The sequence below is a fragment of the Ostrea edulis genome, chromosome 2 (assembly GCF_947568905.1).
Source record: "Ostrea edulis chromosome 2, xbOstEdul1.1, whole genome shotgun sequence".
NCBI lineage: Eukaryota > Metazoa > Mollusca > Bivalvia > Ostreida > Ostreidae > Ostrea > Ostrea edulis.
This window is the reverse complement of record NC_079165.1, coordinates 7696021-7840199: the sequence shown is the minus strand read 5'-3', so window position 1 is coordinate 7840199 and position 144179 is coordinate 7696021. Positions and strand designations below refer to the sequence as shown.

General features: G+C 35.4%; 5 protein-coding genes across 9 annotated transcripts in view; 3 read left to right on the top strand and 2 right to left on the bottom strand.

Moving 5' to 3' along the window:
• The window catches only part of LOC125682414 (uncharacterized), a 6640-nt gene extending 3893 nt beyond the window's left edge, over positions 1-2747 (top strand). The window contains exon 4 of the mRNA XM_048922953.2: positions 1996-2747. Within this exon, the coding sequence (XP_048778910.1) occupies positions 1996-2143 (148 nt within the window). The 3' untranslated portion in view covers positions 2144-2747. The remainder of the gene's footprint in view (positions 1-1995) is intronic.
• Positions 2748-4850: 2103 nt separating this feature from the next.
• LOC125681163 (ovomucoid-like) lies at positions 4851-7818 on the top strand. Its single transcript, XM_048921117.2, has 4 exons — positions 4851-5000; positions 6040-6184; positions 6962-7198; positions 7405-7818. Exons 1-4 carry the CDS (start codon positions 4958-4960, stop codon positions 7541-7543), a joined length of 564 nt encoding a protein of 187 aa, XP_048777074.1. The 5' UTR covers positions 4851-4957; the 3' UTR covers positions 7544-7818.
• Positions 7819-18724: 10906 nt separating this feature from the next.
• On the bottom strand, positions 18725-27325 carry LOC125680750 (40S ribosomal protein S5). Of its 2 annotated transcripts, none has more exons than XM_048920507.2 (5): positions 27268-27325; positions 26885-26997; positions 22448-22657; positions 20571-20798; positions 18725-18841 (listed from the first exon to the last, which is right to left on the bottom strand). In XM_048920507.2, the coding sequence occupies exons 2-5, from the start codon at positions 26990-26992 to the stop codon at positions 18773-18775; spliced, it is 615 nt and encodes a 204-aa protein (XP_048776464.1). In that variant the 5' UTR covers positions 26993-26997; positions 27268-27325; the 3' UTR covers positions 18725-18772. The 2 variants fall into 2 exon arrangements, with proteins under 2 accessions (XP_048776464.1, XP_056013489.1); XM_056157514.1 differs by having other exon boundaries at positions 27245-27291.
• Positions 27326-50568: 23243 nt separating this feature from the next.
• On the top strand, positions 50569-99883 carry LOC125679510 (low-density lipoprotein receptor-related protein 6-like). 2 transcript variants are annotated; one of them, XM_048918773.2, is made up of 21 exons: positions 50569-51204; positions 63903-64368; positions 69544-69805; positions 71609-71750; positions 72187-72297; positions 73570-73818; positions 74314-74470; positions 75724-75867; positions 81172-81280; positions 82809-82956; positions 83358-83477; positions 86664-86903; positions 87501-87687; positions 90890-91011; positions 91643-91793; positions 92490-92608; positions 93824-93952; positions 94397-94576; positions 95542-95634; positions 95881-96037; positions 98868-99883. In XM_048918773.2, exons 1-21 carry the CDS (start codon positions 51132-51134, stop codon positions 99124-99126), a joined length of 3618 nt encoding a protein of 1205 aa, XP_048774730.2. In that variant the 5' UTR covers positions 50569-51131; the 3' UTR covers positions 99127-99883. The 2 variants fall into 2 exon arrangements, with proteins under 2 accessions (XP_048774730.2, XP_048774731.2); XM_048918774.2 differs by lacking the exon at positions 95542-95634.
• Positions 99884-124318: 24435 nt separating this feature from the next.
• LOC125681066 (BMP-binding endothelial regulator protein-like) overlaps positions 124319-144179 on the bottom strand; it is a 23793-nt gene continuing 3932 nt past the window's right edge. For all 3 annotated transcript variants that reach the window (XM_048920974.2, XM_048920973.2, XM_056157513.1), the window contains 12 exons: positions 141553-141638; positions 136372-136563; positions 135335-135425; positions 135091-135173; positions 134722-134821; positions 133175-133284; positions 132664-132801; positions 127365-127469; positions 127157-127208; positions 126238-126907; positions 125792-125922; positions 124319-124604 (listed from right to left, as the gene is read on the bottom strand). In XM_048920974.2, coding sequence (XP_048776931.2) covers positions 124423-124604; positions 125792-125922; positions 126238-126907; positions 127157-127208; positions 127365-127469; positions 132664-132801; positions 133175-133284; positions 134722-134821; positions 135091-135173; positions 135335-135425; positions 136372-136563; positions 141553-141638 — 1940 coding nt within the window. In that variant the 3' untranslated portion in view covers positions 124319-124422. The remainder of the gene's footprint in view (positions 124605-125791; positions 125923-126237; positions 126908-127156; positions 127209-127364; positions 127470-132663; positions 132802-133174; positions 133285-134721; positions 134822-135090; positions 135174-135334; positions 135426-136371; positions 136564-141552; positions 141639-144179) is intronic.

Genomic DNA, 144179 nt, shown 5'->3' with positions numbered 1-144179 from the left:
CTTTAAAAATAGAATAATTTGACACTTTACGAATGGCTGGGATCCAACAACCAAGGAAAAATAAAACGTTATGTTTATTTTCACGTGCCTTCGTGACGAATTAAACATTTGATTTCTTCAACGTCAGGCCAAAATTAGAGTTCGAAATTAACTCAACTAATTAATATTTTCTTGGTCATGCAATGAAAACTCGCGTCTCTACTCACTCCCGACTATTTTACACTAAAATTGTAAAGAAGGGTGACTTCTTTCACGAACTGGAGTTGAATTACATTAACATCAAACCCGATCTTTTGATGACCGACCAGGTTTCATTTGCTAAGTTCTACATGTTCTAGAAGTCAGCTTCTATATTTCAAATTATTTAGTCATATGATAAACAAAAAACCCGCGTCTCTAATCACTTTCGACTAAGTCTTGCAGGCAATCTAACTGTATACAAAGATGGCCGACTTGGTATCGTTTCGTTGGTTTTTGTAGCCGGCTTGGATGTATCAAACTATCTAATTATTCAATAAAACAATTTTCACGGTCAATACAATACGTTGGTTACCCTCTCCCATCATGCATATTGTCGGACCTCAAAAATGTCAATGATAATATTGTATAGCAATATATGTATATTAGTAAATATGATATATATGTTATATTATATATTGATAACTATAATATGTCATCGTGTTCTGAATGGCCGAGATCCAACAAAATAGAAAAATAGAACCTTATGGACACTTTCACATGTATTGGAGGTGAATTTTGATTTTTCCAAAATCGGACCAAAATTCAATTGGGAATACCAAATTTGATACAATTTTGGTCCACTAATCATTTTTGACTAGGTCTCCCTCTCTAATGTAAAACTTATACGGTACCAATTTTGATGCACCAGATGCGCATTTCGACAAAAAATGTCTCTTCAGTGATGCCCAACCGAAATGTTTGAAATCCGAAATAACTATGAAGTTTTAGAACTGTGTACAAAGATGGCCGACCAGGTATTGTTGCGTAGGCTCTAATAGCTGCTTTCAATATTTTCATTTATTCAATCGAACAATAAAACAATTTTCCCCATTTTTGAGATCAATGCGATGGTTCAACTACCTGAAAAGTACAATATTTACAGAGTAAACATACACATGTATATGTAAATGTTATATATAAGTGAATATCACATATCAGTTAATGTAATGACAACTAGAAATTACCTAACATATAATTTCATTCGATCTTCTACATGACAAGAAAAGATGTCTTGCTTTCGCCTTCAACTCGACATTTTATCTATATATCAACGACATTTTATCTATTAACAATGCTCGCTTTTATTCATATGTTGATTCAATACATGTATACCCCAAATGAAGTCGAAATAAAAGACACCAAATAGTCTCCCACATCTGCATCATTTTTGGATATCTTATTGCACATAGACGGTTACGACAAACGAGATAACTTCAGCATATCCATCTTCAGCTTCCCATGGTTTTATGTCTCTTAACTGGATCGATACATGAGAGCAAGTTCCGCGTATGATCAAGTTTTAAACCGAAATATGTTTCTAACAAGTAAGTTGATGTCATGGAGTTTGCAACAGTCTCGTTCAAAGGAAGGATTTAGCAAATTATATGGTCGTTATACTGATCTAATCTGCAAATACAATTTATCATGGAGTAGAATGCTGTCGGGTATATTTCATACCAATTGTTAGAACGATATTTGCATACAGTTATTACTGCTTTTGACTATTGATTATTTAGTTTACTTGATCAAGATATAGGGTTCAAGGCGGGCGTGAGTAATCAACAGGGGGTGCTTACTCCTCCTAGGTAACAGTCCCGCCTCTGGTTTTTCAGTGTTCTGTGTTTGCCTTGCTTTCAATTTTGTATTCTTCGAAGGATGTATGAGATTGATCCTTGTTCGTTGTCTTCACTTTTTCATCTTTAAGATTTTGACTTTTATGAAGCTAAGTGTGATTTTCATGCTGTATATTTATAGGTGTGATTTTAACAAAGCAAAATGTAAGGACCCCAACTTACAGAGGATAAATCTGAGCGACTGCAAAGACAGCACCACCATCTACAAGTACAGACGCATGCGCATGCGCGCACAAAGAAAAGGCATTGGGAAACGCCGGTTTACGTAGAATTTTATATATTTATCTTATGAAAATGACTGATAAGACCATCCTTAAAAATGCTGATTTAGTAAATGACGCGACCATCACTTCATCATTGAGTAGGTAGTTAGGCATTGCTTTATTTTTCAACCATTTCAAAATCACAACATTAAAACCGGTTTTGTAATCTACAAGGAAACAAGTACTCTGTGCGCTAAAATTCCATGAATTCGGTTTTTCGGTTTTTGTGAAAAAAAATTAAAGGATGACCTAATATTATGTGGTGCAATGTAATGAATAACAGATGGTGATTTTTATATATTTATACGTGAATCTAGTAGCTCGAGGTCCTCCATTAATGTGTTATTAAGACATTACAAATGAACGGTATCGAAAGGAAACAAAATGTTAAAATCTGATTATTGCCCAAAGACATTGGAAATCACAGAAGCGGAAATGACAAGCAACAGCCTGACTCATCTAGTGCGAAATCTTCCGGAATGTTACTGAGATAGTATTTTTATGTTTGAAAATTGATTTTCAAATATTATTTACCTTTAACATTGCTTCTCTTATGATGTTCTGTGTTGTTATGATAATTATTATCATTAAAAAAAAAGATGTGCTTTTCTGTTTTTGTTGTTGTCGTTTTGTTTTTAGTTTTTGTTTTTCGCCCGATTCTTAACAAATTTTATTTTTCCATTTTTAATGTTTATAGTGCTTAACTAGGATATTTCCAATGGTCAGCACAAACCTGAATATCAGTTGTCGAGTTACAGAATTAACTTGTAAACTGAAAAAATGTGCTTTTAACAAAACTTTTACTCGTATATTTAACCTGTGTAAACAAAAGCATGGCACTGACATTAACTGTAATTTTGTCACTAAAAATTGAATGCAAAGAAAATTGCTCTATATTTTATATTTCAGTAATAACACCAGTATTTGATTCCTCAAAGCAGACACATGAATATGTATGTTTCTTTGTGATTAAATAATATCTGTTTGCAAGCCAATTATTCTTCCTTATATACTTCTTTACACTTAAAGCGGTTACATGTATCTAACGTAATTTTGTTAGGTTAGTCTTGTTTTTGTACAAAATAAATGTTTTTTAGTCATTGATATACATTCCTTAGCCAGGGAGAGATTTTGAGAAGAAAAACTGATTGCCATCACTTTCACAACTAATGGATTGTCATCACTTTCACAACTAATGCCACTTTAACATTTTAGCGGTTATCCTCAGTTTATTTCAATGAGTGCCTTTAAAGCTATGTAGAAAAAAATCCACTCGTCTTTAAAAATACGGTTTATTTGGGAAGTATTGGAAATTCCTTTCTCACTAATAATTGTTTTGAAGCAATCAATACAAACAGGACAAGAAAACGTATTGACGTCAAATTCGGTCGCAACTGCTTGGTAACTATTAAAACTATATAAAATGAAAAATTGAAGTTAACGAACAGTGATCAATTTCATAAATACCATAAAGAATACGAAATTGAAAGTAGGCTAAACACGGATCACTTGTAATATCACAGTTGGGATCAGGTATTCAGGATAAGCAGTGCCCCATAAACTATGTAGAGCAAACCATTTAGAAACCTTCATATCGAAGCTTATTTTCCATGCATTAGTACATCACTACAGTTCATTTTGGCAGGCTAAGGCACTTGTTCACATTTTAGACAATACCCCATTGCATTAGATAATATCCCATTGTATTCAGTAGCTTTCATCTCTAAAGAAATAAAGATATTCATAAGTACAATTATTTAAGTATGTATGTATAAAGCTACAGTAAACTTCAATTTTTAATGAATTTTATTTTTAAAAAGTTATGAATTTAGAAAACATGAATAAAATAAAGCATACAACAAAGAGAAAGTAAATGCTACAAATTTACAACCTCTGATAACTTAAAAATAAAACCATAGAGTTAAATTGTCACTTTCGAAAATAAATAGTACGACTTAAGAGATCCTGCATACCGAAATTATTATTTATCATATATTTTATACCGTAATTCAATTCAATAGAATAATCAAATAAAATGATGGCTTTGGATATATAAAATCAAGTTTATTATTTTATAATGTAGGCCCGCACTAAATCACAGTGGTCTTTCTAAAACCATAACACATAATCCCCCGCCTCCTGATGGCCAATAAGAAATATATTTCATTATGAATGAGAAGATCAACAATATTACCCCGGGTTAGAATAGGTCCTCGGTATACCTTGCTAGTCGTAATAGGTGACTAAATAGGGGCGACCGTGAAAACAGAGGCCCTGTGTCACAGCAGGTGTGGCACGATAAAGATCCCTCCCTGCTCAAAGGCCATAAATGTCGAGCATAGGCCCTTCACCGGCAATGGTGATGTCTCTACATGAGTGAAAGATTCTCAGGAGGGACGTTAAACAATATACAATCAATCAATCATATCATCTGATTGGTCTGAGTGATGAAAAGAACTGATATCATTTATATATGACTAAGTGATATTAACCGTTTGTTTGAGTGATATTGAACAGGTGATCTTTCACTTCTTACTCAGGTAATAAATCCCTTAACAGCACCTCATAGTTTTTACAATGCTGGATATTACAACAAATATCGAAATTTAGGTTGATCAGATATTTCAGAATTTCTTTAACAGTTCTAATCGATAAAGATTCCATGGCCATCATAAATATGGTATCGTCTTAATCTCGAGTAACCTCACATTTATCTTCTTCAGAGGGTCACGTTTTGAAGTCCTACATGAATGACGTCAAAGGACAGGTCTCGTTTCCAATTATCATGTCAACTGAATACACTCTCATCAAATAGTCAGAATGATAATCATACCATTCATCGGAGTTTTCTTCAGTTTACAAGGTAAGGATCGGTGTTTTGTCAGTGTCTGAAGAGAAAAAGACTTCGTGATAACAGGGGATCTAGTTCTGATTACTTTGTATGGCGTACTGTTATGCCATATTACATCATTCCAAAACATATTAGAACAGTTCCCTGCACAGGGGCTAAGCCCGTTTTGGGCCCGAACTCTGTGATACCATAAATATAGATAGTATTTATGGTATTACAGAGTTCGGGCCCAAAACGGGCTTAGCCCCTGTGGTTCCCTGGCTAAATCAATCTTCATTTAAATACAAAATGATTGTATGTCTTTTCCTTAAACCGCCAAACTGTTCAAAATTGAAAATAGATGATTATTTACTAGACTAGTATGACTGTTAGTTTTATATTGAATGGAAGGTGAAGATAACGAACAGTGATCAATTCCATAACTCTTATAAAAAACACAAATAGAGAGTTGGGCAAACACGGATCCCAGGACATACCAGAGGTGGGATCAGGTGTCTAGGAGTAGTAGGCATCCCCTGTCGACCGGTCACACCCGCCGTGAGCTCTAGTACGAATGTCATTCTTTTACTAGGCTAGCATGCATGTCTTTCATTCATTCACTAGGCTAGTATGCATGTTAACCAATTACTGGACAAGTATGAATATTCTTTATTTCATTCATTGAAATATAGTTCGGTAATCTAATGTCAATCACCAGCACAGGATGAATCTAGGCCATTCAGTCAACTGAAAGGTGACTGAATGGTTACAGATGGTGGTTTCCATGTCTTCATTCGACTAAACGGCATAGCTTCAACCTGCGCATGTTCATGTTTTCATTGTAAACGAAGGTAGAGAAACGTTATGAGGGGATAATGATAACACACGGATTCTTGTCTTCTAATTACTACCGTCGAATTTGTACAGGGAGGTAACTCCGCGTACAGAAACAAATATCTTTATGCACACTAGGGTCTAAATTTGGTTTTAAAAATTAAAAACCAATCAAAATTGCATCATGTTTAATTTTTTTGCTGTGATGTCATTGGGCGGTGTTTTTTCCTTGTTATAGCGGTCAGTGCTCTAGACTTTCCGATGACTTGGCAGGAGTTGTCGTCCCTGTGCTATCAGGTACTGTTGTTGGACTGCAATAAAGGGTACATCGCTGATGGCGACGAGAGATTGTGCAGTACCGACGGAGTCACTTACCAAAATTTGTAAGTACTCTATACACTGGCTGTGGTATCCTAGTCATATGTAAGTACATAAGTACTCAAATAGACTGGATGTGGTATCCCGCTAGTCATTTTTAAGTACTTAATAGTTTGGCTGTGGTATCCTATTGATTAGGGTGTTTGCTTTGCAACAGTGGGGAGGGGGTGTCCCGGGTTCGATTTACAAGCGCTAAATTAAACCTTTAACGTTTTTAACACGGGGGATAACTGTTCCTTCACCAAGCGCACTGCATTAGAAGTAAAAGTCACAATTCTTTCGGATATCATCTTACAAAACGCAGGTCCCGTGCCACATTCGGCCTTAACTAAGCATGATAAAGAACCACCACTGCTCCGGCCGTAAACGCCATATATAGGTAAAAATTTGTGGCGCGTTGACTAAAACAATAAAGACCAAATCTTATAGAAACTCTAGAATAGCAAGAGGACTTAACAGAGACAAATAAAACAATGACACGCATTCCCAAGTTCGAGAAGTTGATATTGCCTTCCATCATGTGAAACTTACAGTCGTTCTTCGCTTCTGTATACACCCCTTATGTGTTACCCGATATCAAAATTTTCTCACCTCCATCATTCTTTTTTTTTTTTTTTTTATTTCTTACAAAAATGTGTTCACCTTCGCAAAAATTCAAGACTGTGTTGGACGCATCTATTGCATGAAAATTATCTTGAAGTGAATAAGAGTTAAACTACGGACCATACAGTACGAAATAGGACTGTCTCCAAAGTCAAAATCTATAACTTGTATTTTCACAGTTGTTTATATGCCCAGGGCCGATGTCGAAAGCCGGATATCACACTAGCCTATTTTGGAGAGTGTTTGAATTCAACCAATTCGGATATTAGTGGTGGTCCCATGTCGTCTACCCCACCACCGCATACCACAACGCAGGACATCATAGTCCAGGTATTTTGCGCCCAAGCCACACTAGATTCGTGCCCACTTGAATTGGATCCGGTATGTGGCACCGATGGAAATTTCTACCGAAACGAGTATGTACCATTAACACAGTATTTACTCATATCGTTTTTTCCCCAAAATTTGCACTAATTTGAATTTAATGTTTTCATTCAAAAATAGAATTTGTTCCAAATAAAGGTGTTTATTCATTCAAAATTACTACTGAAATAAGTTTTCAATAAATACAGATTATTATAATTTTTTTTTTTTTTTTTTTACTTTTCTTTCATCCTTTCAGGTGTTTTTTCGCCATTGCAAAATGCACGCAGAATTCATTACAAACACAAGTGCTGGAAAACTGTAGTACCGACCAACTCTCTGTCGACAAGTCGTCACCGAGTCCTAGTATCTCCAGTATCATCGGTAGGAAGAAATAACCGCTTTTACATTCTGTAGTGTTGAAATAGACAGACTGGAAGAAAGTTGGTGGATGTAAAATTAAAATCAATGGAACTAACATGAAAGTTTGTCGTTGACTGTGATGAACCGAGACTCTCACAAACTCTTGCGTCAAGGTTCACGATTTCAACTTGAATGTTGAAATTCAACTTTTACAAAGTATTTATTTATTCATTTTCTCAACAAGTCATTGAGCTGTTGTGTATCCGTTTCATGAATATGTGTATTAACCCGCAATTAAATGTGTACAGATTTCTTGTTTTGTTGGTTTAGTACAAATGTATTCTTTGGCATTCCTGTTTCTCTTATATTCATAATTTACCTACATCATCAATTTTGGAATCTGCCTTAGAATTATGTACACACCAAATTGAAGCTGTCCTTATACATTTAATTAGTAGATCAAACATTTGATTTACAAAGTTGCCCTTCCACATCAACAGCAGACTAAACATCTTACCAATTATATACCAGGATGAGACTCATGGAACTTAAAATTGACACTGGACTTCTTGTAAACATGAGTTGATCTATCGCTGAAAGTACAACAACATCGAAAATTGCTAAAGGCTGTTCTAAGTATGACAGCTATTACAACTTGGAGTTTGGAGCACAATTACAAAATACTTACATGTACATACTAGTTGTATATCTGATATTTATATTAGCTGTTATGGAAGCATATGTCGTCTCAAAAAATCTGGTATACTTGTTACAAGTAGTAGTTAATGCTAAAACACACCAGCGTAAGCAGATACTCGATTATTGTATGCATATGTCTATACGGGCGATTTGCGAGCATTGTTAAAAATCTACAAAACTACTTCTTGTAAAAGCTCTTATTGTTGATCTATTATTGCAATTGAAATGAAAAGCCGTTATTTAAAACAAAATTATCCCATGGCTTTACAAAAACAATGTAAACTTAATTACATTGGTCCAAGAGAAAAAGAGTGCTATAGTTTAATAATAAGATCTTTGTCTTGACAAACCGACTCGCTCATACACCGTTCATCCAGTGATACTTTACCAACTCGCAAAACACGAAGAAGCAAAACACCGCTTTAAAGTACAAATTACATGTGTAGGTTCAATACCGGTAATACAAACCTTAGTTTTACCACTAAGTGGTTCTCTTTGGGTTACCGTACTGGAGGCTACCGTAGAAGCGTTGTCGACGTGACGTCCATATTGAATGGCTTCCATAACATGGTCTTAACGTGTTTTCTGTGCATCTTTAATGACATGTTTATTCATGATTCACCCTTTACCGTTCGGAATTTTTTTTTTTCAAACGTAGAAGAGAAGGATTCGCACACTAGTGCGTCATTGAACGTGGTCGGTTCGGTGGTGGTGGTGCTATGGTGTAGGGTGGTATCTGCAATGTACGGAAGACTCCTCGCGTGGTCATCAAGGGAAGTTTAATATTTCATTCAAGGTTATGTGGAAGCCATTTTACATCCTATCTTTGTTCCATTTATGCAGCAACATGATTTTGTTTTTCAGAAAGACAACGACATATCTTTGGGCGCAGTATAGATTTCCCTTGTGAAAACAATATTTGCTACCCTACAGACCGAAATGTTCACTTCACGAACACATTTTAGACATACGTACCAAATCCCACAGACACGTGACGCGTACGCCGCACATTTGAAAGCGTGGCAGAATATTCCTCTAGACCAAATCAAGAGACTGATGAACTCTATGCATTGGAGAATTTATCGCACAACAAACGCAATTATAAAGGACACAGTCAATATTAAATGTGTAAAGGGTTTTCAATCTTACACATGTCCGAAACTATGCTAAAATTTGTAACGTCTTGAACAATAACCTTACATCACGCAAATGTTCTTTCTAAAATATATTACATTTTGGTTAAATAATGCATCAAGTTATTGAATTATATTGGCATTGTGTGGGCATTTCTCGTTCAGCTGGACATGCCACTACTGGTAATGTTGATATAGTTGAAAATGATGATCTCATATCACGTATTTTAAAAAGTCCTAGATACAGAAAATCCCTGTCTTTCAATTTGCGACAGAACTTCATCTCTGTTATGAATTCTGTCGAAGATTATGCCAGACGATGGGCTAAATAATATATGAAAAAGAACACGATACGTGGTGAGAATGGATTAAAAGTACAAGAGGAACATTAAAATCCCGCATTAGACATATCAAAACAAAAGCACGTTCCATCTATCCTTCTGTGTTTAATAATGTAGAAGGGATAAAAGAATTAGTTTACTTACATGAGCAATTTGTTTTAGTTCCAGTACAATGGGTCGAATGAATATAAGTTACCGTACCTATACTGGATTCCTAAACTTCATAAAAAAAACCTTACAAAGATCATTGCTGGATCCAGTAAATGCTCTACCAAGCCCCTATTATTGCTCCTCACAAAAATATTGACAAATGTGAAGGAGAAACTTTAAACGTACTGTGCCATTACATATGCCAGAAGTGGTGTAAATCAAACGTGGATTCTAAAAAATTCTAAATACTTTTAGAAAACTTGAATCGCAAAGCTTTTCTTAAATCAACATAAAAATGCATGACTTTTCAACACATTACACGACTATTCCGCACGATAAATTAAAGACTAGACTTTTTGACAGCGGAGAGAGTTGCTTCTTGAACAAAAATGGAAAACAGAAATATATCTAGTGATCAGTCATCCAGAAAATTACTTTGTTAAACACCACTCTGATTCCACGCACAAGTACTCCGAAGTTGAAATAAAAATATGCTGGAGTTCATTATTGACATTATCTTTGTAGTCTTTGGTGATCAGGTATTCCAACAGTGTCGAAATTCCCATGGGCACGAATTGTGCTCCTTTGTTACCTGACCTGTTTTTATATTCTTATGAAGCAGAATTTATTCAAAAACTACTTGAGAAGGACAAAAACAAAACAAAAAAACAACATTTTGCTGTGGCCTTCATTGCGACATTTAGATATATCGACGTTTTATCTATTAACAATGATAATTTTCATTCATATGTCGATTCGATATATCCCTATATTTATATTACAAATCGCATTTTCCTCTATGAACCAACCAATTTCAGCGCGTGACACAATCCGTTCACATTGACTATGAACGGATTATGAACTAGCTTAAAGCACGCGACTGAGAGAGCGTAATGATTTGAAAAAAATAGAACTGTTACAAAAATCTCGCAAGTCACACTTTTGGATTAAGATTGTAAACTTACGTGGATTATGATCCTAATCTTGCAGTCTCCTACCTCCAAAATACAGTGCACCTTGCAATGTTGATAAAAGGCAGGGTGAAACGAAATGTGACGTCAGGTCTATGTGTTGACGTACGTCACAATAACAACTGTGACAGAGGCTAGGAGTTCGTTTTATGTAACAAAATAGAAGCAATGTAAACAAAGGGTGATATAGTAAATAAATATAAATATAAGAAATGAACAAACATCACTTTTGAGCTGTCCATGGTCAATATGAACGGATTTGGATTTGAGGCAAATTCACTGTGAATCGCTAGCGCGATTCACAGAATTTGCCTCAAATCCAAATCCGTTCATACTGACCATGAACAGCTCAAAAGTGATGTTCATTTCTTAAGTGAACTCGAAATAAGACACCACAGAGTCGTCCGGAGGGAACTGATCATGGGCGGACATGGCATCGGACAACAGATGGCGAACTTTGTACAGAGTTCTGCATTATAAACGACCTGGTTATTGGAGGCACCATATCCCCCAGACCACATAGATTTCCTCTGATGGCAAGACCAAAAACCAAATCGACCACATCACCATAGAATTTGCGAAATGCTGACTTTAAACGAGACTGTTTAAACCCCTGCACTTTCAACTTTTTTGTCAATATCCTGCCTCGTTTTAAAAACTGATCATACATAGAACAAGCTATTGCGCATCGAATCAGTTGAGAGATATAAACACCATATGCAGGTGATTATGAAATATTGCTACATAAATATGGGGAGTTGACAATGGAGAGGCTAAAATCACCCCGTTTATGATGAAGTTTAGTCGTTAGTTTGCCGTTAATATTTAATTTCAATAAAATATCTAAGTACGAAGCAGATGTGGAAGACTCTATGGTTTTTTAGAGATGTATTTCGAGTGATTGTTGATCAATTTTACACTAAAAGGTGCATATATTCCAATTTATATCTTAGATTCTAATAAAGATATCAATTAAAACAACGTTATTCTATGAATAAAATGAAACAAAAAACTCTATGAAATATACAGACAAAAAACTATGATTGTTAGACTTATTATATTGATTCACACATGTTTAGTAATGTTGTCCATTGATAGTAGACAATTCCAGTATCGAATAGTTTATACAGTGTCAGTGGCAAGGAATCTTCCATCCGAATTCGCCATGTAGTGCAGGCAAAGGAATAAATCTGAGATAATATGAGATAATATGACGAAGTGCGCGATTCTGAACCATCTCAATGTTGTGGTAGTTTCGGAGACCCATACTTCACTACAATAGTTCAGAACAGGAGCTACACAAATTAAGAAAAGTTTTTCGAAAGTTGAAATTCCTTCATCTTTGTAAAACGAATTTTCAACACCATCCTTCCCAATGCACGACCGCCAGCTTTCGATGGAATATACAAGTTACAATGGAGTCATTTCTGACGACACTCGTCCTGTTCACACTTATGCTCCCTTTTTCGCTTAGTTGCATAATATCTTGACCATCACCAAGAGATGTATAGCAAAATCAAATGTTCTATCACTACCTGAAAATTAACAAGAGGCCCATCACATCGCTCACCTGAGTCACCTTGGTCCATATCAGAAGACTTTCCATATATATTTGCATGTAAAACCGTAGTCCCTATTATGGCCCCAAACCTACCCCTGGAGGTCATGGTTTTTGCAAACTTGAATCTACACTATGTCAGAAAGCTTTCATGTAAATGTGAATTTCTTTGGCCCAATGGTTCTTGAGAAGAAGATTTTTAAAGATTTTCCCTATATATTTGTATGTAAAACTTTGATCCCCTATTGTGGCCCCATCCTACCCCAGGGGGCCATGATTTTAACAAACCTGAATCTGTACTATATCAGAAAGCTTTCATATAAATCTCAGCTTTTCTGGCTCAGTGGTTCTTGAGAAGAAGATTTTTCCTATATATTTGTATGTAAAATTTGATCCCCTATTGTGGCTCCATCGAATCCCCGAGGGCCATGATTTCAACAAACATTGTCTTAATTCAAACAAGGTGTGTTTGTGAAACACTGTGACATTTTGTGGTCGATGGTAGCAAAGAATGATAAACATGGTCAAAAGCTTTGGAACCTAAAGAAATTTCTCGTCACTAGGATCGAAAATATGAAATTCCGTTCATTCACCATTCAAAAGCTTTCATCAGGCAAGGTTAAAAGTTATGGTTAGTTTTGAAATTTATGTTGAACTCCAAGATCAAGTTTAGAAGGTCAAATATCATGGTATCAAATGAAAGGTCTTCTCTTAAGAAACCTACAGTTCAGAAGATAATGCCTAGGTTAAATTGTCTTACAAAGTAAGTCAAACTCCAAGGTCAAGAACTTTGGTCCAAAAGAAAGGTGTTGTCACAAGGAATCGGTGCTGAAACTGCCAGGGTTTCGCCCCTCCCTCAAATAGCGGAAAGAAATTCAAAAGTGGTGAAATACACGTTTTGTCTTCTTTTGGCACTTGTTTGTTGATTTTGTCAGACTTATCATGCAACTGGAAATCTCGCGTCGCAAAGAAAGAAAAAACTGTGCAATGTAGAATATTCGAAGGATGTCGTGATCAAATTTATTTTATACAACTAAACGCTCGCTCATTCGCGTTATGACTAAGTAAAGAGAGCCCCATCATCCACCAGTTGGGGGTACAACACATTAGATAAACGAGAAGACATAGAAGATTGGCAAGATAAACACCACCTTATTCTCATCAATGATCCAACTGATACTCCTACCTTCTACTCACGTCGATGGCACACAACAACTACACCAGATCTGGCTTTTTGCTCAGGTGACGTGCATAGGAATATCAGCAGAAAAGTATGTGATCAGTTAGGAGGCAGTGACCATCGACCTGTTATACTATCCATCAAAGAAACAGGAATACCTTTGCATGCTCCCCCACCTCGATGGAATTATAAGAAAGCAAACTGGAAGAAATTCGAAACATGTACTGATCAACTCACAAAAGACATAGAAATTGAAGGCAAGAACATCAACAATGTTGTCAAGATATTCAATGTAAGGATAGTGAAAGCAGCAAAAGAGAGTATACCAAGGGGTGTGAAAAAAGACTACAAGCCATACTGGTGCAATGAAATCCAACAAACACATGGTGCACTCACAACAGCAAGAGAAGAGGCCGAGGCAAATCCAAGTCAAGAAAATAACATCAAGCTCCAACAAAGCAAAGCAAACCACCTAAGAACTAAGCTTCAATGCCAGAGACGTGGATGGAGAGAAAAGACAGCATCTCTCAATATGGAAAAAGATTTTAAAAAGCTATGGAATTTGACAAAAGCTCTTAATGATGAAGGAAATAGAGGCCATACCATCACGCTAGAACATCAAGGACAAACGACCACTGGCAAAACTGCAGCAAATGCTTTTGCAAAAGGTTACCAGACTGAGATTGATACGAACATTCCTTCATCTCTTAAAAAAGAAGTAAGACAAGAAGAAAGAGAGAGATCGAGAGATCAAAACAAGCTACCCATGACATAATGCAGAGAGAGATCACAATTGATTAATTGAAAATATCCATTAAAAAGTTGAAAAAGAAAACGTCTCCAGGTCCCAACAACATCATCAATGAGATGTTACAACACCTTGGTAACTCAGCACTGAAAACACTGCTTGATATCTTCAATCTAAGTTGGATTCAAGGACAAGTACCACAATGTTGGAAAGATGCTATAATGATACCAATACTAAAGAGAGGAAAGAACAAGTCAAAAGCTTCCAGCTACCGCCCTATAAGCCTAACAAGCAGTTGCTGTAAACTGATAGAACGTATAATCAACAAGCGCATGCAAATCTATTTAGAATCAGAGAAGATCATTGGACATGAACAATCAGGCTTTAGACAATACAAAAGTACAGAAGACCAGACAACACATCTAGCACAGGTTATTGAAGATGCCTTCCAAGCCAAAAAAGTAACACTTGCTGTATTCATAGATCTACAAAAAGCCTTTGATAAAGTATGGAAAGATGGACTACTAGTAAAATTGCTCAGATCTGGTATCGGTGGTAGAATGTACAAATGGATCAAATCATATTTGAACAACAGAAAAGCCAGAGTTTTGCTTTATGGACAGTGTGGAAAAAAAGTCCTTCTACGACAAGGGGTTCCACAGGGAGGAGTACTCCAGCCGACCCTTTTTATCCTCTATATGAACGATCATGTTCAACAGCTACCAAAAAGTGTACGCACAGCCCTTTATGCAGACGATTTTGTTCTCTGGTGCTCAGAGGAATATACAACCACAGCAAAATACAGAATACAAACTGCTTTAGACAGGGTAGTGACATGGGCTGAGCAATGGTGTGTTATAATCAACAGAGAAAAAACAACTGGGACTCTGTTCTCACTCTCCCAGAAAAACCAATCTGTACAGCTTAAACTGGGCAGCACATCACTAGAGATTGAAGACCAACAAACATATCTTGGAGTAACCTTTGATAAAAGAAAAACATGGAAGCAGCATATAACATCAGCTGAGGCAAAAGCAAGAAGAAAACTAAGCATCACGAGGAAATTGGCAGGAACAAATTGGGGTGTCAATGAAAAAATATTAAAATCAGTTTACCAGGGGAATGTTCGCCCACATCTCGAATATGGATCTACCTCATGGATGACAGCAGCAAAAACCCACCTACAGACCTTATACAAAGTACAGAACCAGGCACTACGAATCATCACAGGTGCCATGAAGTCAACCCCAATACATAGTATGGAGGAGATAACAAACATAACTCCGCTAAGTAAGAGAAGGGAGTGCAATGCAATGTTACAAGCCGCAAAATACTGCTGTACTGAAGATCACCCAATGAATAATAGACTAACGCAACTCTCATCAGGCAGACTGAAAAGATCAAGTTTTGTATTAGAGACAAGAGCTTTAACAAAGAGAACATCATGGATTGCTACCAAAGCAAGTCAAACCTATAGCCTTTTCTGTAAATGACTACCCTACTGAAGATAAACTGAGAAATGTCAGCATTCAGACATCAGTACCAAACATCACATCCAAAGATGAACAATCTGATATTGTAAAGAAAACTCACACTATGACCATGCTAGAACAGTACCCCTCTGATTTTTGGATAAGAGTATTCACGGACGGATCAGCCACAAATGCAATAAAAAACTGAGGGGCTGGTATATACATCCAATATCCAAATGGAGAGCTATAATCTGAAGCAATACCAACAGGCTTGCATTGTTCCAACTATAAAGCTGAAGAAAAATCCATCAGTCATGCTGCACATACCATCACAGACAAAGTCAATATCACAACTCCAGTTGTTTTCCTTACATATGCTCTGTCTGTATTACAGGGCTTGACAAACAACAAGCTACCATCACTACATCTTCAAAAGTCAAGGGTTATTGATTCGTTACCTCGCACTAACCCTTGACATCAATCGCTATTTAAAAGTTGGGCTCGAGAAGAAGCATATGATTGGTTTGCAGCCTGAAGCTGCAAACCAATCAGACAACGGCTTTTACAATCGGTCGAAAACAAAACTAAACAGTAAACACGCATGGCGACGGCATTATGGTGTAGAATTTGTGGCGAATTAGTACAAGACAGATACCGTCGATTGATTTTCGGGAGTTCGTTTTGCTTGAAGAAACAATTAGACGAGGTTTTGGGGTATGAGCCGAATGAAAATGATGGATTGTCGAAGTACGTTTGTCGACTATGTTTAAACAAATTGTCCAAAATAATGGGAACAACTTCGTAAGATAGCGATTTACCACTGCCGGTTTTAGTCCCAATAAAAACATATTTTCCTTCTATGATACATGATATCGAAAGCGTTTGGTTTTCAGTCAAATGATCGATTTGATGTTTTTCATATATCTTTTCGTCAACGGACACCATTTTTTACTTTCTGTTTATTCCCTTACCAAACTTTCATCTGAAACAAGAAATCCCATTGGCTGATTAATTTTAGCGTATTGCGTCATCCTTCTTCTCGAGCCCAACTTTTAAATAGTGACTGATGTCAAGGGTTAGTGCGAGGTAACGAATCAATAACCCTTGACTTGTGAAGATGCCATCACTAGAACAGGCGCTATTTAACATTCAAAGTCGCATAACAGTGCTACAATGGATCCCTTCGCACTGTGGAGTCTATGGTAATGAACAAGCTGACATTCTCGCAAAACAAGGTGCTGGACAACAACAGGAGGAAAACCCAGTCTGCCTTGCAGAGATGAAAACCATAATAAAATCTCTGTACAGAAAATCCAACCATCAAGACAGTTACCACCATCTGTCGAGACCTGAACAAACCGTCATATTCAGACTGAGGACAGGACACAATAGACAACAAACATCTGAACAGAGTGATGAAAGTGGTACCATCCCCAACGTGTCCCTGTGGTGAGGCAGAACAAGATACAACACATATTCTACAGACATGCAAGAACCATCAGGCATTGAGACAAAGGATATGGCCATTACCAACAACCATCCAGGAAAACTATTTGGAACAGTGGAGGACTTACAGAAGACCACCAGATTCGTAGAGGAAGCAGAAATCCAAGTGTAGAGGCGAACGACAAGAAGATCCACCATTCAAAAGTTGTGAGCAAGGTCAAGTTTTAGAACTGGACAAAAACAATATGCTCCAAACTTTAATTGTTGGGGCATAAACAAGAGGCCCACAGGCCTTATCGGTCACCTAGCTGAATACTAGTGAAAAAGTATCACTACTTCCATGGGCTATGAAATCTAGAAAAAATTTCCTGTTCTGAATATCTAATCTAAATTCCAATGTTCAGCAACAGTATAAAACAAGACCTGTTCTTAAAACTTCACTGCCTTCAAAAGTGCATACTGATGAAAGGCTTTAAATAATAAGTGCATTAACATTAAAAGATATGACTAATTTGGACTCATCCTAAAGTCATAACCCTGGGTTGTGAAATTCAACATTTTTTGTACATCCTAAATATGCATTTAGATTTTATACAGCATCAGCAAACTTACACATAAATACTATATACTAAGTTTGGCCCCACCTTGGGGGTTAAAACCCTTACTCTGGGGGAAATCAAATTTACAATTTTGGTAAAAGACTACCTGCTCTATCCATTTAGTTTCAAAAGCATTAAAGAAAATGTTATTTAAGTGTTTTACACAAACACTATATAACAAGTATGGCCCCGTCCTGGGGTCAGAATACTTACCCCGGTGATCATGAAATTTACAATTTTGGTAGAGGTTTTCCTGCTCTACATGACTATGCATTTAGTTTTTCTTACATGTGTGTGGTTCTTGAGAAGATTTTTGAAAATTGGTTAATTTTGGGCAGTTTTTGTCCCACCCCTAGGGATGCTGGAGTTCTGAAATTTACAATTTATGTCCCCCTTGCCCCAATGATGCTTCATACCAAATTTGAAAAGAATTAAACCGGTAGTTATTTAGAGGAAGTTAAAAATGTTCAATTGTTAACGCACGACGGACGAAAAAAGAAATTGGGGGGATTAACATGTCAGAGCTGGAAGGACATTTTCAGGGTTAAATTTAAGCAATCTTATATTTTTAAACTTCTCAATTTTTTTTTAAACTTATCCTAGAATTCTTCATATCCAATTAAAAAGTTTGAGGTTTCGTATTTTCTTTTCCAAAATCACCAGTAATTACATAGATTTAGTGCAGCAAACTTTTAAGGTTTGAATACACTAAGGAGTACAGAATTTATTAAGATGTACAGTTGGAGTAAAACTCTGATAAACAGATTAAAATTTATCGGGCCTACGCAAGTTGTTGGCAAAAATAAGGTGCAAACATAATTCAACTCCAACTCTCTTTTAAATAATTTTCGTACAAGGATAAGCCTCCAAGACCAAACACCAATAAATTCTGGTGTGATGAGGAATAAGAAACACAACCTTTTGCCTGACAGTTTATTTCCAGTTCACTGATAGCACAAAATGTCATTTATCGGTTGGACTTAGCAACACGTTCAAGTTCATCCTTCTTCTTGATGGCATGGGAATTGGAGGAACCCTGAAATAGAAGGAAAGTTTTCATATAGAACAGATATTACGAAAATTATATTATTTGCTCACATTATCACAAGTGTGAAATCAACATTACCCATGTGAGACAGCCATGCGAGACTTACTTTCTCACATTATCACCAGTGTCAGATTAACTTTACCCATGTGAGATTTTTCTGTCTTACACTGCTGCGACGTCATATATTTTCTATGATTTACATTACACGGTGAAGTAAAATATTTTATACTGTTTTCTCTAAATTTCATTTCGATATAGCTTTCTGGTAGACAACCTTGGGTTTTTTAGTTTACAGTTTTAGTGTAAACCATTTTCGGGTATACTCTTTCTGGTTAGTTTTTGCATTGAAGTTCAATTGAGGATTTTGATCATTTAAAATGTTCTCGAAGCTCTTGAATTTATGCACTAAATCAAGGCTAAAATGTACGAAAAATAATCCTTCATTAATTACTTTTGTGGGAGAGGAAAATTTCACCTCTGGAACAAGATTCGATGTCTAGGACTCGGCAAAGTCTCGTCCTAGACTGTGAATCTTGTCCCCTCGGTGGAATTTCCCATCCCACACTCGTACTAGTGAAGGATTCTTATTTCTATTAGTCTTACACTGCTGCAACATCATTGATAGCGACATCATATATTTTCTATGATTTAAGCATGGTGAAGTGAAATATTGTTTATTGTTTTCTTTAAATTTCAATTTGATATATCTTTCTGGTGGACAACCTTGGTTTTCGTAGTTTACATTTAAAGGGACTGTTTCACGATTTTTGAGAAAAATAATTTTCATTTTTGATGTTAAACATTAAAAATATAACCCATTTAATGTTGACAGCCAAAATTTTGACTTTCTGAATGCAAGAGTAAAAGCAATATTTTAGCCTTAAATCTGTGTTGTGTAAACAAAGACTGGAGTCTTTTAATGTATACAAATAAACCAGTGAAACAATAATTTTGTAATATAAAGCATCTTAATTCTGCAAAGTCACAAATTTTAACTTTTAAATGACACATTTTACCCATAGAATGGTTGAAATGTGAAAGATATGATAAATTTGATCAATATCCATTTCTTTTGAAAATTTCCTAAACAATAACATACCACAATCTTTGTTTACAAAACAAATAATAAACTCCCTAAAACGAGCTTCTGTGATAATGTAAAACCTTAATTTTTATGTGAAATCTTTTAAACATTTTAGACAGTAGATTTTAATCATTAAAAAAGAAAGAAAAAAATTGAGGAAAATCGTGAATCAGTCCCTTAAACTATTTTTAGGTATGCTCTTTCTGCCTATCTAATTAGTTTTTGCATTGAAGTTCAAATAAGGTTATAATAATTTAGAATTTTCTCAAAGCTTCTGACTTAATGCACTAAACTGTGGGTAAAATGTGAGAAAAATAATCCTTCATTTAATACATGTATTTACTCCTGTGGTATAGGAAAATTCCACCTCTGAAACAAGACTTGGCAAAGCCTTGTGTCCTTGACTGCAAGTCTTGTTCCTTCAGTGGAATTTCCTATCCCACACTAATGCTAATGAAGGATTCTCTTAATCTCCCCTTTCAATTAACACCCACTGTATTTTTCAGACTCATAAATTAAAACATGCACTCCCACTTTTGTTCTGTTATACATAATGTTTTATATCTATTGCTAGAATAAAACTGACAATTTCCAACTCTTTTGTCCAGCACTACATCTATGAACTTGACAAACCTTTGCAGCATTGATTAGCTCATCAGCCAAGCACTCAGCAATGGTCTTGATGTTCCTGAAGGAAGCCTCACGAGCTCCGTTACACAGCAGCCAGATGGCCTGGTTAACACGACGGAGGGGTGAGACGTCGACCGCCTGACGACGTACTGTACCAGCACGACCGATACGGGTGGAGTCTTCACGAGGACCACTGTTGATGATCGCATTCACCAGCACTTGGAGAGGGTTCTAAAATAACAAATGAATAAATAGCATCATCAGCCAATTTAGCCAATATCCTCTGTGAAGTCAATAGTGTGTTTCAATATTGCTATAGAAAACAAGGGCATCCACTTCTTAGATGTCTTTTAAAGACAAGCCCTACATGCTGATACAATATCTCCTGTTGTATCGAAAACCCGCTCTGATCCTCAAGTCTGAGGATACTGAGGAAATTAAATTTTCTCATAATGAATATTCACTAATGAATTATAAATTTGGTTATTTTGTTCATACATTTCTTAAAATTTATTCATATTAAAATCATTGACTGCAGATCACGTCCAACTATGATCACTAGATACCCTTTATCAATATCAAAAGATTTTATGCCATCTTTCTCAGTCTTGAGAATTTAATGGTAGACCGATAGACCGTGGCTATGCCAAATGAGGTCGGGCCATGCCATGTGCAAATAAGATATCCCGAATTGTCTATGCCAAATTCTAAGAAACTAAGAAATAATTATGATATGTGTGTGATAATGCACTTAAAATAAATACTTTCCCTTACAATCGTCGAAATCTATTTTTGTGACCTGGATTTCCCTCCATTAATTTTATAGTATATGACTTAAGCGGTTTGAAGATTATGACTAGTGCTCTAGACAAATTTTTCAACATACGATTCGTACGTCTTTAAATGTCGATGGCTTTTTTTTTTTTTTTTTAAAAATTAGCATTAATGAATTTTATTGGGATCGATTTTTAAACTAAAATTTTCCTCAACAATATAACTAGAGTTATCCTATTTTTCTTTATTTGCCAAATATTCAAGTATTGCAAGAATATCAAAACAAAATAATATACGTTCGACTTAGCAAAAATAATTTTGATAAGAAGGTCAAACAAACAGCATGTATATGATTCCGCACTTCAAGTATTTTCTGGACAGTGATAATGATTATGATGAGCAAAATAAAAAATAAAATGAGGACAATATCAATAGATTAAATGTAGGATTTGAAATGGAGTATGAAGTTGAATAAAAAAAAACAACAAAGTTTGTTAATAACTATTTTTTCTCGATATATGTGTTATTTTTGTTGTCAAATTTTGGTCAGGTCTATGCCAAATGCCAATGGTCTATGCCGCATCAAAAAGACATAGACCTATTGTCTATGCCATTTAAAAAGTTAAATTTTCAGACTGCTTTCTAACAAATTAGCATTATGGCAAATGTGCTGCTTAATCAGCTGTACTACCAGACCTTGCAACCTCTGTTCCACAACCATTATACTTTGGATTTTTTTCAAGGTAATTCTTGAAAATTGAGACCACAGCATAATTTCGACATGTTTGCATTGGTATGCAATCATGGAGCAAATGACACTTAAGATAGTTTTGCTCGTATGTTTCAATGTATTTGGTAACTTGTTCATGAAATTTTGCTGCAATATACGTTAATAAGAACTCTATATATGTCAAAGGATACAGAGCTCAATGTATCTGCTATTGTATCACTCAAAAACACCAATTCATATCAATCCATACATTGATCCAGCTCCAATTAATAGTTTAGCCAAAATCTTACTTATGAATTCATGTTTATGCAATCCACATATTATACTAGAAGTTTCGCTTCTATTTCATGAAATAAGCAAGCTAGGTAAAAATTACCTCTCCTGTTAGCAGGTGAATAATTTCGAAGGCGTGCTTGACGATGCGAGTTGTCAATAGTTTCTTTCCATTGTTCCTTCCGCGCATCATGAGTGAACAGGTCAGACGTTCAACAATTGGACACTGAGATTTTCGGAATCTTTTTACTTGGTATCTTCCCGCAGAGTGAGGCAAATACTTTGCATACTTCTCTTTGACAGCTATGTAATCCTGCAAAAATCATGGCAACCATTAGGAGATTAATCAAAATCTTAAGTAAAATCAGACACAATGTAGCATGGATAGTGACAAATTGGTTCTCTTCAAAAGTATTCATATATACATGTACACTTCGTATGGTACACCTATAGGCAACTCAAAAACTCTGAAGTCCACGGCACCACAATTAAACTGGGATCAAGAGTTCAGAAATCAGTAATTTGATCAACTGGTTTCAAGTTTACACTAACTGGATACATAACTGTTTATGTCATAGGAGATTAGTAAAATTCATAATTTCATTTTCCAAGTAATATACTTAATCCTGAAACTTTAAAGAGATAGTATATGTTATTTTGTTTAAAATTTCTTAAAGAATATGAATCCAATTGACTTTTTGAACAAGTCATTTTCTGTAAATAATTACAATTCTATACAATTATCTGAATTCATTGCCACTCAAAAGAATTATAATCTTCAAATTACATCACCTGAATTTTTGCTTCCTGGATAACAATTAAATATGCCATATAAGTTGGCTTTGAAATTGATACGCATGACATGTAACCATTTCAAAGTTGGTTAATATCATTAATTCGTCTTTTTCAAAGGATATTAGAAAGGAATAAGATAATATGGGACGAGAGAAAAAAAATCACCAAATGAGTAAATACTACCTCTTTAAGAAAGTTTCAATATTTTTATGCTTCTGCATTTTTTCCAGCAATAAATATGTCTCAAAAAGTGCCTCTTCTCATAAATATCATTTATCTTTCAAAATTTAATTACAATTTATTTGACAAGCATAGAGCTTAATCAAATATAATCTTGAAAAGTCCCATTTGCTTATTTGATTGATTATCACACAACTTTTCCAGTTGGGGGTACATTATGCCAATCCTCAAAAGCCCTGTAAGATGTATTAGGCAGATGGGGAAGTTGCTTGATATTCAAGTTCTGTATTTGGGAATGCCCTACAGTATGAATTACAACATAATCTTCAGAGTTTATTATTTGCTCTCATGTTCATGTCCCAATGCAGTGTCTCTCAGTTGTCAGGTATCCACCCCCACCCTCTCCCCCAAAAATTATTCTATCATCAATGAGGCATTATTTCATAAATATGTACATTATTATGATCAATATCTTCAAATTCAATATTTCTACCATTAAAATAATGCATCATGTCTGTATCTTGTTGAATTTGAGGGGTACCAAGTTTAAAGAACAAATTTGTACACTTCCCCTCAATATCTGGAGAGCCATAGATTAAGGTATATATAAAAAAAGTCCTATTTTCAACCCATGAAAAATCCTTAGGATCAGTTCATTTCAATGTTTATTACATATTTGCATCAAAATAACCGATCTATGCAAAAAGGAATTCAAAATTTACTATTCAACAGCAATTATTGACATCTGTTGTGTCTGCGTGTCACATTTAATCCGGGTCAGCAAGTCTGAGACCAGTGACATTCACTGAGACTTAGTTAAAATTCCAGCTTGCTACTACTTGCAGACTGGTAGAAACTTTGCAACGGACACCACGAATCAGAATCAAGCCGATTACATCGAACATAATCATTTGTGTTATACAACACATTCAACAGTGCAGCATTCTGTCATCTTGGGAAAAGAGAAGTTGTACGTTAGAGCATTTCTCTCTTAGCAAGTCACTTTATATATATTATATAAAGCTGCATCAAATCTAATTGATTGTCTGAGAGGGAAACATCCCCCAGTCTTAGTGTCCAATGATATGGAAAATTCAATTCTTTTCAATGTCATCTTTTATTTTAAAATCAAAAGTATAAAAAGTTTTACACTATGCGAGGGCAAAACTTCCAGATTTACAATATTTTGTACGAGTTCGAAGTTTCTTTTAATTTTTGTTTCAACTTTGTGGCATGATGTCCATATCACAAACTGGCATATTGACTTAAAAACAATTCATTATGAATTGATATATCTTTAATTTTCTTTCTGAATTCATCAGATGAACATTCAATTCTCAATTTTATTTTCTATATGGCATTACAAAAATATTTCTAAAATATAAAATACCATTTTAATTCAAATTTGTAAGTGATGGTGACTAAACGTGCATGAATCGACTTGAATATTTACAATGGGGCAATCCCTGGACGTGTTAAATAAAAAAGAAGAGTTACAGGGCATTTTCGATTACTGTTTTTTCCCTTCTTCATGTTAATGTGTGTTTTTGGTCTGTCAGAATTTCTTCTGGTCCTGTGGGTACATTAACTGCATAGGGGGGAATGTCTTATATAAACCAAAAAATTTCGCCCCAACATGTACAACATGTGTTGTCCCTTCAGTATATATTTGATATAGAAATGATGTGTTTGAAATAATGAATTTCACAAGGATTGATGAAATTAATATAATATTGAAGTACATAAATTAAATATAACAATCAGTGATTTTTCTACATTTTTTACAAGGGTCCTGTGGCTTTGGAATTGGGAAAAATTGTCGACATTTCAGTCAAATTGGGAAAAATCAATTTCATCGTAAATAAGTTTTAAAATCATATCAAACATTATATTATCTTTATTTAACACATTTAATTTTCTTTAACCTCCTAAAACTTTCAACTATTCTATCCAAATCATCATTCCCATAACTCTTTGTTGAGTCTTATATTCATAATTCAAATCGAATGTTTATTTTTTTCAAATACATTTTCCTTTTATAATTTTATTATTGGGAAAAAATGCAAGCTAAATTGGAAAAAATTGGCAATTTTTAGGAGGGGAAAGGGCCGAAATTCGGACCCAAAATGGGCCTTTAAAAAATCACTGACAATGATGTCTTTGTATTAATAAATGATAGAAGGATTGTTGAAATTAAAAGAAGTATATATTTATAATGGATATTAGGTGATTCATTTACTTAGAATATTTAACATCAGAGACCCAGGGCCAAACACACAAGACAGGAAGTCATACAACTGTGCAGAAGATGTATCTCAGCCTATAACAATGGATCTCACCATCCATTAATGATGAAAACAATGAAATTATAATACACATCATAAAAAATTCCTACATTTGATATGCACCTCAAAAGCTGGAGGTGACTAAATGGGATGGTCCTTTGTACGAGTCCCCTTGTCACAGCAGGTATAATAAAATAAAAATCCCTCCCTGCTCAAAGGCTGTAAGCACGGAGCACAGGACTAAAATTTTAAGCCCTTCACCAGCAAAGTCTCCATATAAGTGAAAAATTCTCAAGAGGGACGTTAAACAAAATGAATTCATTCCCACTGATAAATTGTAATTAACCATTTACAGTCTTCATGAAAGCTCAGTGGTCCGAAGACCGAGACCAGTGAATTATACTGTCGGGTCAGAAAATGAAAAATCAAGAAGTCTGATGAGCTTGTAGACATTTTGTAAGTCAGATCAAATATGTTGGATTTAAATATTCTAAACATCTTATTTGCATACATTCACCATCAAAACAAATCGATAAATAGCATATAAAGTAAAGTGTTTGGACATCTTGGTTTGTTTATTTTTCAAAGTAAAGAACGATAACTATATTTGTAATTGTCAAGTCAACTTTTACGTTAATCACGTGAATATTCAACGAACAACTTGTTGAAACAACAAAAATGGCCGTGCTCTGTATCACACCGCACTACGGCTATTGCTGCATTATCCAATCAAAATGAACTTTGTCAATTGCAGTTATCTCTGATTTTATGCAATTTCTATAGTTTACAGAATTAATCAATCCTTCACACTAGATGTTGGTAGATAGGACTACTTCCTAAGGTGCACTCCCCCCGTTTTCATGTTTGTGAAATGTTTTTGTGAATTTGTAGTCTTGTTTGCAGGTGAAGAGAAGAGAAAGAAAATACCGTGTGCAATGTTGTTTTCTGGTATTGGCAGAAAGGTTGTCTTAGGGTGGATATGAATATGAGTATTAATCATATTTGATAAAGGTTCAGTAAATTAATTGTACAATACATTCCATAATGTATGTGATAAACATGTACTTTGTGAAAATTTAGGGGTGCCAGTAAATTCAGAAAGTTCACGGGTACTACTGGCCAGCAAGTTTTAAATGTTTTCATGAACACTGCATTTACTGGTGTTATCAACAATGAAAAATACATTCATCTTCTGAAGATTATACACTGCGAGATAAAAATGCTACAGTGTTACAAATATACGTCATTCACACCATCCGGCACAGTACCCACGAACTTACAGTTAAACTGATGTCGTTCACTTGAACATCGTCTGAAGACCATTTGCCGAAGAGTTTGATTTCTGGCAGTTCTACTGCCGGGGCAGCTTCATCCCAGTTCTCAGCCATTATACCTATCACAAATAAACATAATTCTCATAGACTACAGTTGATAATAAAAGTGCTATCTACTGAAGTTTTCTGTTAATGTTATATTAAAGGGGGGGGGGGGGCAAAAGTTACGAATATTTTCTTTTCAATATCACTTTACATCTTTCAAAACTATTATCAAAACATCGTCGACTGCATTGAAATGTAACTCAGAATAGTAATTTAAGGTGCTTTCTAAAATAAACAGGGCTTTTAATAGAGTTCTGATGCCTTGTTTCTTTGGCACATCATACCGTGAAGGTGCCGGAAGTCAAAAGAAAGCACATGGGGTTCACATTTCCGGTAATGGTTCACCATACACTAAACACCAAACCAAAGACGAATAAATCCGGAATAATTAGACTGGGATGAAAAAATAATAACAAGAAAAAATTCTTGCATAAAAATCGTTCTAACGGTTCATATTTACCACACATAAACACAGATTTTACATATTCCTTTATGATACCAGAAAGCTGGACAAACGGGCCGGGGAATGGGGTTGGGGGGGGGGGTTGTCCATTTATTTCTCTCTCTCTCTCTCATCTCTCCTCTATGTTTCAATTTTTTCCTTCCATCCCTTTATCCCGTACCCCTTTCCATCCCCACTCACTAAATATATCGATCCCCAAACGATTATTGAATCTTTTAAAATTCTAATACTAATTACTAAATGAAAAAATATATATATATATTTTACATTATACAGCAATAGATCTACAAGTTGTCATGTTTGCGTTGGACGTGGTTGTTCTGAAAACAGGATCATTTGAAGCTGTGAGTTTTCGGGTTACATGGGGCTTTCTGTTTGGACACAAATATAGTGAAAAAAATATGTTAGGATTTTTTTAATATTAAATTTATGAAAGGCGAGGCAAAAATACAACGATACAAGGCCTCAACCGTGCACATTTTCTTTCTGAGCCGTAAATCGAAGATTTTTTTTTATAAGGGGTAAATCTGCAGTTCCTCTATGATCTGTCCCAATATTTTCCCAGAAAGCTACATATCTGCACCTAATTTATAATATACACTGAAAAGGAAATCGTTTGGTAAAAATCAACCAGATATATACAAGCCAAGAGATTCAATGTTTTCTTCTCACCCAGTTTGAAACTTCGGGTTCTTTGTACGGATATAGGTAGATTCAGTAACACATTCATGAATCAAAAGGCAACGAGAGCTTTCTAATGAAAAAAAAAATATACAATGTGTTCAAATAGAATAATTATGGTTTATTGATATGCCTTTATCATATGATATAAACCCATGCCAACGAATACAAAACTCAGTACTGATACACCATGTAACTAGTGCCAATATGACTATAAGGATATCTACGAGGGCTGTTTGATATGTAATATATGTATTGTACGATATCTCAAAAACATTCGACTCAAATAGTGAGATGAACCTTACATCCCTTCAAAGTATTCTCCGCAGTTTGAAATACATAATTTCAATATCTGAGTCCATTTCTGAAATGCGTCACGATACGCTGATTTAGGTAGACCTCTGAGGCACTGACTGATGGCTGAGCCAAGGGCTTGTCGAGACTTGTAACGATGTCCAGATAAGAACTTTTTAAGTTTTGGAAAAAAGGAAAAAGTTGCATGGGGCTAGATCTGGAGAGTAGGGTGGGTGTGGCAAAACGGTAACCTTCTCCGACTTCAAAACTTGCTTCACAAGCTCAGATGTATGTGATGGAACATTATCATGAAGTAGACGAACATGCCTAAATCCTGACAAAGCTAGGGGTCGTTTATGATCAGATTTCTTGAGTTTTGTTTAGTATAACATCTCACGATCGGTAATACCGACCTGTGACACTTTTGCCCTTCGGCACCGGAATTTATACGGCTATACCATGCAAGGTGAAGATAACGAACAGTGATCAATCTCATAATTCCTATAAGCATGAGAAGAATATGCAATATAGAACCTAAAAATTCTTTGTGTTTATGGTTCTTTTGGCAAGTTCTAGCAACTTACAAGTCCCTCCCCTTAAAAGATCGTTCAAACTTTGCTTTCCAAAATAAAAACCAATCTTTTCTGATGCATACTTTCTTCTAGCGAAGCAATTTATAAACGACATTCATTCAAATATAACATACCTTCATACCATGCAAACATTTGCAGAAAGTGTAGTGAAAATATATCATCATGATGTTTTCTTTCAAATTGAGTTGTCTCTCTTATCAGCCTATTTCTAATCTAACTAAACTGACAGGAAGCCAAAGTAATTAAAAAATAAATAAAAAACCAATTAACTACAATTTATGAAGATGCTTTCAGAATTTCATAGTTCTTGAGGCGAAGATTTTTGAAGAGCTTTTCCTACTTCAACCTATGCCTTACGTCGTTGTACCCAACCCGACCGTGGGGGTGGTGGTTGTGGTGTCACTATTTGAACAATTTAGAATATGATACCTTCGTATGTTTTGTTGTTTAAAAAAAACAAAATAAGAAAAAAATATCCACAATCAAATATATTAGAAATATTGAGACTTCATCTAATATGAAAACAACATAGAATTTATTTCTTTGTAACATACATTTCAATGTTAATGTAAAAATCACAGAGTATGAAATACCGGTATAATTTGATATTGCTAATTAAAACATTTACCTTTTATGTGTCAGATTGTTAACGTTAAAGAGCATATTACTTGTCTGTTATTTTGTACGTGTACACATCAGTACCTTCTATGACATCATCTGATCTCTCTCATTCGGCAACAAAGCTTGAAAAACAAACACAAGACATAAAACCAATGTAAAAACAACGATCTCACTTTTATTTTACGGAATCTCACTAGGTAAATCATGTATAAAATTTTACACAATATAATGTCTTATCATTTGTGAAAATAAATAAACAAATATTCCTTATATCGAGCAATTTAACTGGCGACAATAACGGACATTTCAAAACAGCACATTTGGAAACAATTTAAGATAAGTCTCTAAATAATAAAATAGCATTGCATTACTTAATATTTTCTGCATAATTTGAAACTACTATGCTGACGACCACATTTGTATCCCTTTTTTGAGTTTGAATGTAAGCGTGTTTTGTTCGTAGATCAAGTAAAGATAAAACAAAAATATAAAACATTGTTGTTTATAAAGCACGGAATATTAAACTGAATGTGAAAACAAAATGCAGCACATTGTCCTTTGTAAATTCATATTTGGTTCCTCACATATGTGAAAATTCGATTGATCAAGTTAATAAAAAAATATATCTGAAAATACATTTCTAAAACTGATACACAATGCTTATGTAACAATACATTCCTGATAACATTTCCAACCTTAATCTTGGTGAATGAAGTTTCGTCTTTCACCTTGACGATCAACGAATATAGTCGTGTTTAGTTATAACCACAGACAAAGTGTTTTCTCAGGGATATACATTATCTCCCTCATGCATAGCTCTTATCCTTGGACGAATTTGGCTCCCCTTTTTTGGCACGCTGTTTTTGGCTATATTTAGCTCTAAAACTTCATAAACAGTGCGACATTTAACTCTGGACACGACAAAAGTCCGGAGTTTCGCCAACCCTTTTATTAAGGATACAAATAAACCCTTTACAAAAAAAGATGGGATTTTATGTTCACAAGACATGCACCAACATTTACACTTGTAACTATTGTAGTTTTTAAGATATTTCACCTGAAATCAAAAAATCCCATGGGATTTTGGAGGGATTTTTAATCCCACTTGGGGGATTTTCACTCCCACCAAAAATCCTGTGGGAGAAAAAATATAATTTCTCCCATAGGATTTTAACTCCCATATTTAAACTTATTATGGGATACAATGTCCCATAGGAGGAAATGTCCCATAATGAACATGAAATGGCAGTAAATATCCTATTTGAGCATGAATGGGAATAGATATCCCAAATAAAGCACAGGATGGGATTTTTATTCCATGAATATAACAATAAAACAGAAAATTGTATCTTAAAAAGTGTTGTTTGTCATGATTCTTAAAATATACTTAAAAGCCAAGGCATGACATTAATTTTTAAATATATATAGTAATTATAAACTCTTATGTGTCGGCTTATGTGTTTGTGAATAAATGTCTAAAAAACATGAGAGATAATAAAGGATATTAGAGCTCTGCATTACTAAACTTTTCCCCATGCAATTTTAATTGTATACATATAACCTTGCACAAAAATCTCCATATAAAATTGGACGGGACTATATTATTGCAACAAGCAGACAAGAACACTATGAAATACTCATTCACACACGGGCACTGTAAGTTAATGTAAATATATAGTATGTGCATGTATAAATATATATACATGCACATACTACATGTATCTATTTACATCAACTTCCATTGCCCGTGCATTCACATGCAGTTGCTCACATTCACTATTCACAACCCTTCATATGTCGTCAGGTGTTAAAATATGTTAACAGGAACCGGTAATTTGTCAGTGTATTAATAATAGTGTGGGTATACCATATACCGTACCATCCCCTAATCAGCTGCTATTGGGGGGGGGGGGGGGGGGGGGGGGGGGGTGGGGGGCTACAAGGGCTGATACTTCACTCAACACTTCGTTTCAAAATAGTTCTTAAAATTATCGTCACCCACCATCCTTGTGGTTTTATAAAGGGTAGCAGTATTATTACTACATATTAAATTACCAGTTCCTGTGATATGTTGTTGAATTACGGAATAGGCCTAACTTACAACTTGTTTACATATTCTAAAATTAGTGTTAAGTGCTTACGGTGAAAGATGAACTCTGCTAGGTGATGCTAAGTTGTTTAGTGAACCGAATCAGACATCTCAAATAAGATTCTCGATTATTTAACAACACAAGAATCGTTTTACAAAATGCATGCTTCGGTCCATCTTTCCCTCCCTTCTACAATCGTATTCATTCTCAAGTCAAAGTACTTTCTCCGATTGCTACCATTACCTTAAGCGTCGAAAAGACTTTGACAGGCGTGTCAGAATAAACGGTTAACAGACGTCTCGACTCTAGGGAAGTTCGGCTCTAAGTGTTCTAAACATCTCGAGCGATTTTATAGTGATAAACTTCTATGATTTTCGACATTTGTGTATCAATGTTTTATGAATATTGTAGACTTTTTTACTTATAAAGCAAAGCAATGTTATCGCAAATTTTTAGGTCTACTTACAAATGTATTAACCCCGAGATCCGCCACTAATTAGTTACACAAGTTGTGTGGTTACAACAGTCTTCACTTATCATTTTAATTTCATTGGATGATAAAATAGATGACGTTAATATTTTGAATACCTTGTATACGCAAAAGAATTTAACTATACGATGTTTATTTTTCAAATTATAACTTCAGTGGCGAATGGGCGGATCCCCCGTCCCATTCCCATCCCTCACGCATAATACTAATTATTTCCCCAGCCACTTAATGACCAGATATACACGACTATTGAATGTAAAGCACTTTTCAGTCATTGTGTACTCCCAATTAATTAACAATCTACCCTCGTAAATCATAATCGTTACGCTTCGTTGGACATGAAACCTTAAATCAATCCATTGACACTACTTAGTCAACGATTTTGTATTGTGATACATTTCTATGATTTCGGACATTTATATATCAGGATTATCTGATTTATTTATCAGTGTTCAAAAAGCAAAGTACATTTACCGTTACAACGATTTTATACCTACTTCTTATAATACCCCCCTGGATCCGCCACTAGCTAAATTAATTCTGGTGATGCCTATAACAGCGGTACGTACATGTACTCACCTATCATTCTAACTTATTGAAAGTTAAGATAAATGTAGATATAATGTAAACATTTTGAATACTATATATATATATATATCATATGATGAAGGCATGCCTTCATCATATGATGTTATAATGTTTATTAACTTTAGTGGTGGATAACCGAGAACGACACCCCACCCCTACTTCGCACAATTAAATTTCTAATATTGACAAGCGGCCCATTTTGACCAGATAGACATTACCCTTGAACGTAAAACACTGGTCAGTCATTGTGTATTTCTAATAAACAAACTTCATCATTGAATACAGACCGTTATGTTGCCACTGACACTACTTAGTCGTGAGTTGATTTTGTACGTGATAAATTCCTATGATCTTTACTCGTATGTTTCATTGCTTATTTGGAGTTTTTATTTGTTTGGTTTTTCCCCCTTCTTCTTCTTCTTCAAGAGCAAAGTATTGATATTGCAGTTTAACCCCCTGGAACCGCCAGTTATTAGGTAGACGTATTGTGTTGATCTACTAATTAGGTAAATGAAGTCAATGGATATCTGCGGTAATATTTAGCGTTATTCACTTAATATTAGCTTCCTAACTATATTGAAAGTTGAAATAAACAACGTTAACATTTCGAATACTTTAAATATCTAGGATACATAATCATACGAGGATTATTTTTTTATATTTTGAAATTAGAAAAACAACTTTAGAGGCGGAGGAGCGGAAGCCATCCCTCTTCCTGCAGGATTTATGGTCCAAAATTGACAAAAGGCTCGTTTTGACCAGATAGAAATGGCACTTTCAAACGGAAAATATTGGTCAGTCATTGTGTACTTCCAATTAAAAAAACTACTCCCATTGTAACTCTACTTAGTCCCTGGTATTCTACAATGTACAATTTGAATATTTCATATCTGTATGGTATAAACAGTCACACGATGTTTAGTTCGGAAATAAAAAAAAAATGTAGTGGGGACACTGGTCAGTCATTGTGTATTCCCAATTAACAAACTACCCTTTTAAATCCTACTCGTTACGGTTCGTCAGACATGACAACATATCCGAACTAGTCTTGTATGTATGGATGTACTTGTTTATTGTAATTAAGGTCTGCTTCGCAATGAAAACCTGTTATCATTGACAATTAATTGTTATTCCACTTAGTCATCGATTTTTTATGTGATACATTTCTATGATCACGGACATTTATATATATATCAGGGTTGTCTTGTCAGGGTTTATTTATCATTATTCCAAAAGCAAAGTACTGTTATCACGATTTTATGCCTACTTCTTACCCCTCTGGATCCGCCACTAGCTAGATAATTTTGGTGATGCCTATAACAACGGTACTCATCTATCATTGTAACATTATTGGAAGTTAAAATACAAGTAGATATAATGTTAACATTTTGAATACTTTACATATATACATGTTAAGGAATTCATCATATGATGTTTATTAACTTTAGTGGTGGATGACTGAGAGCGAACATCCCCCTCTCCCTCGCACAATTCAATTTCTAGAATTGACAAGTGGCCCATTTTTACCCTTGAACGTAAAGCACTGGTCAGTCATTGTGTAATTCCAATTAACGAACTTCACCATTGAGTCCTAACCGTTACGCTTCGTCAGACACTAACCCACTAATACTACCTAGATACTGATTTTGTACGTGATAAATTTCTGTGATCTTTACTAGTATGTTTCATTGTTTATTTGGAGTTTCTATTTGTTTGGGTTTTCTATTTTCTTCTTCTTCAAAAGTAAAGTATTCATATTGCAATTTAACCCCCTGGATCCGCCACTTTTTTAAGTAAATGTATAAATATAATTGTGTTGATCTATAATAATTAGGTAAATGAAGTCAATGGATATCTGCGATAATATTCAGCGTTATTCACTTAGCTTCCTAACTATATTGGAAGTTGAAATAGACAACGTTAACATTTTGAATAATTTAAATATTTAGAATAGATAATCGTGTTTATTTTTGAATATTTTGAAATTTAAAAAAAAAAAACTTTAGCGGCGGAGGAGCAGAAGCCACCCCTCCTCCTGCAGGATTTATTGTCCAAAATTGACAAAAGGCTCGTTTTGACCAGATAGAAATGGCACTTGAACGGAAAATACTGATCAATCACTCTACTTAGTCCCTGATATTCTATACAATGTACAATTTCAATACTATATGTACAGGAAATAATCACACGGATATAAAAAAAAAATAGAGTGGCCCAACTGGTCAGTCATTGTGTATTCTCAATTAACAAACTATCCTTTTAAATCCTAGTCGTTACGCTTCGTCAGACACGACAACATAACAGATTGACCCTAACCGAACAAGTCTTGTAATTAAGGTCTTCTGCTCCCAAATGGAAACCTGAATAAGATATCATTAAGGTCTTCCGTTTCCAACGGAAGATTCCGTTGTTCTTGACACTACTTAAATAATAATAATAAAATTTAAAAAAATAGTGGTCCCACTAGTCAGTCATTTTGTATTCCCAATTAACAAACTACCCTATTAAATTCTACACGTTACGCTTCGTCAGATACGAGATCATAAGTCATTGACCCTAACCTATCTAGTCTAGTATATATGGGTTTTTTGATTACTGTAATTCAGGTCCTCCGCTTCCAACTGAAGACCTCATTGTTATCTCTGTTATCATTATGGTCTTCCGCTTCCAAAGAAAGATTTCGTTGTTATTTTTGACAATACCTAGAGACATAATCTCGAACATTTATGTATTGATGATTTGTTGTTTGTTGTAATTTTTGGTGGAAGCTTTACTGGAGTTGAAATAGTTACGGTTGATATTGGAAATAGATTTTACAATGAAGAACTAATACTGTCTTCATTACTAGGAAAACTTTAGTAGCGGACTGATCAAAGCACCCACCCTTTCCCCAACCCCTCGACCAGCCATCACGTATAGTTCATTTTCCAAAATATATAGATGCAACACTTGATCGTAAAATAGTGATCAATCAATGCATATTCCTAATCAACAAAATACCTTTAAAAGTGCGACATTTAACTCTGGACACGATAAAAGTGCGGAGTTTTTTGTCTATGACAACCACATATTTTCTTCAATAAAAACACTGAAATTTCACTCTGTCATTAAATGTACGTATACGACGCGATCTAATCAAGCCGGCATAGAGGCGCCCCATGCGAAAATTACCCTTATCAAATGTTACATACTTCGGATTTTTATTGAGCTTAATCCTAAATAATGCACATCTAGATAATTTTCCAAAAATATATGAAACTTTTTACTTGTATCAAAATTCTTTCTGTTTTATATCTTCTAAATTTTACCATAGAGTTAACTAACAGTCTCACTTGCGGAATTAAGGGGTGTGGAGATCGCACCCCCCCCCCCCATCATTTCAAAGATAAGAATTTAATGTGCTTGAAATTGCTCTGCTTCAATATTTTCTCCCGTAAGGGAGGGGGACAACCCCTCCCGAACCACCCTAACCGTGATTTGGTTAGTCCTCAATTGCAAAGCCCCTGTAGTCCAATATCCAGTTAATGTAGGGCTTTTACATGTAATATGTATATCAGATATGTTTTATCCCGTGGGGATCCGGTGTTGTATCATAGACCCCCCCCCCCCCCCGGAAAAACGGGCCCGGAATTGCGCCCCAGCATATAATTTCCCCCTATGTACAAAGTCAGTAAAGAGTCTCCCCTTTGGCGGAAAAATCACCCTGGTATATATAGACCCCCCCCCCCCCCCTGTTTCCGGATTTCATTTGTTATAATAGTTTAAGGAAATAGATATGCGCTCATTAATATTACGATATTCATAGAACAAACGAATATTTTTTGTTGTTGACATGATGAAGTTGGATTTACACGCTGAAAACTTTGAAATGCATATTGTAAATACAATATGCTTACCAAAAGACTTTAACGATGGTCAATATAAGTAGGATTTTTCGTAAAAAATCGACTATAAGATGTATAATTAAAATATTTGAAAAGTAAAATAGATGAACTTTATAAATAAAAGTTATTAAATTTTCTCGTTTATTTAAATTAAAAAAATCATTTAAGTTCTTCCCAACTTTACTAATTCAAATGTTAGATACTAGTAAATAACGATAAAGACTTTTAAGATGTCTGAATGAATTTTGATATACCATTACACGATTTGAGCAATTTCCTTTTTATAAAAAATCATAAGATGATGATTGTTCACGATACACACACACAAAAATAATCAGAAGAATTACTGGGTCTAAATAAGCAAGAGAATTCTAGTAATAGAAATGGAAACAGATACATAGCTAAAATGTAAGAATGGGGGTGTACTGTCATTTAGGGGGAATTTCTATATTGGGACGGTTTTTCCAAGGGGGGTTGGGTTGGACCCGGGTTAATTCTTCGTAAGGGGAAATTCTATTCCAGGCCCATCTTTCCGGGGGGAATGTCTATCCCGGGCCCGTTTTTCCGGAGGGAAAGTCTATGCGGGGGAGAATCTTATGCTTTACAAATGGAAATCTTCAATTCAAAATACCCAGTCTAAGCTTCGATGATTCTGGCTGTATGAACTTCGTAATATTAGGGGTGGGTCCAGGAAATGCGGTTACAGGGAGGGGGCGCCACTTTATGAGGCAGGGGGTCTGGGGGCCGCCTTGAGGCCCACAGTGGATCCAGAGCAAAGCGCTGGTGGAGTTCAGCGGGGCGAAGCCCCTGGAAGCTCCGGGATTTTACAGGGCTTGAAATATGTCTTCTATTTAGTCATTTGTGAAATTAATAAAATGACTCAAATTTTATGGGTTTTAGAACAAAATTAAGTTCTCCCAATAAAGTAATGCAAGAAATCAAAAGATTTTGTCATTTATTTCTCCGGGAGTGGAAGAAATTATTGCTTCTTTTATCGTTTAGTACATTTTTCTAAACAAGATACCGCGATTTACCTTAAATTTGAAAATTTTAGGGGGGGGGGTTGCACTGAATATAGGTGTATGGAAATGTATAGATCTATGTACGTGCATTTTAATAACCAATTGGGACTTCACTTCAGAGTAACACAAACTGGGACTAAAGCATGCAATTCCTAACACTAAAAACTGGTCTGAATCCCCCCCCCCCCCACTCGCTTATATACCCTACAAAATTTACCTGCAATATTACATAGTATTTACTAATGTCAATTATTATAAGTTCTTTTCATTAAAAACATGGAATTTACAAATGGATGAAAAATACAAATTTCACTACATAGACTTAGGTGTACAAGTGGTTTTCGTCAAGTTTCCGCACTCATTTTTCATCTCGATAGCTTTCTCCCTGCAAAAACTTGGTGTGTCCTGCTGAAACTTGATATATCTACGTTGTTTTCAAGTAGTTTCCGCAACGACAATTTGCTGAAAGCTGATCAAGTTTGCGCAAATTTCGGATTTCAAACATTTCGGTTGAGCATCACTGAAGAGACATTATTTGTCGAAATGCGCATCTGGTGCATCAAAATTGGTACCGTATAAGTTTTACATTAGATGAATTTATCAGAATGATTTTCTTCCAATACCTTTCTAACCTTTATTGTATGTAACAACAGAGACAGCAATCTGGACAATGGAGCGACTGACAGAACAGTTACCTTAGGAGATAGATTACAGTTCTTAGGAGCTTCAGTAATGTTGGTCTGTACAGCACAGGAACCATGCTACAATCAACATTGATATCCATAGTGGAAAAGTTTAAGGTCAGGTAGTTTCTTGTACTGAGCGACAGCAAAGATGACAAGGTACGAGATGCAAGAATGAACATCAACATTGGCAGAAAGTGGTCAACCAAATGGACAGTGCAAGAGGCCATCCCGTCTGAGACTGGTGATATTGTGGGCAGTGTAGACAGGCAAGGACTGGGCCTAACATCAACAGTAGGTTGGGCTACAGAGTCAGATGTGGAAAGATACCAGGCGGTACAGTAGGAGGTCTGTACAATGAAGGAGCATGCAAGAATGATGACGTACATTCGGGATGAAGAAGCGAGGAAGTCGACTTAGTTTGGGAAGGAGCCCTACAGAAGAAATGATCAAGGAATGACATCTGAACTACGTGCCCAAAAGATTGGAGTTCCAACTTAAAATCTGTTCAACTCTGACGAATTGCCCACTTCAACCAATTTTGCAACATGTGGCATGACAGAATATCCAGACTGCAAAGTAAGTGGTAGACCAGCCAACTTAGAACACATCCTGTCTTCCTGGTCAGTAGCTTTGACAGATGAACGATACGCGTTGAGATCTGTTCTTGCAGATACGTTGAAAAGGGGAAAAGAAGAAACCAAAGAGGGACAAAGGAGGCTTGAAGATTGTCAACTTCGGCAGGGCTGGAGAGCAGAATTAAGTGATAGGACGTGGACTGTTGGGTACCGCCGGTGATTGGAAGTTACAAGCAGATCTAATGAGTCATAGTATAGGAAAAGGTTTCCACAGAAAGTAGCAGCTTCCAGCTCTGGGTCGAATATTGTTGTTTGGTCTCCTTCTTTTGCTGGAATTGACAGTGCTATGGAAGGGTAGAATAGAGGACACTTAGGAGCGGAACCGAAACAAATACCATGACTTCGTTGCATACAGTCAGCATCGAGGCTGGAAAGTGTGGTGCCTTCCAATGGATGTGGGATGCCGAGGATTCGTTGGACAATCTGGTCGTCGGTTTAACTGGGGTGGAGAGACGAGGACTCATCGAACGTCTGGACAAGGAAGCAGAAATGACATCCATGTGGGTAAAAAGTGTGAAGAGCAGTGGAAAGTGCAACACTAGTGACGTTTTGTGTATGGACAGTGATAGCCATAACCAGTAATAATCGGCGTGTTTCAACCAAAACATCATTAACAAGGACGGATAGTTGAGTGGGTTCGGGGTGGGATTCGATACCTTTGGAGGTTGTAGTGAATAACGCCGAAACAAAGAAGGGTCCACCTCATTAACATGATGCATACATACTCCAAGCTGTATACAGAGAATCATTTACCGTCAAACAGACAGAGCAAATACAATTAACCCAGCGACATCGGAGGCATACAATTACTTTTTGAACTTAATATCAATCTCGATCACGATTTGTTGTCGTTAGAAACTCGCCCGCCCCATCCATCCTAATTCGTAAATATTGTATTGATTGAATACATTTATATACGATGTCAATGCATTTTTATAAATTAAAAAACATGAAGAAAAGCTTTTCTTTCCTTTTTTTGTGCGTTGCAATATACAAAGAAATTACTTGTTCCTGATTGTAAAACCAGTTTTCGGGTTCTCTATAACATAATATCCTCATCCTATTTCTCATTTTTATATTTATTTTTAAGTTTTCGATATTTACTTAAGAGTCAAATTCAATTCTTGTAGCATGTATGATTGTATAATACATTTCACATCGATTTTTTGGGGTGATTTCCGAATTTTGAGTGCATTTGATAAAATTAATGTTATGCAACCAAATACTTTTGTTAATTTTAAATATCTTTAGAACGATGTTATTCAAAACTTAAAACATAATGACAGATCAATGTGTGCGAGAATGTGGAAGTGAAATATGAAATAAAAGTACGTTTTAGCATGATGATCCTATACTGCTAACAGTATGCAACCAAATCCTGGTATTTGTTTAGGTTCCGCTCTTTATTCTACCCTCCCACAGCACTGTCAATTCCAGCAAAATAATCTGCCTTAAAGAAGGAGACAAAACAACAATATTCGATCCAGAGCAGCTGGAAGCTACTTTCTGTGGAAACATTTTCCTATACTATGACCCATTAGATCTGCTTATAACTTCCAATCACCGGCGGTACCCAACTGTCTACGTCACATCACTTAATTCTGCTCTCCAGTCTTGCCAAAGTTGAAAGTCTTCAAGCCTCCTTTATCCCTCTTTGGCTTCTACCTTCACCTTTTCCAACGTTTCTGCAAGAACAGATAGAATATGTCATGTCTCAACATGTATTGTCCATCTGTCAAAGCTACTGACCAGGAAGACGTGGTGCGTTCTAAGTTGGCTGGTCTACCACTTACTTTGCAGTCTGGATATTCTGTTATGCCACATGTTGCAAAATTGGTTGAAAAGGGCAATTCGTCAGAGTTGAACAGATTTTAAGTTGGAACTCCAATCTTTTGGGCACGTAGTTCAGATGTCATTCCTTGATACTTTCTTCTCTGGAGCTCCTCCTTAATTCAGTCGACTTCCTCTCTCCTTCATCCCGAGTGTACGTCATCATTCTTGCATGCTCCTTCATTGTACAGACCTCCTACTGTACCGACTGGTATCTTTCCACATCTGACGCTGTAGCCCATCTTACTGTTGATGTTAGGCCCAGTCATTGCCTGTCTACACTGCCCACAATACCACCGTGGCTCAGATGGGATGGCCTCTTGCACTGTCCATTTGGTTGACCACTGTCTGCCAATGTTGATGTTAATTCTTGCGTCTTGTACTTTGTCATTTTCGCTGTCTCTCAGCACCAGAAACTATCTGACCTTAAACTCTTCCACTATGGATGTCAATGTTGATTGTAGCACGGCTCCTGTGCTGAACAGACCAACATTACTGAAGCTCCTAAGAACTGTAAGCCATCTCCTATGGTAACTATTCTGTCAGTCGCTCTATTGTCTATGTTGCTGGACATCACTGTTGTCATATACAATAGAGGTCAGAGAGTTCTTGGAAGAAAACCATGCTGGTATATACATGTCATGTATCTCCCTGCTAAAACACTTTGTGGTTCTAACTAAACACGTTGATATTTGTTGACCAGAAAGGTCAACGTGAAAGACGTGACCTCATTCAACAAGATTACGGCGGGGAATATCATCAGGAAAATAATGTTACATAAGCATTCAAGCTTTAGAAATGTATATATTAAGATTTTTAAAACATTCCCTTGATCAATCGAATTTTCACGTTTTTGAAGGACCGAATCTCAACTTAGAAAGGACAATGTGCTGCACTGTGTTTTCAAGCTCAGTTCAATATTCCGTGCTTTATAGACAACAATGTTTTACATTTTCGTTTTATCTGAGAACAAAATACGCTTACACTCAAACTCAATAAAGGGATACAAATGTGGTCGTCAGTGTAATAGTTTCAAAGTATGCAGAAATACTTAAATAATTCAATGATATTTCATTATTTAGTGATTTGTCTGAATAATTCTAATTTTGAAGGTGTCTGATTTCAATGCAACGTGAGTAAAATGTCTTCAAATGTGCTGCCTTGAAATGTCCGTTATTGTCCTAGTTAAATTGCTAGATATGAGGAATGTGTTTTTTCACAAATGATAAGATTTAATATTGTTGTGTAGAATTTTATACATGATTTACCTAGTGATATTCCGAAAAGTAATAGTGAAATTGTTGTTTTTACATTGGTTCCATGTCTTGTATTTGTTTTTTCAAGCTTTGTTGCCGAATTAGAGAAATCAGATAATATCATAGACGTTATTGATTTGTACACTTACAAAATGACAGATAAGTAAAATACTTTATAAGGTTGTTAACAATTTAACACCTACGACGTGTTTTAAAAATTGTAATTTCAAATCACGGGCATTTCATACTCCGTGATATTTACTTTAACATTGAAATATACGTTACAAGGAAATAACTTAATTTTTGACATTTTCATGTTATTTTCATATTAGATGAAGTCTCAATATTTGTAGTATGGACTTAGATTTGATTTTGAAGATCTTTTCCTTATTTTGTTTTCTTTTTGAAATTTCTTACGCAAAAACCTATGTTGCTATATCTGATTTTAAGAAAACATTTAATGTTGAAATATCTGAAATGATTTACATATAAATTCTTGACTACGGAGAAATTTGTCGAATCAGGACGCCCCCTTCCTGTTTAAAATCCAACATTGAAATAAAGTTGTTAAGAATCTGAAAAATAAAAAAATATTGTTATAATGATTGATTTAAATAAATGTAATAGTGTTTGATTGTGAGATCTTCATGATGTTCTTTTTAGTATTTCCATATCACAGCAGTATGAAAGTTTAGGGTCGTTTTACAGTATCTTAATATCCCACGGTAACAGGCACTGTTCCGAGGATTGCCGGCCTTGAGCATAACAGTCAAGGACGTTAAACATTTTAACAATAACCTTTTTAAAATTCGGAAGCATCTTAATGACAACAAGGTGTATTAGATTAAATATTTTCTATATGAAAATAGAGGAAACATCTTCATAGGATTTTGATATGCAAGAAGCAACATCGAACCTTGCTACTTCACATCACAAAAAGTATATGCGATACATAGATACAATTACATGTGCACTTTATATTAAATGCACCTAGCCGAGATAGTGTTAGGGCATAGAATTACCAACTTCTAAAAAATGGGCCAAATTTGACCCTTAATGCACCTTCTTCTTACTTCTTCATACACACTGTACTTCTTCTGGCTGTACCCACAACTAAACAAATGACGAGGCATGAGAGAATTAATGGACTGCGTCAAACCGCATCGAGAGTACATTAAAGGCATCATAAATAATATGTATACTTATTTTTTTTGTCAAAGGTAAGTCACGAAATTTAACGTTGAATGCAGAGCCAGGTACACATTGTTCAAACGATACAGAGCGCTAAGTCGCTGAACCCAGACCATACGTATTATTGTAACGGTTGGGGATTTCAAATTATAAAATTGATATCCATAAAAGGATGATGAATAATGTCAATCGATGCTTTGCATATATTTTTTACTTTTACATAATCTCGTACTTATGTATACGTCCTTTTCACCCACAGGGATAGAGAAATACTCCTGTTACAAACCGCGGTGATGACATTTCGATTATACAATATGGCACCTTATAATAAAACATATTATCATCATGCTGGTCGTTGGTATCATCATCATTCTAACATAGAAACGTGTAGCGAAATCCAGCTTATCGTCTTCCAAATCTTCATCCTTTCAATTCTTCCGAATTGAAATCCGATTGATATTTTGTAACGTTAACAAGCGTATACAAGCTATCTATGAGAATATATAATGAAACTGAAATTAGAGTTGAGAACTGATAACCACACTAAAGGCGTCTGAGGTTACATTAATTCAATTCAAACCCCGTATTCACAGTCAGTCGTTCTACTGCGACACAGTGGGATCCGTCACGATAGCATACCCAGTGTTCATATCCACTTTTTCCAGATGTTAAATTCAACGAAGATTTAAAACCATGAATGCAATCATTACTGTCTTACCAGTGAAGCTGGAGGAATATATAGGTTAACGTTTTTGTCCGTCCGTCTGTGCGACAAAGAAATTTAACTTTCTAAGTGTCCGCGGCCATTTTTTCTATGTTCTCACTGAATTCTACAATAACGACAAGAGTGAATTTTAGAATATCAACATTTTTCTTGTCTCGAAGGACATAATGCTAAAGTAAATCAAGGCAACAGAGGGGATGAATAAACTAGCGCCCTGATAATAGATGAATCCCCAAAATCCCCAAAATTCCTTCCTATATTCAGCTTCAGTCTCGTCTCAGTTGACGGGTAATCCTGTAATGAAGTGTGGTGTATAACGTGCCAATACAACCTATCCTCGGGTCAAATGCTGTCTGACATGTTTCATACCGATTGTTAGGCCGTTCTTGGCACACTGATTTTGACTACGGATAACTCCGTTTACCTGATCAAGATATAGGGCTCACGGCGGGTGTGGCCAATCGACAGGGGATACTTACTCCTCCTAGGCACCTGATCCCACCCCTTGTATATCCAGGGGTCCGTGTTTGCTCAAACCTCTATTTTGTATTGCTTACTGGAGTTATGAGATTGATCACTGTTCGTTATCTTCACCTTTATAGGAGTTATGAGATTGATCACTGTTCGTTATCTGCACCTTTATAGGAGTTATGAGATTGATCACTGTTCGTTATCTTCACCTTTATAGTAGTTATGAGATTGATCACTGTTCGTTATCTTCACCTTTATAGGAGTTATGAGATTGATCACTGTTCGTTATATTCACCTTTATAGGAGTTATGAGATTGATCACTGTTCATTATCTTCACCTTTATAGGAGTTATGAGATTGATCACTGTTCGTTATCTTCACCTTTATAGGAGTTATGAGATTGATCACTATTCGTTATCTTCACCTTTTGTTTTACTGTTACAGCGCTTGATCCTATAGATCGTTTCTTGTCTCCCCTTCCTTTTCTGTGTCTTTGTTCAGTGTCTGGGAGACATGGGAGAGTTGATGTTTTAGTCGCAGTGGATATTCATTTCTTTCTTCTATCTCTCTCTCTCTCTCTCTCTCCATTTATCAGTCCTCAGAATCAATAGAAGATGAAAGAAAAAAGAATACAGGAAGACCCAATTCTGCTAACACACCTCATTGAAAGAGTGATTGAAGAAACTCCACAAAAGTCGGTCCGGCAAGTGACAAATGACATAAACCACAGTACTAGCAATACAAGTGTTTACAGAATGCCTCGTTTTGATTTGAAGTTAATACCGTATTCTGTGCCTATCTTACAACATCTTAAAGAATCGGACATTGCCTACAGAGTTCAATTTGGAAAGTGGATACAGGAACATGAGAATATTGTTGACAAAGTTTGGTTTTCTGATGAAGCGCGTTCATTTAAATGCAGCTATGATTGAAAAGAATTGTCGTTTATGGGGGAACAAAAGCGCATTATTTATTTTATTTATTTATTTGTAGAAACCTGTACATGGGGACAAATTCACAGTGTGGGCTGCCATCAGGTCTTCTGGTGTGAATGGTCATGAGGACAAAATCACAGTGTCGGTTGCCATCAGGTCTTCTGGTGAGATTGGTCATGGCCCTCCAAATTTGATCCCCTTGGATTTTTTTCTGGGGTTACTATCGTATCTGAAGGATTGTGTTAACCAACGTGTTCCCGAAACATTGCATCTTCCGTTTGTGCTGTAGTAATTCAGAATTTTAGACATTGCGTTGAACTAGTATCATCAGAGAAAGGACATATTATATAAAACAGACTACTAATAACTACAATGTAAAAGATACACTGTCAAATGTTGAACTTATGGAATGTTTGGATACCTTCTAAAAAGCAATCTGTTATGAATTTTTATCAGTTCAGTTCCTAATGGGGAGAGATATTATGAAACACCCTGCACATGTATTTACATTTCTTATATCACATTAACAATTTCTACTCCAAACTTCACACAAACAGGCATCAAATCTATTTTAAGGACTCTTACGGAGAGAAAAAAAAACCAAACAAAGGCACAGTAAATATTAAGCATTACTGGAGTGAATACAGGGGAAAAACATTTCAATTTGAAAGGAAAGAAAAACATCAAGTATAAATGCAACACGAGTATTCTTGAAAGGATATTACTCTCGCTAAATCTTATTCAAATTTACGTTCATGTTTAATTCAAACGAATGAAGCTTGAAGTTGGCAGGATGCTCCTTCACAAGGTCAATATTATTCACCAACCATGAAACTCGAACCCCATAGTAGATATATCTACAATGTTATTTTCAAATTCAACAAGACAAGAAATTTATGGACATTTTGAAATGGCTCGGTAGTTCACTTAACGTGAAGATATTCAAGGATATACAAAAATTTAAGTCAATAAATAGAGCTGATACGTCGTTAAAAAGAATATGTACATGTATATTGAAAATGTGAAATTACCAGTAGTGGAACACGATTTGAGCTTATCCAACACATAAAACCATAAAGCCTCAAAGCCTGTTTAGCGAAATTTAATAAGACTTATTGCACTAATTGTAATGTATGCTCTTTATGATTTATTCGCAACATGAAGAGAAAAAAATATCGATAATCAGTCTGACATGATTTGACAGACTGTTAAGGTAGACGAACTCGCTTGGTACACGTAACCTGATAGTCGTAGGTTGAAATCCATTCCGCGACAGCAGTGACTGGTCCTTCGACAAGCGTTCGACAAAAGAAGCGGCATTCGGATGATACCTGGAAACCCGAGATTCCATGTCACGATGGGCATGGGTACGTTAAAGAACCATCACTGGCAAATTACATTTGTTGAATTCCACTTTTAAAATGTTGGTCATGTCTCGATGTGCGCGAAAGTTGGGTTCTGGATAGGATGTAAATACAACATGATATTTTAGACATGTAACTTGATTAAGGACGTTATAGCGATAAGCTACGTAGTTTAAAAAAAATTCTCCGGTTATTTTTATTGATGTTGATACTGTAAATATTAAATTGCGGCTTTTCATGCCTCTATCATATTTGAAATCCAGGTACTTCGCTCGTGATTTAATTGTGCTGAACTGAATTTATGCAATATCTGGAATCGCCGTCACGATCATACGCGACGTTTTTTGACATTTTTTTCCTAAAATTAATTTTTCATCTCCTTTATATGAAGAGTTCTTGTTTGATTTGGGAAATAGGTCGAAATTTTGTATTGTATTAAGATTACTCTTCTTGGTATATCGGTCTGATTAGTCCAGTGATTAGATCACCTAAGTAGTCATGGAAGGGTCTCGGGTTCAATTTCCGATTGACCCAAAGATTTGTCTCCCCCTTGCTACTATAAGTCAATAATACCCAAATGTACAACTTTCTGTATTACTTTAAAGTTTTTCTTGCCACAACCAGGAACTATCAAATTATGCTAACTCTAAAACCAACCTGGTAATATATCCCAAGTTTATTTGTAGAAACATGATAGGATACAAGTGTACCTGAAATCTTAATGTCACGAAAAATTATATATTAAGGAAAAACGTCATGTATGACCTGAAGCAGCCGATTACTGGTGCTGATAGAAAGTTCAACGTGTAATCTGGAAATTGCGTTTTACATCTTTGAAGAACAAAAAAAAAAAAAAAATGTAAGCATGATGGAGTGAGACAACTTTTGTCGAGAAATGAACATGAACTACAGAGAGATGACCATATCCATGAGTTACCTTGACCGGAACTGCAAACATAGCATATAGAACTTTTCTGGCAGAAATAATTCGCCCGGAAATTGTTGATATGTAGTTGTGTTCTAATTGTTCCCAATCAACCCTGCTCTTTTCTCATTCCATAATAATGCACCGAAGTATCGACACGAGTAACACTCGATGAATATTGTATACTCGATGAAATTTTGAAATCTTTATATGGCGTCAGGCTTCCTTCCATTGTATCGGTATGAACAAGTGAAGATAACAAGAGTATGGCAAACACAGACCCCTGGCACACCAGAGGTAAGAGCAGGTGCCTGGGAGGAGTAAGCATCTGTTGACCGGTCACACCCGCCGTGAGCCCTATATCTTGATCAGGTAAACAGAGCCATCCGTAGTCAAAATTAGTATATAAAGAACGGTCTAACAATGGGTATGAAACACGTCAGACAACATTCGACCTAATGAAAGGTTCTATTTGTAAATTAGATCGTTACAACGACCATACAATTTGGGAAACGCTGATCTAAACGAGACTGTTAAAGCCCCTGCAACATCATCTTGCTTGTCATATGTCTATGCTTCAATGTAAAACCGTAATGAATACCTGTCGTAGCAACTGAAAATGGTTTGCACTGTTTTCTGAATATATATATCCAGTGTCATCAAAACATGTGTTTCCATATTGTATATTCGAACCACGCATCGTGTGATACTCAGTTTTAACATACAAGCCGCAAGGACAACAAAATATCAAAGGAAATCCAAAAATCAGGAAATCGTTAATAATTCGGAATCAGGTATGCGATCAGGAAATATGGAATGGCCCTCTGAACTTAAAAAAAATCAATAGATGCAGTAAATGTATGTAAGATGAAACTGAAGAAAGGTTTTCTACCAATTTCTTGTTATGTTGTAAATATAATACATAAATTTTACTTATATTCCAATATTACGGCTAATGCGTTCGACATCGATGTTTTCTTGTATAGAGACATAGAAGGGAATCCTTAGGTGATTAGAGGTGGCGCTGCGAGAGAAATGTCTGGTACGTGGAGTGGCGTTTAGAGGTGGCGCTGCGAGAGAAATGTCTGGTACGCGGAATGGTGTTTAGAGGTGGCGCTGCGAGAGAAATGTTTGGTACGTGGAGTGGCGTTTAGAGGTGGCGCTGCGAGAGAATTGTCTGGTACGCGGACTGGCGTTTAGAGGTGGCGCTGCGATAGAAATGTCTGGTACGCGGACTGGCGTTTAGAGGTGGCGCTGCGAGAGAAATGTCTGGTACGTGAAGTGGCGTTTAGAGGTGGCGCTGCGAGAGAAATGTCTGGTAAGCGGAGTGGCGTTTAGAGGTGGCGCTGCGAGAGAATTGTCTGGTACGCGGAATGGCGTTTAGAGGTGGCGCTGCGAGAGAAATGTCTGGTACGCGGAGTGACGTTTAGAGGTGGCGCTGCGAGAGAAATATCTGGTACGCGGAGTGAAATGTCTGGTACGCGAAGTGCCGATTAGAGGTGGCGCTGCGAGAGAAGTATATGGGCTGCGTTCAAGATCAAGATCCTAGGGGATAAGTATGGTGGCTGATTTGTGCCATTTTACAATGTGTTGTCTTTTCGTTATTTTAAGGCGAAAAGTAGCTGATATTATCATTTTGTCGTCTTTTCGTTATTTGGGACGAAAAGTCGCTAAATATCGCTTTGTTATCTTTTCGCCTCGAAATAACAAAAAGACGACAACGTGTAAAATGGCACAAATCAGCCGCCATACCTAGCCTCGCTACGATCGCTAGTCGCTACGCCTGGTACTCGGAGTGACGATTAGAGATGGCACTGTGAGAGAAATGTCTGGTACTGGGACTTCTGTCCTTAACAGGGGCAGCTCATGGAAAAGTGACGAATAAACAGAGCAGTCGTTAAAGAATAACACAAGAAAAATGGCATACGTTTTCACAAAGAGAACAAGGGCATTTACCGGCATTTTCATTCATGAAGTCAACGTATGGTAGGACGAGTATTGCCTTCGTTACCTATTCGTTTCAGCTATGAAGAATAACCGGACGTCTGTCATTGAACAAGGGGACGCACACGTTTTTACTGGCTTCAGTTCAACTGAGAAAATGTCAAAGGAGAATAATACCGGAATCTCCGTATGATAGAGAGAATACATTTTAATTTTACTCATTACACTAAATGACTTATTAAGATATTTCAATCAAAATTATCTGTGTGGTTTCTCTCCATCGTACGACCATTTCATATAATTAACTTGCAGCCCTCCAATGAACGTTAAACATTTAGATCAACTTGTATCTAGATTTCCTATCAAGCAGTACTCGTGCACCTTTTTTGTTCCTTTCTGTTTCCAACCACGAGTAAACATGGGTTAGTGTTTAGAAATTAGAGTCCGATTTACTAGTGTAAATAGTAACACACAGACTATTACACACCGGGCTTTTGTGCGCTCTCTACAAAGTAATTGCCCCGATGTGTGAAGTTTAAAGACACTATAAATGGTTTTATAACTGCTAATAAAGCTATGGTTCAAATGATATAGGTGAACAAATATTTCCCCCCAATTTTCATGATGAAATCCCTTGTTTGCATAGTCTTTTCCATTTAACTATGTGATATTTCGGTTTGATTTAATTCTCAAAAATGATTTTAAGGGGCAAATAAGTTGTTTTTTTTAAATAGAAACACATTTTGTACTTTTATTAGATAACAGAAATAGCTTCTTCCAAAACGAGACTGAAAGCAATCTTGATTAAATTATGTTTTTAGCGACGGGTATTATTGAAACTCAATTTCTCTCGCGTGATGACAAGACATCTCGGGCAAGTTGAGATCTGAACCACGGTGGTTTCTATACCACAGAGTGGAAGTTATTGACCTTTAAATTTATTTTAAATTATTTCAAAATATTCATCCTCCACCATCACTTTTCAATCAACACAGCCTTTAGAAAAGTGTTAAAATAAGTAAATACAATTTTCCCTTTTCTCGTGTTTCAGTACCTTTTGGTAGCCTAAGGGGAACTTCTCCAGATTTGAACGATAAAAGGTTCCGTAGCAAAAATTTTGTTGTTTTAAATAAAGTTTTTTAAAGCGCGCCTTAATGGTAAGAAAAGATTTCAAATCAGATAATAAAGCAAGTGCATGAAATGAACCATCGCCACAAGCGGGGCATACTCGTTCCGCTGTTACGCAAGAGAGGTAAACTGGAATAAACAAAACACGCATTAGTTTATAAAAAAAATTGCAATTACTATATACACCACTTTTATGCCCCAGTGCGGAAGCATTCACCCAGATCTGCGCCAATATATTCTCTATTTGTGTTGACTCGGCGATTCAATTAGGCAGACTGTCAATAAGCACTGTGAATGTTTGGAGAGGCCAGATTCATATAATACCTGGCAAGGATGGACACGCTTAGGGGAAGTTTGGGAGGGTTTGTTATCTTGCTGGTCCAGGTGTGCAACGGGCAAAATACAGGTAAGACAAAGTATATTGATTTTTAAATTAATTACGCATTAGGTTACAATTTCCCATTGAGCAGTCTAGAGGTTCGGACGCATTGTGAAGAAATCGTTACATACCTGGAAGTTTTGGGGCTACGTGATGGTGATTGTGTTTAATGTAGTGAAACTGTCATTAAAGTATCGATTTGCAGAAAATGTTCTTGATTCACATCGTACCTAAATCGTGTTATACACGTGAAAATGACCTCCGAGATTTGCACCGATCAGTTCAAGAAGCCATTGTGGTATATATACCTGATCTAATGAATTCAACTGGAAACAATATCACGATCGCGAATGTAAAGAAAATAAACCATGATCCACGTGTGCCTGTGTTAATGACAGTAGCGTGGTATTTATTGTTTTACGTACAAATATAGACCAATTCGTACCCAGTGTTATTGTAATACCTCGAGTGATTGATTGCTCTTTAGACAGAATTCAAAGGTCTGCTAACCTAAATATTTCATAAAATCAATGACCCCTGACCCTGAATTTCTTCTGTGTCTAGTGTACGCTGGATAGGAAATACAATCCTCATCGACTTTAAGATTTCATTCTTGATTCTCGCCATCACTAAAGCAACGACAATATATTGTTAATAACCACCCCTGCAACAGACTCGGCGCCATATTATTAAACACTGTAAGGTGCCTAGATCTCGCTTATCTTAGGCTTCTGCTCTACGTCCCAACATTTGACCATTGCCTCATTTCTTCAGAGCGGGGGAAGAAGCAAAAACTAACTATCCAAACGTTTGACCAATGCCTCGATTCTTAAAGCGACATAGACACATTTTGAGCAGAAAATGTTCAAATTTCATTTTTTCATTTTCAATGTTTACAATGCTTAACTAAGGTATTTCTCATGGTCAGCATTTGAATGTCAGTTGTCGAGTTATAAGAGAGATACAAAGCTCACAATTCTTTGTTATATATGTAAACAAGGCTCGTGCTATATTTTTGTTTACATAAATCAAATGTATTAGTTAAAGTTTCGTTTAAAGCAGCTTTTTTAAATTTACGAGTTACATCTGAACACAATGAAACTCTTCCTAGTGTTTGGCTCTTCTCATTTTGTTTTAAACATGATGTTTTCTATTAAGCAATCTATATGTAAACAAAAACATGACACAAGCCTTGTTTACATAACAAAGAATTGTGAGTATTGTATCTCATTTGAAACTCAACAACTGACATTCAAATCTTGCTGACCATTAGAAATACCTTACGTAAGCATAGTAAACATTACAAATGTGGATAATAAGGTTTGAAAATTTTCAGTTCAAATCGTGTTCATGCCCGTTTAAGACCTCGGTTATCGAAAGCTACCTGTCCGGACGTTTGACCAGTGCCTACCTGTCCGGACGTTTGACCAGTGCCTCGTTTCTTTAGAGCGGGAGATAAGATGGTATGTCAAATAAACTGCAAAATACCAAGGAATTTACAGAATTTTAAGAAAAATATCCAGAGCTTTCAAAATTTAAAGGAAGTAACAAAACCCCACAGACGATATACGTAATGAAATTAAACTTTTAATGATGTACGTAATGAAATTAAACTTTTAATGATATACGTAATGAAATTAAACTTTTAATGATATACGTAATGAAATTAAACTTTTAATGATATACGTAATGAAATTAAACTTTTAATGATGATATACGTAATGAAATTAAACTTTTAATGATGTAAACCAGTTTCGTAACAAACACTACTTGGTCACGTGAATCAGTGACATTCCGGTTACTATATTTGACTCTCCCAAACACGAAATGTAAATGAAACCTTTCTTTATCTCCGTCACAACGACTTTGTCATAATAACATTTTTATGGTCTCTTTTTTCAATCTTTTTTTAAAAAAAAAAAAAACCCATAAAGATGTATGTGTACACAATGATTCATTTGTTTATCAAATGGGTATTTTTCCCTTGGTATAGAAGTAGAGCTGATCATGTTCACTTGTGAGTTTTGATGTCCACATGTACGCAGGTTATAGTGGTCACACAAAGGAATGAAGATTTAAAATAAAATAAAATGTAGCAAGTCGTAACAACGAAAGTTACAGGTTTCTCATAAGCGAAGATTATACTGAGTTTTCCTAAAATGCAGATTAGAAATCTTTCCAAAAAAAAAAAAAAAAAAATAAAATAAAATAAAAATGATGAACTCAATTTTGAAAATGTTGACCTTAAAATGCAACGCTTTAGTAATGTCGATCTTTTTAAAAGGAATGTGTTTCAAGGATGTCATTCAGACAAAGCTGTGGTAAAATATAATTTATACAAAGCAGGATAAAATTTCCCTCACTCTTCTTGTGTCCCGGTAAGATAATTTTTCATGTTACAAAGTTCAAATTGACAAACTTTAGATACCCAACTCTTGCTTCGGGACAAGGAAACTAACATTTTTCAGTACTTCACAAATTCATTCACATCTATAGATAAACTATTTTTGTTATAAAAACCCTCCAGTGGAAGATATTTGAGTGAATTGATAAATAAATTCTTAAGAGCGATAAAGTGGACATATGAGTAAATTGAGAAGCCTTAAGTGCGATAAGTGGATATTTGAGTAAAGAGCGAAAATGTGGACATTTGAGTGAATTGAAAACTTAAAGCGAGAGCGAAACAATGGAAAATAAAGAGATCGCATATATATGTGGGTTATTATGAAATTTTGCAGATTTTTCAGTTAGAAATGACAGGAAATGTAAATCTCTAAATTCCAATTTTTAAGCACCGACAGTTGCAACTGGGGTTTGTTCTGGGGTTTGTTCTCGACTAATAGGTGTGATTTTCTCGGGAAATCATATCACTCCGACACTTACTCTACAGGATAATTAAAAGAAATCTCCTTTTTTTTCTTCAAAGTGGTGCCTCTTTTGTTCATACTTCCTGCGTTGATGTATTTAGTGGTTTTGCAGCTGTAACACTGCCACTACAGTAAAAACTGACCATCAAAATGTTCATAGAGCGACTCAGGCTCCTTGTTTTAGATTTAGTTATGTGTTTTTTCCTAGTTTTGTTTTTTAATTTTGACAACAGACTTCTGCTCATTTCAAAATACATGCATCATTTTTGTTCAATTGTTCTGTGAGCCATCACCTACAGCCAGTTACGTCTTAATTTAAGTGAACAAATTTCAAAGGGACGCAAACCAAAGAAAGATCCATTGCTGCAGGAATACAAACTTAGTGTGCTAAATGCTTCTTCATTTGTTTCACGTCCCTATAAGAATTTTGGGGACGGCGTCTCTTGTCTTTCGTGTCCCGGTATCAGTGATATATGTTATTCTGTGAGGTTTATGGTTTGGCTAAAGTAAGGGGAAAAAAATATTTTTTTTAAATCCATATTTCCTTGCTCCGAACATTTTCCATAAATCGTCAGCGACACCAAGTTTAGGACAGCAGATGTCGTACTCCACACTGCTTTATGTACATTAAATGTCGTACTCCACACTGCATTATGTACATTAAATGTCGTACTCCACACCGCATTATGTACATTAAATGTCGTACTCCGTCACCGCTGCAGTTGCAAAATATGTGCAATATATAATTTGAATCCCCCCCCCCCCTATTTTGCAACCAATGCGTGTGTGATTTCTTTCCGTTGAATTTGTCTGTCAAAAAAAAAAACTCCTTTCAAAACCGTTTTAATTAATAGTAATTATGCATGTGATGGAGTATACTGTTGAAATAGTTGTCTATATGTTTCCACGGTTACAATTGTAAACGACCATTATTTCTATTGATTGCAGTCTTACAATCAGTCTAGGCATTTGTGTCATTTATGTTGCAAAACATGACACCAAGGCCAAAAATACGATTTTACAAAGGTTTCGGGGCATTGCCATGGTGAACAGTTTTACACGTAAGTGCGCAATTGAATGGCGGTAAAAATCCATAGCCACCTGCGTCACAGTCCCTTCTCTAGAGTTTAAGTCCTTACAGAGTACGGCTTTTGATATAACTGTCTGGGATTAAATTTAAAATGGAAGTAGTACACATTTAAAGTAATTGTATGATCAAACATTGGTGAGGTTTGTGTATGCCGTTTTTCGTCCCAATTGAGACCTTTTCACTCATACACAGATATGACCAGATGCATGAGAAGCGCCACAAATTTTGATGTATGCATGGCATTTGGGGCCTTAGCAGTGAGGGTTCTTGAACTTGCCAACGCCTGCCGCGACACGGAACCCCCCATTTTAAAGGTCATATCCGAAAGACCCAAGACCGTCGGGCGTTTGACAAAGAAGTAGTTACTACCCCTTTTCGTTGTGGCGCGGCGCCGAGACCGAGAATCGAACCCGGGTCTTCTCGATTTTGAAATCACTTGACCACCCCGACCGCTTGTATAAAAATGTTCGAAAAAATCTGATGAAAAATGGGGAGATAGTGTGGTTATTTAAAATTGATTACCAGAATTCGGATTTTATATCGTTAGAGATAAATGAGGAAAAAAGCGATGAAAGGCAACTAAAATTATGATGCAACCACTCGAGAAACAGCAAGCGTAATGCCCCTACCTAAACCCAGACAGGTTGATCTAATTGTGGGTATTATGTGTTTTGGTGGATGTTGACGAAGAAACATAGTCCCGTCTTTTGTGGGGAATGTTTCGTAACACCAAGGTTACGTATCGTTTACCTTTAACTGCAGGTTTCGTAAGACATTCTTAACAATTAAATGCACTTATAAGAAGTTAGAGCTTACGATTCAAGAATGAAATTCGAATGGAATAATTTCTTAATGGTTCATCTGGTGTCATTAGAAGCTTCATTTCATACCTTACACGAGGAAACACGATTCAATTTTAAAATTCTAGGTTGAAGTGATGTCAAATCGTTCCAAGGGCAATAACACTGCAATTGTTAACTAAGAATAAATCCACACCTATATTTAGTTTAGGATCGAGTTTGTTAAGTACGATCACCAGGGTCATCAGGATGTTTATGATCCTCGGGGTCAAGATGAGCCCTGCCCTCTTGACCATAAACTGAGAATCGACTTAAGCTTAAATTTCGAATCCAAATAACTTATGAAATAGTTTTCATAAACAAATAATTGTATTTACTTTTCTGTTATAAACACCATTTTTTTTTTTATCTTTGCTTGATAATCTGAAGACATGTCATCAAAATTGTGACTTCTATTCTCAGTTTATGGTCTTGAGGCCTGGTCTTGATACAAAAAGCGGTACATAAGATTTTTCCCCGAGCACATTTGATCTTGAATTTGTCAAATTAACTATCAGGTATCGTTAGATCCAGGTAGCACGGACTCTGATATATGCATTCTCCACAACCCCCCCCCCCCCAAAAAAAAAAACAAAAACAAAAAAAACATGAAGTGCTGAATGTTTTCAGTCTAGGGATGCCACTGGCACCGTGGCCATTAACACTATATATCAGAATCACGCTGACTATGGAACATCAACCACTGTAATTATTTGCATATATATTCCATTACAATGAATTAAAGATAGCTGTGAGTAAATGGACGTAAGATATTGATTTTTATTACCTACCTGGTATATTACTAGAATATAAGGTAGTTTCAAACCAATTTCACCAACACCTTTAATAGAACGACAAGTGTATTTTAATAATTTAAAAGTAATCAGATTTCTACAGATAAGTGTTGTTTGTTTGTTTGTTTATTTTGAACATATTTTAATGATCAAATCAAAAGGATTGGGAACAAGTTCTAACGACTTACTAGTCCCTCTCCTAAATACAACTGCTGAGAGAGATGGCGTCTCGACATTGGTCCAGTATTGAATGATTTTGTTCTACAATACACTGTATGTCTTCATAGTCTGTTATACTCTGGTACCTTAATACAGTCAAATGTTACAAATCTTAAAATCAGTTGTACCTATCTATAATTCAACTGTACAAACATTAATTCAACTGTACAATCTTTAATTCATCTGTACAATCTATAATTCAAATGTACAATTTATAATTCATCTGTACAATCTATAATTCAAATGTACAATTTATAATTCAACTGTACAATCTATTATTCAACTGTACAATCTTTAATTCAAACGTACAATCTATAATTCTACTATACAATCTATAATTCAAATATACACTCTATAATTCAAATGTACAATTTTTAATTCAACTGTACAATCTTTAGGCCTAATTCAACTGTACAATCTGTAATTTCAAATATACAATCTTTAATTTAAATGTACAAACTTTAATTCAAATGTAATATCTTTTTATATTATATGTTATTTAGTTGAAGAACATACAGCGTTAAATCCTGTAAAATATTTACTTAAATCATCGATAATACATGTAATGTTTTTTTTTTTATCACGAAAGGAATGTGACAGTTGTTGTTTTTAAAGAAAGCCATTAACAGTTGACATCTGACAAGAAGAATACTCTCAGAGTTATCTCAGGAGTCGGTTAAACCAAAGGCATGATTTGTACATATGTAATAGGGTAGAGTTATTTGTATTGTTCTATAGGGTTTCCTTTAATCTTTTATGTCTGCTGTTAAAACCAATATCAATTTAAGTGTCATCTTTTACTTCATTATGACGAGATTAGCGAGAAATACATGTCAGAAAGATCTGCATCACGTGACCGACGAATTCTGTTTGTTGAACAATAGCGCCTCTTTTGGGGGGGGGGGGGGGGGGGGACGATTTTGTTTGGATTACGTTCCCCTACCTTTGCCATAATTCTGTTCGGAAACATTGCATTTTATGTTAAAATTGAACTTCCTGTCGTCTATATTGCAACTCTCGATCCCGATCGTCGTGGTCTTGGTGCCTCCCACGGCCAGTGATATAACATTCCCCAAATTGTCCAACAAGTGGACACACGGTGATAGGTAAACCTGCAGACAGGTGTAAATTGAACGTGTGGGATAAAGAGAAGGTGGAGCAAAATGGCAAAATCTAGAAATTTACAATTCATATATGCAGGAAATTTGATTTATGACAGATATATTACGTGATGACGTTCTTCGATCTCTGGTAGCCATCTCTCCAAAATACATTAGTTGAAATTTTATTTGTTATAATCGTCGATTAATTTGCATACCCTGTACGTATGCAATGGATTTTTACGTTATACAACAAATTATGATGCCTTAAATCGGTGCATTTTACGATCCATATTCCACTAATGTCACCAAATAAAGGATGTCTTTATTATATTGCATGAAAGTATAGCAATTCGAGATAGCAATGTGTAAAACTAGTATAAGTAGAATTTAAAACTAGTATAAGTAGAATTTAAAACTAGTATAGGTAGAATGTAAAACTAGTATAAGTAGAATGTAAAATTAGTATAAGTAGAATGACTAATTTTCTGGCAAGTTATGAAAAGTAAAGAAATCATTTAGGAATACGTAATCTCAAAGAATTAGTGTCACATTTATCGGGGTTGTTGGAACAGCGATTCATAGTACATGTCTGTACCAATTGTTTTTTCTGAGTCAAAATAATAATACATGTAATATGAATACCAGGAAGAGAACGATACTTATTTACGTTTTACCACACAATTTCTGCACTATGTGCCGTATACTGCCCACTTTTTGAAAATTATTGCATTTGGAAAACGTTCAAATTTTGTAGCACTAAAATATTTTTAAAAGTGCGATGGGCTGGTCCAAAATTTTAACACACTTTAAACAAAATTTCGAAGTGCATATATTCTTTTTTGAAAGTGGAACATAAAAGTTACCACAGAATTTATGATCGAATCTTCTGTTTATTTTTGTTTTCTACTTTGTGAAATATCGCTCTGTGGCGATTCTTGATACAAATTAATTAAACCCGGGGTAGAGAGTCTCTCCTCGTCCTTGGCTTACATAATTTTCTGTGTTTTATTTGTCAGAGAACATTTTACTCAAAATTCACGTATGCTCATATTACATATATCTATTAACAAGGCATGCAGGTAAGTATGACGCATGGATAATATTAATGTAGATGGTAGACCTTGTTCAAAAGAGCAATTTACATCTCCATTCTAATGCATTGTTAATCTTGTGACTAGTGTATCAGTTACCTTCTATTTTCATCAGAATTTCATTAAGTTTATTTTTTATTGAATAATAACAATTAAATGATATGTCCTACCGTAAATGTAGATAGTATTGATACACTATTGGTGCTCAGTTTCATCTTTGTGAAATTGCTCTACCTTGATAAAGTTACAGCAGCGAGAAACATATGAACCTCCAAGTGTCCTAACGCACGGGAAACAGTCATTTTACAGGAATTAACGGAAAGTGAGAGATATGTTCCTGAAACACACATCTACATGACCTGGTGTCGATTTAAATTCAAAACATGTTTACCTGGGTGTTGGCATTCTTTTCAGCAAATGTCGCCGAGATTTAACGACCGATACCAAGTATTGACACGATTCTGGTTCCAACCTACTGAAAACGGGTATTTTGTAAATATTTTTAAAGAACCATGGATCTATAAAAAGCTTTCAATTGCCCACATGTTCAGGAGAAATATTTGGGACATAGAGTCAAGAAGGTCTCATTGGCATAAACAATAAGTTTCATAACTTATAAACTGATAAACAACAAAATAACATTGCATGAAAAGCAGTTATATATTTTTAGAATTATAATACATTTATGAATTTGGCATTTGTCATAATTTGTCATAATTCTTTCTTTGTTAGATGTTTTATATCGATGGAGATCCGAGTTAGAATAGGTCTTCAGCACACCTTGCTTGTCATAAAAAGGCGACTAGAGGTTCTTTGGATGAGACCGCAAATATCGAAGCCCCGTGTCACAGCAGGTGTGGCATGATAAAGATCCTTCCCTGCTAAAAGGCCACAAGTGCCGGTCATAGGCCTAAATTTTGCAGCCCTTCACCACCGACAATAGTGGTGTCTCCATATGAGTGAAAAATTCTTGAGCCAACCAACCGTTAGGCCATTCTTCACACACTGATTTTACTTGCGGATTACTCCGTTTACCTGATCGAGACATATGGCTCAGGACGTCGGGTGTGACCGGTCGACAGGATATGCTTACTCCTCCTAGGCATTTGATCTCACCTCTGGTATATCCAGTGGTCCGTGTTTGCCCTATATTTAATTTTGTATTCCTTATAGGAATTATGAGATGTTCGTTAGTTTCACCTTTTCATTCTATAGTCATGCCTGTATTTTTTTTTTTGGGGTGGGGGGTGGGGTGGGGGGTGGTGGTCATGAAGTCACACTCCTCTTGTGTACTTACACTTGTAACGTGTAACGCTGAACTTGAATACTGGGGGACTATATTTTTGGTGGAATCAGCGGCGTAGTGAAATGTCACGATCTATTCACTTATTTGAAACGTTTAGGAACAGTGACCTTAATGTTTGTATCTACATTTATTATATACCCATCAGTGTATCGTTCTCTGATACTGTGGATTTCACAGCGTGTGATCCGGTTTTCCGGATCACCACACTGTGGTTTTCTGATTCCGTATCAGTATCCTTTGAAACTGATGCCGTCACAATGACGTCACAATGCATCAACGCAACGTTATTTGTGGAAAATATTGACCGTGTCACAAAACAAAACTACGTACACAAAACATAATTTCATGGTATGTCTGTGTATTTGATAATTTGGATTACATTTATCATCTTATAAATGTGGATTTAAAATACAGAAGGGGGTATATAATAAATTTATCATTACTACAGTAACTTGATCCGAAGAGTTGGATCACGTCTCGTTGACAGGCGCGGATCATCAGATCAAACTCGACGCTTCGCGTCTCGTGTGATCTGATGATCCGCGCCTGTCAACTCGACGTGATCCGACTCTTTGGATCAAGTTACTGTAGTAATAATATATATGTATTACCAAATGCATGTATCTTTTAAAATTTGATCAGCACTAAATTATATATATCCCCCTTGCAAAGAAGAGTATTTCAACAAAGTTTTCACATCATATATTTTCCACCAGTTGCCATTGGGAGGAAATGCATTGTCTGGCAACAGAAAGAAATTGCATGTACATAAACCGTTTTCCACGGAAGACAGTAAAAAGAAATGGATGTCATTTTTGAAAATACATGCGGGTATGAACTGCAACGCTTCACACTCGCACGCTTTTACTGAAGAGCTACACGTAATGTGAAACATGCCGACGTGATAGGTCGCTTTCATACCCTTATGCATTTTCAAAAATTTTATTCTCAAATTACAGTCTTATGTAGGGAATGAAGTTAATGGCAAGCACGTTAAGGGGTATACATTATAAATTGAGTGTAGTTTTATACGATTCATAAATCATGAAACGGAGTATTTAATTAGCAAAACTATATCCCAAAAACGTTTAATTTCTCCCGGCACTCTCATTCATTATATTTTACTTTTCAACCAAACATTCAGATTTATATCTCGTTTACTGCATAAATTCTAAATCCCAAACAAACTATATCATACATAAGTAACACCACGATGCTTTTACGTGCAAACCAGTTTACAGAAAAATAAAGAAGTACTCTGCATCAATCACGTCATTTTGATAAAACACACGGTGCATTATACATACAAAGCAATAAAATGACCAGATTGTGCGTGTCGTTGGACACTTTGGTGCTTTGTATATTTTTTTGTATTCGACCTCGTATGTACGGTATATACATGGACCTTCGGGGCAATATTTTCAAAAATGGATTTTTATTTTTTCTGAAGCATACATCTTCCTGATTATTTTGATACCATAGTTTACCTTGAACGTTACACCTAACCCATAGTAATACTGATTTGAAATGCATGCATTGATCCTGAGATAACGTCATAAATCATTTGATAACGTCATATAACGTCAATTCATTGGACCATCATTGTAAAGAAAACAAAAATGCAATTGAATTTTTTCAAATGTAATCAAGGAATATACCAATGGTGATCATTTTAATGACTATATAAACAATGCTAAGTTGATTTCTGAAATAGTGATCAATTATGGACATAAAAAACGAATATAGTAAATCATCAACAACAGAATTTCACCATCATCACACTTAAACATTTGGACAAGTGGTATCCTTGTTTGGGTCATGGACCATGCGGAACAGGTAGCGTCGCTCTAAAGGCAATCCGCGGGGAGGAATGTCAGGCATTAAGTTCCTGTTGTCAAATCTCCTGGTCTGATGGTGGGCTTCAGCAGAATGATTTATCTCTCTGCATCTTCTGCATCACTCTTAAAAAACAGCTCCACTGTGTATAGATTGATCTATGAAGTATTCCAAAACGAGGGCAAGCGGGTATACATACAGATTGGAAACATATAGTTCCTTCTAGTTTCATCGATAGGGCATTAGCAAAACAATATTTCACTGTAAAATCTGCATCGCGTACTGTGCGAACTCTTCCAACTCCCGTTTACAATACTCTGATACTTCCGTTTACCGTAATTCCGATACTTCTGTTAACCGTAATTCCGATACTTCCGTTAACCATAGTTCCAATAATTCTGTTTACGCTACTCCGATCTTCCGTTTACAGTACTCCGATACCTCCGTTTACCATCATTCCAATACTTCCGTTTACCATAATTCAGATATTTCTGTCTATCGTAATTCCGATACCTCCGTTTACAGTAATTCCGATACTTCCGTTTACAGTAATTCCGATACTTCCGTTTACGGTAATTCCGATAATTCTGTTTACAGTACTCCGATCTTTGAACATTGTTTGAAACTGGGGTATGGGGTTTACGTTTTTGTCATATTCCGTCGTCTATGTTCTATATGAAACAATATGCAAACAAGCAAATGTAAAACAGCTAAATTCTGCAATGTTATAAAAAAAAAACCCACTATTTCCGAAAGATGTTGGTTGGTTGTATATTGTTTAACGTCTCACTCGAGAATACTTCACTTATGTGGAGACGTATTTCCGAAAGAGGCATTTGAATATGTATATAACTGAACTCAGAAACAAACATTATTTCCGAAAGAGGTATTTGAATATGTATACAACTGAACTCAGAAACAACCATTATTTCCGAAAGAGGTATTTGAATATGTATATAATTGAACTTAGGAACAGTATTACAGTATCACGCTGCAGTCAGTGAGCCCTCTTGATAGCAAATTGATACGATTGATCTATCGGTCGCGGTACTTCAGAGCGTTTGCTTCGTGACCCAGATGTCGTGAGTTCGAGCCCCGCTCGTGCCATGGCCGAGTCAAACCTAAGACGTTTACATAGGTAGTTATTGTTCCATGTCCTTGTTAAAAACGGAGGTTCCGTGTCGCGGCAGGTGTTGGCACGTTAAAGAACCCTCACTGTTACGACCCTTAGCGCTAAACATAGGTCTAAATTTGTGGTACTTCACCTAAAAGTGGTGACGTCTCACTATGAGTGAACAATTCTCGTCAGGACGTAAAACAAACAAACAAACGCTGGGGTAGGTAAACTGTGTATCAACTAACGCATAGTAAGGCCTTGTCTTTATATACATCACACTAACGGTAATATAGACAGAACAATTCCTAAACTTAGCAACAGATCTGGAATATCTTCAGGGAGATATTGAATGAAGCTGTCTTCAGATACTTATATCTGTTATTGGATCTGTCCCTATACCCCGTCTTCAGGGATATAATGGTGACACTACGCCTAGTTCTAACTTGCTACAAATGTTTTGCAGGTCTAATCGTATCAGATTTGCCGAGTTTCTATGGGCACAATGGAGGGATCACAACTTTCGAAGGTTACGTCAATCAATTTGCTACAAGTGATGAAAAGTCCTACACGGAGCATTCAATAGATTTTGCATACTATGATTTTGAGATCATGAGCATGGAATGGAACGGAAATGACACCCTGTTTTTCATGGAAGGGTTATCTAAATCAATATTTAAAATGGATCATTTCGATATATGGATGAACCATTCCATGTTTCGATATGTAACTCCCGTGCACTCCGGGTTATCGTACACAATATCTAGCAGGATCGCCTATGATCACATGACAGGCAATATGTACTGGACAGATGCTCTGTACAACTGGATAGCTGTACAGCCAGTAAATGCTAATGACAACACCAAGTACAAGGTGATCATCAGTGATCAACTACATTCACCTGGAGCCATATCATTGGATGCCAACAACAGGTAAAATCTTAAATCTCTCTATCTCTATCTATCTTTATCTATATAAAATCCAGTATTCAATATGGAATAATCTACACTAAAAGTAAAATACATATATCACAAAACCCAAGCCAATTGCGTATCTCACTCGCGACTAGTTTCTTTATTTCATCACGGGTACATACTCCTGAAGAAGTAACGTAACTAGTCGAGCATATATATATATATATATATTATATATCCAACGATGACTAAGTACACACTTAGTGCTTTCGCCGTGTAGCTCGGCTCTTCAGAGTGTAACAAGTTTTACAGAAAACTTAAGTCATCGTTGGATATATTTTTCTACTTATTACCTATACCATGGACATTTGTGTGTGTGTGTGTGTGTGTGTAAAACTCTACTGTAGAGCCGATATGACGAAAGTTTTTGATTGTCTTTGTTTAGGATTATTCCCGTCCCTTCCTCGGAATTAAGAGGTTTATAACATGTGGAGAAACAAAACAATGATGAAGCATCACTGTAATTACGCTAAATTAGCTTAAAATAGTCTGGGTGTGTATTAAATAGCTTCATAACAGAATCCCCTTTGTTTTCCCTTTTGTTTCCTGCATTTGACCGATCGAGAAAAGTTTGTATGAAGAAAGATATAAAATCTGTACAACCACTAACTAACTAACTCACTCACTCAATCCTCTTCGTGCCTCCTGACGCATGACGCGATGGCAAGAGATCTCCACCTGACTCAGTCTGCGGCTGCTCTGGAGATTGCGCCAGGTTTTCGCCACAATTTTCTTTCAATTTGGCGGTCCAGTGTAGGGCTGTTCCGGGGAGCGAGCTGAATGGCATGTGATAAGACATTCCCTTGCAATCTCCATTGGCTTGTCTGGATGGTGCACTGCATGGTGAATACTCCAATTCAAATCTTCGGGTCTTTATTGAGATGATTGATTGATTGTCTCTTGTTTAACGTCCCTCTCGAGAATTTTTCACTTATACATGTATGTAGACATCACTAAGACGAGTGAGGGACTTCAAATTTAGGCCTATGCTCGGTGCTTACGGCCATTGGGCAGTGAGGTTTTTTTTTTTAGCGTTCCTCACCTACTGTGACACGGGGCATCCGTTTATAAGGTCATCTCCGAGGACCCGTGACATTCACACCTGATGCCGAGCGTTTAGCGATGGAACTGTCACTACCTGTTTTAACGACTTACGTCTTTTGTGGCCGGGATTCGAACCACGACCTTTTGCATGCGGGGAAAACGCTCTACCTCTAGACCACCGCGGTGGTCTCATTGAGATGATGTTCGAGGACACGTCGCAGGCACTTGTTTTGGAACACTTCCAGCTTTTTCTTAGTGGTGACATTGGTCTTTCAGTACTCTAATCCATACAGTAGAACTTTGATGACATTGCTCTTGCAAAGTCAAATCTTCGTTTGGTTGCTGAGGGCGGTGGATTTCCAGATGGACCTGCATATTACGAAGGTTTGGTTAGCTTTGCTGATCCTGGCGTTAATCTCCTGGTGGCAGTCGCCGTCTATGGTCATGTTGTTGCCCAGGTATACAAATTTTCGAACATCGTCAAGTGGTTTGCCGTTAGCAGTTATTGGGTTGTTATTTGTAGCATTTCTTTATCATAACTTGCATCTGTATTTCGTTGAACTTTAGTCCAGTGGTGCTGACTGTCTCTCTGCATCTTTCCGTCTTCTGTTGGCGCCTTGGTGCTTGTGTGATAGCAATCCCAGGTCATTCGCGTAGTCAATGTCCTCAAAGACTGATGTCAACATCCACCGGATTCCTTGTTGCTTTTCCCGGGTGATGCTTTGTATCAGTCAGTCGATGACCAGGGAGAAGAGGATCGGTGACAGTATGCAATGTTTCACTCCGGTGTCCACCGTGAATGGTTCTGTCAGCTGAATGTTGTGGATGATGTGACACTCAAAGGTCTTGTACAGGAACTGGATGACGTTGCCGGGTTTCTGGGGAATGCCATAGTGTCACAGGATCTTCCAAAATGAAGCACGGTGCAAATTGGCAAAGGCTTTCTCATCGAAGCCTATGAAAATCACGTACAATTATTTGTTCCATTTATAGGACTGCTCGAAGATTTGACGTAAGACGTGATCAAAGCATCATCTCCCCTCTCTAAAATCTATCTGCTCTTGTCGAAGCTAGGCATCCATCGCTTTCTTGATACGCTGCAGTAAGATGCGGCTGAATACTTTGTTGGCGAGTAGCAATAGGGTGATGTCTCAGACTAATAGTAGGATGATGTCCCAGATTTTGCTGTTCAGTGACATTAGGGTGATGTCTCAGACCGAAAGTAGGGTGATGTCTTAGACTTTGCTGGTGAGTGACAGTAGGTTGATGTCTCAGACTTTGCTGGTGGATGACAGTAGGTTGATGTCTCAGTCTTTGCTGGTCAGTAACAACAGAGTTATGCCTCAGATTTTGCTGGTCAGTGACAATAGTGATGCCTCAGATTTTGCTGGTCAGTGACAGCAGGGCGATGTCTCACAGGTTGTTGCATTCTCTTGGTCTCCTTACTTCGGTAGTTTGATGATGATATTAGTTCCGCAGTCATCTGGGATTGTCTCTTGATTCCATATATTCTGCAGGATACTTTGGAGGGAACGAGATGCCTCCTGTTCTTCTGTCTTCAGCATCTCGGGGCATACGACGTATTTTCCTAGAGCTTTGCCATTCGTTAGCTTGCGAATAGCTTCCTTGACCTCATTTAATGCGATGTTTCCTCTATTGAACCCTGGTCCTCCTCTGCCATAAGAATGCCGGTTAGTGCTGGTGGATCAGGGCGGTTTAGTATCCTTTGAAATTGCTCTTTCCACCTCTCAAGCTTGGCACCTTGTCTGTAATTTGTACTCCGACCTCTGCCTTAACTGGTATATAACTTTAATCTGACCTCGATCTCCCGCAGCTTCCTAGTGATCATATACACTGTCTTTATGTCCTTCGTCTTTGCTGCTGTCTCGGCATGTTCAACAAGCCTCTCTGCGTAGAAACATTTGTCTTTCCTCGCTGACAACCAGGGATGTGGTCAGTTACATTAAAATGTAATTAAATACCTTCAATTACATCGATAATTTTGTCAATTACTTGCAATTACAATTATATTGATTTTAACCAATGTAATTAATTACTCCCAATTACTTTGAAGAATGCAATTAAATACATTTCAATTACTGAATTTATTTTTTAAAAATTAGAAATTCATTTCAAAATTAAGGATTATCTCCCTCATGCATAGTTCTCTTATCCTTAGACGAATTTGACTCCACTTTTTGGCACTCTGTTTTTTCCTAAAATAGCTCTAGCAAGTTTATTGTTTTTTCGGATTTCAAACATTTCAGTTGAGCATCACTGAAGACATTATTAGTAGACATGCGCATCTGGTGCATCAAAATTGGTACCATATAAGTTTTACATTTTACAACATGATAGATTTGACCGCGAAGCCTGCTTTGATTCATTTTCAAGCTTTTTGAGGAGGTTTGCTAAAAATCTGGCTTTGAAATTTCCAGATGCATTTTCTGGAACATGAGATTTGTCTAGCTGCACTTATTCAGATGTTTTCAAAAAGGGCTATATTACTGCAGCTAGAAATTCGTCCAGTACATTTTAAGTCATGCATGAAGTGAACTCTTACTCGGGTGTATTTTATACCTGTGCTTTTGTTCTCAGGTATGAGAGGGGTTCACACCTGTACAAAATGATAACTTCACCAATAGCCCTGGGCACTGTGGTCATGTTGCTCAAAGTACATACACCCCATAACAAACAATGAAACAGTCTTATACAGCATTATTATCAGACACTTTCATGCTATCATTTTTAAAATGTTAAATTTGAATGAAGAATGTAATTGAAAAGTAATTGAAATGTAATTGAAAATACTTGACTTTTCTTGGAATGTATGGTAATACATTCACTTACTTGTAATTGAAATCAAAGCCAATTACAAATACATCCAATTACTTTTTAAAAACGTATTTAAATACAGCTAATTACAATTACATTTTTCAATTACCCCATCCCTTTTGACAATTTCACCTTTGTCTCTCTCTCTCTCTCTCTCTCTCTCTCTCTCTCTCTCTCTCTCTCTCTCTCTCTCTCTCTCTCTCTCTCATTTTCTCTCTGTGCTGCTATCGTTTCCTTCACTTCTTTGTCTTTCTCTCTGTGCTGCTATTCTTTCCTTCACTTCTTTGTCTTTCTCTTTGTGCTGCTATTCTTTCTTTCACTTCTTTGTCTTTCTCTCTGTGCTGCTATTCTTTCCTTCACTTCTTTGTCTTTCTCTTTGTGCTGCTATTCTTTCTTTCACTTCTTTGTCTTTCTCTCTGTGCTGCTATTCTTTCTTTCACTTCTTTGACTTTCTTTCTGTGTCGGGTTGCTATTCTTTCTTTTAGTCTAGCTGACTAAGTATCTAGCAGTCTCCTCTTGATCTGTTACCTATCCTCAATGGTCTTCCATGTGTTGGCAGTTATCTACTCAGATTTCACACTTTTCCTATAACCTATTGTCTGGTTTGCAGTTTCGGTTATAGCTTTGTTAAAACTCTCTATGGTCAGTGCTGTTTCATCTTGGAGGACGATGAAGCAATTGTTTTGAGTGACGAAGAATTCTTTTCTTCTTGTTGGATCCTCCAGCTTCGTAAAGTTCTTTCTGTCCCCAACTTTGAGTCAACTTCTTAAATAGCAGTTCACGGTCAATTCCAACACATGCGTGTCGTATCTCACATACATCTTGTATTTTCAGCAAATAATTATGTGATCAATTTGGCTTCATCTTTCCGTCAGGGGATGTCCATGTCAGCATATCAATATATTTTGCTTATTTTCTCTTTCAGACAATTCAGAAGTAAAATAAAAACCAACCCCAGAATCGTATTGCCATTTCTCTCTAGAATCTTATTTTCGTTCAATATGAACTATTTACAGAATAGCATTACTGTGCTACAACACTAGAATTTTAGTGTCCACTTAATTTGAAACTTTGGTAAAAGTGAACTACGCATTGTCTGGCGCTGAAATGCATTTTATGCCAAAAATTACATTTACTATTTATTTGCTCGGTGATGAGAGTGATTGGGTGCAAAAGTCCCATCAAATATAATCAACTGAAATCTCTGGTCTTTTGAAAAAAGAATTCAAACTTTGACTATTTCATTATTTTCAGGCTTTTGTTTTGGTCAAACCACGGAATTTCCACCTTCATCGAGAGGTCGGACCTGAACGGAAATGACAGAAGAATAATAGTTCAGAATTTACTGTGGGTGCCCGACATAAAATGTGATCCCGATCCAACGAAAAAAACGATCTATTGGGCAGACAATCTCAGAAACACTTTGGAAAGCAGTGACTACATGGGTGGAAACCGGAAAGTGATTTATCGTTCTTCGAATATTCAACTGTTCGTCACCAACATTGCCGTATACAGGGTGAGAGTTACTATGGTGATACACCTGTACTGTACATAGGCTATTAGTTCTGTGGCATTATGTTACAAAGCGAATACCAAGTATTCGGAAATGTATTTTGACACATTTACATCAAACAAACACCGTCACGTGCCTTTTGGCCAGTGAAGTACATCTGCATTTAAGTTGACGGGCATGACAACATATATCAAAAATAGATCACCATAAAAAGTCAGCACACCTGAATATAGCATTCGATTTCTTAAAGAGGTTGCACAAGATATTTTCGCAAATTAAACAGTTATACATAACAAAATCCCAAATGTGAGGAGAATTTGATTCCCTTTATCATTTTAGATTGGTGATTCTTATCTAACAATTTCTTCCTACCACGAAAATAACGAAATCAAACCATATTGTAAAATGTATGCTTCAACTTATATTGGCGCATCCACCGTGGACCATCGTGACCATGGTGAAAATATTCAGTAATGCACGGGTTCCAGATTGTTGAAGCGATCGGTTTATCTATTTTTCTCAAAACCAACATAAATGAAAGTTTTCTTTGTCTAAAACATATCGCACGGAAGGGACAGACGTAAAAGAAACAGAATATGTCCCATACTTTGAATGAAAGTGGTTACTTTTTCTCAAACACTTGTGTTTAATATCGAGTACCTCAGACAATTCGCATGGATGTTTGCTTCATGAGCTGAAGTCAAGGTTTGAAATAATTTGAAAAAGAATCATGATAATGTGCTACAAGAATATAAAAAGACATTCAATTTCTTACTAAATTGGGGTTCATAATAGTCTTTATTTGAACGAAATGCTTGAAAATGAAAATAATGCAGGGTGAAAAGATGGAAGATGTAGCGTTACCAAGGTGAAAAGATATCAAAGATTCATATATTGATTACTATCATCAAGTAAATTCACAATTTTAAGTTTTTCCGTCACATATATTCTGATTTATGGAATGAATCTATTTTTTTTTCGTAGCGTGGTACAGAATTTTCCCTTCTATTATAAATTATAAATAACTGCTACAAATAAGATGCATTGTGGTACTTGTATGATAATTATGCAAGTGCAAGTACATCTTTTAAAGGATGTCAAGGTGCGATATTATTTTCTTTAATCTTAGCCACATTTTAAATCGGACATGCAATAACCTCTAGTATATATATATATATATATATATATATATATATATATATATATATATATATATATCTATTCCCTCCTCGCAAAGACTATCATTATATATAAATTATATATATATATATATATATATATATATATATATATATATATATATATATATACAATGTATATATAAAACTTACAACACCCGATACATAGAAGTGGCGGATCTACATGGTGGATACAAGATCAGATAAAAATAAATTATGTGAAGCACCCATAAGACAATGACGCAAACAACATTACGTGAAAGAATCCACAACAATACAATAATGGTATGATTTGAAAATCTTAAATCTTTCACGTAATTTTGTCTTCCATAACAATAATGCATTCAAGTCCGTTGTTGGTTGACTGGCTTAAAAATAGCATGCATGTAATTTAGCATACAACTTATCGTATAGGGCTCACGGCGGGTGTGATCGATCAGCAGGGATGCTCTCTTCTTCTGGGCACCTGCCCCTCTTTAAATAGTGTTTCTTGGGGGTCCGTGTTGACCTGGTCCTTCAATATACAGGTGTAGATATAGTAATTGCTCCCATTAACAGAAAATTAATACCAAAACTGTTACTTACACATTTTCCAAGTACCACTGTAGTTGTATCTTTCAATTTGCAGAATGTCATTTGCGGCGTGGAGAATGATGACAGTTTTGCATTCTGCGTTGACCGTGACAGTGGTAGGATGACTTGGCAGAAGGATTTTTACTATGATCCCTGGGGAATGACTGTTTTGATGGACAAGATCACGACCAATACGAGTAAGACCCTCTAATCCTGTACATACGTTTAGTTTGCATAATGGTTTCTATCAGTATCTTGTAGACAAAATTCTAACCAAGTTTATAATGTCTCATGTTTTGATATTACAACGATTGAAAAGTGCATGAGTGATGAAAGCCCATTCACTTGTGTTGCTACTCTAAAAAGTCGAAACATTTTATTCAGGACTTGGGAATTTTGTAAAAAAAAAAAAAAAAAAAAAAAAAAAAAAAATACACACTTTTGAATCGTAGACTTTTCATACTGAGAATTTGCAAACACTAAGACAATTAACATGTTCTAGTTTTCCCATTGCCTTCCTTTGAACGTCATATTTCATTTCCTTTGGGTTGTATTTTTAGCTTCTTATGGAGTTAATGAAGACGGGGAGAAATTATAAGCGCTCCCAAACACATTATTTTCTATTTATTGCAGATCCTTGTAAAGATAAAGGTTGCGAGCACATCTGTATAAATTCTGCGAGTGGTGCAGTTTGCCACTGCAAAGAAGGATACGATCTCAATGCGGATAGCACAACTTGCAGTGGTATTGTATCGTGTTTGAAATAATCTATAGAAAGAACAGGAATTATCTAGATTTGTGTAAAGAAAGAGAGGAAATATTGACAAATTTCAAATGAAATAAATGCACCCTCCTCCCAAAAAAATCAAAGTACTGAAAGTACTGATGGGAGTTGAACATGCAGTACGCAATGTAAATTACTGCTTCTATGTATAAATGTTTTCATGCGATAAACATTTTTTTTCTATCTTTAACATCGATACTTCAGTTTCTGTCAAATTTCCAAAATTTTATGCTGACGAAAATCAAGATCATAGGATACCCAAAATTTTGGACGCGTCAAATGAATAGAATGTTGCCGTGTTTACACGGTTTTTTTTATTGTTTGTTCAATCAACAATGTAAATACATGAAATGCTCCGATGAAAGGATGTTTTTGAAGGATTTCAATTTTTGGGTGATGTTTTCCCATTCGATTTTCAAGTACATATTTGTGATTAATGCAAAAAGGTGGCTTCATAGGAAAATGTTGTGATATTGGCAATATTAAAACATTTACCTTTCTATTACAATATTTTTCTAAGTATCCTACGCCCTTAATGAGACCACTATATATATACCAGATGAAATTTGGCGGAATCCTGAAATCCCGTGCTATTCATAAGTGTTTGTTTCATAAACGTGCCACACCATTATAACAAAGTGGGTTTTTGCGAACATTTTGAAATTAACATATAAATTTCAGAAACATGGGTATCAATATTTTGTACAATCTCCCTAATAATCGAAAACTATCTCTCGATACAGAAAACTAACGGACAGGACAGTGGTTTTCATCCCAATTTCTTTTCCTCGACAGTTACACTACTGTAGCTATCGATTGTAATGATTGTCTTGTTTATTTAAATAATAAATTTCTTCTTTTTTAAATACATGAGGACATGAACTACGATGACGTACGCTAACATCCTCCATGATGCACGTTAGCGCTTCATGAAAACTATGCCGGCGTGAAGTGTTGCTGTTCATACCCTCATGCATTTTTCAAAAATCAAATTTGCTTGTTGTATTTACATTTTACTTTCATTTCTGTCGGGATTCCTAGTCGTTAAGATATTGTTACTACACTTATCAAGATTCTTACGCACGTCGTGCACTTTCATGAAGAAATGGCTATCATTTCAATTGGTAAAGATGACGTAGGAAATGTGAATACAAAAACATGTATATCAGGTATAATTTCATTTTAAAGATAACATCATGTAAAAATATATATATATATTGTTGAAATTGTAGCGAAGCATTCCGTCCACGGTAAAGGGTTGATAATTTCAAGCAACAACTCGCTCTACTCTGTCGACATCCGGTTGGCGTCATCATTGCCTGTAAATGCCACCCGCTTCTTAACTTGGGATTCACCTATAACGCATATCGCGGTGGCAGCGAATAAGTCAAAAGTCATATTTGCTGCTCAAGACGAAATTGTGATGTATGATTTAGTAACCGGAAAGAACACTTCATTAGTTTCCACTGGGAAGGTGTCGGGTAGGTACCCAAAACAATGAGAATTATTAAATATAAAAGCGAGATCTCATTTCAATTTTTGTACATTATTTATTCATTCATTTTTTTTTTTTTTGGCTAAAGAAAGACCCAAATACAATGTCTGCTCAGGGATCAATCATAAAGCATGTATATTTCAAAAACTGAGATTATTTAGCATAGTTAGCGTTTATTGTGAAAGACACGCAAAATACACATTAATAACAAGATGCAATTGATTATTACAAATGTATCAATTAAATAAAAGTGACGAAAAGAAATTGTATCTATAATCATATACAGTGTATTTGATTTCTCGGCCATCTCTGGATGGAGTTCAAAACATACGTATAAACATGTACATGTGCATTAAGAACTGTGGTCAAATGTTCGATTGAATCGGTTACTGTAATATACTTGATTATCATTTCAATACATGTAAATCAACGGAATACTTAGTGTATATCTAACAAGTTTTAAAATGTTTAATCTGTGCAGGACTGGTGTACTCGTGGATTGGTGACGACATATTCTGGTCCGAGTCAGACACGGGGACAATTAAACTGATGTCACTAGATAGTGATACTAAAACGGATTTCACAGTTTTCAGCGGACTGAAATCTCCTCGAGATTTAGCCATAGATCCGCACAATGAGTAAGTATGGCGCCACATGTTAAAAACTGCCATCTTTATCTTCGTTATGATATAGCCGCTAAGCCAATTTCATGTTACGAAATCATAATACCATATAAAAACCCTCAATATTTTCTGCAGTACCATCTTAATTACCATATCAGATTTTTCACGGATGAGTTGAACTTCAGGCATGTTGTAGATAATTATACATCGACACTGGGAAAATTACTTTTCCAATATATAAAGGCCATGTATTACGTTCATTTCATACCACAGATTCACTCTCAATCAATGATGCACCACCACTGGTCGACTGATATCGGATACCGTTGTATATTTCATATAAATGTCCAAAATATATGGCGAATATAATTTAGAGAATGCTGTTTAAGTTGCAGTGTAGAGCTTTATCATATGATTGAATGATTCCGTGCTTTATCATTAAGACCTAACAATCTTGGAAAATTTGGATTTTATGTTCGCTTGCACGTGTTATCGGGGCGACTATAACATTTGACTTCTCTAACATCGGGATTTTCAAAATTGATATCATTGATTAATATTATATATATTTTGGTCACTCAATGAAAACTCGTGTCTCTACTAATTTTCTATTACCTTGCACTATAATTGTAAAGAAAGGCTCCATCACGAACTGAAATATCAATTGTTGAATTATAGTTAGGCCAATTCAACTTAATTGATAGATTATCATCCCCACCCGCCTATCAAAAATCGGTCCGCCCCGAATTTTTTTATTTTGCAAAACTTGCGATTGCTGGAAAATTTTCATGCCCGACTCCGGTATTTACTTTCGACCAGATCGTTCTTATAATCTAACTGTATACAAAAATGCAGAATAGGTCTTGTTTTGTACGTTCTATAAGCCAGTTTTAAACTTTTGAATTATTCAGTCATGTGACAAAACAATTATTGACATTTTCTCGGTCAGTGCGATATTTTAGTTACCCACGAGTTACACTATTCACAATCCTACAGGCTAGGTGGATATTGTACTTTTCAGTTTTCACGTGTTGACAATCTATACTACACAACAGTTTAAGACGCAATACATCTATTTTTTTTAAATCGCTAAATGTTACCTTAACATCTGCCTGTTCATATATCATATATGTACTTTTTGTAAACAAACAAGGATTTTCAGCGTTCTAGAATAAGCTTCTTTCTTCTTCTTCTTCTTCTTCCTCTTCGGTATCTACGCATCCCTATTCCAATGTTCTAGAACAATATTCTCTTTTTTCTTTCTTCAGTAAACTGTACTGGATATCTACGCTGTCCGATTCCAATGCTTTTCAAATCGAATCTGGAAGTTTTATGGGGACAGGCAAAAGTACGAAACAGTCTCACCTTTACACCAATCCATCTGGTCTGTTTTATGATGTTGGCCATACTGCGTAAGTACTATTAATTGACCTGTGAACAAATGGTGGCAGTATTTACTTGATGGTAAAGTTAATACATGTAACTGTCGGATCAAATGTATGTTTGTCCGTCTGTCACAATCTTTTATTCCATTTCAGTTAACATATATATCACCATTGGAACGCTTTGGTGTGCTAACCTAAAATTCCATTATATAAAACATTCTTACTTTACTCGTCTGCAATTCTTCCGCTTGAATTTAAGTAATTCTTGCAATATGAAATGCATAATTTGTTGTTAGGCCGTTTTTGGCACACTGATTTTGACTACGGATTACTCCGTTTACTATATAATATGAAATCGTTCCATATGAATACCATAAACCATACAGTTAGAAATATCAACAATTCTTTGTTTGTCTTCATATTATGCTAAAACTTTTAGTTCGTTTTCGGTATAGCTTTTAACGCTTTTACAATCCAACTCAACAATTTCATAATAATAATAATAATGATAATGATTGGTTTTATATAGCGCCTTATCCAGCGTATGCTGCTCAAAGCGCTTTACAATTATCAATGTACATACCCGGTGCTTATCATTCATTAGCATGACAAAGATTTGAAATCCATTTCGTCATACAGACATTTGAACCTGAGTTTTGCAGTGTTATAAAGTATTTTGGAAGTGTATTTTCAATTTCTACATTGAAGGAAAAACAAAGATCATAGTGCTTGTTATTGAAATACAGTGCTTAAAACTTGACCTTTTTGCACTTAAATTCTACAATCGATTGATGTCAACACAACATAAACAACACATACAAATTAATACTTATGAACGATTAAGATATGAAGACGTTTAATTCTAGTAGATTTTAGCGTGTTAATGTTGCAATATTATACAAATTTTGATTTATATGCGAAAATCTTGTATTTATATGCGAAAATATAGATTTAAATTCGGCAATCTTGTTATTCATATGCAAAAATATTGATTTATATTCGATTATCTCGTTATTCATATCCGAAAATTGATGTCTGACGTATTTCATGCCGATTGTTAGGCCGTTCTTGGTACACTGATTTTGACTACGGATAACTCCGTTTACCTGATCTAGATATAGGGCTCACGGCGGGTGTGACCGGTTGAAAGGGTATGCTTATGTAGCGTGTAACCCTATCATATAATTACTATACGCAGAGGCGGCTGAATCTCCTCAGTTAACTTAACATTCTGAGGTCCTGGCACTTTCAAAATATACAAATATAATATTACGTAAAATATGGAGATAAGTGTAGAGACTACTTATCTTTAATCAATTATGTACAATTAAAGGACACAGCTCATGTTTTCAAGGTATACAATATTACATGCATTTTGTCTTCTTTATGCTTATAGTAATTAATTCTAATAGTTCGTTCGCCGAAATTTTGCGATATTTAACCACAATACAGACTTAAATCCAAGCCCCGATTTCAAAAAGTCAAGTTAATTAGGTAGGTAGTCACGTGGTACAGTGACGTCACATGCGCCCTTCGGATTGTGAAAATACTGCGAGATATTATTAAAAACTCAACTTTTAGGGGCCTAATTAATTTACCATGGGCAACATTTAAATCGATGTTGATAAATTGTCCGAGTTTTATATGTGTTCGCCACCAGTGCACACATATAACGATGTAAATACCCAAATATAGCGAGTAAAGCGTGTATGAAATCGGCAAAATTGTGAGTAAATAATGTTTATATGGGTCGCTGTCTACAAACTGTTTGGTAATGTTATTCCTTTATACATCTGTAATTGGCACTGTTTTTCTACAATAAACAGTGCAATTATTATTTATTTTTGGATTAGACAAATTATGATACGTTAAATTGTTGACAACTATAGGCCCTATGCCAAGCTATTGTCACGCGTGCATTTCGGAAAGAAAGAAAAAGACAATCAATAAAAATATTCAAATTTAAAGTGGTAATCACATTATCTTATTTTGATAAAGCAATCTTATTACTATTTTTGAATTGTGATCTGCACGTCTTTAGGAAGTACGAAGTGGGAGCACGGCGTTATTATGGGCCGGCACGAGCAGGCCCATTCTATGAAATAAGAATTTGAGAAGTGTATGAGTTTCTGCGGGATGAGTGTGTATTTTTTTTTTAAGTTGGATTACTGATTATCATGATACGTTTTCATTTTGTATGTAAAGTAATTCGGTGGTGTTTTTTAAACATTTGTTTTTGTTTTGTTTTTTTGTTTTTGTTGGGTTTTTTTGTGTAACACACAGGTCACGTGCGCTTATCTGCTGACCTATTTATAGAGGTGGCGTCATTTTTGTTTTGTTTTGAAAAATGCATAATTCCAAGGGTGCTAAAGAATGTTTTGATTATTGCATTATACTATTTTGTTAAATATTGTCACAGGTTGTGCCAATAAAATTTTCAATCTTGAATAAATCTGATTTATTTCATAGCGAAAGGTTATGATATTTGGATAACCCAAATTAAATGTCACAGTTTTAATATGGAAAGTGTGAAATTAAATTAATGCAGTATTCATGCAACAGTCATTGGTTGAATTATTTTGCACATTAGAAAATGTTTGCTTAATATATTCAAGTGATAAAAGCTCAATATTTTCCAATAATGAACATTGTAAATATTCATCAAACTTATAACATCCAAGGAGCAGAATAACCCATATCTATTATTTTTAGGTCATTCAGATGAGGCTTGTAAGCCATGGTCCTGTGTCACGATAGGCGTTAGCACGATAAAGAACCCTCACTGCTCAATTCGCCCGAAGGTGACGTCTCTATAAGAGTGAAAAATTCGAGAATGAGACGTAAAGCAGCATATAAACACATTATTCTGAGGTCACAATGGTTTAAGGTTAAGGTTCAGACTGCTCTTTAAAAAAGTCCACTGGAGAACCTTTGCCTACTGGACATACACGTAGTTCACAGATCTTTAAGGAGTAACAGATTACTGTTCATTTTGTATGTTAATGGGTCGAATTTGGACACTTGTCCAATCAATATGTTTACGAGACAGTTTTAGTTTATGGAAACAATGATACTCTCTTGGAAATTTGTTCGGCCCATAACTTTGGTGCGTGCACCAATGTTTCTTGTAGCCTACTGACGCACTCAAGATGCTACGAGTTCAATAAAGAAATAATTTTATAATTCAATTTAAAGTTAGGAAATACAATATTCTATTATTTGTATAATTAAAAGTTCAATTATTTTGTATCTTTATTTTTTGTTGTTGTAAATCTACCAGTTGGTAGAAGTTACATTGTATCGTCGATATATGTTGTTACAAGGTGAAGGTCAGTTTATCCGCGTGTGTATTGAATTTGAAGAGCAAAACAGAATGTATGTTATAGGCCTACCAGTGCTTATAGCTTCGATATATCCATTTTCTCGCAGTTTATCAGGGTCTCTGTCCAAGCGATGTTTGAAAAGGTGACTGGGTGTGTTTTTTAAGGTAAAGTTCTTGCTCCAACAAAAAAATTATCCACGTCTTTTTTCTCGTACCTTCCTTCGAAAAATTGAAAAATACTCAGTCTAAATCCTTTCTACCGACAACTAGTACACCCGAGCACGGCACAAAACATCTTAATGCATTATTATTTACAAGCCGTTAACGTGACAATTGGTTTTTTGTCGATTAAATCTAATCTGTTTATGAAATGGCTAATAGATGTTTTCAAACCCGAGGGCGCATATGACGTCACACAAAATGGCGCGTAAACTAGAGAAAGAAAATATGCATATCGCAAGATTTGAATTTCATCGCTTTCAAACTCGAAAACTACGCAAAATATTTCATTGAAAACACATTTAAAGTAGTTTTAGGCATAAAAAGAGTTAATTTTGCTGAAAAAATGAAAAAGTTTAGAAACATGCGTTGTGTCCTTTAAGTTTGGCTCTTCAGCGATCGGCTCCTACAGCTCAATCGGACTCCTGGCTCTTGGAAGTTCTCTGTTTCGGATACCGGCTCTTACAGCTCGAATCCTTTTGCCTCAAAGTATGCCAAGATTTATTAAATATACATCAAGATCTATTGAATATACATCAAGATTTATCGAATATAAATTTAGATAAGTGGAATATAAATCAAGATTCTCTCATATAGATAACAAGATTATGTAATATAAATCATGATTTTCGTAGATCTATATATACTGTAGATAACAAGATTATCGAATATAAACCAAGACTTTCGCATAATCTAGATTTGTATATTGCAACGTTTTACACGCCATAGTAGATCGGGAATAAATGATGACAATTCGCACGTAAAACTTAGGAATTTTCATACATCTTTTCTGTACAAATATTTTCGGTAAAGCAATATGGACTTTTAAGAATCTGTGTTCTCTGTGGCCCTCGATAGAAAATGTCCAAATAGGGAGAGAGCTAAAATAGGCGCTATGCCTGCTGCCCGATCCTGTTGACTTTGTGAATAAAATATAGTTTTTTAAAAAAAATGTCCAAATATTATGGCATTCTGGTAAATGTGATGAGTTGTGGGTATCATAGAGTTACTTCCCTTAAACTGATCAAAATGACGTCATGCTCCGGGCAAACTTTCCCTGCATTGTACACAGACGAAATAGAAAGATAATCTATTTCTAGATGTTGATCGATGAGGTTTGGACAAATGTAGTCAATAAGACATGTAACATTCTACGTTGAATCTCGTCTCCTGTTAAAGACAAATATCTTAATATGAATCACGTTTTCAAAGCATATTTGATTAAATGTGTTCTACTACCGTACTTATTTTAAAACATAGGATTATGAAGTACTGAAGGTTACCTTAAAGTCCAACTTTTTGCTCCTCCACTAAACTGTTTACATATTTTATTTCAATACAATCATTACTTACCGAGTTTTTCCTACAAACTCTCAGTTCAGTTCAGTTTATTTCTCTCAAACCATGGAATGGTACATGAACCATGTTTAGATATATACAGTAACAGGGTCAAACAGACAAAAATTAGGGGAACAGACAATGTTATTGATTTACAAAATAAACATACACAGTTTTGTTAGAGATACAGAATCTTTAGAAGACGTGAGTTTTTAGTGTTTGGGGCAGAACAATATTCTATGCAGAATATAATGAAATTCATCTCCAATTTGGTTACATTTGCATAATCTACAAAGCAGGGATGAAACATTGCCTACAATGCTTTTCAATTTCTTAAAATGTAATAATGTTTCATTAAAAATACAAGCATCTATTGGAGAAAGCCCCTACCTGTTGAAGACGACAAGTATTCATGAATAAGTAAATATTATTTCATTGTCTTTCATTCACAGACTGTTCTGGATAAGCGGAGGATCACTAACGTACTACGATGAAAGTAATAAATTTCATTTAAGAACCGCTCATCTCATGCAGACCGACACCAAGCTCCTAATTTACAAGGTAGGTGAAAACAAACTCCGATTATATATGTATGCATTCTTTGACAGGTAGATTTCCCGGGTTTGTTTTTTGGTTGCATCTCAGGGGATGATTTGAAGATCTCTGTTCATTGACAGTTGGAAAATTATATCCTGGGACATCTCGCTGTAATCGCAATGTCACTTTTCATTAATAAAATCGTAAGAATAAAACTTTTCCAACTCTCTGAAAAACTTGCCAATTTTAACCGCCATGCAACAAAGACATTCTTGGTATCAAAGATAGACCCTCTTCAGCGATAAAAGACACGTGCTACAAACAAATCAAACTTCTCTGTTTTAGATATTTCTGTAAACGATGTAAATATATAAGCAAAACATGTAAAAATAGTAACATTACAAACTGAATTAAATCAAGTTGATCAAATTATTAGTGTTTACTGGGTAGCTGTTTTCAGAGCTTTCCCGTATAGAGACACTCTGTAATCGCTTGACCTCTTGACACGTTGATTAAAAACATTGTATATTGTGCACCATGTTCGTAAATAAGTATCAATTAAATACTTTACAGAGAGGAAACATTGAAACATGTGCAACAAAACCCCAGCCTGGATTATAACTCGCTCCACTATGTGTCCTATGCCAGGTTTATCTGACAGTTTCCGGTTTTTATACGCCCGTCTTAAGACGGGACGTATTATGGTATGGCGTTCATGTCCGTCCGTCTGTCTGTCTGTCCGTCCGTCTGTCCGTCCGTCTGTCCGTCCGTCTGTTAGCTTTTTCGTGTCCGACCCGTAACTTAAATACTACAAGGCCTAGAATCATCAAACTTTGTCTGTAGGTACATCTTGGGTAGAAGGTGTGTCACACATTAAAACCAGGTCACTGTGACTTTTCATTAAGAAGATATGGCCATATATGGCAAAAACTTATCCGGCTCATAACTTGAAAACTATTAGACCTAGAATCACCAAAATTGGTCAACTAATGCATCTTAGGTAGAAGGTGTGTCGCATCCTACTTTAAGGTCACTGTGACATTTAATTGAGTTGATATAAAAAAAATGTTTTAATGGGTACAATCTATACTGTTAACAATATGTGACGGGCGTATCATGTGCCGTGGCGGTGCACTTTATTGTCATTTTGTTTCCATGGTTACTCCCTTAGATAAGACATCTTCCCATTAAGTTTTACATATCAGATACCGTTTGTGATATGACATCATTTTTGTTATGTTCTTGCAAAAAGTCACAACAATGATTCCATATACCCTTTCTTCAAAAACTATTTTCCAAAGATGTTGGTCCATTGTGACGAAGAATGCAGCAACTAAGGCGTGTTTGGATAGTCTCGTGTCTGACGCTCAGTTGAAGGCTTTTGATTGTAAACACGTGATTTTGATTTGCCTTTACATGTACATGTAATTTGCAACAAGGAAACATGTGTCTCCGTGCAAAAAATGAACGTTCAAATTTTCTCCGCCGAAAAATGGTTGAAATGTTGCCAAAATGTCTTCCATCTACATGAACAAAATATGTCTATTTTTAGGATTATTCCATTAGCACTACCGGAGATAATGCATTGCGGGTGTTTAATTTATTCAACGAAAAGGACACGCATACTGTACGCATGTCTGATGTTGTAGAAGTAAACGCGTTTGCCATAATGGACCCGTCTCTGCAACAAAAGGAAACAAGTAAGGTTTTGTTTGAATCTATCTTTATTACCAAGTTAATTTTAGTCTGATTATTCAATTCTGTTAAGTTTACTATACATGAGATTTAGGAAATTGTTAAAAACTATTCGCATGTTTAACAAAATGATATTTTAAGACTTTTTATGTTTTAATGATATTTTTAAGACCATGTCGCATGTATCTACCCATGTCGCATGTATCTACCCATGTTGTGTGTAACTTCTCGTGTTGCACGGTATCTACCCGTGTTACAGGAATATCTAAATATATATATATATGTATTAAACCCAGCTTTTTGATATGGAATACATTTCCACATCCCTTTCAAGAGTCTTGTCAATGTTTTTATTAATTTATTTATCTTCAAATAGTACCTATATATTCATTGTATGACTTTTCAGACAAATGCGACGAGAACAATGGCGGTTGTGAACACATCTGCGTGCCCGATGGTTCTAAAGGAGTTTGTCAGTGTGGGTTTGGATATGTTCTGGAAAGTGATGGTCAAAACTGCAAAACTAGTAGGTGTTATTGAAAGAAATCTTTCGAATGTAGAGGTCATGAGATGGCAGTTACTTTCTCATTGTCGGATCCCAAGGGTTTTCTCTCCGTTACACAAACGCAGATAACCGTTACACTAGCGGAGAGAACCGTTACACTAACGCAGAGAACCGTTACACTAACATAGATAACTGTTACTCTGCACGGAGAGAACCGTTACACTAATGCCGAAAACCGTAACACTAACGCAGAAAACCGTTACACTAACACAGAAAACCGTTACACTAACACAGAAAACCGTTACACTAACGCAGAAAACCGTTACACTAACACAGAAAACAGTTACACTAACGCAGAAAACCGTTGCACTAGCAGAGAGAACCGTAACACTAACGCAGAGAACCGTTACACTAACGCAGATAACCGTTACGCTAGCGGAGAAAACCGTTACACTGCACGGAGAGAACCATTGCTTTAATGCAGAGAACCGGTACACTAACGCAAAGAACCGTTCCATTAACGCAGAAAACCGTTACACTAACGCAGATAACCATTACATTAGCGGAGAGAACCATTACACTGCACGGAGAGAACCATTGCTTTAATGCAGAGAACCGTTACACTAACGCAGAGAATCGTTACACTAACGCAGAGAACCGTTAAACTAGCGGGGAGAACCGTAACTTTAACACAGAAAACCGTTACACTAGCGGAGAGAACCGTTACACTAACACAGAAAACCGTTACACTAAAGGAGAGAACCGTTACACTAATGCAGAGAACCGTTACACTAACACAGAAAACCGTTACACTAGCGGAGAGAACCGTTACATTAACGAAGAGAACCGTTACTCTGCACGGAGAAAACCGTTACACTAACACAATAAACCGTTACACTAACATAGAAAACAGTTACACTAACGCAGAGAACCGTTAAACTAGCGGGGAGAACTGTAACACTAATTCAGAGAACCGTAACACTAACACAGAAAACCGTTACACTAAAGGAGAGAACCGTTACACTAATGCAGAGAACCGTTACACTAACACAGAAAACCGTTACATTAGCGGAGAGAACAGTTACATTAACGGAGAGAACCGTTACTCTGCACGGAGAAAACCGTTACATTAATGCCGAGAACCGTTACACTAGCGGAGAGAACCATTACACTAACACAGAAAACCGTTACACTAACATAGAAAACAGTTACACTAACACAAAGAACCGTTAAACTAGCGGGGAGAACCGTAACACTAATTCAAAGAACCGTAACACTAACACAGAAAACCGTTACACTAGCGGAGAGAACCGTTACACTAGCTGAGAGAACCGTTACGCTAGCGGAGAGAACCGTTACACTAGCTGAGAGAACCGTTACACTAACATAGAAAACCGTTACACTAACACAGAAAACCGTTACCCTAGCGGAGAGAACCGTTACACTAACACAGAAAACCGTTACACTAACACAGAAAACCGTTACATTAACACAAAAAACCGTTACATTAACACAGAAAACCGTTACACTAGCGGAGAGAACCGTTACACTAACACAGAAAACAGTTACACTAACAGAGAAAACCGTTACACTAGCGGAGAGAACCGTAACACTAACATAGAAAACCGTTACACTAACACAAAGAACAATTACTCTGCACGGAGAAATCCGTTACACTAATGCCGAGAACCGTTACACTAGCGGAGAGAACCGTTACACTAACACAGAAAACCGTTACACTAACACAGAAAACCGTTACCCTAGCGGAGAGAACCGTTACACTAACACAGAAAACCGTTACACTAACACAGAAAACCGTTACATTAACACAAAAAACCGTTACATTAACACAGAAAACCGTTACACTAGCGGAGAGAACCGTTACACTAACACAGAAAACAGTTACACTAACAGAGAAAACCGTTACACTAGCGGAGAGAACCGTAACACTAACATAGAAAACCGTTACACTAACACAAAGAACAGTTACTCTGCACGGAGAAAACCGTTACACTAATGCCGAGAACCGTTACACTAGCGGAGAGAACCGTTACACTAACACAGAAAACCGTTACACTAACACAGAGAACCGTTACTCTGCACGGAGAAATCCGTTACATTAATGCCGAGAACCGTTACACTAACACAGAAAACCGTTACACTAACGCAGAGAACCGTAACATTAACTTAGAGAACCGTTACTCTGTACGGAGAAAACCGTTACACTAATGCCGAGAACCGTTACACTAACACAGAAAATCGTTACACTAACGCAAAGAACCGTTACACTAACACAGAGAACCATACACTAGCGGAGAGAACCGTTACACTGCACGGAGAGAACCGTCGTTGCTTTAATGCAGAGAAACGTTACACTAAGACAGAGAACGGTTACACTACTGCAGAGAACCGTTACACTAGCGGAGAGAACCGTTACATTAATGGAGAGAACCGTTACATTAACGGAGAGAACCGTTACACTAACAAAGAGAACCGTTACATTAACATAGAGAACCGTTACACTAACGGAGACAACCATTACACTAACGGAGAGAGCCGTTACACTAACGGAGAGAACCGTTACACTAACGGAGAGAACCGTTACACTAACACAGACAACCGTTACTCTACGGAGAAAACCGTTACCCTAATGGCGAGAACCGTTACACTAACACAAAAACTCTAGATTGGACGTAAACTAAACTAAAATTTTGTATGTTGTTTCATATGTAAAACTGTATGTATTTCTTCAAACACTTTTGTATGTTTTGTTTTATCATGTATCGAAATATTTGTCTTCCTTTTTTGGTAATGTGAATCATATATCTATATTCATCAAAGACGATTCAAAATTGTCACAACTTAATTAAGGTGAAAAAGGTGAAGAAAATGAACGGTGTTCAAACTCATAAATCCTATAAAGAATTCAAAATTTAAAGTAAGGCGAACACGGACCCTTGGAAACATCAGAGGTGGGATCAGGTGTCCCGGAGGAGTAAGCATCCCCTGTTAACCGTTCATAAGTAGATATGACTTTTGTATCCATAGAGAAGATATTCATTTTGACGTATGGTATTACTTACAAAGTGGATGAAGGGTGCTGAAGGTTTATTGACATTTTACTTGCTTGAAGGTATAATTGTATAATATAAATGGCAGATTGCCAGTTAACATCGTTTACATGCTCCCTTCCTTTATTTTTTACAGAACCGATTGAAAACAATGTCGCCGTGGCTGTTGATTTCAGTCATGGGATGATATATCAAATATCTATAAATAACCAACCAATCAAAGACATCTCTGCAGTGGATATTCCTCAACCTGCTGATCCGCTCTCAGCTGTCTACAACCCACCGGATAAAAATGTCTACTGGGCGGACTATATGAAAGACCAGATTCTTAAGACGAAGCTTGGCAGCAATGAAACAGAAATCGTATACAGCCCAGGTAAGCAGATTGCTGCTGTCATTAGTCATATCTACATAGGGTAACATACTTCAGGTAATTGCTGTAGTATCTATAATATGTAGATAAGATAACTTAGCTGCATTTTATTTCAAGACGGTATGGCAAGACAAGAACAAAAGAGACACAAATCAAAGAACAAATACTATACACATAAACTCATTTGTTATAAACTTTAGACACAGGCGATACCACTAACATTATGAACAATATGTAGGCCTATTTCCAAGATACGATGAGGTAGAAACAGTATGAAACTTTCTTTGTAAGTCTTCCTTCACTAGATACATGCGATTCCTTGATTGGTTGATTAATTGATCGATTGATATGATGAAAGGTAGCTATTTCTACTGTTCTTATCTTACTGAAAATTGAAAATTTACAAATCAGGAAAGATGTCACAGATGCAAAGTATAATTATGCGTCCCTTTATTTGTAATTTAAATACATATTTCAAAACATCATTTACAGTCACCATGGCTGTAACTAGCAATGGTGAAAACTACAACTATGACCACAGATAACCACGTGCGTTTTCAATGTCTGTTCTTTTATGCTGAAGCTATGTTTCTTTTACAGTGAACTACGTTGTGTACAGCATCGCTATCGATCATTCCACGGGGAACATCTATTACACCGCCCATCCATATGTGTGGACCATATTCTACTCAATGATTGGAGTCATTCACTTTAAATCTCACAAACATAAAACGCTCATCAACAATATTGAAAATGCCTACAGTTTAGCCCTCCATCCGGCTAAAGGGTACTTTTATATATTGTTTTCTAGTTTTGAAAAAGAAAATCATTTAAAGATGAATACTATAAGTTCTATAAAGGCATTTTCAACCTAGATTGTCAGCCTTTTTATGGGAAATAATGTTTTATTTTAGAACCGTAAGTTGAATATACCTGATTTGTTTTATTTTACTTTGAAAACAAAAAAAATGCAAAAATATGGCCTGATAAATATTTTTAGACCATGTCAATTGTTATAATTGTAAAAAAAAAATCATTCATTTTCTTCAAAGATATGTCCATTTTTATTTTAACAAAGTTCACCGAAAATGTTAATAAAATGAAATACAGAATTTTACACCAAAATGATAATTAATTTTGTGAGAAAAATATAAAGTTGTGTATATTTATTAATAATATTTGAAATATTACATTATGTAATACAAGAAATAACAAAATTAACATCTAACAGTTCAAAAAGTAGCAGTTTTCAAGGGAAATAACTCTTATGATTTTTCAGAACTCTAAATCTTTTTGCACTTTGACACAAGAATTAGTATCCCTGGACAGGTCATTCTGATCGGTAAAAACTACACCAACTCTGGAAGACTCTTCAATGCACAGTGTGTAAAGGACCCTTACTTAAAAAAAAATTCTGAACTTGCTGACGACACCTCAGTTATTCTCGATGGAAGTGAACAAAGTCTGTTGGAATCTCTAAAGACATTACAAAGATTTTCAGAAATGTCTGGCTTATGCATCAATTATTCTAAAACTCACACCATATGGATTGGCTCTAAAAATACATTAATGGCGTTTTATTACACAACAGTAAACTCAATTGGGGAACTACTAAATTCACCCTGATAAGAATTATTTTTGATGTTAAACTGCACAAAATGCTTAAGCCAAATTATGATCCAAATTTAAAGTTAGTAAATATCAATTCCATTCTAATCAATGGGGTTAAAGACATTTATCCCCCATTGGCAAGATTATTAAAATATTAGTTCTACCTTGTTGAGTCATATTTTATGTCTATCCCTAAATCGTCTTGTGTTATATTGTAGAGAATTAGAAAAATGTTCTTTTCGTTTGTATGTAATGGTTCAACTCATAGAGTAAAAAGATGTCCTTGTTAAGAAATATGAGGATGGAGGTTTAAAGATGATTAATCTAAAAATCATTCATAGCATCAATGAAATTATTTTGGATACACATCGTATTTCTACAATCAGGGGATTGAATAACTTAATACTTTGCATTGAACTAACTAGGTTCATATCTTGTGGAATTGAATATGTCAAGTTACTCTTTAAATCCACAAAAATAACTTTTGGATAAATATATTCAAAAACGTTTTTAAAAGCAAATATTATGTCAAACATATACAATGTACTGATATGTAAACAATCCAAGTGATTTTATGAACTTCTAAACAAAAATTCCCTTGATACAGCAGGCAAAACAAGATGGAGTGAGCACTTAAAAACAGACAATACTGGGTGGAAAATAATCTATAAATTACCTTTGATAATAACTAAAAATAATAAACTTCAATGGTTCCAATATAGAACACTTAATAAACATTTTAGCAACAAACTCATTTTTATCTAAAATCAAAAATGTGAACTCAATGTGGGTTGGGTTTTTTTTTTGTTACAATGGTGAGGAAACAATAGAACATATACTATGGGAATGTAATTGTGTTCAATCATTTCTGGATGATTTTGATGTTTATTTAAAACAGAGAGCAAATTGTCAACTAGTCTTTACAAAAAAGTCTTTTATAATAGGCATCCTTACGAAAAACAATGGTATACAAAATATCCTCATCCTTTGGTTAAAGTATTATATATATACAGCAAGGTGTACAAAGTCTCTCTCTCTCTCTCTCTCTCTCTCTCTCTCTCTCTCTGAAATAACTGAACACTTCTGTAATTCTATATCATATTATGAAATTAAACTCTATGTAATATATACAGAATGTTTGTTGAAAAATAACCAAAAAAAAAAAAATGGAAAAAGGGACCCTTAATATGCAAATCTTTGATAAATACATGTCAAATTTTCCCTTGTGGCATTTTGAATGTAATGGGCAATATATATATACAAGTATAGATACAGATATACAAATGATTATTATAGATCTAGATGCAAAAGTGTTTAATCTTTTAAATTCCCTAAAAATGTAAAATTGAGTGTATAGCAAACATAGACCCTGGTAGCACCGAGGCGAGATTAGGTGCCTAGGATTAAGCACCGCTTGTTGACTGGTCACAGCCGCCGTGGGTCGCATATCGTGATCAGGCAAACGGAGAAATCCGTAGTAAAACTCAGTGAGTTACGAACGGCCTAACAAATGGAATAGAAAACGTCGGACAGCATTCGTCCTAATGACAGGTTGTATATGCAAATTAGATCATTATAACAACCATAGAATCTGCAAAAGGCTGACTTTAAACGAGTCTGTTGAAATCTCTGTAACCTTCTTCCGTTCAAAAAATTATCATACTTAGAACATGCTCTCGCGTATCGTGTCAGTTAAAAGACATGACCACCTTGTGCAGGTAGTAATGGGATACTGTGACATGAATTGTGGATATTGATGGCGGAGAGGATGAAGCCATCCTGTTTGTCATAAAATTGAGTTGTCAGTTTGCCTTTAATATTCAATAAAACATCCAAAGATAGATATGGAAGACTCTTTAGGGTTTTTTATCTCGAGTTCATTGGGATATATCAAGTCGACAAAATATGATAACATCTTATCTTGCCTGTAAAAGATCAAGACTTTTTAAAGAAATTTTGTTTCATAATAATTTACTCTCACTTGTAAAACGCAATTTCATTGATTCATTTAACTTTCTCAACACTCTCTTAAACAAGTATGACGTTCTAGACATCACAATACGTATGTCTCTCTCGTTTATTTGCTACATGATATTGCTCGGTATCATATAACATTCTTCGTTTTTCTAAATTATTAGGAATGAACTAAAACGAAATGTCTAATACAGTTTCACATATTTTGTCTCTTATATCACGACCATTGAAATTGCATAGCATAAAAAAAAGACACAACTTCTAAATTTTTATCAAATTTCCTTATACAATGCTAAATGTTTGTGAACGTTCTTTTATCGTTAAACATCACATATATGACCTTTATTGTATACTAAAGAACATTGGAATGAACATGTATAATGAAATTCTGTCTTATTTTACAGTTACATTTTCTGGATAGACGGGGCGGGTACCGTGGGAAGAGCTAACATGGACGGCACAGATGACGTACTACTTGTGGCATATGGCACGACGGCACTAACTTCGATCACAGTGGACTATGAATGTAAGTAATCACAATTCGTGATCTGCCTCTCATGGTGTTATTGCTCTAAACTTCTAGTGATTATTAGTAAGAAATTCAACCATAAAACATTATTATTAACGAAAACCCACAATTGTTCAGAAGTAATAGAAATAAAATAAATGGATATGCAGACTGTAATTCTCATTTTCCTGATCGATAAGAACATGTGCTCTTGTTTGAGTCTACATTACAAACCGGAAGTACCAGATCCATTCTGTCGGCTACCATTTTTAGCAATATTTAAGATGTTCCTGATTTACACCAATAATGTAAATGTTAACATTATCATAATTCATTTACTAATGCAAATGGTCAAATCCAATGATAGAATGTGTTGAATTCACTATGCATCAATAAAGTAGGCACATATTGGTTACTTATGTAAAGATAGAAAATATGCGATTCAATTATCCGGACGCTTCATTTATCCGGACGATTTTGCTGGGAACCAAAGTGTCCGGATTAACGAGGCTCCACTGTAGTAATATAGAATATGAACAATTAGTTGATACATTTTTCGTGCTTGTTAGGTGAACTGGTAATTTTTGTGATATAGATGGACATCATTGCCCTATGACTGTACTGGTAAGGCCCGATTTCTGTCTTTCAGATGACATGGTGTACTACATAGATTACGATAGAATTATATCCATGACTATCCTGGGATCCAAACAACAGACTTTCCATCTCAACCCCGGGGCTGGACTTTCCAACATGGCCATCAGTGGAGGCTATCTGTACTGCACTGCCACCTATAAACAGTAGGTGCTTACCAAATAGTAAAAAAATAAAATTAGATAGATCTCCTATTTCATTTGTAACAAGACGTTTTCTTAAGTGAGCTTTTCTAATAACCTTTTGTCTGGCGTCCGTCTGTCGGTCCGTAAACTTTTAACATTTTCGACTTTTTCTCCAGAACCACAGGACTAATTTCAACAAGCCTTGCTACATAGCATGCTTGGGTTAAGGGGATCCAGGTTTGTTCAAATGAGGAGTCACGTCCTTCTTTAAGTGGAGATAATGAAGAATTACCTTTTAAAAATCTTCTCAAGAACTACTGGCCCAAACTTGGCACATATCATTCTTTGATGTAGGGAATTCAAGTTTGTCGTTTGTCATGCTCCTCCCCAAAGGGGAGGTAATCAAGAAAAATTAAAATCCTAAAACCACTGGGCAAGAAAAGTTGAAATATGTTGAGCAAATTTGGCATCAGAAATATTAGCTGACTTTTTCATTAAAGTTACTTGAAATATTGGCCTTTAAAAATTTGCCAAATACGATTGATATGAACGGAATTTTTGGTATTTTCATTCTTTGGGCTAATTTTGTCGGATTTACCTAAACGGCGACATTATTTCGATACATCTTCGTATCGTTACAGCTTTCTAAAGCAGTAATATGATGTGATTTTTTCTCAGTTAAGGAGACATCCTGAATGTAAGTAATTCTTTATTTAGAGAAATTCTAAAGATAGATAAAAGAGCAGGCGCAGTAATGACCGGCTGGATGACCCCTGTCCCGGAGCTAGGCAGACTGGAGACCATTAGTGTGTACAGCGATAGTGACAGACCATCAAGTAAGCATGCACCATTATAATCTCTAATCGCGGCAACATGGTTGTTAGGACGCTTGAACCATTAGGTCTTCATATACTCTCTTATCGCGGTAGCATAGTCGTTAGCACTCCTGAACCATTAGGTCTTCATATACTCTCATATTGTGGTAACATGGTCATTTGGACTCTTGAACCATTAGGTCTTCATATACTCTCTAATCGCGGTAACATAGTCGTTAGGACGCTCGAACCATTAGGTCTTCATATACTCTCTTATCGCGGTAACATAGTCGTTAGGACGCTCGAACCATTAGGTCTGGGTTGGATTCTCAATATCTGCGCTGCACCAACTCAGCATTAATACTGAAATTTGCGGATCTTTTGGATACGACCTTAAAACCGAGTTTCCGTGTTGCGGTAGGTGTGTTGGTATGATATAGATTACTCACTGTTACGGTCCTGAGTGCCATGCAACAGTCAAATTCGTGGTACTTCACCTGCGGTAGGTGACGTTTCTACATGAGTGAAAAATTATCGAATAAACTACACACGTCTTTAGACGGTTTAGATGATTCAGTGATGTCTGTACATCCGTCTGTTTGTCTGTTCCTCCATTCGTTAGGGGTTTACTGTTTCTATTTTCATTTATCTGTCACATATTAAAATGAAACTTGCTGTGTAGCACGTTGCAATTTTGATCCATTTCGACCTCTCTTGAAATGTGATTCTATATGGAGGGTACGTGGTTTATCCATCTATCTGCTTACACGTTTTCCTTCTTAATTGTTACAGACTATTTGTATTGAATACATGTATGTGCATATGGCAAGAAATTTTATTTTCCTCAAATTTTGAGAATATTACAGGTTGGACTTAGTAAGGATTAAGGAAATATTACATAGATTGTTCATAGTTTGTCTATGTAACTTCTTTGATAAATTGAAAGCCAGGACTTTCGTATTTTATACTTTTGTATGGATATTGAAAATGTGCGTATGGCAAGGAGTTTACGTTTTCAATTTTTAAAAACTAACAAGTTTACTCCTGGTATTTTTGCTATGTATGCCAATCAATGTTGTAGAAAATAACAATCTTAATGAAACACCCTACATTAGCTTATGTATTACATGTATGTACTCGTGCATATATAGCATATATTTAATTGAAATAAATATACCATAACGATTAGAGAATAAAGTTTTCAAACTTCTGACGTTCTATTTTTTTTTATTGTAGTTCATCCTAGTTGTTCCGTGAATAACGGACTTTGTAGCACGTTCTGTTTCCCACTGCCAGACTCTAAGCGATCCTGTGGATGTCCAGACGGAGGAGTACTTTTGGAGGACCACAGGACGTGCAAAGGAGGTAAAGCTCTTGCTCGTGTAAAGGGAGTCAACATGCTCTGGGATTATTAGTTGACCACGGATTATCTAAGAGGCCATATTAACCATATGAAAACTATATACCAAAATATTTATCAAAGAAATGGTTGTTATTGTTAAAGATACGTCTGAAAATAAATAATGTATGTTTGCACCTACGTTTTTGAGGCTGATATTTGAATTGTACTGATTATCGGTTGAGGCGAAATTTCGCTGTTTTCGTAGACATAAAAGAACGAAAATTGTTCAAACATGAAATAGAGACCACAACAGCATGTTATTATTTTCTCACGACACGAACATTTTTACACCACCAAAAAAGTTCTTTCGCAGCATTATGAATTATTATGTGTTTCCAGTTAACTTTATTTCTTAACTGTGAACAACAATAATTCTGACAGTTAATCACTTAGGACGTGTTTTGTAGTGAAAATATGCCCAATGACAATACTACATGGCAAATTCTCGAACCAGTGCAGTGGGTATGTGGGCTCGTCATGTGACTACGAATGTTATGATGGATATGCAAAGTCCAGACCTGGAAAGCTAAATTGCAACAAAGATCTGAACTGGATTCATGGAGGCTCCGTGGACCTATCTCAACTTTGTGAGTTTGTTTGTTTCTATGGCGTTTTAACTTCTCAGTCGAGAATTTTAAATCATGTAAGGATGTCAGAATTTGTTAGCAAAATATACTAATATTTTCTTCATACGAACAGGTAACTTCAGAAGTATTAATGATTACATTTCATTAACAAAACTGGATCATATGTTCTTTCTAATTCATGTATTGAAAGTTGATTTTATTTGCCTAATTTTCTGCAGTATTTACTGTTATGTAGTCTTGATTCCTATTCAGCTTGTAACAAAATGAAAATTGGCAAGCATACAATTAATTTGACGTATAGTGATAAAAAAAATAAAACTTAACGATACTGCTGCATTTATACCAAACACATTTACATGATGTTTCAGGAACAATAATTTCTGGAGTAGTTTGCATTTATATAAAAACAAAACATTTATCTATTCATTCACTGCTTGTCTGATTTAGACAGAACAAACAGTAACTTTGCATATCTAAATTATGATAAAATCGTTTTATTGAAAACAATGATAATTTGCAAATTTTAAAACCGGGGTTTAGCTGTTTTCAATAATATAAATACTAATGAACTTTCACGTCACGTGTTGTTGTTCTCAGTCATAATGCTAAACACACTTCACGTCACGTGTTGTTGTTCTCAATCATAATGCTAAACACACTTTCGCGTCACGTGTTGTTGTTCTCAGTCATAATGCTAAACACACTTCACGTCACGTGTTGTTGTTCTCATTCATAATGCTAAACACACTTTCACGTCACTGTTGTTGTTTTTGTTGTGGTGTATTTGACAGTCCACTTTATGCATGTTTCTTTCTAATAAAGTTAACAAAGAGATGTTTTGATTGATAAACGTAACAGTGATACATTTAATCGGAGATTAAACTCCGGGTATATTTTGGAATGAGACCTTGAATACGTAATTGGTAAATCATTGAATTTAAACATGTTCTTTCCCACTTGTATAGGTAAAGTAATAGAAACCACCACCGTAACAACAACAAAAACAACAACAACCCCAACCACAACAACAACAAAAACAACAGCAACAGAAACCGGAAGTACGTAAATTAATTCATGTAAATGCATTGATTCCTCGTGTTGATATATCTTCAATATGAAATTGTCTTCAATGATGAGAGTATACAGTTGTTTTTTACGTAACTAAAGTCACGGATATCTTACACCTGTGAAAACATACAAACAAATACAACGACACAGAATACTATTCTAGTGTAATATTATTTTGGTCAGGAAAACCAATTTGCAGTGTCTTTATGTATTGCTTAACATTACTCAAAATATAGGTACAGGTTCATCTGGTCCAGTAGTTCAACCTGCACGACTATCCAAAACAACACCTGATGGCTACGTCAGTTCCGGGACATTTGCAGCTGTTATCGTCGTGATTATCCTGGTCTTTATAGTACTCGTTTTGGGATTCATCTACTTTATGTATAGAAGGTAGTGAAGAAATTTTTATACATGTATACCTATTTTAAATGTAAATGTTTACGACAAAAATTCTTCCACATTGCCCCCTTTCAGTGTATGAATACTCTCATACACACCATAAAATTTTAAAATCAACCAAGAGAGAAGTCACCCGAAGAGTCACGTGACCTTCACGTATACTGATGAAATCAATGTTTGAAACTAAACGTTTTTGGTCACAACGCTAGCATAGTCACAATGCTCTTACAAAAGATCAAAGTTTTAGACACTGATAGTTAAAACATTTCAAACGTATTTGAAGTCGTACTTGACCTGGGACCATTTTTTCCAAAAGAAGTTGAATCTAATCTGCATGAGGAGGCTTGAATTTTGATTTGTCAAAATGTTTTTCTGTAGACTTAAAGAGTTTTCCTGATATCCGTTTAAAACTTTAAACGTGAGACCTCTTTTGTGGTCATAGGGTCACGCTTTGATCAATTTTAAATTCACACTTAAGAAAAATACGTGTTTTTCAATTCAAAAATTTGTATCCTTATAGGGAGCGTAGCGAGATATAAAGATTATGGGGACACAAAAAAATCCAGTCTACACATATATATAATTGAATGTTTAACATAAAAACTCGCATAATCCTAACGATTTTAATCCTCTTTGATTTCGCAGACACAGCTCGCTCATGTAAAATTAAGAAATTCGTACACTACCTCCAACTTAAGTTCCCATATTTCTGTAACAATATTCAATTACCACCTGCATGTAGTGTTTTTATGTCCCAAATGATTTGAAACGCGAGTACATTTTCTGCGCATCATCAATCCTTAAACCAACACAAGCTAATAACAAGCAAGTTGATGTTACAGGGGTATCAACAGTCTCGTTTAAAATCATAATGTCGCAAATTATATGGTCGTTATATTGAAAAGGTGAAGAAAAGAAACAGTTATCATTAATCTCTTAAGTCATTAGTGTTATTTGCATTTGTCGAAATGCACATCTGGTGCATCAATATTGGTACCATATAAGTTTTACATTATGACCCCTGGGTCAAGGCCTCTGCTGGTGGACTGTTAGTCCCCGAGGGTCTCTACAGCCCAGTAGCTAAGTACTTCGTTACTAGCTTGAAAATACGGATGTATATTTAATTGCTGTTATAAAATTAAGAAATTCTTTTCAAAATTAAGGATTATCTCCCTCACGCATAGCTCTTATCCTTAGACGAATTTGACTCCACTTTTTTGGCACACTGTTTCCGCTATAATAGCTCTAAAACTTCATTGTTATTTCGGATTTCAAACATTTCGGTTGAGCATCACTGAAGAGACATTATTTGTCGAAATGCGCATCTGGTGCATCAAATTGGTACCGTATAAGTTTTACTTAAAGTAGATCGAATATTGTCTGACTTGGTTCATGCCATTGCTGGGCCGTTCTTAATTATAACACACTGATTTTGAATACAAGATGTTTGTGGCGGGTCAAGAAGGAGTGATTATCTCTTCTTGACACCTGATCCCATCTTTACTATTTCCACAGGGTCCGTTTTTATCTTAATCTTCGATTTTCTATACTTTATAAGATATGTGAGATTGATCATTGTTCGTTATTTTCACATTTTCATCAAAATTAGCTCTTATTTTAAAGCTACCTTGCATTCTTTAATTTGGTTATATGATATATCAATTAACCTTTTTGATTTGAATGGAAACATTTCTCGTTAGTTCAAGAGAATTTGTAGAGAATGTTGAGTTAGACAGACTACAACTGTATTGATGACGATAACAGACAACAAATATGATCTGAAAACACACAGTCCTAAAGTTCATGTGAACTACTCTAAGTAAAGATAAAGATTTGTCTTCGTTTCATCCTCCCTTCTGCTTGCCCGAGTTCGCCTTTGTCATTGTTAGGGTTACTCAATTTTACCTGTGGGACTGAGTTTGAGTGTAATTAGAATGGTATAAAATATTTCACAAAGGTCAGAAAAAGATGAGCTTCAACCCGTATGGTGTATTGTGATACAATACGGGTAAATTTCCTACGCTCCTAAGAAATCATTTAGATGCGCATTCACTGTAGAGGGTAAAAGAAATGTAATCTTAGATAAGAAAATATCAGGAAGTTGTGCTAAAAGATTTGATGGTTGCGTAAATTACGATCAAATATTTTCTATATGGAAAAGTGAAATAATAGGGATAATATAAATCTCACAATTTTTATAAAGAATTCAAAATTTTTAAAAGAGTGGGACATCCACCGACCATTAAACAAACCAAAGGTGAGATCAATTGCATACGACGAGTAAACATCCCCTGTTGACCGGTCACACCCAACGTAAGCCCTACATCTTGATCAGTTAAATCTGTATAGTCAAAATCAGTAAGTAAAGAATGGCGTAAATTTTTTCGAAATGTTGACTTTAAATGGGACTATTGAAACGATTGCAATATCAACATAATTGTCAGTAGCATGGTTCGATTTAAAACTAATCATATGCGGAACAAGCTCTTGCGTATTGAATCAGTTGAGAGACATATACACTATATGCAAGTGACAACGGAATATTGTTAAAGAAATTTAAATGGGAAGTTGACAATGGAGAAGCCGGAGACAACCCCGCTTGTCATAAAGTTGAGTTGTTAGTTTGCCATTAATATGTATGTTAGACAAAATATACAAATATGAACCAGATGTGGAAGACTCTGGTGGATTTTATGTTTTACATTTTAATATGATTTATTTCCTGGAGTTCTGTTGTAAACTTCAATGAATTACCGCTTTTTCGTTTGAAACTAATACTATGAAACTTTTATTTAACCTAGATGTTTTAAATATCATTTAGGAAATCTTCCAACATGTTTAGTCACGCCAAATTCGTCAATTCACCAAACGTTCCAGAAATTGCCGTCAACAATGACACCATGGTTGACGACCGGTACACGGCAATAGGAGATATCCATCAGCCGACGCCTGCTTCCGGTCAAGTCGGAATGGAAAATCCTCTGTATAAAATCAGAAATGAAAATCCCACCAAAGAAAACATGGACAATACTTTGTCAGAACAAGGCTTCAAAACCATGGATTTGTCGCATAAATTTTAGAACTGGAACACATGTATATAATACATTTACCACTGAAGCATATTGTGATCCCAAATGTATCATGAATATTGATATGCTATAGTACGTATTGCATGAATGTGAAAATATTTCTTGAAGAATTAGTTTTCTATTGCTCAGTGTGGGTGAAACACACTACAAGGTAATATCCTGTATTAATGCCACAAACTTCGTTCAAAACATATCTCTGTGTTACAATAGCGGATGAGCTTGTTGTGGTGAGATCTATTCAACATTTGAGTGTAGATCTCATCAACTTTTCAATTCGTATCTACGACCGGTGTTATTTCTCCCTAGTTTTCTGCAACTGTCTTTCAATGGTTTGATGAGCGGATGCTTATGGATGTTGTTTGATGGTGTTTTACAACGTATACTTGTATGTCTGAGAGCATATAATGCATTCCTAATGTAGAGATAGTGTGTGGTAACCGTTACAAAAACTCCAATAACTTTATATACTCCAGATTCGTATATGTAGTTTACACGATCAATATATATATATATGATTTTAGATATATATGTAATCTAATGAAGGTGCGATCACGATACTGTGATGTCAATGACATAGAAAATTGTATATCATTACATGTTTGTATTGTGTATCTACTGTGTTATATCATTACATGTTTGTATTGTGTATCTACTGTATGTCAACAAAGCATAATATTATTAGTACTGTATATTGAATTGATGATTTAATCATTCTGAAGAATTTTATTAAAACTTGATAAAATACTAATTTTGTACGCATTCTGCATTACCCAGATTTATGGACATAGACTCGTAGTAAACAAGTTGTACCTCGATCTGTTAGGTACTCCTGTTGTCCATTCGCGAATAGATTTACTCTTCTAGAGCTAATACGGTTTTGAGAGTAGAAGGGAGGGGGGAGAAAAAGGAGATAGAAGAGAGAGGTAGAAATAATGGAAAGGGTTGGAGGGATCCCCCTGACCCTGTGAATACTGGTCTGAGATGGAGCCCCATTCCCTCACCCTGTCCCTGTGAATACTATTCTGAGTTGGAGTCCCCTGTCCCTCACCCTGTCCCTGTGAATACTGGTCTGAAATGGAGCCCCTGTCCCTCAACCTGTCCCTGTGAATACTGGTCTGAGATGGAGTCCCCTGTCCCTCACCCTGGCCACTGTGAATACTGGTTTGAGATGGAGCCCCTGTCCCTCAACCTGTCCATGTGAATACTGGTCTGAGATGGAGTCCCCTGTCCCTCACCCTGGCCACTGTGAATACTGGTCTGAGATGGAACCCCCTGTCTAACACTAGGATTATCGATTTGTTTTCTATTTTATATAATGACATAAACCAGATTATAGGTATCTGGCATAAGAAAGAGAAAATGATTATCTCAATGTTTTACTTAAAGTTGGGGATAGGGTATCTAAATTAACCTCAAGAGAAGAAGCAAGATCAACTGAACATCACTGAAGAGACATTATTTGTCGAAATGCGCATCTGGTGCATCAAAGTTGGTACCATATAAGTTTTACATCAGTATATCTTGGAAATATACTAACAGTGCGACATTTAACTCTGGACACGACAAAAGTCCGGAGTTTCGCCAACCCTTTTATTAAGGATACAAATAAACCCTTTACAAAAAAAGATGGGATTTTATGTCCACAAGACATGCACCAACATTTACACTTGTAACTATTGTAGTTTTTAAGATATTTCACCTGAAATCAAAAAATCCCATGGGATTTTGGAGGGATTTTTAATCCCACTTGGGGGATTTTCACTCCCACCAAAAATCCCATGGGAGAAAAAATATAATTTCTCCCATAGGATTTTAACTCCCATATTTAAATTCAAAATGGGATACAATATCCCATGGGAGGAAATGTCCCATAATGAACATGAAATGGCAGTGAATATCCTATTTGAGCATGAATGGGAATAAATATCCCAAATAAAACACAGGATGGGGACTTTTATCCCATGAATATAGTAATAAAGCAGAAAATTGTATCTTAAAGAGTGTTGTTTGTCATGATTCTTAAGAATGTACTTGCAAGCTAAGGAATGACATTAACTTTATATCTAGTAATTACACTCCTAAATTATGTAGACCTATACATGTGTTAATGGATAAATGTCTAAACAACATGATAAATTAAATTATATTAGAGCTCTGCATTACTAAACTCTTTCCCATGCAATTTTAATTGTATACATATAACCCTATCACAAAAATATTAGAATAAAATTGAACGGTATTAAATTATGCAGTTAGAACACTAACTTATTTACATGCAGCTGTTCACATTCACTATTTACAACCCTTTACAGGTCGTCAGGTGTGAATATTCACAGGAACCGGTATTTTTGTCTGTAATAATAATAGTAGGCCCTATGGTACCATCCCCAATGAAAAAAATCAAAACTTCGCTTCAAAATAATTCGAAAATTCTGCTTTCATCGTCCCCACCCCAATTGTCATTCTGATTCAGTAATCCCAGTGCTTTTATTAGGGGTGTGTGGTATATACCATACTTATCATTATGTACAGGCTAAATTACCGGTTCCTCTGATATGTTGTGGAATTTTGGAATAGCCTAGCTTACAGTTACAATTTGTTTACAATATATTAAATAAGTGCTTACGGTGAAATCTGCTACTGCTAGATGATGCTAAGTTGTTTCGTGAACCGAATCAGACATCTCCAACAAGATTCTCGAAGATTTAACAACACAAGAATCATTTCACAAAATGCATGCTTCGGTCCATCATTCTCCCTCTGACAATCACATTCTTTCTGAAGTCAAAGTACTTTCTCCTATACCTTAAGCGTCAAAAAGACTTTGACAGGTAAATACGAATAAACGGTTAACAGACATCTCGACCCTAAGAAAGTTCAGTCCTGGATGTTCTAGTCCAAAAAGAAGTATGACCCAATCTTATGCATTAATTTATTAAATTTCCGGTTGAACAACACCCAAATCCTCTAGAGACATTGTTTACAGTTATATGACATTACCTAAATGTGTGACACAATATTAATCCACCCCTGCTCAAAGGGGCATAAGCACCGAGCATAGACCTAAATGTTGCAGCCCTTCACTGGCAATGGTGACGTCTCCATACAAGTGAAAAATTCTCAAGCAGGACGTTTACGTTTTTGTTTTGTTTTTTAAATTTTGTTTTCATTTTTTTAAATGTATAACTGAATCTGTGTTCACAGCCAAAATTTTAACCTTCTGGATGCAGGAATAAAAGCAATATTTTAGCCTTCATTCTGTGTCATGTAAACAAAGACTGGAGTCTTTTTATGTTTACATTTAAGGTGGCTCACTACACCGGGAAATAATTTCTCAAATCAGTACAAATTGATTTAATATTTTAAAAAAGATCTGATGATATACAATAAGTGTGTATGCCAAAAACAGCAAAAAAACGCAAATTTGGATAAAAACATGATTTTCAAAAATATTATTTCAACACATGAACAAAAGACTGGTGGATTTGAGCTCAAGACCTGTAGTTCACCAGCCCAATGCTCTCTCTCTCTCTCTCTCTCTCTCTCTCTCTCTCTCTCTCTCTCTTGCCCAATGCTTTATTTTAACCACTTAGCTATGGTGTTATAGACGAATAAATCGATCAATACAAATACTTTCCCAAAACATTTAAATTGCCATCTTGTAACATAGTGTCAGAAAGCTTTAGTGTAGTGAGTACCTTAACAAACCAGTGAAATGTTTAAATTTGTGATTGAATTTTCAAAGCATCTTTACTTTTGCACATGCAATTTTACAAAGATTATTCAATAAAGGGTAAAAAAAAAAAAACAACACTTAAAATACTTGTTTTTGATCCACTGTAGATTTTAGGAAAATATTAGATTCCTGGGTCAGAGAAATGATAATGAAGTATTGTAAAAAAAAAAAAAAAAAAAAAAAAAAAAAAAAATTCAAGACTCTCCAATATGTTTGCAACTAGGAGAAATGGTCACAAGCTATTTTACACCCGCATCCCTCTTGGATCGAACCACTATAACTTTTAGGATAACAATAAATCCTCTCCCAACAATGTGCACATCTGCAAATGGCAATGAAGCATTGTACAAAGTTTCAAGTTTATCAGATAATCCATACAGGAGGAGAAGCATTTTAATGCACAATTTAAGACTTTGTGACAGACAGACTTACAGATATGGACAGAAAGTACAAAAACCATATAATTATATGAAATGATTTTGCATGTAAAAAGTACATGAAGTGCACAATTATGATTTAAATGTAATTATCATTTTTATTAGGAATTTAGATGTCTCCTCTTTTTGCAAACAATTACACATCTATATATGAAGATGACATATATAGTGAGCATATAAAACACTCCTACCAAAAATGTAAAGAAATATGTGCAATGCGAGTTTGAATAATATGTATGTCTTAAAAAGTGATTGACCAGATATCAGGAAGCAAGCAAGCTCACTCCATGTTACTGTGCTACAACTAACTGAAATTCACTACATTATCCAAAATCCACCCAAAAAGAACCAAAACCTACCAACATTAAATACCAATATATATCCATGTGAGGTCAAGGTTTCAGGAGTGAAACAATGTGTTTTTTAAACTTTAAATCATTATGTTTTACTTTTGTAGGATATTCATAATGTTGAAATTGATTTAAAGCAATCAATTTTCAATTGGAGATACAAGGTACATGTATGCACATAAATGTACCACCCTGAATCTCATATCATACCTTATTATAGCTGGCAAAATTATGAAATGAAATTTAATGTCACCACAGAATTTATAATTTCCGTTTCTTTCTCTCAATTCACATGGAGATCTCCTTTTTTAGAGTCTTATTTTCTTTTACTTGAATGTTCTAAATTGAAATCTAAGGAATAATAATCTTGGAAGAAAAATCTACATGAAAATATTTTCTACTTTGAGAAGCAAAATGACAAACATAACTGTTTTAAATGTAAGTCAGAAATAGAAAAATAATTCAATTTAATGCACTTACATATGTAATTGAAAGAAAATTCCTTTGAGTACATGATTTTAGAATGAAAATAAGATTGATTAATATTCAAAAAAGTATTTCAATTTCTTCAAAACTTCGATCTTCAGATGATTTTCCATCCATTGACACCCCAAATGTATGATCACACACATTTAGCAGGAACATATGTTCCTCAAATCTCCTTCACATAACACTTGACTACTTTTGAAATGCAATTTAAGTCTTTTTAGAAATTAACAAAGATGAGTGTACAGATTCATACCCTAGCTGTTGATGATTGCTAAAACTGATCACTACTCAAAACTCTGAAACAAATCTTTCTGGATTTTTTTCACGGTATTTCACACACACACGCACACATACACGTACATGCATACACACATCAAAAATATCAACAAGACACTGACCTTACATGTCACCTAAGTTATTTAGTTAAAAGTATTACTAACCTCAATATGAATGAAATCTATAAAATACATTAACTTTTCTTGCTCTAGGCATGCATTTATATGCTAAATTCTAATATTCAGTAGAAGTATAATATAAGGTGTAATTCATTCCCCCAAAAGCGTCTATACTGATGAAACATTTTACAATTATAAACTTGATATGCACTTTTAACACTATTTGGATCTGACCTTGAATCAGAACCCTGGAGTTGCAAGCGTCACAATTTTTGTACATCTCTTTCTGTTTTTCTTGACAATGCATCCATCATTTATAATATTCTAGTGTCAACAAAATTAAAGAAGGATTCTTTTAAATCATAAAGACATGTGATTACTATGACCATTTTGGTTCCATCTATTTTAAAGCTAGTATCAAAACCTTTAGATTCTAACATGTATATATAAACTGTGTTTTTAATTATCAAATACCAAAAAAAAAAAACAAAAAAAAAACAAACAACCAACCAACTTTTAGCTATATATTGATCTTAATCATAGTGTTTTATTTTGATAATTTAATTTACAGATACATGTATAAGTTGTCATAATGTCATTTAATTCTATTTTATTGTTGCATTCCTCTTCTTGCCCTTGTAAAGCACAATCTGATTAAAATAAGATCTTTGATCCGCTCCGTTATTGTTATAAATAAGATCTTTGATCCGCTCCATAACAATAACGGAGCGGATCAAAGATCTTATTGAAACGACATAACAATAACGGAGCGGATCAAAGATCTTATTTTAATCAGATTGTGTAAAGCACCTTAGAGTAATAAACTGTTTTATATAAGGCTGCATGTATATAAATTTTATTATTATTATCACTGATCGAGGTCATGAAATTTACAATTACCTGTTCCTTCTTTACCTAAAAGCATCAATAGCATTAAGGAAGATGTTATCTAAATTTAAATGTTTTACACATAAACACTATATATCAAGTTTGGTTCCTCCTGGAGTCAGAATTTCTACCCTAGGAATCATGATATTTACAAGCTTGATGTTTTGTTTATATACTGTCACAACAGAAGCTGACCACTAGCAATAGGTCACATGAGAGAATCAATTGACCTAAAAATCTATTAATTAACATGATTGAAATGTTTTAATCTTTATATCCATGATAAGATATTCTTTATATATTTTATATTGAATTCAATTTGGTACTTTGACCTCTTTATCAAAATAATTGGAATTATGTCTATATACACACATGTGAGAGTTGGCCTCCATGTGTCCAATGAAGAAATTATGAATAATGGAATGACAAATTAATGATTGTCTAATGCTTACAGGGATGGATCCAGGAATTTTTGAGAGAGGGGAATTTTACCATTAATTTTGGTTATCAAGGGAGGGGGGTCCACCCTCAAAATGTGTCATTTTTACTTTATTTTAGCAAAATTTCCTGAACCAGCACCCCCTCTGGATCCACCACTGGGTTATCATTTACTCCTTCATTCTTGATTACAAACCTAAGGACACTAAATTGTAATTTCACATTTTTTTTTAATTTGACAATATTTCATTATCACACGACAGCAAAATTATGAAGGCATATACATGTACGTACAATAATAGCAAATTGATTGTTCTGACATATCATTTGATATACATATATATTCATAAGAAAATTTGAACTATCATGCATATTATAGATTATCAGTCATCAAGTTTTTTGTTGTGTTTTTTTTTTTCAATGTAATTTCACATTTTGAATCTTGCTTATTAATTGATATGTTGATATGGAATCAAATGACATGCATGCACGCAGAAGCTATGTGAAAAATGTCAGATCTTGTGTAGCAATTTGTAAACCCAATGATTACAAAGCCTATTAGTATTCTATATCAGTAAAAGAAAATCCTATTTTAATTCATATTTTGCAATAGATATGATAAAAGGAATAAGCATTTAATAATAATTATCAAAATCTGTAGTTTAAAATTGAAAAACAATCTCATAAAAAATATAACATATATTTTACACATGCATTTTTGTAAACTTTACAAAAGGAACAGATTTCCCCCCTGAATTTATATAAAAATCAGTATTATGTCCTTTGACATTTTGTTATTATGCTTTAATAAACTTCTAATATTGACTTTGTCCTTGCATGGTCATTTTGTCCATTTTTTTTTATATCTGTACCCAGGTTTTGTCTTGTGACTTTTACCCCAACTAATCCCTTTGTGTATAATACACATGGGATGTTCTTTACAGCTCAGCAAGCCCCTGGCTTTGTTTCTCATTGTTCCTTATCTACAATTACTGGGTGAATGACTTTGTGAGGTTGTAATTTGCCATCTAATACTTTTATAAGCATTTCATATCATGATCAACATATCATGCTATTTCAGTCAATATTATAAATAATTCATTTGATACATAATATGTAATATTGTAGGCTTATATGGTGATATTTGGAAAATAATGGCAAAGCAATTCTCAGCATGAACATTGAAAATTATGTTGCAATATACATCACCCAATACAAAGGCAAAGGATACATTTTAATTTTTACGTTTAAATTCATATGAAATATTGTGAAATTCATAATCATATGAATGCATAGCTGCAGAACTGTAGCTCTCTGAGAAAATATTAATTGGTACAGATCTGTCCCAATATTTTCTCAGAGAGCTACAATTTTGCAGTTAGTGAATGTGGTTAACTTATACTACCATTAAGATATGTAATCTCTTTCTAATATTTGTTTAATTTGTACCTTTTTCATATTGAACAACAAAGTATAATTTAATGCACATTAATCCTCGGATCATAATAATTTTTTTAAATTATTTTTTTTTAGGCTTAATTTTTTTTTATTTATTTGTACAAATAGAAATTAAGTGCATCATAATATATACTTTTAAAGGTAAGATATACAATTGATATATAATCACTCATACCAACCATTCATACTCCACTCAAACATTTCAAAACTATGGATTATAAATTTTGATTAGTGCAAAATTTGTTAATTTCTATAAGGTCATCTCAAATCTTTTAAAATCATTTTAGTGACTTTTTGGGGGAAAACACCTGAAACACTTTTAAAGCCAATTTAAATGGTCCAGGTCAAGCACATTTTGCTTTTAGGCCAAATCTTTGTAAGATCATTTGTGCACTTTGACAATTATTTCTAAATATTCGGGCTAGTATAATGAAGAAGTATGGATGTTTCAATTTTCATTAACATTTAATACCAAAACCACATCTCCTTTGCGTGACCAAAAATGCCGCCCCCCCCCCCTCCCTCCACACACACACACACACACACACACACAGTGAGGTCTAGATCCGCCACTGTTTAATCTGTGATTTTGGGGCGAAGTTGGATAAATTTCATTTTATGAACAGGTCCAGTGGTACGATGGATTTTTCATTTTCAAGACAAATTAATAGAATTATAAATTGTTAGCCAGTAAAAAGTAATGATTTAAATCAGATACTTGGAACAGTGTTGATGTTAACAGGGACCTATATACTAGTTAGTATATAGGTCCCTGATGTTAACTTATGAAATTCTTATATTGTATACAAGATATTATCCAACTAACAGATAGACTTTTGCAATTATATCTTATGCATTATGAACTATAGCTAAACAATATCACTATGAAAATCTTATGTCCATTTCCATGTAGTTGGGAATCAATTAAGCTTTCCTGGTTCCGATTTTGATTTAATTTTTATTTTGTGAACATAAATCAATATTTGTCTAATCACAGGAACCGGTAATTTTGTCTGTAATGATAATAATGAGTCTATACGATACCCCCCCCCCCCACCCCCGTGTTTTCATTAGGAGGTGGTATTGAATACACCCGTAAATATCATTACAGACAAAATGGTAATATATTTACAAGTGCACTTTACGTATTGTTCTCCACGGGCAAGGGCACAGGCACCGGAGGTATGGATACATGTATTTAGAGATTGGCCTTCTACTGGTATATAATAAAATGAATTTTATTATACCGGTAGAAGGCCAATCTCTATACCGGTAGAAGGCCAATCTCTTGATTTCTTGCATTACTTTATTGGGAGAACTTAATTTTGTTCTAAAACCCATAAAATTTTAGTCATTTTATTAATTTCACAAATGACTAAATAGGAGACATATTTCAAGCCCTGTAAAATCCCGGAGCTTCCAGGGGCTTCGCCCCCCTGAACTCCACCAGCGCTTTGCTCTGGATCCACTGTGGGCCTCAAGGCGGCCCCCAGACCCCCTGCCTCATAAAGTGGCGCCTCCTCCCTGTAACCGCATTTTCTGGACCCGCCCCTGATGTTACGAAGTTCATACAGCCCGAATCATCGAAGCTTAATTAGACTGGGTATTTTGAATTGAAGAATTTAAGATTTCCAAAACGCAGTTTGACAAATAAAAACGGGTGTGTAATGCTCTAGTATGAAATTATATTGGAAAAGAATAATCTACACGCGTGCACATGCGCATGCCTTTCTGCTGTCTGACTGGCTCTATCCTTCAGACTCTCGCGTTATAATCTAGGGGATAATTGAATTATCTCTCAAGATCCATGCAAATGGCCACATTCGAGTAATAGACAATTGTGTAGTATTACATGAATTTACATTTGTTGATTTTAAAGCAAGATAACCATGAATTATGTATTGTATTCAGAGGCGGGTGCAATATTTCAGTTTGGGGCCCGGAGAAATTGCTGGGTGGGTGGGTCTGAAGACCGCCTTTAGACCTCAGTAAGTCCAGGACAAAGTCCTGGGTGGTTCCAGGGGACAAAGCCTATGAAAGCTCCCGCTTTTTTCTCTCTTCTTTTTATTGCAAAAACTAGCACCAGTACTCTCTAAAGTATTTTGATTGCATATCTTTATTCTTAAAAGCTGTATATTTGGCATGCGCATATTTAATATACATTAATGAAAAAAAAGTCTAAAACTATATCGCATTAAAAGTGTACAAATTAAGTTTACTTAGTTCATTCCCAACATTGGGTGCATGATCTTTAGTTCCTTAGAATGTATTAAGTACTAGAGACACACGTTACGTGGATATGAAAACAGACTCAAGATTTGATTGATAGAATATTGTTTAAGTTTCCTCTCGAGAATTTTTCACTCATATGAAGACGTCACCATTGCCGGTGAAGGGCTGAAAACATAGGCCTCTGCTCGGTGCTTACGGCCTTTGAGCAGGGAGGGAATTTATCGTGCCACAGAAGTTGAGACAGTGGGCCTCGGTTTTTGCGTTCTCATCCGAAGGACTGTCCCATTGGGTCGTCTCTTACGACAGGCAAGGAGTACTGAGGACCTATTCTACCCGGTGTTGTAAAGCATAAGATTTTTCCCCGCATAGACTTTCCCCCCGGAAAAACGGGCCCGGGATAGACATTCCCCCCGGAAAGATGGGCCTGGAATAGAATTTCCCCTTACGAAGAATTAACCCGGGTCCAACCCAACCCCCCTTGGAAAAACCGTCCCAGTATAGAAATTCCCCCTAAATGACAGTACACCCCCATTCTTACATTTTAGCTATGTATCTGTTTCCATTTCTAATACTAGAATTCTCTTGCTTATTTAGACCCAGTAATTCTTCTGATTATTTTTGTGTGTGTGTATCGTGAACAATCATCATCTTATGATTTTTTATAAAAAGGGGAAATTGCTCAAATCGTGTAATGGTATATCAAAATTCATTCAGACATCTTAAGTCTTTATCGTTATTTACTAGTATCTAACATTTGAATTAGTAAAGTTGGGAAGAACTTAAATGATTTTTTTAATTTAAATAAACGAGAAAATTTAATTACTTTTATTTATACAGTTCATCTATTTTACTTTTCAAATATTTTAATTATACATCTTATAGTCAATTTTTTTACGAAAAATCCTACTTATATTGACCATCGTTAAAGTCTTTTGGTAAGCATATTGTATTTACAATATGCATTTCAAAGTTTTCAGCGTGTAAATCCAACTTCATCATGTCAACAACAAAAAATATTCGTTTGTTTTATGAATATCGTAATATTAATGAGCGCATATCTATTTCCTTAAACTATTATAACAAATGAAATCCGGAAACAGGGGGTGGGGGGGGGGGGGTGGGGGGGTTCTATATATACCAGGGCGATTTTTCCGCCAAAGGGGAGACTCTATACTGACTTTGTACATAGGGGGAAATTATATGCTGGGGCGCAATTCCGGGCCCGTTTTTCCGGGGGGGGGGGGGTCTATGATACAACACTGGATCCCCACGGGACAAAACATATTTGATATACATATTACATGTAAAAGCCCTACATTAACGGGATACTGGATATTGGACTACAGGGGCTTTGCAATTGAGGACTAACCAAATCACGGTTAGGGTGGTTCGGGAGGGGTTGTCCCCCTCCCTTACAGGAGAAAATATTGAAGCAGAGCAATTTCAAGCACATTAAATTCTTATCTTTGAAATGATGGGGGTGGGGTGGGGGGTGGGGGTGGGGGTGGGGGTGCGATCTCCATACCCCTTAATTCCGCAAGTGAGACTGTTAGTTAACTCTATGATAAAATTTAGAAGATATAAAACAGAAAGAATTTTGATACAAGTAAAAAGTTTCATATATTTTTGGAAAATTATCTAGGTGTGCAATATTTAGGATTAAGCTCAATAAAAATCCGAAGTATGTAACATTTGATAAGGGTAATTTTCGCATGGGGCGCCTCTATGCCGGCTTGATTAGATCGCGTCGTATACGTACATTTAATGACAGAGTGAAATTTCAGTGTTTTTATTGAAGAAAATATGTGGTTGTCATAGACAAAAAACTCCGCACTTTTATCGTGTCCAGAGTTAAATGTCGCACTTTTAAAGGTATTTTGTTGATTAGGAATATGCATTGATTGATCTCTATTTTACGATCAAGTGTTGCATCTATATATTTTGGAAAATGAACTATACGTGATGGCTGGTCGAGGGGTTGGGGAAAGGGTGGGTGCTTTGATCAGTCCGCTACTAAAGTTTTCCTAGTAATGAAGACAGTATTAGTTCTTCATTGTAAAATCTATTTCCAATATCAACCGTATCTACTTCAACTCCAGTAAAGCTTCCACCAAAAATTACAACAAACAACAAATCATCGATACATAAATGTTCGAGATTATGTCTCTAGGTAGTGTCAAAAATAACAACGAAATCTTTCTTTGGAAGTGGAAGACCATAATGATAACAGAGATAACAATGAGGTCTTCAGTTGGAAGCGGAGGACCTGAATTACAGTAAACAAAAAACCCATATATACATGTACTAGACTAGATAGGTTAGGGTCAATGGCTTATGATCTCGTGTCTGACGAAGCGTAACGTGTAGAATTTAATAGGGTAGTTTGTTAATTGGGAATACAAAATGACTGACTAGTGGGACCACTATTTTTTTTTTTTATTTAAGTGGTGTCAAGAACAACGAAATCTTCCGTTGGAAACGGAAGACCTTAATGATATCTTATTCAGGTTTCCATTTGGGAGCAGAAGACCTTAATTACAAGACTTGTTCGGTTAGGGTCAATGTGTTATGTTGTCGTGTCCGACGAAGCGTAACGACTAGGATTTAAAAGGATAGTTTGTTAATTGGGAATACACAATGACTGACCAGTTGGGCCACTATATTTTTTTTTATATCCGAACTAAACATCGTGTGATTATTTCCTGTACATATATGAAGTATTGAAATTGTACATTGTATAGAATATCAGGGACTAAGTAGAGTGATTGATCAGTATTTTCCGTTCAAGTGCCATTTCTATCTTGTCAAAACGAGCCTTTTGTCAATTTTGGACCATAAATCCTGCAGGAGGAGGGGTGGCTTCTGCTCCTCCGCCGCTAAAGTTTTTTTTGTTTTTTTTTTATAATTTCAAAATATTCAAAAATAAACACCGCACGATTATCTATTCTAAATATTTAAATTATTCAAAATGTTAACGTTGTCTATTTCAACTTTCAATATAGTTAGGAAGCTAAGTGAATAACGCTGAATATTACCGCAGATATCCATTGACTTCATTTACCTAATTATTATAGATCAACACAATTATATTTATACGTTTACTTAAAAAAAGTGACGGATCCAGGGGGTTAAATTGCAATATGAATACTTTACTTTTGAAGAAGGAAAAAAATAGAAAACCCAAACAAATAGAAACTCCAAATAAACAATGAAACATACTAGTAAAGATCACAGGAATTTATCACGTACAAAATCAGTATCTAGGTAGTATTAGTGGGTTAGTGTATGACGAAGCGTAACGGTCAGGACTCAATGGTGAAGTTCGTTAATTGGAATTACACAATGACTGACCAGTGCTTTACGTTCAAGGGTAAAAATGGGCCACTTGTCAATTCTAGAAATTGAATTGTGCGAGGGAGAGGGGGATGTTCGCTCTCGGTCATCCACCACTAAAGTTAATAAACATCATATGATGAATTCCTTAACATGTATATATGTAAAGTATTCAAAATTTTAACATTATATCTACTTGTATTTTAACTTCCAATAATGTTACAATGATAGGTGAGTACCGCTGTTATAGGCATCACCAAAATTATCTAGCTAGTGGCGGATCCAGAGGGGTAAGAAGTAGGCATAAAATCGTGATAACAGTACTTTGCTTTTGGAATAATGATAAATAAACCCTGACAAGACAACCCTGATATATATATAAATGTCCGTGATCATGGAAATGTATCACATAAAAAATCGATGACTAAGTGGAATAACAATTAATACTTATCATTTCCATTAGTGGAACTCTTCAAATTAAAGGCGCGTAAAGTCCTGCTACCGGGACAACATAATGTAAACACATTACTTAGGCATACGTAATATGAATTATGGTATCGAATACATATTATATTACCGACTGCAAACCACAACACTGATAAAGATTCTAAAGTCAAATTTAGGAATTGATTATTCTTACAAGAAAACAGACGAACGTATTAAACTATATGTGAGGAAGAGAAGCTACTAAATTTGCCAAATCTGACCGATATAAAGCGTCAATCGCAAGAAGAACGGTGAAGGGAAAAACCTATAAGCACATCCAACACAAGAACTTTTCTTGTAATTAATGTGATGAATATGTTTTTAAAGTTATTCTGTCAGACTATGAAGACATTCTATTTTATCATACAATTAGGACAGGTTCATATGGCATGGACTTTGTAATCGTACACGTACCCCCCCCCCCCCCCCCCCCGTCAATTTCCATATTTTAGAACAAGTTGTGTACATGTACATGTATATGCCAAACTGCATTTTTAAAAGCCGTTTATAACACTAATTAACACACCTAATGCATTTCCCAAACTGCATCTAAGCTAATTTGAAAATTACAAAAAATATTGATGGACTTGGGTGTCCAAAGAACATCGTTGTTTGGGAATTTTTCAAATAGGTTTGGTGTGTGTTGGAGTTTAAAAAACATGAAACTTCTTTAATAAGATAGTGTTAGAATATTAGAAAAAATGCAGTTTGACTAATGGTAATTTTATTTAAAAATACACCATGCATTTTAACTTTTAAAGGGGGGGGGGGTGCTCTGAACGTTTCGTTTATGTCCCAGTAATCTCGCACTTGCTCGCGAGATTTGTGCATTTTCTTACCAATGACGCACAAGAGTCATCAAAGCGCGATAACTCCAACGAGCTGGTAATGAGAAGTATTGTCAATGATAACAGGTTTTCATTGCGAAGCAGACCTTAATTACAATAAACAAGTACATCCATACATACAAGACTAGTTCGGATATGTTGTCATGTCTGACGAACCGTAACGAGTAGGATTTAAAAGGGTAGTTTGTTAATTGGGAATACACAATGACTGACCAGTGTCCCCACCACATTTTTTTTTAAATTTCCGAACTAAACATTGTGTGAATGTTTATACCATACAGATATGAAATATTCAAATTGTACATTGTAGAATACCAGGGACTAAGTAGAGTTACAATGGGAGTAGTTTTTTTAATTGGAAGTACACAATGACTGACCAATATTTTCCGTTTGAAAGTGCCATTTCTATCTGGTCAAAACGAGCCTTTTGTCAATTTTGGACCATAAATCCTGCAGGAAGAGGGATGGCTTCCGCTCCTCCGCCTCTAAAGTTGTTTTTCTAATTTCAAAATATTAAAAAATAATCCTCGTATGATTATGTATCCTAGATATTTAAAGTATTCGAAATGTTAACGTTGTTTATTTCAACTTTCAATATAGTTAGGAAGCTAATATTAAGTGAATAACGCTAAATATTACCGCAGATATCCATTGACTTCATTTACCTAATTAGTAGATCAACACAATACGTCTACCTAATAACTGGCGGTTCCAGGGGGTTAAACTGCAATATCGATACTTTGCTCTTGAAGAAGAAGAAGAAGGGGGAAAAACCAAACAAATAAAAACTCCAAATAAGCAACGAAACATACGAGTAAAGATCATAGGAATTTATGACGTACAAAATCAACTCACGACTAAGTAGTGTCAGTGGCAACATAACGGTCTGTATTCAATGATGAAGTTTGTTTATTAGAAATACACAATGACTGACCAGTGTTTTACGTTCAAGGGTAATGTCTATCTGGTCAAAATGGGCCGCTTGTCAATATTAGAAATTGAATTGTGCGAAGTAGGGGTGGGGTGTCGTTCTCGGTTATCCACCACTAAAGTTAATAAACATCATAACATCATATGATGAAGGTATGCCTTTATATATATATATATATATATATATATATATATATATATATATATATAGTATTCAAAATGTTTACATTATATCTACATTTATTTTAACTTTCAATAAGTTAGAATGATAGGTGAGTACATGCACCGCTGTTATAGGCATCACCAGAATTAATTTAGATAGTGGCGGATCCAGGGGGGTATTATAAGAAGTAGGTATAAAATCGTTGTAACGGTACATGTACTTTGCTTTTTGAACACTGATAAATAAATCAGATAATCCTGATATATAAATGTCCGAAATCATAGAAATGTATCACAATACAAAATCGTTGACTAAGTAGTGTCAATGGATTGATTTAAGGTTTCATGTCCAACGAATCGTAACGATTATGATTTACGAGGGTAGATTGTTAATTAATTGGGAGTACACAATGACTGAACAGTGCTTTACCTTCAATAGTCGTGTATATCTGGTCATTAAGTGGCTGGGGAAATAATTAGTACTATGCGTGAGGGATGGGAATGGGACGGTGGATCCGCCCATTCGCCACTGAAGTTATAATTTGAAAAATAAACATCGTATAGTTAAATTCTTTTGCGTATACAAGGTATTCAAAATATTAACGTCATCTATTTTATCATCCAATGAAATTAAAATGATAAGTGAAGACTGTTGTAACCACACAACTTGTGTAACTAATTAGTGGCGGATCTCGGGGTTAATACATTTGTAAGTAGACCTAAAAATTTGCGATAACATTGCTTTGCTTTATGAGTAATAAAGTCTACAATATTCATAAAACATTGATACACAAATGTCGAAAATCATAGAAGTTTATCACTATAAAATCGTTCGAGATGTTTAGAACACTTAGAGCCGAACTTCCCTAGAGTCGAGACGTCTGTTAACCGTTTATTCGGACACGCCTGTCAAAGTCTTTTCGACGCTTAAGGTAGTGGTAGCAATCGGAGAAAGTACTTTGACTTGAGAATGAATACGATTGTAGAAGGGAGGGAAAGATGGACCGAAGCATGCATTTTGTAAAACGATTCTTGTGTTGTTAAATAATCGAGAATCTTATTTGAGATGTCTGATTCGGTTCACTAAACAACTTAGCATCACCTAGCAGAGTTCATCTTTCACCGTAAGCACTTAACACTAATTTTAGAATATGTAAACAAGTTGTAAGCTAGGCCTATTCCGTAATTCAACAACATATCACAGGAACTGGTAATTTAATATGTAGTAATAATACTGCTACCCTTTATAAAACCACAAGGATGGTGGGTGACGCTAATTTTAAGAACTATTTTGAAACGAAGTTTTGAGTGAAGTATCAGCCCTTGTAGCCCCCCCCCCCCCCCCAATAGCAGCTGATTAGGGGATGGTACGGTATATGGTATATACCCACACTATTATTAATACACTGACAAAATTACCATTTCCTGTGAACATATTTTAACACCTGACGACATATGAAGGGTTGTGAATAGTGAATGTGAGCAACTGCATGTGAATGCACGGGCAATGGAAGTTGATGTAAATAGATACATGTAGTATGTGTATGTATATATATTTATACATGCACATACTATATATTTACATTAACTTACAGTGTCCGTGTGTGAATGAGTATTTCATAGTGTTCTTGTCTGCTTGTTGCATAATATAGTCCCGTCCAATTTTATAGGGATGTTTTTGTGCAAGGGTTATATGTATACAATTAAAATTGCATGGGGAAAAGTTTAGTAATGCAGAGCTCTAATATCCTTTATTATCTCTCATGTTTTTTAGACATTTATTCACAAACACATAGGCCTACACATAAGAGTTTATAATTACTATATATATTTAAAAATTAATGTCATGCCTGGGCTTTTAAGTACATTTTAAGAATCATGACAAACAACACTTTTTAAGATACAATTTTCTGTTTTATTGTTATATTCATGGAATAAAAATCCCATCCTGTGTTTTATTTGGGATATCTATTCCCATTCATGCTCAAATAGGATATTTACTGCCATTTCATGTTCATTATGGGACATTTCCTCCTATGGGACATTGTATCCCATATTAAGTTTAAATATGGGAGTTAAAATCCTATGGGAGAAATTATATTTTTTTCTCCTATAGGATTTTTGGTGGGAGTGAAAATCCCCCAAGTGGGATTAAAAATCCCTCCAAAATCCCATGGGATTTTTTGATTTCAGGTGAAATATCTTAAAAACTACAATAGTTACAAGTGTAAATGTTGATGCATGTCTTGTGGACATAAAATCCCATCTTTTTTTGTAAAGGGTTTATTTGTATCCTTAATAAAAGGGTTGGCGAAACTCCGGACTTTTGTCGTGTCCAGAGTTAAATGTCGCACTGTTTACTATTCTCAGGGACCTTTATCAGTTACTAATTTATTCCCTTAGTTTGTTTTTCATTCTTGCTGTGGAGTCAAAAGGTAGTGCTATTTTAATCCTTGCTGTGGAGACAAAAGGTAGTGCTATTTTAATCCTTGCTGTGGAGACAAAAGGTAGTGCTATTTTAATCCTTGCTGTGGAGTCAAAAGGTAGTGCTATTTTAATCCTTGCTGTGGAGACAAAAGGTAGTGCTATTTTAATCCTTGCTGTGGAGTCAAAAGGTAGTGCTTTTTAATCCTTGCTGTGGAGACAAAAGGTAGTGCTTTTTAATCCTTGCTGTGGAGACAAAAGGTAGTGCATTTTAATCCTTGCGGTGGAGACAAAAGGTAGTGCTATTTTAATTCTTGCTGTGGAGACAAAAGGTATTGTTATTTTAATTCTTGCTGTGGAGGCAAAAGGTAGTGTTTCAAAATTTTAATTAAAAAAGTAATATTTTACCACGCTAATGCCACAAAGAACTTGGTCCTTCATTGATCAAGTTTCCTAGACCTCATATTTGTGTTAAATCTTTCAAGTGTTAGTAAGGTGCACTATGGCTTTATGTTCAACATGTTTCCCATATGAAACAAATATATTGCAATGTATATAACGAATGCCTTCTAATTTGTATGAATGATGAATCCATCTCCATCTCGGACCAGTATTCACGAATCTATAATTATATGCATTCCTCACGATAAATTAAAGGCTAGACTTTTTGACATCATAGACAGTTGCTTCCTCAACAAAAATGGAAATCGCAAATATTCCTATCTAGTCATCAGTCATCTAAAAAATTACTTTGTTAAACGCCACTCTGATTCCACGCACAAGTACTCTGGAATTGAAATAAAAGTTCCCCATTGACAAAGTCTTCGTGGTCTTTGGTGATGAGGTCTTCCAACAGTTTGTTGGAATATCCATGGACACGAATTGTGCTCTTTTGTTAGCTGACCTGTTTTTATATTCCTACGAAGAATTTATTCAAAAACTTCTACGTGTGACGAAAAACTTTTTTGCTGTGGCCTTCAATTCGACATTTAGATATATCGACGACGAATTATCTATTAACAATAATAATTTTCATTCATATTATGTCGATTCGATGTATCCCAGTGAACTTATTATCAACTGTATATGGTGTTATATCTCTCAACTGGTTCGATACGCAAGAGCTTGTTCTGCTTATAGTCAGTTTTTAAATCAAAACAGACTACTGACAAACAAATTGAAGATGCAGGGGTTCCAACACTATCGTTTAAAATCAACATCCTTGTCTCATACCTCTACTGATCTTGCAGAAGAAAGATGGGAATTTATTAAAGATTACATAGGTTTATGAATCTGAATACAGAATTTGTATGCAAGGTGAAGATAACGAACAGTGGTCAATCTCATAATTCCTACAAGCAATACAAAATAGATAGTTGGGCAAACACGGACCCCTGGACACACCTAGGAGGAGTAAGCATCCCCTGTTGACCGGTCACACCTGTCTATTGTGCTCTTCCACTTCCAAATCTAAATATTTCAGGAAATTTATCTAGATAAAACCACTCTACTGTATCAGAGACGTTCTCAGAATCTACTGAGGCAGTGACACTAGGGGTATTCTGGACACTTATATAGTCAATGAAATTGAATGCCCCTTTTTAATTATTCGAATGATAACCTTGTGAAAGGCGAAGATAACGAACATCAATCAATCTCACAATTCCTATAAGCAATAAAAAATAGAGAGTTGGGCAAACACGGACCCCTGGACACACCAGAAGCGGGATCAGGCGCCCAGGAGGAGCAACCATCCCCTGTCAACCGGTCACACCCGCCGTGAGTCCTATATCTTGATCAGGTAAACGGAGTAATCCGCAGTCAAAATCAGTGTGCCACGAACGGCCTAACAATCGGTATGTAACACGCCAGACCTCATTTGACCCAATGATAGGTTGTATTGGTAAACTAGATCGTTATAACGATCATAGAATTTGCGAAATGCTGAATTTAAACGAGACTGTTGGAACCCCTGCACTTTCAACTTGTTTGTCAGTAGCTTACTTGAGAGATGTAAACACCATATGGAGGTGATAATGGAATATTGCTACATAAATGTGGGAAGTTGACGACGGAGAAGCTGAAACCATCCCGTATGTCATAAAGTTGTGTTGTTAGTTTGCCATTAAAGACCTTCTCATGACCGTACGGTCAGTGAAAATGTAGGCGGAGCCTAATCTAAACAGATGTTATTTACCTGGAGTGGCCAGGGTCTACCAAGGTGTTGATTGCTATATCCCATGGCACTCAAAGAAATACACAGAGGCAGAACATGGTAGAAATCTACCTGTCCATGCTTTTTTATAGTTTTGATATACACAGGACCTGTCTCAGGGACCTCTGCAGAGTTTCTGTGGTCATAGTGTTTGAATAATTGTTGTATTCCTAAGGGTAGCTGACACACATTCTACTCCCATCCCTCTTTCTCTCTCTCTGTCATTGACTCAATGAATAATATCTGTTATAAATATAGAGGTATCATAAATTGATGACATAAATTATTTCAATAGGTTACAAGTTTTAAAACTTATTGTGCAAATTATTGTTTGATTTCTGATTGTGTAATTTATAATACATGTACAGGTATATAGAGGGGGAAAATTATAATTATATTGAAATTGCATTGTTCAGGGGCCTTTTTAAAAAGAATTGAATTACAAGAAAATAGTAGTTGTGGACAGGTCATTGCAATCAAAACTCACTTATACTGGGCTTCATCAAGATCTAAAGAATGCAAGGTGAAGATAACGAACAATGATCAATCTCATAACTCCTACAAGCAATACAAAATAGATAGTAGGGCAAACACGGACCCCTGGACACACCAGAGGTGGGATCAGGTGCCTAGGAGGAGTAAGCATCCCCTGTTGACCGGTCACACCCGCCGTGAGCCCCATATCCTGATCAGGTAAACGGAGTTATCCGCAGTCAAAATCAGTGTGCCAAGAACGGCTTAACAATCGGTATGAAACACGTCAGACAGCATTTGACCCAATGCGAGGTTGTATTGACGAACTAGATCGTTCTAACGACCATAGAATTTGCGAAATGCTGACTTCAATCGAGACTGTTGACATCCCTGTACCATCAACTTGTTTGTCAGTAGCTTACCTCGATTTAAAAACTGACTATACCCAGAACAAGCTCTTGCATATCGAATCAGTTGAGATATATAAACACCATATGCAGGTGATAATGGAATATTGCTACATAAATGTGGGAAGTTGACATAGAGAAGCTGAAATCATCCCGTTTGTCATACAGTTGAGTTGTTAGTTTGCCGTTAATGCCTGTAGATACTGGCTGTTATTGTTATCAAAACACCTCTCTGGGGTAGCCCCAGACCACAGTGTCCACAGATGTCACTCCACCTGAGATCTATTGTTAAATGTTTGATTGGCAGGCAGCTTACAATTTGGGGGTGTCAACTTAAAATTGGGTCTTTGATATCTACTTTCAATACAGAGTGATATAGAGAAAAGATAGAGAAATTACAGAACACTATCGATAAAAGTGGGCAATATCGCCATCGAAAATGTATCTTGTGTAAAACTACTTGGTGTTTATATTGACAGATGTCTCACATGGTCTGAACTTGTTGAAATTTTATCCCAAAAACTTGCAAGGAAAATAGGTATTATCTAGATTATGTTCATTTTTTTTCAACCGAATTATTACTGAAAATTGGTAATACAATTGTTTTTCCTCATTTTAACTACTGTTGTACTGTTTGGGGCAATATGAAAAACAAGGACGGTCTTTACAAATTATGCAAACTTCAAAAGCGAGCTGCTAGAGTTATTTTAAATAGAAATTTTTATACACCATCAACAGAAATTATGCAGCAACTTAGATGGATGCCTCTGTCGGACTATTTTGTATATCGAACTATCATTCTTGTCTTCAAAGTTTTACATGGTCTAACCCCGATCATTTAGATGTTTTTCAGTATGTTCATGCAATTACCAGATTAAGTAATTCATTACATATCCAGAGGCTAAGGACACAATATTTTAGAAGATCTTTTACAATTTACGGTTCACAGTTATGGAATAATATGCCAGAATTTTTAAAATATTACCCAACATTGAAAACTTTTAAATCCGCCATTCTAAATAATTTTTAATTCGGGAAATTAAAAACATATAGATTTGTTTTTGATTATTTTCAGTTTATTTTTATTTATCTATTTAGTTATTTTCAGTTTTATTTTCATTTTTAAATATGAAGATAGCGTACATGTATGTATGCAACATACCTTTATATACTATTTTATATTGTATCTGTATAATACTGCTGTCTGTATATATATTTTCAGGACCACAATGTAAGCTAGTTTTTAAACTACTAGTAATTGTGCTATCCTGTTTAAATAAAGGGCATTATTATTATTATTATCATAAAATTTCTAAGTGAAAGGTGAAGATAACAAACATTGATCAATCTCATAACTATGAATCAAAAGTGTGCGAATCTGTGGCGTCTTTTATTTTGAGTTCAAATGGATTATATCGAATCGACGTATGAATGAAAATTATATTGAATATTATATACAATATTACATCGGATCTAAAATGTTCATGTTGTTTACTTGACAATTGCGTCGTTTCCTTTTTCATTTTTCCCATGGAAATTCGGGTTTGATCAGAACTCAGTACCCCTTGCTTGTCATATGAGGCGACTAAATGGGCGGTCCTTCAGATGAAACCACACAAACCGACGCCCCGTGTCACAGCAGGTGTGGCACGATAAAGATCCCTTCCTGCTCAAAGGCCGTTAGTGCCGAAGATAGGCCTAAATTTTGCAGCCCTTCAACGGCAATGGTGGCGTCTCCAAATGAGTGAAAAATTAATCAATCAACCACACTTTTCCATTTAAATAGCCACAATTTCACTTATAAAATACATTTATCTATTACCAATATACACATAAATGATGCCCATAAAAAGTAAAGATAATGAACAATGATCAATCTCATAAATCCCATGAGCAAAACAAAATAGATAATTCGGCAAACACGGATCCCTGGACACACCAGAGGTCGGATCAGGTGCGTAGGAGGAGTAAGCATCCCCTGTCGACCGGTCACACCCGCTGTTAGCCCTAGATCTTAATCAGGTAAACGGAGTTATCCGTAATCAAATTCAGTGTGCCACAAATGGCCTAACAATCAATATGAAACACATCAGACAACATTTGACCCAATGATAGGTTGTATTGGCAAACAAGATCGTTATAACGACCATATAATTTGCGAAATGCTGACTTTAAACGAGACAGTTGAAACCCCTGTACCATCAACGTGTTTGTCAGCATCTTGCCTCGATTCAAAAACTGACCATACGCAGAGCAAGCTCTTGCGTATCGAATCAGTTGAGAGAGATAAACTTCGTATGCAGGTGATAATGGAATATTGCTACACGAATATGGGAAGTTGACGATGGAAAAGCTGATATCATCCCGTTTGTCGTGAAGTTGAGTTGTTAGTTTGCCGTTAATATCTACTTTCAATAAAATATCTAAGTATGAAGCAGACGTGGACTCTGGACGAATCCCATAGACAATACAAAATTAAGAGTAGGAAAAACTTGGACACGCAAAAGGTAGAATCCGATGCTTCGGAGGATTTTCTGTCGACCGGTCCCACCCACCGTAAACCCTCTATCTCCTCTATCTTGATCAGGTAAACTGAGTGTTCCGTAGTCAACATAAGTATGTAAAGAACGGTCTAACAATTGGTATGAAACATAACAGCACTCGACCTAACGACAGGTTGTATTTACAAATAAGATAATTATCACGACCATAGAATGGTGTTAAACTTGACTGTTGATACCCTGTGACATCAACTTATTTGTTAGTAGCTCACCTCGATTTAAAAATTAATCATGCGCAGAATATGCTTTCGCGTATCGAATCAGTTGAGATACATGTCTTTTTTTTTTAGTTCTTACAAGTTTATGTTATATCGGATTTCCAATATTTCGGCTTAAGCATCACTGAAGAGACATTATTTGTCGAAATTCGCATCTGGTACATTAAAATTGGTACCGTATAAGTTTTACACTACGACCCCTGGGTCGAGGTATCTGCTGGTGGACTGTTAGTCCCCGAGGGTCTCTATAGCCCAGTAGCTAAGTACTTCGTTACTAGCTTGAAAATACGGATGTATAGTTAATTGCTGTTATAAAATTTGGAAATTCATTTCAAAATTAAGGATTATCTCCCTCATGCATAGCTCTGATTCTTAGACGAATTTTACTCCAGTTTTTGGCACTGTTTTTTTTTTTTAGTTCTTACAAGTTTACCGTTATTTTGGGTTTCCAATATTTCGGCTGAGCATCACTGAAGAGACATTATTTGTCGAAATGCGTATCTGATGTATCAAAATTAGTACCGTATAAGTTTTACAATACATAAATACTACTCGTGCATACAGGTGATAATGGAATATTGGTATATTTAATAGAATCTGCAATCATTTGTTGTTTTGTGTGAACCAATCATTAACTAGTTCTATAAGTGTGAACCAATCATTAACTAGTTCTAACTTGATATAAAGTAACACACAAGCAAATCCACTTCTTTTTTTTAATTCTCAGAAATGAAAAACAAACAAATCGCATTAAAGTAATGCATACTGGCAAATAAATAAAGTTAAAAACACAATAAATGGACGGACTATGATACACCAGGACACGTATTTGGTGCTATACATTTCCCGTTATGAAGTACCCGTTTTCCGGGACAGATACACGCCGGCTGGCACCTGTCTCTGCAATGACCACTCTTCTTTGGATCTGCGCATGTCTTGGAGCAACGTCGGGTGCAGTTTTTGAAAATCGCTCCTCTTGGGCATCGATCTGTAAAACCAATTGAGTTGGATCTCTGATATTGTGTTTCACCAAGCTTTTTTCTAAATTAATCATTAGTATTTGAATTTCGTCAACATAACTGCAACTGACGTTCTATTTCGTAAGTTGAACAGGAATTCATATATCCCCCCTTCTATATTCTTTAGAAATTGGAATTATGCTGACACTTTTGTGATAAAATATTATGCAAACTATTATTGGGCATTTCATTAAAAACGTAGAGATATACTGCATGTCTACTTTATCTATTTATAAAAATGAAAATTATGATGTAATGCAAAAGTTTGTTTTATATCAGATTTATCTGAGTTTTTGCGCTTTTATACATTATATTATCAATATGAAAGAGAGATATTTATACATACAAATCATGTTCTAATTTCGCTGGAGAAGTTTGTTTACATGTTTTCCATCTTTACTTAGAAAATTTCATACAAATATTGAGTTTGGTGAAGTGTCACCTATTTTAGCCTTGTGCATGGCGCTTGGGATCTTAGCAGTGCAGGGTCTTTATTATGCCAACATCTGTCGAAAGTTGTATTGCTTTAACTCGCAATGCATCATTTTCGAGATCAATTCTTTAATTATTTTTTTAAATATTTTATTTTACAAAAAGATCATGCTGGGAAAAGGGGTTGGTTGAATTCGATAAAATTAAGAGAAATGCTAGTTTAACATAATGCAAGGATCGGTCGAATTTCGATAAAACTAAGGAAAATGATAGTTTTGATTATTGTAAATTTTAACGCTGTCATTTTCACTGAGAAATATTAAATGAGATAATCATAAACATCTGTACAAAATTTCAAGTGATCCTGAAAAGTATTTTTATGCTAAAGAACGTGCTTCTATGCCCACGGATATACTATTAAAACTGGAAATTTTTTGTTGGAAGCTGGCATTTAAAGAAACAAATCGTTTAAATTTAGGCCTACACACATATCTAACAAACCATCTTAATGTGGTACATACAACACACACACTGGAGCATGTGTTAGAGAAAAGTTTGCAGTAATATAGTTTTCTCCATCATAATATGAAAATGGTGTTTACATATTCCAAAGAGATGATATTTAACCTAAATATATTCTAAATTATAAATATTCAATAAACAACTTTAATAATTTCTTAATTTGACATCACAAATGTTCCTGGTGCCCTTTCATTGTGCTTACTTGGACATAGTATGTGTTTCTCCCACCGGATGCTAACATTCTCCCGTAGGCATGCGCGTGAGTATGCTTTGAAAGATTCGCATGCGCACATTTTGTCTTTCGGACAATCACACATATCCGATATACAAGAACTGTAAAAACAAAAGCAAAAATAACACCATACTTATTACACATGATTTGTGAATGTTTTCAATATATTTTGCAACTGTATATATATATATATATATATCCTTTTCCATTTTATTTAATTATTGTGAACTGAATTACATGAATCAAACTATCCAGCAGAGAATCAGGATCTGAAAAAATGTCATGGAGTTTTCCTCGATTTACAGCAACATATTCTCAATAATGATATATTTCATTTAAAGTGCACCATTTAACAACTTAAATATTTTGTAAAAATTGAGTTAATATGAATGTATAGTATAGAATTGAATACTTACCTATAATATGTCCTCACGTCTACTCGTCGTCGGCATTTTGAGAACACACTTCCTAGCAGAAAACTACATGTCGCCTGGGCTCGTTTTCTCCTTCGCTTGTCACCATCACATAATGATGACTGTTCGGAATCTTTATGAGTAAGTACACAAGCGGCCTTGCTTCCAACCCGCCAGGTGTTTCCAAATTCCTCACTGTCTAAATACAGTTTATGGTCCCTACCCGTAAGGTCATCAGCACCAACCCCGTTATAATTGCCACAAAGACCAGCCATGCGCCGTTTATACTGACTGGACACAGTCACTTCGACAAAGCTATCACCATCCCATACGATTTGCAATCCAAACACTGCCTTGAATATCACCGAATTCCCATCCTTGTGTACAGAAAATTCAGGATCTTTGTTCTTATGAGGGAGTTTGATTCTCTTCCTATTAACTTTGACGGTTAACTTTTGATGAAGCCCGATCTTGGTCTTCCCTATGAATATTGTCAACATTCGCGTCCATGTAAACCACGGAGATGAACGAGCGTCATTTCGGACCGTCACAGAAAACTTTTTGCTCACTTCGTCCTCTGCCAATAAATATTTACATGCTCCCTGAAAATTATATATCCTGCCGTCAAATGTCCTGTAATGTGGATCACCAAATACTGTGCAGATTCCATTCGCTGAAAAGAAATTTCAATAAGACTATATTTGCACATAATTTATTTAATAATCTTGCAATGTCATATTTACTTTAGGTAAACAACGATAGGTTTACTGTATAAAGACTAATCTTTGAAATTCCTAAATATGAAAATGTGATACAATGTAAATATTTTATAAACATACTTAGGTGCCTTAAATATAGCGTACGAGTTCATACATTTGTGTTTGACCCGCTCTTCACTGAACAAACGAAATAGTGTACATACCTTCTACACATTTTGGACAGCATTCCCCGTCCACATATTTTAATCTATAACCCTAAAATTAAAATAACCATGACAGGTAAGCTTTATGTACAGTGTAATTAAATGATTCAATAAATGTAAATAGCTTTTCAGAATGCCGTATAACTTACTAAACATGTTCATCAAAGTCATAAGAATTGTTTTGTTTGTATAGAGAGCTATGGCTTACCGCTCGGCACCAGGCGGACATCTTGCACTGTTGAACTCGACAGCGTGTGGTTCCATCATCACAGGAACACTTGGTGCAAATATTAGGCTGCCACACTTCCGAATCCTAAATGAAAAACACAGACTTGTATATAAGTATCAAATATTGGGCTGTCACACTTCCGAATCCTAAATGAAAAACATAGACTTGTATATAAGTATCAAATATTGGGCTGCCACACTTCAGGGTCCCAAAGAAATAACAGATTTGTATTTAAGTATCAAATATTGAGCTGTCACATTTCAGAATCTTGAAGGAAAAATCATACACTTCGTTTCAACTGCATTATTTCAAAGAAACAAGTACATATCATTAGAATTGTTGAGATTGGAAAACAAATGCATATGCACTTATATCAATTCCTCTCTCATAAAAACATAGAATTGTATTAAGTATCGAAAATTAGGCTGTCGCACTTCCAAATCCTAAAGGAAAAACATAGACTTCTCTTTTAAGTATTGAATTCGATTAAGTATATTCAATATTTTATACATAATATGTTTTACGTCTCGCCCGAGAATTTTTCGCTCATTACAGACGTCACCAGTTGTAGGTGAAGTACCAACGTTTGACCTACACATGGCGCTTACGGACTCAGCTGTACATGGTTGATCATCGCGCCAACGCCTACTGTAACACGGGGCGTATAATAACCCATGAATTTTGCTTCTAACGTTGGGTGCTTGGTGAAGGAATAGTCTCTACCTAACATATATTTGTAAGATGATTTTAGATTTAGCAAGAATGATTTTCTTAAGAAAAAAAATCAGCCTAAACATTGTAATTCATACGGCAAGTGTATTTACTTAAATCTGTTTAAGTCCAGATGATATACATGTAAACACATTTTTCTACCTTTAGCACTGAAGAGTTCCCATGGTAAAAAAATTAGTTTGGTTGGTTTTGGTTTTCTCATTTATAGTTGTTTGGAACTCTTCTGTGTTTTAAGAGCAGGAAAGGGGGTCAGTAAACAATGTAAACAATTATGGTGCCAGAATCATTCATGAGGAAATAATCAGGAAAAATTATTGGTAAAAACGTCATCAAAGGTTACAGAATGCTAAGAAAGGTTATGCATTATCCCTTGGACGTAAGATAGTGAATGTTGATGCCAATAACAACGTGGTGATCGAGGAGAAGTTGGATGAATCAAGAAAAAATTGTTCCTCTGGTGATAATTCACAAGAATGCCTAGGAAATGAAGACACGTATCCATCTGATGTATCAGAGAGTGAGGAATCGGAATTAAGAAGAGCATGAGATTATTTGTTGGAGAAGTGGGAGACGAGTTGTGGAACTTGGAATTCAAGTGGACAATTTGGAAAAAGGTTGTGCTGAGTGTGGTAGACAACTAGATTTAACAACGCATAAGACATTGTGAGGACGAAAAACGGTATGGACTTGGATAATGATGTCAGCAGGAAGCATGCAGCCATCTTTCTCCTGTTTCTACTGGGAAACGTTATAATGTAGAAACTAACGTAAAATGGCACATCAAAGAGATCCTGTATTAGGCATTTCTTTATTTTTTTTCAGAGATGAATAGCAAAGGAAAATCAAGAGTGACAAAAAAAAAAAAAAAACAAACATTAAAATCATAAATGCCATTGTAAATTATTTTCAGAAGTTGTAAAATTTTACTCTTATATTATGGGAGATAACTCTTCTTTGTCTTGAGAAAATCAGCCAATGTGATTTTTACAATTTTGCTTCTACTCAGAAAATTCGCCCCGTATGATATATGATTTTTAAGTTTATATTACACTTTAAACATTAAGTCAACATATTATGAAGTTTATTTTAATTTGTAAACCTTTATTGAGGGTGCAATGTCCATATATGTAATTTTATTGAAGCAGCAATTGATATTTTCCAAGTGTAAAATTTGTTATGCATTAATATTTTACATGTTATGTTGTAAATCTAATATCAGTTCTGTTCTCCCTGACAACCATTTTTTTAGGTATAGAAAAGGTAAACAAATGGAGAATAAACTAATTTACCATGATAACTATTCTTTTGTACTTTTTTGGAAATACGGAAAATATTTCACTCTCCAAGTCAAAGGGGAAAAGAATTCAAGGAATTCTCCACTTTTATAAAAGAATGACATCATATAAAGTCTCTTCGAAAGAAAAAAATTGTTTGTATCATCTGCCCTTAAATCTACATGAAATGTACTCACTCAGTCTGCACAACAGAAATTAAAGGGGACATCTATGAATTCACCCTGTTCTGATCTTTTCCCAGCTCGAGTCATTTTCGAATTCGAATGACACGAGTACACAAACGCCTTAAACTGACTAGCACAACTACCAACTGTCCCCGAACTGACCGACCTAAGGTTACAACGTCTCACCAGGATCGTTTCATGAGGTTGCAGCACTTGCGCAAACAGGTTTAGAACTGCATAAAGAACTGCAGATGAGACACAAAGAATAAATCTAGATATTGTGCTGAATCGTCTCCGCTCATTTGACATCAAACCCCGTCATGTTGCAGTGGGAATACCCTTTATTATTGCTGATGTTACGTCAGACTCCAATGTCCAACTGTGTTTCCTATAGAAAGACGGTCCGTGTACTCTTCTCTCACGAATGAATATCAACGCTTTCAGATGGGTGCCGATGGGTTGGGTTTTTTTTCGACGTCGCCATGTACATTAAACCGATAACTACATGGTGGAATATGACAGGTTTTGTGGTTGGTACCGTTATGTTGAGGGGTAGGGGCGGGATCTGTATGTGTCCCAAAATCCGCTTGGTCATCATGGATGGCAATATGACAGCTCAACGATATATTGATACTTTTCTGCAACCTGTCATTGTGTCATTTGTTCGCCAGCACTTAATTTTTTTAGCAAGCAATTGTCCGATGCCATATGGTACGACGTACAACAGACTCTTTTCACCAAAAAATGTCGACACTTTGCCTTGGTCCCCATACAGTCCCAATAATATAAATCGTATAACAAACTCTATGCATTGCAAATGAGTAGACAAAAGGCAAAGATAACGAACAGTGATCAATCTCATAACTCCTATAAGCAATACAAAATAGAGAATTCGGCCAATACGGATCCCTAGATATACCAGAGGTTAATCCGAGATTCCTCTGACTCTTACCCCCGCTGAATTTCCACTTTTCAGTCCGCTCTGACTCTCTCCCGCACATATCACAATATAAAAGTGGAGGTAAGAGTCAGAAGAATCTCGGATTAACCAGAGGTGGGATCAGGTGCCGAGGAGGAGTAAACATCCCCTGTCAACTGGTCATACCTGCCGTGAGCCCCACATCCCGACCATGCAAATGGAGCCATCTGCAGTTAGAATCAATGTGCCAAGAACTGCCTGACAATCAGTACGAAACACTCCAGACAGCATTTGACCCAATGATAGGTTGTACTGGCAAACTAGATTGTTATAACGACCACAGAAGTTGCAAAATACTGACTTTAAACAAAGCTGTTAAACTTCTGTAACATCCACTTGTGTGTCAGTAGCGTGTCTCGATTTAAAAGCTGATCATACGCAGAACAAGTGCTTGTGTATTGAATCAGTTGAGAGATATAAACACCATATACATGTACAGGTGATAATGGAATATTGCTACGTAGATAATAGGGGAAGCTGACGATGGAGCTGAAAATTCATCCCGTTTATCATACAGTTGAGTTGTTATTTTGTCATTAATATCTATTTTCAATAAAATATTTAAGTATGAAGTATGGCACTCTTTGGTGTCTATTATTTCGAATTTACAGGGCTATATCGAATCGACATATGAATGAAAATTATCATTGTTAATAGATAAACCGTTGTCGATCTATCTAAATGTCACATTTAAGGCCACAGCAATATATTTCTTCTTATCACGTAAAAGTTTTTTTAAAAATAAATTCTGCTTCATACGAATATGAAAGGTGAAGATAACGAACAGAATATAATGTACTGAATTAGGAAATTTTCAATGGCTATCATCTCATCTGCTTTGACACTGTTTGTCGAATTGATTTTGACAAACTATAAAATAAAGTGTGTTATCCAACAGCAAAGAAGTGTATCAAGTGTTAGTTGTAAAAATTATGCGATGTATCAAAAACTTGGAAGTTGTGTTTCCTATGCTTAAGAAAGGAGAAGCAGTAATCCCCTGTATATACAGAGTGTCGCCAAATAATTTTAATTGTCATCCAGGAGCATCTTGTCTGTCTGGTGTTAAATTCTAATCTGTGTGGAATTTGTTCCTAATACACTCCTGCCAAGGATCTTTCACATGAAGATGCTCTTGTACATAAACTACACGATGAACATTATAATGTAGTCTATGTACATCATTGTTTTTGGGGATATTTTAAATTATCTTCAAGCTGTATCTTTATCTCGTCTCTTTTCTTGATTTATTACAGAATGATCAGGTGATCATGAATGGGTTTTAGTATGGATGATGCTACTTAACTACTTAACACAGGATTCAGTATGCACTACGACAGACAGACACAGAGAGAATATCATTAAAAGTCTTAAAAATCTGAAAACGCTTTAACACAGACTTCATATATATATATATATATATATATATATATATATATATATATATATATATATTATACTTTAAGAAATATCATGTTTATGTCACAGTATAATATTTGCAATTGGTATTTGTTTTAATTTGTATTGAAATGAACCTTACAATGATTAAAAGCATTCTTGAATACTTATTCTAACAGAAAAACATTATGTTGTTGCTAATTGCAATGAATTCTATGCTATGAACTGCTAATTGCTATGAATGCTCTTTCTTGCATGATCCGTGTCTGAGTTTCTACGTGCGTTTTTAAAGAACGCGAAAAAGGTAAACAACTCATTTACTGGTAAATATTACCAACTAACCCATTCCTTAAATGATGTTTTTACCGATTTCTACCTGTTTACACGGTGATTCGAAATACCGCAAAGTGACCAACAATACACTAGAAATAGGGCTAACCACAGCCGTTGTCACAGATGGCTTAAACGAAAATAAACTTGTTTCGTATCGTAGATCCATTTACTCACAGAACAGCCAATAATAAAATTGTTAGTTTCATTGTTTACAGTCAAAATGTAAAAAATTAATTCGGAAAACCCTAGATTTATCTATTTACTACACAGAATTTATAAAGCGCGCAATATAATGTAAAACCACTCTAAAGCGCTGTACGGGATTGTAAAAAAAAAATACGTGTAAATGATATAAAGTAAAAAAAATAATAACACTGTACCTGGAATGTAGCTCCCTCGTATTCACAGAATTCCTTCTGTGGACAGACTCGACAACAGGAATTCTCTCGCTTTACTGTCATGTTGAAACTACATGTGATAGGCGGGCACGTTTCCCTATCACAAACAATGGTTCCCATCTGCAACATATAGATTGAGAGGGAAAATTCTCAAATGGAAATATCCATACTTGTTGGATTTTTAAAGAATGGATTTATGGTATTTGACTTTCTTTACATTCTTACACGCAATTTCATATGAAAGGGTCCAACTAATATGAAAGATTTACAAGTCCACATGGACTCATTCAGTTGTTTTCAGCCATTTTGTCTTGAATTTACTGCCCCGATTAATTATGAAAATACGGCTACCAGTTTTGTTTTTAATGTATTCCTTTTTGACAATCCTATGCATATAATATTTGATGAAACACAGATTGTAATTCATTGACAATAGCTATTTTGTATAGCGGCACTGCTTCTTGATCTACATAGATGTAAGAGGTATCCATACCGAACATTGGCACTGAGAACATTCTCCCACTCTGAAGACATCGTTTGTTTTGTAGATTTTCTTTTGAAAGAAACAGAATCCAGCAGGCAAATTGAAAATTCTTCTCTGCCCTACAAAAATAAACGTTTTACCATTGTTTACACAAGATATTGCTCTGCTGCGTAATTACTCCAGACATACATAGTTCTACAGAATTGGGGGGGGGGGAATACGTAAAAAGCTTATTATAACGAACAGTGATCAATCTCATAAATTCTATAAATGATACAAAATTGAGAGTAGGACAAACACATACTCCTTGAAACACCTGAAGTGGGATTAGGTGTCAAAGAGGAGTCCACATCCCCTGTTTACCGGTAGCACCAATAGTGATCCCAGAATCAGGTAAACGGAGATATACCTAGTGAAAATCAGTACTTAAAATATGCATATGGCATGACATTCGCAAATCCGATCATTATATCATTATAACAACTGTAATAATTCCTAAATGCCGACTTTAAAAGAGACTGTTGAGGCCCACTTACATCAACTTATTTATCAATAGGTTGCCAAGATTCAAATCTTTGTCATACACAGAACATATTCTCGTGTAACGGATTATCTATGAGACATAAATACCATAGGAAGGTGATAATGATTTTATATAAATATGGAAAATTGACAATGGAGAAGCTGAATTCATCCCGTTTGTCATAACTTTGAGTTGTTGCTTTGCCGTTAACAACTATTTTCCATAAAATGTTCAAATATGAAGCAGATATGAAAGACTCAGTCGTATCTTTTATTTCGAGAGCACTTGTTAATTGATAAACCGTTGTCGATGCATGAAAGGTGAAGATAACGAACAGTGATCAATCTCATAATTCCTTTAATGAATACAAAATAGGAAGTTAGGCAAACACGGATCCCTGGATATACCAGAGCCTAGGAGGTGTAAGAATTCCCTGTCGATCCGTCACAACTGCCGTGAGCCCTGTATATTGTTTAGGTAATGGAGTAATCCGTAGTCCAAATCAGTACGTAAGGAACGCCCTAACAATTGGTTTGAAACAAGGCAGACAACAATGGATCTAGCGATATGTTGTATTTGCAAATGATATCATTATACAATCATAGAATTTTCGAAATGCTGACTTTAAAGAAACCTGTTGAATCCCCATTAACATCAACTTGTGTGTCAGTGGCGTGCCTCGATTTAAAAACTGATCATACGAAGAACAAGCTCTTGCGTATCGAATCAGTTGAGAAATATAAACACCATATGCAGGTGATAATAGAATATTGCTGTTGTTAGTTTCTCGTTGATATTTATTTTCAATAAAATCTTAAGTACGAAGCAGATGTGGAGGACTCTGTGGTGTTTTTTTATTTCGAATTTACAGGGATATATCGAATCGACATATGTATGAAAATAATTATTGTTTATTGATAAAATGTCGTCAATATATCTTAATGTCGAGTTGAAGGCCGCGGCAAGATAATGGTTTTTCTTATATATATATAGATGCTTTTGAATATAATAATTTATACAAGTAAAAGCATACCTTCACATGAAGGACAACATTCGTTTTCTTTTTGTATGATTGTGGATTCTGGACAATTCAACACCGGGCAAGCTTCTTTTGTACACGATATATTACCATTCTGAAGAAAACAAAAACTATTTTGTCATATTTCTATTTATTTTTATACTATATATACACTGAATAATTAAGTAGTTTCATATTAGATTAAGAATATTGCCGAGCACAAGTACATGCCTTACACAAAATTTTACATAAATGATTTACTGTTTCAATATCTTCTTTGAATGTATAGGAATAGAAAATAATTTATTCTACGTGATATTAATACCGTGTCCTTGCAAAGGTGTCAGTTTTCAATTAATGTTTTAGTCTTCTAAATCTATGTACCTGACATATGCATTTTGTGCATGTATCTGTGCTGAGAGTGAACTCTTCACCATTCTTATAACTTCTACCGTTGTCATTGCAACCTGCCAAAACCAAAGACGATTGGCTGTAGTGAAGGACATCATCATAATTAACATTAAGGGCCATTCATTAAGCGTTTTTCTAAATTTGCCATTAAGGTAATGAAGAAGCTGACTCTTATGATATACACACAAGGAATGTCTAATAATTAATTGCGGTGTACCTTGGCAAATGGGACAACATTTTCCTGGTACTGGGATAGGATTCTTGCAATGGTTGAAGCATTTGGTTCTGCCACTCGTTATAACTCCTGCCTGAAATAGGACGATAACTGTTAAGTACGTGGATTGTTAAGTATGAGGTTTATTTATTAACTACCTGTCGCGAAACAAATGTTATTTATGACCTACATATACATATATAACAATCAATTAGAACATAAATCATAGACCCACGCTTCATCAACTAAGAAATTTCAAAGCTATGTGAGGAATGAAAAGTATGAAAAAATTCACAAAATTACTAAACAGTTAAGGTGATATCGCGGGGAGTACAAAAGTGTTACAAAGAAAATCCAAGTGTACTTCTCCAGCTAAAATATTCAATCTTCAATCTTGTGTAACACTCTATAACCCTATCAGCTTCAGGCCGCCATGAAAGTGAAAAGACGATCAAAGTCTATACTATTTAAGTTGTTGGCAATTATCTGTTTTATAGTTATTTAAATCGATTTTTAAAACGGATATCCTGTCGTAAGGTCGCTGCAATATTACTAAAAGTCCCCCAAAAGTAACTTTTTCAAAGCGTTTGTATTTTTAAAACCGTTTCATTGTATATGAAAAACAAATACTTCGTGTATTTTTAATACACCGGTAATTCAAATGCGTAGCATTTAATACCAATTCCAGGACTTCGATCTTTCTATCTTATATTTATATATTTTGATACGAATTCCAGAATTTCGATCTTTAAATTATATATTTTAATACATTTAAAACAAGACTTGTAGAATTTTCAGCGACTACAGACAATAGATATAATTGTAATATCTTAAAAGAAATAATACATGTCTTATTATCTTACTTTATGATTCAAATACAGGAAAGTGGGGAAAATCTACCGAAAAGAAATTGTTGTTTATAAGTAATGTAAATGAATATATATATATATATATATATATATATATATATATACATTGTATATATATATATATTCGATTCGGGTGTCTTACAAGAGAAATGTACTTTTGGACACACCCACCCTGCAGGAAAGCTTAACACATGGATCGTCTGGGCTCGTCCACTCCTCCCCACTGGAGTACTTGGAATTCTTGTACACACAACCTTTACACATCTCGCAACACTTGCGTTTCTCTTGTAAATTTTCATACAGTATCATGTGACAGCCTTCTAAGTTAGGACACTGAGTCCGCCGACACGTGACCTCTTTATTCTGAAAAAAAAAAAGATGAGAGAATTTCATTTTTACAGTCGGTGAATTAAACGAGTATAAAAGTTGATTTTATTGGAATCAACGGTCAAACCTCTATACCTAATGTCGTATTGGATATCAAATACATTCCAGGAATATTGTAGTACGTTTATATGAGCAATTATAGGAAAAGAGGAACGCAAAGTTTCAATTGGGGAAAATGTACACTGTAAATGAATTTCTTTCTTTCAGCTAGCTGGAATGTTCTTCAGCAAATGTCCAGCAAAATTAAGATCAAATAAAGCCTCCACTGACGTCATGAAAGAGGAATGATCTAAGTGGACCTTAGTGGACAGCAAATCGCCTATTGGAAGTCTGACGTGCGTTAAGCATATTGAATTTAGAGTCGTCATAAAACGATTGCATTGTATAGCCAAATAAATCAACAGTTCTCATGTGTGGAAGAAAGACATATGGAAATTCAGATCAAAAGACTGGACCTCTGATACAGATAAGTAGATGGTCTGTCTTAAAGTTTATAGCATGTTTGACGTATATAAAATGTATTAATTCATATATACATACGAGAAACATTAAAGAACACCTTATTATCATTAATCGGTCATTACGGGTATAATGCAAAATATATCAGCCGCTTATGTCATCCACTTAGTGTATGTGTTTGTTTTTAGAGATTAAAACTCGACATAATTTTATCATTGCCTTATCAGGGCCGGATAATGTTTAAGTCAATTTGTAGAAAACAAACACTTGTTGTACATCAAACAGCTTAGCGATTGGACTGATAAAGGCTGTAAGAACATCACTGTGAACATGTAACAATTTACCGCATATCTCTCTACGACACGCTGATTAGTGATACAACACAGAACATTAACTAAGTAATGTATCTAAATTAGGACTTTTCCGTATAAAACCTGGTTTTCCGCTAAAATGGTGGTATTAAAATACAACACTGATTGTTCGTAGGGAATATTGCTCCTAATTAAACGAGTTTTATCATGTTTACATGATTAGCAATCTTTCAAATGTAACCCATTTCCTTCAATACAAATATTTGTATAGGTCAATCATAACATATCTGTTAAATTCATTTTAGAGATATAATATATATATGTATGGTCGACGCTTAGAATGTTTGTATAGCGATCGAATAGTTAAATAGACACTTTATACCACCCTGATCTTAAATAAGACTTAAAAGCGATGTGAGTTGACTCTAGCTGTAGAGCTACTCAAATTTACATTCAGCCAGAAACCATTGATATGAATGAAGTATAAATATCTTAAGTAAACAAACTCATTTCAATAAACGACCAGTGGAATGAAAATCATTCGGTAAACTCGGTTGTAATTGTTTTTATTTGTTTGCAATTTTAGGTCTGAGGGTTTCAATAAAGTTCTCCATTGATAAACTGTCGCATTGCAGCAGACGTTGTGATTTAAAGAGTCTGCGATATTTTGTGTCAACAGAATGCAACACGAATACCAATATTGTTAGCATCGAAGAACTATATACGAAATGAGGAAGGCGTAGCAAGGTATGGTAGCCGGAGACGCACGTGGCATTTAGACGCGACATTTCACCAATTCTGATTCTACCATCACAGTAACTGTATAAAACCTACAGAGACATTATATTGTGTGGTCGCTTATGGAGTAGCTTGTGTGATCAGACAAAATATTACACATTCTCTTCGTCTCCCATTTTGTCATTTCAAAAACCACTTGTTTGCTTTAGAGGGTTCTTTAAAATCACTTAAATCAAGTCAAGGGCCTGGCGTCTCGACGATGTGGTTTAAGCAATAGATTGACTTTATTCTTTCAGTTGCATACTTTGAGAAAAAGAAAAGTCAGACGCTAATAAGTTCATTTTTTTACGTATTTTATTGGTATATACGGTAGTTTTGGGATGATAGCTGGTATCGTAAGATAACCAGTAAAGATGACCAGGTTTAATTGTATAGGTCGGTAATTTGCTCTTTGAAGAAAGCTTAGTTTGACCTAATCGTTTTTCATCTATTGTGTTCAGTGAATGCAACAATACATGTACTATGCAGCAATTCAGTCCAGCTTGCTGATTTCAGATAATGAAGCTGTAATTTCTTTAGGCAGATTCAAAGAACTTCAATTATTACAAATGGCGATTTCTGTCAAAGAGCAACTACACCAGTTGATATATTTTGAATGGCTACATATTTTCATAGATATGACAATGCATCAGCGTTGCCCTGACAATACATTCCTCCCCGAGGTATTGGCAATAAACTTTAAATACAGTTGTCATGTGTGTAGTTACATCATTGTTCATGTAGCAAAAATGATAAATAAGAACTCATAAAAGAAATCTAGACAAAATGTTCATAAATTGAGAAAATATTTCACAGCAAAGATAAATTCTTAAGCATTTATGGTCTGTGCGTTGAACTAAATGAAGTTTAACAGTAATACCTTTATTACAGGTGTTATCATTACTATACTACTAAAACTGTAAAGTTTAAAGCCATGCTTGCCAACATCAGACTCCTTATATCAACAAGAGTATGTTTTGTAGGTACAATTATTCCTTGCAACACACCTGACGAGGTACACCAATTAAACTATCACAATGTTTCAAATTATCTTAATGACCTGATGACGACACTCAGTGAATCCTGGTATCTTCAGAAGAGTGTCTTCAGACACCCCGCCTTAACATTGGACAAATTCTTTTATTCCCCATGTCGTTACTTTGATAATTTAACAACTGAATAGACCATGATAAAATGATATCACTTTTCTCAAAAAGAAACTGTATACAAATTCATCTATAGGTCTCAAAAACTGATATTTAGTAAGGTCCTCGACGCCTGTCGCATTCATTACCCCTTCCGATCTTCTCCATAAATCTTCATTACTTTGCAGAGCTACGTCGGACCGTGATAAATCCCTGATCAAGAAGGCTGTATGTAGTATGTCAAAACGTTTATCTCTTTTCACTGAAATGATTATATAACTATTTAAAGGTATTTTAATGAGATAGAGGTTCATCCCAGACTAGTGGTCGACGTTTTATACACTTACAAAAGTCTGGCCCAGACATCACATCCTTAGATCTACCAACCCGCTTAGGATTCGTGGGCGAAAACAATCGACTTTCGGAGTTTAAAGATGCAATATGTTGAAAGTAATTACACATAAACAGAAAAGGGGATCTGCTACTATTCCAACGTAAAATAACAGATTTTAACAACAGGCCTGCACATCTAATGGTTCAACACCAACTCAAACTCGGAATTGCAAGTTTTTAAAGTATATACGAAAGTTCAAACGATGTTTCTTTTTACATAGACATGTTTCTTCTATGTTTTAGATACATAGGTAGCTTGTTAGGTTGTTCAGGTCAAGAATTCGTCACATTTAAAACTTCTCAGACATTTTTTAAAAAAAAACTAAATGGGGCTGCTCCTTTACCAAACGCCTTGTAATAAAAAAGAGTCACAGGTTCGCCGGATGAGAGTCTGTAATATCGAGGACCCTGTCACAGTAAATGTTGAATTGATAAAAACAAGAACCCTACCCTGCTTCTTTTACGACTTTACAACAATATCGTCCATATCTAGCATAATGAACTCGATATCAGTGAAATTTTTCTCACTGGGACGTTAACCCCATTCAATCAATCAACACATTTAATAATAATAAAGCAAATTTTCAGTTCGTTTGTCTTGTGGAAATAACCTCTTAAACACCTGTGCGAGAGTGGGGCCAAATTGGTGGCTTTTTGGGTTAAAACATTATCTACTCTTAATCAGATCGTTTTATTCTTCTCGAATAAAAGCATTTAGTCTCAGATTATACGACAAGGCGGACAGCAAAATAAACAAGAATGATAGCAAATTCAATTCGCACAAACCGTCCAAGTACTGTGCAGATATGATAGATGTGGAACGTATTAAGACTTGCTGCTCAGCAATCTTTGCCAAGAATAGCCTTGTGAAGTCTATCAACTTAAGTTTGGCAGTTCATTCATAATTCCTAACAATCCCGAAGTCCCTTTTATTGCATTCGGTCATCTTTGTATGAAGTAAGTGCTACTATGGTTACGCTGCATGAGATTGAGGCTAAACGTGCACTAGAAAAGTTAGAATCGTGGGCTGGTGAAATAAGAGCGAAAATTACATCTTACTGAAAAATGTCTACATAAAAATTTCCGCGATATTGATATTAACTGAAGTATCATCTTATGTTTAATATAGAAAATATCTAGCTTATAGATCGAGTAGAATGTTGAACAGTTGATTAAACGCGTTCTGATAACCTAATTGACATCTTGTATGATTGTACATCACCACATAAGTTCATTTGTAGATGTATTTGAGGGAAGTACATGCATATGTCACTGAAGCAACAGGGTAGGCATTTTATTGCCACCGAGTTCTTCTCTGATCACAGCCTCGACCTCGTGTCGAATTTCTGGAGTACATTATGCTCATGACAATGCAATGCATGACGGTATGTGTAGTGGACAAGCACCACCACCAACGTTTTGAACCTGAAGCTGAGAATCTAATGGTGGTCAGACCAAGATTGCATGTCATCTTCTTATAACTCAAATCCCTGCCACAAGTACGGTCAATCGTGCCAGGAGATTCAGAGGAACCCTTTAGAAGATTAAGCTCTTGTTATCTCAGGATCATTTAAAGATACATGGAGAAAAACCGTAAAATGTTTCCTATTCTAAATTTCATAGGACATTGTCCGAAACATATATGTTTTGTACAACCCTAAATAATAAGTGTGTTGTAGATCCTCTGGGTCAGTTTTATATCATATAATTATATAGGGTCTGAGTATTCATAGAAAACACGTTATGACTAAAAGTAAAATGCTATACATACATATGTTATATGTAAAATATGAAATAGGTTAAATATTTGCTTTGTGACGTGAAAACTATGTCATATCAGGATTCATAGTTGTTGGTGCTAGTGTGATATTTATACCTACCTTACAAAAACAAGATATACAAGGGTTATCCGTAATATTTGGGATGGAAATCTCTTCACCGTTTTTCTCACACCGTCGTATGCTTCCTGAACAAAAATAGTAAAATATTCAAATTAAAAATATATATTGAAGGCATGACGAAACTTATGATGAGATTTCTAATAAAACGTAATGATAATGGGTTGTCGCCAGGGGATAAATAGAAACGTTTTAGTTTAAAATCACTTTCGGGAATTAACAGCCAAAATGTTGCATCCCCTGGTACGTTTATTTGAAATCGCAGGCTATGGTGCGGGATCACAGAAAACGCCTGCTGTGTTGTAATTTGAAAATCTTCTTTTTGCAATGAAACCACCCCGGAAATTCGGTGTTTCATGAAACGAGCCTTCTTAGGCCTCGGTGGGTACATTTAGACGAAGGCGACACATATTTGTATGGGGAGCTTTGCAAATCCTAATAGAGATGCAACGATCTGAGTGAAAATTCATAAATCAGTTATAAAGCAGACGATAGCGTCTTGAATTGAATGACAGTAAAACCTTCCCGCCTAAAACATAGTTTCCGGTCGCCAGAGAAGGTTAGATTTTCATTCAGTGACAAAAGATTTTATTTTATCAAGACATCGATTAGAACAACATTGAATCATTTTCTCAATATTTGTACAGGCAATCTACACAAACCGTCGAAGTGCTTCTGCTGCAGCCGTCAAATGAGCAAGATATTTGTTACTGAGAAAAAAAGACATTTTTTGCCAATTATAAATGGAGAATTCCTGTGTAAACTGTCTCCCGTCATTGTGATAATGACGAAACAGTAGTCGTCTGCAACTGGCAATTTGTGAAAGTTTTATTCCATGTTTGTCTGCCGGCCATAAATTAAACCCGCTTTTTTTATGTGCAGTTCGCTTGCCAGCCCTGCTCCTCGCTACGATTTGTTAAGATTTTTTACTTCTCGATAAACTTTCACTATTAGGAAATATCCTAACTAGTCACATTTTCTATCTTGTATTCCAACGTTCCCCCTCCCCCCAAAAAGATTTTGGAGGTCGAGAAACTAGTTTATCATGTACGTTTATTGACTGCGATTTGAATACCTAGAGACCGTTTTTCTTTGGTGTTCTAAGAAACAGATCGGCATAAAATTAGTTCCTTTGGTTGATTTATTTCGTTAATTTACAGCTATCATGGGTTGAATTATCCATTTTGTCTGCGCCAATCTGGTTTCCGTGTGTGGTCATATAACGCTGCCAAGTGCATGTTCTTCTTAAATATTTGTTTTCTTTCAGAGATAAACATAACAAGCTTCTTTTTTTTGCAACAGCATATAAAAGGCATGTGTATCATTTTACAACTCATAACGAGTTCTCTTTACAAGTTAAGAGTTTAATGAATGAAAATTGTCTTTTTGTTACAGCCAAGACAGTTTTACTCGGTACGAAATGATCTAGAAAAGTTGCTATTCGATGAGATAATGTTTAAACATTTAATTTTTCTAAGTAGATAGTTTTATGTGGATTTTTTTAATATATATATATCGCAAACCAAATAAATATGACATTCCGTGCTTATATGATTTAGTGCTACCAAAAATAAAGCACAGCAGTTTAATTTTTTTTTTTTTAAACTTATGAATCTAGCATCAAAGAAAATAAATGGATTTCTGGTGAAAAATAATAATGTACAACAAAAAAAATAATGTATTGCTACACAAATTACATCCATTTCTTTCCGCGTGCGTTTTCTTTTCGACTGGACCCTACGTCATCAGTAAAATGATTCAGTAGGTAAAAATTTCGTCTTACACAAATTCGTTAAAGCTTGGTCTAAAAATTTATGGAGGAAAAATATTTGATTTTGGATCAGGTTTCCCCGTCGACAAAGGAAATAATGAGTAATTTTTTTAGGTCTTCTGAATGTTTTACACGGTGGGAGTAGTCTGTCCCACCATCATTACACACTCTAACACAGAATGATGTCTCCTAACAGCATGATGGTTTTTGTTAAATGGTAGCAACTCGGAGAAGATGGAAAACTTAACTAGTAGAAATTTGAACAAAAAGAATTAATTTAATGGTTAATAATTACATGCTAATGTATCATCATTAAAGTTTGATATATAGAACGGACTTTGACAAAGTAGATCTTTTTTATGTGTTCCGTTTGATAAATTCTGTGCAACTACATATTAATGTCCGGTTGTAACATTCGTGTCATATTGAAGTGAAATGTACATCATATGGGTTTTTTTAATAACAGGTCTCACAAAATATAGTAATGGAGTACATATAGAAAAGTTCTTAACATTCACGTAAAAAAATCATTGAAAATTTAGCCAAGTATATGATCGCTAAATTATGATAAATATGTGTAAAACCATTCAAATTTCATTCCTGACTTGTTGAATCCTTGTAAATCTCGTGTCATTCATTCGTTACTTGGTTTTCTCTTCTTCTTTTTTTTTTTTTTTTTTTTATCTTTTTAATCTTTATTTTCAGCAAGGGAAAAAAATCGAAAATGATTATGAGAACTTTTCTACATTATAGAATCGCAGGAATTCTGAGGCTAACGAAGGCGCCATTATAATTAATCATCGGTTCGCATTAGTAATGCTTAAACTGAAAAATATTA

What these genes read in the sequence shown, in the direction of transcription:
- LOC125679510 (XM_048918773.2), top strand. Translation starts at nt 51,132, where the DNA reads ATGGACACGCTTAGGGGAAGTTTGGGAGGGTTTGTTATCTTGCTGGTC. An exon ending in GTGCAACGGGCAAAATACAG is followed by an intron (nt 51,205 to 63,902) that starts GTAAGACAAAGT and finishes AATGTTTTGCAG; the next exon opens with GTCTAATCGTATCAGATTTG. An exon ending in GCCATAGATCCGCACAATGA is followed by an intron (nt 74,471 to 75,723) that starts GTAAGTATGGCG and finishes TTCTTTCTTCAG; the next exon opens with TAAACTGTACTGGATATCTA.
- LOC125681163 (XM_048921117.2), top strand. Translation starts at nt 4,958, where the DNA reads ATGATAATCATACCATTCATCGGAGTTTTCTTCAGTTTACAAG. An exon ending in AGTTTTCTTCAGTTTACAAG is followed by an intron (nt 5,001 to 6,039) that starts GTAAGGATCGGT and finishes TCCTTGTTATAG; the next exon opens with CGGTCAGTGCTCTAGACTTT. An exon ending in GGAGTCACTTACCAAAATTT is followed by an intron (nt 6,185 to 6,961) that starts GTAAGTACTCTA and finishes GTATTTTCACAG; the next exon opens with TTGTTTATATGCCCAGGGCC.
- LOC125680750 (XM_048920507.2), bottom strand. Translation starts at nt 26,992, where the DNA reads ATGGCTGAGAACTGGGATGAAGCTGCCCCGGCAGTAGAACTGCCAGAA. An exon ending in TGAACGACATCAGTTTAACT is followed by an intron (nt 22,658 to 26,884) that starts GTAAGTTCGTGG and finishes TGATTTTTGCAG; the next exon opens with GATTACATAGCTGTCAAAGA. An exon ending in TTCACCTGCTAACAGGAGAG is followed by an intron (nt 20,799 to 22,447) that starts GTAATTTTTACC and finishes TTGTTATTTTAG; the next exon opens with AACCCTCTCCAAGTGCTGGT.